This window comes from Bos grunniens, chromosome X, assembly GCF_055505025.1.
Source record: "Bos grunniens cultivar Pamir isolate PY7600 chromosome X, Bosgru_T2T1.0, whole genome shotgun sequence".
Taxonomy (NCBI): Eukaryota; Metazoa; Chordata; class Mammalia; order Artiodactyla; family Bovidae; genus Bos; species Bos grunniens.
Genome location: NC_141194.1, coordinates 108,035,534 through 108,179,712, shown reverse-complemented (window position 1 = coordinate 108,179,712; position 144,179 = coordinate 108,035,534). Strand labels below are relative to the sequence as shown.

The 144,179-nt window shown below is 44.4% G+C and overlaps 2 protein-coding genes, 1 long non-coding RNA gene and 2 pseudogenes across 5 annotated transcripts; 2 read left to right on the top strand and 3 right to left on the bottom strand.

Moving 5' to 3' along the window:
* The first annotated feature begins 49,561 nt into the window (after positions 1 to 49,561).
* Positions 49,562 to 50,403, top strand: LOC147341115 (14-3-3 protein theta pseudogene; annotated as a pseudogene). The gene has a single exon (XR_015159484.1). The product of XR_015159484.1 is annotated as a 14-3-3 protein theta pseudogene (transcript).
* Positions 50,404 to 66,845: 16,442 nt separating this feature from the next.
* Positions 66,846 to 116,522, top strand: LOC147341114 (uncharacterized). Its single transcript, XM_086385936.1, has 3 exons — positions 66,846 to 67,273; positions 112,475 to 112,598; positions 115,825 to 116,522. Exons 1-3 carry the CDS (start codon positions 66,917 to 66,919, stop codon positions 116,262 to 116,264), a joined length of 921 nt encoding a protein of 306 aa, XP_086242062.1. The 5' UTR covers positions 66,846 to 66,916; the 3' UTR covers positions 116,265 to 116,522.
* A 569-nt stretch (positions 116,523 to 117,091) lies between these two features.
* Positions 117,092 to 118,739, bottom strand: LOC147341113 (heat shock transcription factor, X-linked member 3-like). The gene is made up of 2 exons (XM_086385937.1): positions 118,197 to 118,739; positions 117,092 to 117,802 (listed from the first exon to the last, which is right to left on the bottom strand). The coding sequence occupies exons 1-2, from the start codon at positions 118,677 to 118,679 to the stop codon at positions 117,206 to 117,208; spliced, it is 1,080 nt and encodes a 359-aa protein (XP_086242063.1). The 5' UTR covers positions 118,680 to 118,739; the 3' UTR covers positions 117,092 to 117,205.
* A 3,887-nt stretch (positions 118,740 to 122,626) lies between these two features.
* On the bottom strand, positions 122,627 to 124,603 carry LOC147341112 (melanoma-associated antigen 1-like; annotated as a pseudogene). Its single transcript, XR_015158242.1, has one exon. The product of XR_015158242.1 is annotated as a melanoma-associated antigen 1-like (transcript).
* An 18,149-nt stretch (positions 124,604 to 142,752) lies between these two features.
* On the bottom strand, positions 142,753 to 143,551 carry LOC147341111 (uncharacterized). Its single transcript, XR_015158241.1, has 2 exons — positions 143,408 to 143,551; positions 142,753 to 143,093 (listed from the first exon to the last, which is right to left on the bottom strand). It is a non-coding gene; the product is annotated as an uncharacterized LOC147341111 (long non-coding RNA).
* Between the last annotated feature and the right edge of the window lie 628 nt (positions 143,552 to 144,179).

Here is a 144,179-nt window from a genome sequence, read left to right as displayed (position 1 = left end):
AGGCAAATGAAACTGAGTTGCTGGTGCTGGTGCTTCACTTCTTCCTTCAACACTCACACATCCCAGGTGCCTTAGTAAAGTCCTAAAGAAGGTGTATATTGGCCAATGAGCCTGGATGTACAGGAACCTCCCGAGTCAGGTACTCCAGCTGGAGGATCAAGCCCTTGTATTCCTCTTGCTGAAGAGGGCTACACACCCAGGCTGTAGCTGTCTCCCCCCTCTCCTCCCGCCCCGTGTATCTGCTAGAAATCCTTTCTGCTTGATGGTGGCTCCTCTTCCATTTGGTCCTTCCTGTTTGTGGGGGTGACACTGCCTCAAGGGGACCTTCTATGCGCTCTCAAAGAATAAGGTGTTGTTGTTACAACAGTGGAGGGACAGTTATGCATTGTTTGTGATGGTGTGCTACTGGAGTGGTGGAGATGAAAGGGGAGCTCAATTTGGGGAGGGAAACGGCCCAATGGTTTCCCTATTTCAGGCTTTTGCTTGCTCTTGATTAGGGAAATTTGGGCCCAGCAGGGCTTTGAGGAGGAGGCTCTGAGAGTATAAGGAAAGACTGACAGTGGGGAGGACAAATGTCTTTGGTGTGATGATTGTGGTGGACATTGTGGGTTCAGGGCTCTTTCTCCTGTCTCCTTCCTCCATTCTTGTGCCCTTCCTTTAGGCTAGCATAGCTGAGAGACAGAAGATAACAATGCACCCTGACGGATATAAGAAAATATGGCTTTCTTATAAACTAGGACATTTATTATGGGATCAGGACTGGTTTCCATTTTCCCAAGAGAATTGTGATTTTGTCTGCAAGTGAAGGCTTTGCTGTCTCTTCCTTGTTCTGTTGTCTAGACCTGTGAAAAATGGCTGTTGTGGAAGGGGAGCTCTTTTCCCTGCTGTACTGTTACACAGTATATAATCTAAGGGAGTTCTGAGAAGGAACTGCTATTGCTTACAGTTCTTTTTTTTTTCTCCAGAGATATTTTTCATCTTTTTCCTGTAGCTTTATGGGCTCTTGGTCACTACTTTTGCTGCCAGATCCCTGAAGGAAAACACTTGGTTTATCAAATTACCAAGAGGCTTATTTAACTTATAGAAAAGATTTGCATACATTGCAGAGAGTCAGAAATGGCAACCCACTCCAGTATTCCTGCCTGGGGAATCCCAGGGACAAAGGAGCCTGGTGGGCTGCCATCTATGGGGTTGCAAGTAGTCAGACATGACTGAGGTGACTTACGAGCAGCAGAGTCAGACAAAGAACTGACACATATTCCAAAGTTTTTTAGGAAAGGCAAGAAAGAAGGCCTTATCCCTTTTCAATATGAGCAATTTAATTGTCCTTATTTTAGTTTCCCTTACAATATGCTCTGGTGAGATACCAGGTCCCCTGAGTATCTGCATCCTCCCTCCAAGTGCTGATTGTAAAGTCCTGGCCATAATCAGACCTGTGCAGAGAACTTCCTCATGAGGAACTTGTGAAAACAGCACCTGAAGGATAAGTACAAAGTGTGAGTGACTTCTTATCCTCTAGCTGCTTTTTAACCCATACATATGTCCTCAGTGGGGATTCTCTGTGATCAATAGGATCAATGGGGATGAGAATTAAAACTACAAACCTTGTTTAGAGATGGTTTAAATCACTCTGCTGATGTCAGCAGTCGGTTGGCAAGTGGAGCTGAACTTCATCTCTCACCGTCCCTTTCTCAAGTACTCTGAAGGAGCAGAGATTTGATCTCTGATTGGTGGAGGTCTGATTTCTGTGTCTTGTGGTGCACAGGACCTGCTAGAATACTTGGTAGGAGGCAAGGACTCAGATCCTGCAGAGTTTTAGTTATGGAATTTTAGTGTGCAGTTCTTTCAGAAAGAGTGGACAGAATGAGCAAAATATGTGCATTCCTATACAATTTGAATGGTCTCTTCATCCCTCTGGACTTGAATTTGCCCTCCCAGTCTACTATGCTGACTCCAGCACACACACAAAATGGGTTACTGAGCGTTGCCTGCCAGGCCACCTCACAGTTTAGATTTGGGTTGGCTTTCTGAGCTTCCTTCACCTCTCCTTATTCGTGTGCAAGCCTACTGTACTACTTCTTATCAGTTTTGGAAAAGAACAGCAGTGAGCTCACTTCAGTGAATCCTAAGAAGATTCACTGGTTTACTCAGCTTCTCCCCATCAGTCAGACAGAGTACCTTCCAGAATGCTGAAAGGCCTGTTGTAGATTTTCCTCTAGTAGATTGTCAGAGTACTGAGCTACAGGATATAGGATATAGTCAAAGTCAGGAACCAAGCACCTGTGCATCTCCTCCAGACCCCAGGACTGACGTGTACTGAAAATGCTGAAGGTTGATCTTATTCCATCATGTTTTTTTTTTTTTTTTAACCAAGTAATAATAATAAATTATGAAGGTGGAATTTAACTTCAGAGTGTATAGGTGTATTTATGGTATAGATTATGGAGATGCTTTATGGATGTATAATCTCCAGACTCATTAGATTGTATACATTAAATGTGTACTTTTTTTTGTATGTCAGTCATTCCTCATACCTCAATAAAGGGGTTTAAAAATAAAAAAAAAAAGACCCTTCCATGATCACAAATGAGTGCCCCCCCTCAAGTGTTTTTAGATTTTAGAACTGAGAGGGAAGAATGTTTCTCCTTGGGGAAATGGGTGGTGCCATTTACGGCTTCTGTATTATGGTTTTGCCTTGGTTTTTCTATGTAAACTTGGTGTTTGTATTGGTGGAATATAAGGTTAACCTTTAGTCTGCAGGATTTTGAATTTCATAGAAAAACAGCAGTTCTACAGAATTCGTTAACTTCACGTGGAGGACTTTGCCTCAAAGAGTGACCCTGTGACATCAGCGAGTTGTCATTTGACCAGAAATTGACTTTGGGGTATCGTGCCTTTGGGAATGGCTTGGACTTTGGGTTGTTTTCATTTTTTATAATATTTGCTTTTGTGCTTACTCAAGAAATCTTTAAAAATATTGTACCCATGGGGACATGTCAAAGTGCATGTGTGCTGTATTTGTATTCCACAGGGTGGAAGGCCCTGTCTCAGGCTCGTTGGTCTCTCTAGCAGGCCTCTTTTCTCTGAGACCTTCCCACAGCCTTCTATTTTCTGTGTCACTGAGTTTCCTGGCCATAGCTACTTGGTTTGGTACACTTTTCATCTTATCCTAGTGGAGCCAATAATATTTTTGTTATAGTTTGGGACTAGACCCACAAGAATGAGTGAGAGCCTATAAAGGTTCACTAGTAACTTTTTACTGCACAGAATATAAAAAGACATACTGTTTGGACTTCCCCAGCAGTCCAGTGGTTAAGACTCCGTGCTTCCAATATAGGGGGGGGGGGGCGGTTTCAATCCCTGGCAGGGGAACTAAGATCCCGCATGCTGCATGGCATGGCCAAAAAAAAAAAAAAAAAAAGACATACTGGTGAATTTCCCTGAGCTAGCCTCATTTCTGTGTCTTTAAAAAGTATTTGTTGCCTAAGTTTCTTGTACTTTGTTAAATATTTGTGTTCTTCCAATAAAATTCATTTGCTTCAGAAGGCCTCACTTTCATGTTTTTCTTACTCTCAATGAGCACCAGCATGATCAAGAAAGCTGCAGCTCTGTTATGTGCATTGTCACCTGAACCGGGGCAGAGCTTTAAGCTCTGGAGTCTGATGGCTTAAGAACAGGAGCTGGTGGCAAGAGGATGGGGTCTCCAGGCCATGCTAAAAGTTCCCTCTTTGTTAAGCTCTCCCCTTTGTTTAGGGAAGTATTCCCCTTAATGTTACTCAGTCATGTCCAACTCTGTGTGACCCCATGGACTGTAGCCCGCCAGGCTCCTCTGTCCATGGAATTCTCCAGGCAAGAATACAGGAGTGGGTTGTCATTCCCTTCTCCAGGGGATCTTCCTAACCCAGGGATTGAACCCTGGTCTCCTGCATTGCAGGCAGATTCTTTACCATGCGAGCCACCTGGGAAGCTTGATCCCCTAAAGGTAGCAAGTAATCTAGTGCCTCCCTATGAGAAGCAATACTTTTAGCCACTTCATAAAGGCCATGAATGCATATTTGAAGATCGGGGAGAAATCTTCTGATACTCCCAAGCGCAAGTAAAGGTAGAGTGAACAGCATGACTTTATAGAAGATTAGTTCAGAAGTCAGTAGGACCAAACTAGAAGCAGCAAGTACACAATTAATTCCTGCTGAAGCCTGCATTAGAATCTCAGTCCCTTGAGCCTGAGACCTCTTTTATTACACCACACCACTAGGTCTTATAAAGACTTTGTAATAGTGGAATTAAATTAGCTAAGTGGGTAGAATTTTTTGGCATTTTTTATTCTTTAAACATATCAATACACTTTTCAGTTCTCACTGGAATTAGACATGCAATTAACTGAAATTGCATGTCCTACGCATAACTTCAGTTCAGTTTAGTCGCTCAGTCATGTCCAACTCTTTGTGATCCCATGAATCCCAGCATGCCAGGCCTCCCTGTCCATCACCAGCTCCAGGAGTTTACCCAAACCCATGTCCATCGAGTAGGTGATGCCATCTAACCATCTCATCCTCTGCTGCCCCCTTCTCCTACTGCCCTCAATCTTTCCCAGCATCAGGCTCTTCTCATGAGGTGGCCAAAGTATTGGAGTTCCATCTTCAACATCAGTCCCTCCAATGAACATCCAGGATTGATCTTTTTTAGGATGGACTGGTTGGATCTCCTTGCAGTCCAAGGGACTCTCAAGAGTATTCTCCAACACCACAGTTCAAAAGCGACAATTCTTCAGCGCTCAGATTTCTTCACAGTCCAACTCTCACATCCATACATGACCTCTGGAAAAGCCATAGCCTTGACTAGACGGACCTTTGTTGGCAAAGTAATGTCTCTGCCTTTGAATATGCTATCTAGGTTGGTCATAACTTTCCTTCCAAGGAGTAAGCGTCTTTCAATTTCATGGCTGCAATCACTATCTGCAGTGATTTGGGAACCCCCAAAAATAAAGTCTGACATTGTTTCCACTGTTTTCCCATCTGTTTCCCATGAAGTGATGGGACCAGATGCCATGATCTTAGTTTTCTGAATGTTGAGATTCAAGCCAACTTTTTCACTCTCCTCTTTCACTTTCATCAAGAGGCTTTTTAGTTCCTCTTCACTTTATGCCTTATAACTTACCATGGTTTAAACATTTCAGCAGGGACTTCCCCGGTGGTTCAGTGGCTGAGACTCCATGCTTCCAAAGCAGGTGCCCAAGTTCGATCTCTGCTTGGGAAACTAGATTCCACATGCTACAAGTAAGACCCAGCACAGCCAAATAAATAAATATTTTAAAAATTTTCCAAACAAATAGCCTTATTGGTCAGTAATCCCCTCTTCACCCCCACAGGAAAGGAGAGTGAGACTGGCAGTCTGTTCTGCCTGTAGATCTTCAGGGTGGCTGGGTGCCTTTCTCTTCCTGGGATTTCAAAAAGATCATGGGCTGAAGGAGGCAGCAATTCTGTTCTTGCCATTCAGTCTAGAGGGCCCCAAGCTTCAATCTCTCATTTCCTACCCAAGAGGTTCATCAAGATGCAGAGATCAGATCACTTCTCTTTTTCTCCAATTGCAGCTGGAATTTTATATCCTTTTTATAATCCTCTCATGCTACAGAATGAGTCTCACATAAGACTGCAAGCCATCTCCCATTGGCCCTATTTCAGGTCAGTGGGTATGATTTTACCTGAAGCATTTGTATTTAGACTGCCAAACACCATGAAATCCCACTACCATTCTGATCTTAATTTACACTCCCAAGCCTCACCAGAAGCGCTTTCCATGGAGGCGGGCCCAGGGCAGGGGTGGGCAGGCCCTGCCCTCAAGAGTAGATGGTTGCTAGTGTGCATATTCAAAAGCAGAGACATTACTTTGCCAATAAAGGTTCGTCTAGTCAAGGCTATGGTTTTTCCTGTGGTCATGTATAGATGTGAGAGTTGGACTGTGAAGAAGGCTGAGTGCCGAAGAATTGTCGCTTTTGAAGTGTGGTGTTGGAGAAGACTCTTAAGAGTCCCTTGGACTGCAAGGAGATCCAACCAGTCCATTCTGAAGGAGATCAGCCCTGGGATTTCTTTGGAAGGAATGATGCTAAAGCTGAAACTCCAGTACTTTGGCCACCTCATGGGAAGAGTTGACTCATTGGAAAAGACTCTGATGCTGGGAGGGATTGGGGGCAGGAGGAGAAGGGGACAACAGAGAATGAGATGGCTGGATGGCATCACTGACTCGATGGACGTGAGTCTGAGTGAACTCTGGGAGTTGGTGATGTACAGGGAGGCCTGGCGTGCTGTGATTCATGGGGTCGCAAAGAGTCGGACACGACTGAGCGACTGATCTGATCTGAGCATGCAGGTGCAATACGGAGGCAGAGCTAGGGCTGGAGGGGGTGGGGGAAGAGGGTTGGGGAGGGGTGGAGCTAATGGCCATAAGGAGGTGGGGTCAGAAATGAGGGGCACAGCCTAGGTTGCCCCAGGTGGGTGGTGGGTGAGGGGAAGGGGCCAGGAGCCAGGTGAGGAACCCAGGACTCTGCATCTTACAGAATGGGGATGAGGCCCACTAAACTTGGAGCAGAAGAGTCAGCCAGGTGCCCACCCTCCCTGCCCAGCCCGCTACTCACTTGTCCTTCTGAGTTCCTTGGCTTGCATGAGGTTCTGTGAACACATTTTCCTGCTTATTCATGCATCTCTCAGACAGATTATTGGCCCCTATGCTGCAGATATTGCCTGCAATATTAATCATAAAGCCCCAAATACTAATCCAGAGCAGCATGTTCAAAGAGTGCACCATTACCAGGGAATGTAAGGAAGGTTGAATGCTAAGAAATCGCTCAATTTTCTATATTAAAAGACTGAAAGAAAATAATCACCTGGTCATCTGCATCAGCTTTGAAAAGATAAAAATCAAGGGTTATCTGATATTAGCAGAGGCATTTGCTTTTAGTCTATTACCAATACCAGAAAATCAAATTACCACTCAGATCATTAAGTTACTTTCTCTGATATCATCATCACATATATGTACATAATTCACTGTTTACTTAGGGCAATGACACTCCAATTTCTTTCACAAATCATGTGTTTTTAAGAGACAGTGCTACAGGTCAACCTCTCTGGATAGCCACAACAGCTCAACCCAAAGAGGATGTGACTCTTGTTCCAGATGAAAATATGTAATTAACTAACCTGTTTGGAGTTGGGATTTTAGTTGAACTCTTACTTAATATATTGCATATATATCAGAACATTTAAGGGAATCTTAGTTTTATGGATTTTATAAGTTTACTTTTTAAAATAAATAGATTTAGTATCCATGAAGGTTTTACTCACTGACTGCTTTTTTCCCCCTCCCAAATCTGTTTTTCCTCTGCCTTCTTCCCCTTGATAGATGAAAGTTCTTTTCTTCCTATTGCTTAGGCCAAGTACCTTGGCATTCTCCTTGATGCCTCTGTTTCTTCCATGTCCCACACTAACTCCATCAGCAAATCCTCAGCTCTGCCTTCAACATATAACCAAAGGGCTGCACATCCAGGGACAGGAGGAATTGCTGTGGCTTTTTTTTCAGTCAATCTACCACAGTCTGTATGTGGAAATATGAGCCAATACCTAGAAGCAGAGTCCCATAAACAGAATATGGACTCATAAAAAGACATGAGCTAATATATAGACGCAAAGTCAGTATGTAAGGAATGTGCTTACTCAAGGTGTATGAATCCCTTCTAATCCCCTAGGGTGAACACAGAATCAAAAATGGGTGTAAAGGAAACATCTGTGGATTTGCAAGGGGTTAGAAGTTCAGCTCAGTGTTCTCTCTCCATATCCTAAGAGGAGTAGAAAATAAAAGGAATCTCCTTTCTACCTCCAGGAGAGTGGGGGAGAAAATAAGCATATAGCCCACAACTTGAATGTTGTGCAAAGTTCAGATGCAAGATTACAGTTTTAGACTACTGTTTGGGATCAATAAAACTTTGTGATTGATGCAAGAAATTTTCACAACTGAGCTATGGGGAAGTCATTCTGACTTATATGTGACTTAGCTTGAATTTTATATTAACCAGAACAACCTGTCTTATGACCTGTTTATCATGCAGTGTTCATCTGCTTTAGCCATTAAGAAAAGAATTCATTATCCAGAAGTAAAGTATGTCCACTTTGAAGGTAGGGATAAGTGCTATCCTCTCTTATGATGCTTGTGCTAGTATTCCTTTAAAGATAAATTTTCCTTCCCAGATACCAAGGTCCTGCTAATTCACTCTGTACATGCTAATCCCTTTTGAAATCTTGAAGGAATGTACCCCTGCATGTTTCTGTTTGATGGTTCTTTGTTCTGAAAAGATATAAAACTGTGATGAAAACCATGCTTCTCCAGCACAGCTTCTGAGCGTTACTGATAAGTTGTTCCCTAGGCTATAGCCCTCAGTTTGGTTCAAATAAAACTCTTTTCTATTTTTATTCCTGTTACAGATCATTTATTGGTTATTTGTATTGACATGATGATAAATAAGGCGTGGCTTTTCACCATCTGAGTTAGAAGTGGTAAGGTGATATTCTGAGCAGGTTCAGAATATTGGTTCTTATTTTGGTTCCAGTATTAATAGAAAGGACAATCTCCCCTCCCCCACCCCCAAAGGATTTGTCATCATGGTAATACTTTGTTCTTTGGCAATATCTTTCATTGGAGGCACTAAGAACACTTATAAAATACACCTCTGTGAGGTTATCTATACTATTTTCCCACCGGAAATTCCTTCATATTGTGAACAATGATTCATCAAAACAAAATGGTTCACTGAGAATCTTAGGATATAGACTTGGAGTGGCCTTGGATATCTTCTAGTGCTGTTGCCTGACTTGTGTAACCAGTCTTCGCCCCAAATTAGTCTTTTCAAGACTTAACTCTAATTTTATTATATTTGAAGATAGAAAGTTTTTGAGATAAATTTAAAAGAGGTCATGGGTGGGGAGTCTTAATCCAACAGGGCTTATAAGAAGAGGGAGAGAGAGAAAGATCTCCTTCTGCCCACACACACTGAGGAAAGGCCATGTGAGGACATAGGGAGAAGGCAATGGTATGCTGGCGCCTTAATCTTGGAGTTAACAGCCTCCAAATTTGTGAGAAATAGATTTCTGTAGTTTAAGCTACCTACTCTATGATACTTTGTTTTGACAATCTGAGCTAAGACACCTACTCTAGGATTTTCTTAACTGTGATCTGGAAAATGCTGTTGTGCCTGGACTGTTAGTAGGTGTTGGTTCTATGGTCAAATGCTTTTGAGAATGTTGCATAATGTTAACATCTATTGATAGTTCACAACTTACATTAGACTGTTAAAGGCTTTCAGAGCCCTAGAGTGAGGAAACCTGGTTACCATTGTAGGACAAGCACCTTTTAACATCTACATCCCAGATTTCCTACATGGGGCCTATGGAAGCCCTGATGGATTGTTTTTATTCTTGTTTCACACCTGTCCGGGCATTGACTTTGCTAACTCCACACCTACTGAACCAGAATACCTGAGGGAAGAGTTCCCCAAATTATGAATGACTAAAAGCATACAGATTTTTGTGGAGCTGAGTTTGAGAACTACTATTCAAGGACAACACTCTCATGTTATAGGCAAGGAAATTAAGATTCTTATAGGGAAATTGCTTGCCCAAGTGTGAGCACAGAGCAAATATTTGGACCATTTTCTCCTCCACTATAAATAACCCCTGAGGTTTTTGATATTTCTCCCAGCAATCATGATGCCAGCTTGTGCTTCATCCAGCCCGGCATTTTGCATGATGTACTCTGCCTATAAGTTGAATAAGCAGAGTGATAATATACAGCCTTGACATACTCCATTCCCAATTTTGAACCAGTCTGTGTTCCATGCCTGTTGCTTCTTGATCTGCATACAGATTTCTGTCTAACTGTTGCTTCTTGACCTGCATACAGATTTCTCAGGAGGCAGGTAAGGTGGTCTGGTATTCCCATCTCTTGAAGAATTTTCCACATTTTGTTGTGATCCACGCAGTGAAAGTCATTGGCATAGTCAATAAAGCAGAAGTAGATGTTTTATTGGAACTCTCTTGCTTTTTTGATAATCTGACAGATGTTAGCAATTTAATCTCTAGTTCCTCTGCTTTTTCTAAATCCATCTTGAACTTCTGGAAGTTCATGGTTCATGTACTGTTCAAGCCTGTCTTGGAGAATCTTGAGCATTACTCTGCTAGTATGTGAGATGAGTACAATTGTGCAATAGTTTGAACATTCTTTGGCATTACCTTTCTTTGGGATGGGAATCAAACTGACCTTTTCCAGTCCTGTAGCCACTGCTGAGTTTTCCAAATTTGCTGGCATACTGAGTGCAGCACTTTCACACCATCATCTTTTAGGATTTGAAATAGCTCAGCTGGAATTCTATCACCTCCACTAGCTTTGTTCATAGTGATGCTTCCTAAGGTCCACTTGACTTCGCATTCCACCATGTCTGGCTCTAAATGAGTGATCACACAATCATAGTTATATGGGTCATTAAGCTCTCTTTGTATAGTTTTTCTGTGTATTCTTGCCACCTCTTTTTAATATCTTCTGCTTCTGTTAGGCCCCTACCATTTCTGTCCTTTATTGTGCCCATCTTTGCATGAAATGTTCCCTTGGTATCTCTAATTTTCTTGAATAGATCTCTAGTCTTTCCTGTTCAATTGTTATCTATTGTAACTGTGTGCCAATTCCTTATAATCAATCTCTTTGTGAATCTTTTTCAGTCTCTGTCTCTCTCTCTCTTTACACACACACACACACACACACACACACACACACACCACATAGTACATCTTATTAGTTCTGTTGCTATGGAGGACTCTGACTAATACAAATGTTGTATTTTATATTTCTTTTAAAATAGATAAGTGCCTTTTATTTTTGTCTTCAATATTTAGCTGAATGTAATGCTGTATCAATTATCTGATTAAGTTCATTCCTAGTCTTCATTTATAAGATATTTAAGAATCTTTCTTCATGATATTTTTATTGTTCCTCATCCCCTCATGAATGATGTGCAAGTGACTGTTTTCCTGCATTCTGAATGTTAGATTTTTCAACCTTCAATCAGAAACCTTATCATGAAAAATAGTGTTTTAATTTATTTAATATGTTCTGCTTCTGTTAGGTCCATATCGTTTCTGTCCTTTATTGTGCCCACCTTTGGGTGAAATATTCCCTGGGTATCTCTAGGTTTCCTGAAAAGATCTCTAGTCTTTCCTATTCTATTCTTCTCCTCTGTTTCTTCACATTGATCACTTAAGAAGACTTTCTTATCTGTCCTTGCTATTCTTTGGAGCTCTGCATTCAAGTGGGTATATTTTTCCTTTTCTTCTTTGCCCTTAGTTTCTCTTCTTTGCTCAGCTATTTTTAAGGACTGCTCAGACAACTGTTTTGCCTTTTTGTATTTCTTTTTCTTGGTGATGGTCTTGATCACTGCCTCCCATACAATGGCACAAACCTCCATCCCTAGTTCTTCAGGCACTCTATCAGATCTAATCCCTTGAAAATATTTGTCCCTTCCACTGTATAATCATAAGGGATTTTATTTCAGTTCAGTTCAGTTCAGTCGCTCAGTCATGTCTGACTATTTGGGACCCCATGAACTGCAGCACACCAGGCCTCCCTGTATAGCCCCAGCTCCCGGAGTTTACCCAAACTCATGTCCATTGATTCTGTGATGCCATCAAACCATCTCATCCTCTGTCGTCCCCTTCTCCTCTTGCTATCAATCTTTCCCAGCATCAGGGTCTTTTCAAATGAGTCAGCTCTTTGCATCAGGTGGCCAAAGTATTGGGGTTTCATCTTCCACATCAGTCCTTCCAATGAACACCCAGGTCTGATCTGCTTTAGGTTGGACTGGTTGGATCTCCTTGCAGTCCAAGGGATGCAAAAGAGTCTTCTCCAACACCATAGTTCAAAAGCATCAATTCTTCTGCACTCAGCTTTCTTTATAGTCCAACTCTCACACCCATACGACTACTGGAAAAACCATAGCCTTGACTAGATGGACCATTGCTGGCAAAGTAATGTCTCTGCTTTCTAATACACTTTCTAGGTTGGTCAAAACTTTCCTTCCAAGAAGTAAGCGTCTTTTAATTTCATGGCTGCAATCACCATCTGCAGTGGTTTTGGAGCCAATAAATAAATAAATAAATAAATAAATAAATAAAATCAGCCACTGTTTCCCATCTATTTTCCATGAAGTGATTTAGGTCATAGCTGAATGGTCTAGTTGTTTTCCCTACTTTCTTCAATTTAAGTCTGAATTTGGCAATAAGGAGTTCATGATCTGAGCCACAGTCAGTTTCCATTCTTGTTTTTGCTGATGGTATAGAGCTTCTCCTGGAGAAGGCAATGGCACCCCACTCCAGTACTCTTGCCCAGAAAATCCCATGGATGAAGGAGCCTGGTAGGCTGCAGTCCATGGGGTCGCGAAGAGTCAGACACGACTGAACGACTTCACTTTCACTTTTCACTTTCATGCATTGGAGGAGGAAATGGCAACCCACTCCAGTATTCTTGCTTGGAGAATCCCAGGGATGGGGGATCCTGGTGGGCTGCCATCTTTGGGGTCACACAGAGTTGGACATTACTGAAGCGACTTAGCAGCAACAGCAGCAGCATAAAGCTTCTCCATCTTCAGCTGCAAAGAATATAATCAACCTGATTTCAGTATTGACCATCTGGTGATGTCCATGTGTACAGTCGTCTCTTGTATTGTTGGAAGAGTATGTTTGCTATGAGCAGTGCATTCTCTCAGCAAAGATTGCTGGGAGAAATATCGATAACCTCAGATATGAAAATGTCACCACCGTTATGGCAGAAAGCAAAAAGGAACTAAAGAGCGTCTTGATGAATGTGAAAGAGGAAAGTGAAAAAGCTGACCTAAAACACAACATTCAGAAAACTAAGATCATGGCATCCAGTGCCATCACTTCATGGAAAATACATGGGGAAACAATGGACACAGTGACAGACTTTATTTTCTTGGGCTCCAAAATCACTGCAGATGGTGATTGCAGCCATGAAATTAAAAGACATTTGCTCCTTAGAAGAAAAGCTATGACCAACCTAGACAGCATATTAAAAAGCAGAGACATTTTGCTGACAAAGGTACATCTATCAAAGCTATGGCTTTTCCCTGGTCATGTATGCACGTGAGAGTTGGCCCATAAAGAAAGCTGAGCAAAGAATTGATGTGTTTGAACTGTGGTGTTGGAGAAGACTGTTGAGAGTCCCTTGGACTGCAAGGAGACCCAACCAGTCAATCCAAAAGGTAGTCAGTCCTGAATATTCATTGGAAGGACTGATGCTGAAGCTGAAACTCCAATCTTTTGGCCACCTGATGCGAAGAACAGAGTCATTGGAAAAGACCCTGATGCTGGGAAAGATTGAACCCAGGAGAAGAAGGGGATGACAGAGGATGAGGTGGTTGGATGGCATTACTGACTCAATGGACATGATTTGGATATGTCCCAGGAGTTGGTGATGGACAGGGAAGCCTGGTGTGCTGCAGTGCATGGGCTTTCACAGCATCAGACACTATTGAGAGACTGAACTGAACTGAACTAAACTGATAAATAACCCCTATGTGGCAGTCTATGTCTTCATTTTAGTCTGTGCCTGCACAGGTGGAGAAGTTGAATGACTTTGAATCTTGACATACAACAGTTCTGTCAAGTGAGCGTCATGAATTAGTGCCACGGATGAAGCATCTGCTGGGCTGCTTATGTGTCTTCCTCACAGGCCAGGTCTACGACCTGGGAAGAGGAGAACTGAAGCAAAGGGAAGTCTAGATTAGGAAAAGAGAGGTGAGGGGTACCTTTCCTGTAGAGCTCACTCTGCCCACAGTGCCATATCCTAAATCTTGAGATGGGCAGAGATATATGTCAGGCTGAGACAGCTAGTTTTCCCAAGCCATCCCTCTGTTGATATATTATTTTAAAATGCATATTTTAAAAATATATCTGATGACAGGTCATTTAGAGAGATGACTCTTGAAAGTCTGTCATTTTGATATCTCTTTTTCTTGTCCCTGCTACTCTTCATTAGCATCCTAGAATATTTGGAGAGTTGCAGCCTCTCCTAGGCCAATACTAGGATTCTAGTCTTATATCTGCTACTAACTTTCAGAGTGACCTTAAGCAAATCTCCTCCCCTTCTTCAGCCTCCGTTTATTCATCTAATTTATTTGCATCAAACTCCTTCCATAAATCAGTACCAATTTGGATGATGGCTAATACTTGACTTCAGTGACTTTAATAATTTAGTTTTTAAATGACTTTTTTTTTTTTTTTGGTTGTGCTGGGGCTTCATTGCTTCATGTGGGCTTTGTCTGGTTGTGGAGAGTGAGGACTACTCTTTGTTGTGGTGCATGGGCTTCTCACTGCAGTGGCTTCTTGTTGTGGAACACAGGTTCTAGGTGCACAGGCTTCAGTAGTGGCTGCATGTGGGCTTGGTAGTTGTGGCACATGGGCTTAGTTGTTCCACGCATGTGGTATCTTCCAAGACCAGGGATCAAACCTGTGTCCCCTACATTGGTAGGCAGATTCTTATCCACTGTACCACCAAGGAAGTCCTGCTACTGCTAAATCGCTTCAGTCGTGTCTGACTCTGTGCGACCCCAGAGACGGCAGCCCACCAGGCTCCTCTGTCCCTGGGATTCTCCAGGCAAGAACACTGGAGTGGGTTGCCATTTCCTTCTCCAATGCATGAAAGTGAAAAGTGAAAGTGAAGTCATTCAGTCGCGTCTGACTCTTCATGACCCCATGGACTGCAGCCTACCAGGCTCCTCCATCCATTGGATTTTCCAGGCAAGAGTACTAGAGTGGGGTGCCATTGCCTTCTCCAAGGAAGTCCAGTGACTCTAATAATTTACATTGAGCAAGATACACACACAGAGGAAACCATATACATGTGTTTCCAATACCTGTTACATACTTAATAAGAGCTCCCCCCCCCCTTTTTTTTAGTGTCATCAGTGGAGAGGTCCAGAGGTATAGCAGGCTCTAGACACAGAGCTCCAGTTTCACTTCTTTGTGATTCCCTTGTATCTGTCATCCTCCATGATTTGGCTTCATTATCAGGCTCTTGGCAAGATGGCTACAGCAGTTCCCAGGAGTCACATCCAGATCTAACAATTTCCACAGGGAAAACAAAAGGACCACCCCTCTGTGCATTTAGTTCTTAGGAGAGGGAAAATATTCCTTAGAAGCACCCTAGTGCACTTTTCACCTCTCACTGGTCCTGACTGAATCATATTTCCATTTCTTTTTAATTCGCTGACAAAGGGAATGATAGAATCCTGAATAGCTTGCACTAATCTTTTCCGGGGAAAAGAAGTACTGAAATCAACTGCTTATTAACCCTCCTTTGTCCCCAAGTTGGAAAGATAAAATGCTTATAGTGCAAAGATGAAGTCATTCCTACTGAGAAGGATTAAACTGTCATTTTCATGATATGATTCAATAATTGCTGTCCGTTTATTCCATTCCATGGGCCCTATGTATTTATGTGCAGAGGAAAAGGGGCCACTTCATGATAGAAGTGTCTAGCATTTTAGTCACCACACTAGCCTAACAAAGGAATAGCTCATGTTCAATTCCCAGGCATGATTTTTTCACACCCAGAGTCCTTAGAATAGAGGATGGTCAGATGAATCCATTGTAACACTTGTGAAACTTCCTCTAGGCCTCGCCCCAAAGTACCTGTACCAGTTGATGCTGGAAACTTACAGAGGGAATCAGGACAGATACACACCTTCCAGAGACTAACTGGAAACTGCCTTTAAGGCAAAACAACTGCCAAGGGATCAAGGACACCCCTGCAGTAATACCTAGCACAGAGTGGAGGGAGTGCTTATGGAGGTTAGGAAAAAAGGGTTCTTCTCAGAGGCTGAAACTCAGAAGGCTCAGGGAGATCCTGACCCCCTCCTCTGGGATTATTCTACCAGTTCCCAGGAACACTTACCATCAGGTAACATCTGCACACTGCTTAGCATATGCATTTTTGTAATTGTGGTTGATGTCAAGCCTGAAGGCATTCGAACTCCCCTGATAAAGCCAAGGACCCTCTCAAAAGGGACATTTAGGCCTCCATTTAGAATCCACCAAACCAAGCCTAACCCGTTCTTTTGTATGAGATTTGCACATATTATATAAACTTGAGAATATTAAGGACCTTTTATGTGTGTGTATGTGAGTGTGCACACACTGTTGGAGACTAGTTCAATGTGAACACTCAAGGCCTGGGCAGAGTGAGAGCATCCAGGAGTTGGGCAGTCAGGCAAGTTGGGTGGGTCACAGGCCCACACCTGCCAGGAGGTGGGGGTATGCCAGGGACACAAAGAGAAGTACCAGAAGGATGGCCCAGGCAGGCAGATCCCCTAGGACATCTGCAGGCCGCCCTAAGCCAGGTGGTGAGGGCTCAGGCTAAAGCCTGGCTCAGGCAGGCAGGGTTGAGGCCTGGCTCCTGAGCCCTTAGGGCTCCACTAGGGGCTGCCAATCGCTTGGGGCCTCTGAGCATGGCTGCTGGAACTCAAAATGCGTCTGCCAGTTAGATTCAAGCACTCCTGGAAGTGGCCAGGGAGGTGGACATTCCTCTCCTTCAGGTGGTCCAGGCAGGTGTTGACCTGGTTCAACATGGGGTTGATCGCTGCCTATTCTGCTTCTCAGGTGAAGCTGTCATCCTTTCCTTCTGTGCCGACATCCACAGTCACGCCCAGTTCCACATGGCCGTGAGACCTGGCAGGGGCTCATGCAGGCACAAGGCTCACGTGGCCTTGGAGGGAGGCAGCACGAGCTGGGCGCATGGAAGGCCGAGGCAAGGAGGTCAGAGGGCAGTCATTAAAAGCTTGTGCTCACTGAAATCGTCCTCCTAGGGAAAAGAAGCAAGACTGTCACAGTCTGTCCTGATTGAAGATGTGCCCGCTGAGTGGGTGGGCTCGGGTGTCTCCCCAGTTATTCATAAATATCTTATAGGCTGTGGGTGTCTGCAACTCACATCTTGCCATCCCGGTCTAGGGGTCCCCAAAGCTGCAAAGTGTCACCTCCTGCTCGAGGAGTTCCTCAGGATGCAGATGTCAAAGAAAGTCCTCTGTTCTCTCACCAGAGCTGGGGTTTACCTTTTTATCTCAGTATTATGACCTACTCGTGTTAAAGAATGACTTATCCGTTAAGATGTGAGCTACCAGACTTAGCTATGCAAGTCCAAGTCAGCAGCCAGGAGAGAAACAGGCTGAAATTTGGATGTGGGGGAGTGGGTCTTCTTCTCATCTGTACTCCTACTATAGTATCGGCAGGTATTAATTAAATAATTAATCAATTGACACATTTTGCATTTTATATGATAGCAAGGGATTTTGGACCTGGGTAGACTTGAGAGGACTGTGCATAATTTTTTTTTTTCATTTATTGAGGGCTTTTTATGGGCCAGGCTATACATGCCTCCCTCACAATCATTGCTGTGAGGATAAATATGGTGATGAATGGTCATCTATTTCTATGTGTCTGGTAAGTGTCAGGGCTATCCTAACGTTCTGTTGCTTCCTATAATCTCTGTGCTCCAACTGGTTGTACCTCTGAAAACACTGAAATCATCTTCTGCCGCTTCTGAGGGATGCAGAGTTAAGACTGGGTGTGGAAGTTTGTCCCCATCCTTTTCTTCCATAATCCACCACATAATGGTCTCTGCTCACCCTGCTGGAATAGACTGCTCCAGGAAGCCTCCTGACTTCAGAAATTTCTGGGCAGAGACAGACTCTCATCTCCTGTCTACTGCCCCATACTCCCTGGCCACTGGAGAAAGAGCTATGAGGTTCAGAAGGAGCACATCACCTTTCTTATAAATAGAGGAAGTAAAATGGGGTAGTTTATCCTTATGATAATTGCAGAGATTTTGGCCACCATCCAAGAATTCAAAAAGCACTTGTTATTCCTACCACACCCAGGCTAATGTGGATCCACAGCTAAAACAGACTCTCCATGCTAGTAGGTCAGCCTCTTGACTCTTATCATGTAGCAGATCCTGTGGTGCTCAAAACGTTTAGGGTGAATTGCTATGCTTTCTGTATGGAGCATGTGGCAAGGAGAATCACAGCTCAGGCTGCTAGGAGGTAATATCCACTATGAACCTGGAACCCATTTATGGTGCTGTTTCTCCCATTGCCAAGATTTGCAAGTTTCAGAAACACACTAGCTAGGATATACTCAAAATCCTTAAAGCTAGACCTTAGCAGTACATGAACTTTCAGATGTAAAAGTTGAGTTTAGAAAAGGCAAAGGAACCAGAGATCAAATTGCCAACATTTGTTCGATCATGGAGAAAGCACAGGAATTCCAGAAAAACATCTACTTCTGCTTCACTGACTACACTAAGGCCTTTAATTGTGTCAGTCAGTTCAGTTCAGTTCAGTCACTCAGTCGTGTCTGACTCTTTGCGACCCCATGAATCACAGCACGCCAGGCCTCCCTGTCCATCACCAACTCCCAGAGTTCACCCAAACTCATGTCCATTGAGTCGGTGATGCCATCCAGCCATCTCATCCTCTGTCGTCCCCTCTCCTCCTGCCCCTAATCTCTCCCAGCATCAGAGTCTTTTCCAATGAGTCAACTCTTCACATGAGGTGGCCAAAATATTGGAGTTTCAGCTTCAGCATCAGTCCCTCCAATGAACACCTAGGACTGATCTCCTTTAGGATGGACTGGTTGGACCTCCTTGCAGTCCAAAGGGACTCTCAAGAGTCTTCTCCAACACCACAGTTCAAAAGCATCAATTCTTCAGCGTTCAGGCTTCTTCACAGTCCAACTCTCACGTCCATACATGACCACTGGAAAAAACATAGCCTTGACTAGATGGACCTTTGTTGGCTAAGTAATATCTCTGGTTTTCAACATGCTATCTAGGGGTGGACCACAACAAACTGTTGAAGATTCTTAAAGAGATGGGAGTACTAGATCACCTTATCTATTCCTGAGAAACCTGTATGCAGGTCAAGAAGCAACAGTTAGAATGAAACAACTGACTGGTTCCAAATTGGGAAAGGAGTATGACAAGACTGTATATTGTCACCCTGCTTATTTAACTTATATGCAGAGTACATCATGTGAAATGCTGGGCTGGATGAAGCACAGGCTGGAATCAAGATTCCTGGGAGAAATATCAGTAACCTCAGATATGTAGATGATACCACTCCAATGGCAGAAAGTGAAAAGGAACAAAAAAGCCTCTTGATCAGAGTGAAAGAGGAGAGTGAAGAAGCTGACTTGAAACTCAACACTCAAAAAACTAAGATCATGGCATCCAGTCCTATAACTTCGTGGCAGATAGGAGTGGGTGGGGAAGTGGGAGTAGGGACATATTTTATTTTCTTGTGTTCGTTACTCTGTTGTGTCCAACTCTTTGTGACCCCATGGACTGTAGCCCACCAGGCTCCTCTGTCCATGAAATTTTCTAGGCAAGAACACTGGAGTGGGTCGCCATTGCCTTCTCCAGGTGACTTTTCTGACCCAAGGATCGAACCTGGGTCTTCTGCATTGCAGGCAGCTTCCTTACCATCTGAGCCACCTTTATTTTCTTAGGCTCCAAAATCACTGTGGACAGTGACTGCAGCCATGTAATTAAAAGACGCTTGCTCCCTGGAAGGAAAGCTATGACAAACCTAGACAGTGCATTAAAAAGCAGAGATATCACTTTGCAGACAAAGGTCCATATAGTCAAAGCTATGGTACTTTTTCCAGTAGTCATGTACAGGTGTGAGACCATAAAGAAGGCTGAGCAGCAAAGGATTAATGCCTTCAAATTGTGGTGTAGGAGAAGACTCTTGAGAGTCCCTTGGACTGCAAGGAGATCAAACCAGTCAGTCATAAAGGAAATAAACCCTGAATATTCATTGAAAAGACTGTTGCTGAAACTGAAACCAAAGGCCACCTGATGCGAAGAGCCAGCTCATTGGAAAACACCCCGATGCTCGGAAAGATTGAAGGCAAAAGGAGAAGGGTGAAGCAGAAGATTAGATGGTTAGATAGCATCACTGACTCAGTGGACATGAATTTGAGCAAACTCTGGAGACAGTAGAGAACAAAAGAGCCTGGCATGCTGCAGTCCATTGGGTCGCAAAGACACAGATATGACTTAGGGACTGAAAAACAACAACAACATGATCTATAGTAGTTTCCCTCTTTCATTCCTGATATTGATGATTGGTGTACTTTCTCTTTTTTCTTCATTAATTTTGGTGATCATTATAAATTCCATGGTTTTTTAAAATGGATTCTTTTGCTAATTTTCTCCATGGTTTGTCTTCTATTTCATTGACTTAAGCTCTTAGTTCTATTATTTCATTGTTTCTACTTATTTTGGATTTACTTTGCTTTTCCTTTTCTAGCTTCTTTACATGGGAACTTAGGGCATTGCTTTCATACCTTTCTTTTATAATATATTCATTTAAAGCAATAAATTTTCTTCTTATCCCTCTTTTGTTGCCTCCCAGTAATTTTGATGTTTTATTTTCATTATTATACCATTTGAAAAATTTTCTAAATTCCTTTGTGTTTTCTTCTTTGATCCATGGGTTTTCCAGAAGTGTGATGGTGAACTTCTAAATATTTGGAGATATATTATTGTTATTAATTTGCAATGGGATGCAACTGTGGACTCAGATAACTTACTATACAAAATTTCTCTTTCTATTGAGACTTGTTTCATGGCCTGGCATTTGATCTACCCAGATGAATGTACAGTGTGCTCTTGAAAATAATCTATATTCTGCAATTGTTAGATATACTATTCTATAAGTGTCGGTGAAGTAAAGGTGATTGATAATGTCATACAGATCTTCCATCTATTTACTGATTTCTTGCCTAGTTGTTGTATCAATCACTGAAGCAGTGGTGTTAAAATTTCCAACTAAAATTGTGGAAATATCTCCTCCCTTTAGTCTATCAAATTTTCTTTCAGATATTTTAAGTTCTCTTATTGGGTGCAAATACACTTATGAATTATATATACTCCTGATTAATTGATCCTTATATCATTATTACCATTTATCTCAGGTAATACTTACTGTATTTAACTCTACTTTGTTTAGTATTAATATCACCTTTCCCACTTTTCTATGCTAACCCTTTGCATGGTTGTATTGTTTTGAATCCTCTTACTATCAACCATCTATGTCTTTATATTATATATATATATATAAAATGGAAGTATACTTCACTTATAATATCGAGGTGCACAGCAATTTGATTCAGTTAAACATATGCACATATATTATTTTTAATTTGCTTTATTGCAAGATATTGATTATAGTTCCCTGTGCTATACAGTAAAACTTTGTTGCTTGTTGCAGTTCTATCTTTTAAACTAGAAATCTAGCATTCTACTCATACTGTCAAACATGTATAATCAAAATATCATAAAATTTTTAGTTAGCCAAAAAAACATGTTTTCTAAAATATATATATATTTATGCATACTATTTATATATATGTATACAAAAGCTTTTGTAGTATGCTTGATAAAGGCTTGGGAAAGAATATCAGGGAAAAAAAGAGATGGAGAAGTTGGAAAACAGAAACTAAGTAAAATGGGAGGACTTAATATAAAATAGAAAAAGTGAAACAGTAAAAGTAAAAGAGCTTTATATAGTCCAGGTTTCTTTAATTTAATTTTTTAGTTGAAGGATAATTGCTTTACATAACAGGTTTTTTAAAACATGACTGCTCATTAGAAACATATCTGAACCTTTGGAGAAAAAGAGCAATACTTGGGCATTTGCATTTTGCAAAAAAATTCCAACATAGTTCTTATATGTACCTGGATTTTAAAAAGTGATTACAGGTTTTTCCAGTAAATGATAGTTTTGGTTATATAGAATTTTATTATCTTTCTGTTGACCAATCGTCCTACAGTGGTATGGAGTATTATTAGTTACATAATCACAATAGTAAAAGACACTAATCAGTTTTCACAATCAAGAGCCAGAAAAAAAAAAAAAGATAATTACAATTTCAAGCTCTAATGGGAACAATATTGCATAGGAACCTGGAATCTCAGGTCCATGAATCAAGGCAAATTGGAATTTGTCAAACAGGAGATGGCAAGAGTGAACGTCAATATTCTAAGAATCAGCAAACCAAAATGGACTGGAATGGGTTAATTAACTCAGATGACCATTAGTATCTACTACTGTCGGCAGGAATCCCTTAGAAGAAATGGAGTAGCCATCATGGTCAACAAAAGAGTACAGAATGCAGTACTTGGATGCAATCTCAAAAACGACAGAATAATCTCTGTTCGTTTCCAAGGCAAACCATTCAATATCATGGTAATCCAAGTTCATGTCCAGACCAGTAACACTGAAGAAGCTGAAGCTGAATGGTTCTATGAAGACCTAAAAGACCTTTTAGAACTAACACCCGTCCCCCAAAAGATGTCCTTTTCATTATAGGGGACTGGAATGCCAAAGTAGGAAGTCAAGAAACACCTGGAATAACAGGCAAATTTGGACTTGGAGTACAGAATGAAGCAGCACAAAGGCTAATAGAGTTTGGCCAAGAGAACACACTTGTCATAGCAAACAACCTCTTCCAAAACACAAGAGAAGACACTACACATGGACATCACCAGATGGCCAACACCAAAATCAGATTGATTATATTCTTTGCAGCCAAAGATGGAGAAGCTCTATACAGTAAACAAAAACAAGACTCGGAATTGACTGTGGCTCAGATCATGAACTCCTTATTGCCAAATTCAGACTTAAATTGAAGAAAGTGAGGGAAACACTAGACCATTCAGGTATGAACTAAATGAAATCCCTTATGATTAAAAAGTGGAAGTGACAAATAGATTTAAGGGGCTATATCTGATAGACAGAGTGCCTAAAGAACTATGGACGGAGATTCGTGACATTGTACAGGAGACAAGGATCAAGACCATCCCCAAGAAAAAGAAATGTCAAAAAACAAAATGGCTGTCTGAGGAGGCCTTACAAATAGCTATGAAAAGCAGAAAAGTGAAAAGCAAAAGAGAAAAGGAAAGATATACCCATTTGATTGCAGAGTTCCAAAGACAAGCAAGGAGAGATAAGAAAGCCTTCCTCAGTGATCAGTGCAAAGAAATAGAGCGAAATAATAGAATGGGAAAGACTAGAGATCTCTTCAAGAAAATTAGAGATACAAAGGTAATATTTCATGCAAATAAAGGACAGAAATGGTATGCATCTAACGGAAGTAGAAGATATTAAGAAGAGGTGGCAAAAATATACAGAAGAACTGTACAGAAAAGATCTACATGACCCAGATAACCATGATGGTGTGATCACTCACCTAGAAAAAACATCCTGGAATGTGAAGTCGAGTGAGCCTTAGGCAGCATCACTATGAACAAAGCTAGTGGAGGTGATGGAATTCCAGTTGAGATATTTTAAATCTGAAAGATGATGCTGTGAAAGTGCTGCACTCAATAGGCCAGCAAATTTGGAAAACTCAGCAGTGGCCACAGGACTGGAAAAGGTCAGTTTTCATTCCAATCCCAAAGAAAGGCAATGCCAAAGAATGTTCTAGCTACTGCATAATTGCACTCATCTCACATGCTACTAAAGTAATGCTCAAAATTCTCCAAGCCAGGCTTCAGAAATATGTGAACCGTGAACTTCCTGATGTTCAAGCTGGTTTTAGAAAAGGCAGAAGAGTTCAGTTCAGCTTAGTCACTCAGTCGTGTCCGACTCTTTGCAACCCCATGAACTGCAGCACACCAGGCCTCCCTGTCCATCACCAATACCTGGAGTCCACCCAAACCCATGTTCATCGAGTCAGTGATGCCATCCAACCATCTCATCCTCTGCCGTCCCCTTCTCCTACTGCCCTCAATCTTTCCCACCATCAGGGTCTTTTCCAATGAGTTAGCTCATCACATCAGGTGGCCAAAGTATTGGAGTTTCAGCTTCAACATCAGTCCTTCCAATGAACACCCATGACTGATCTGCCTTATGATGGATTGGTTGGATCTCCTTGCAGTCCAAGGGACTCTCAAGAGTCTTCTCCAACCCAACAGTTCAAAAGCATCAACTCTTCAGTGCTCAGCTTTCTTTATAGTCCAATTCTCACATCCACACATGACCTCTGGAAAAACCATAGCCTTGACTAGATGGACCTTTGTTGGCAAAGTAATATCTCTGCTTTTTAATATGCTATCTAGATTGGTCATAACTTTCCTTCCAAGGGGTAACTTTTTTAATTTCATGGCTGCAATCACCATCTGCAGTGATTCTGGAGCCCCGAAAATAAAGTCAGCCACTGTTTCCACTGTTTACCCATCTATTTCCCATGAAGTGATGGGACCGGGTGCCATGATCTTCGTTTTCTGAATGTTGAGCTTTAAACCAACTTTTTCACCCTCTTCTTTTACTTTCATCAAGAGGCTCTTTAGCTCTTCTTCACTTTCTGCCATAAGGATGGAGTCATCTGCATATCTGAGGTTACTGATATTTCTCCTGGCAAACTTGATTCCACCTTGTGCTTCCTCCAGCCCAGCATTTCTCATGATGTACTCTTCATATAAGTTAAATAAGTAGGGTGACCATATACAGCCTTGATGTACTCCTTTTCCTATTTGGAACCAGTCTGTTGTTCCATGTCCAGTTCTAATTGTTGCTTCCTGACCTGCATACAGATTTCTCAAGAGTCAGGTCAGGTGGTCTGGTATTCCCATCTCTTTCAGAATTTCCCACAGTTTATTGTGATCCACACAGTCAAAGGCTTTGGCATAGTCAATAAAGCAGAAATAGACGTTTTTCTGGAACTCTCTTGCTTTTTCAATGATCCAGCCGAGGTTGGCAATTTGATCTGTGGTTCCTTGACCTTTTCTAAAACCAGCTGGAACATCAGGAAGTTCACAGATCACGTATTGCTAAAGCCTAGTTTGGAGAATTTTAAGCATTACTTACTAGTGTGTGAGATGAGTGCAATTGTGCAGCAGTTTGAGCATTCTTTGGCATTACCTTTCTTGGGATTGGAATGAAAACTGACCTTTTCAAGTCCTGTGGCCACTGCTGAGTTTTCCAAATCTGCTGGCATATTTAGTGCAACATTTTCAAAGCATCATCTTTCAGGATTTGAAATAGCTCAACTGGAATTCCATCACCTCCAATAGCTTTGTTCATAGTGATGCTGCCTAAGGCTCACTTGACTTCACATTCCAGGATGTCTGGCATTAAGTGAGTGATCACACCATCGTGATTATCTGGGTCATGAAGATATTTTTGTACAGTTCTTCTGTGTATTTTTGCCACCTGTTCTTAATATATTCTCGTTCTGTTAGGTCCGTACCATTTCTGTCCTTTATTGAGCCCTTCTTTGTATAAGTTCCCTTGGTATCTCTAATTTTCTTGAAGAGATCTCTAGTCTTTCCCATTCTGTTGTTTTCCTCTATGTATTTGCATTGATCCTGAGGAAGGCTTTCTTATCTTGCCTTGCTATTCTTTGGAACTCTGCATTCAAATGGGTATATCTTTCCTTTTCTCCTTTGCTTTTTGCCTCCCTTCTTTTCACAACTATTTGTAAGCCTCCTCAGACAGCCATTTTGATTTTTTTTCATTTTCTTTTTTTTATTATTATTTTTTTTACTTTACAATATTATATTGGTTTTGCCATACATCAACATGCATCTGCCACAGGTGTACATGTGTTCCCAATCCTGAACCCCCCTCCCACCTCCCTCCCCATACCATCCCTCTGGGTCATCCCAGTGCACCAGCCCCAAGCTTCCTGTATCCTGCATTGAACCTGGACTAGCGATTCATTTCTTATATAATATTATATACATTTGAATCAGTTCTAATGAGGTGGATGAAACTGGGGCCTATTATACAGAGTGAAGTAAGCTAGAAATAAAAACGCCATTTTGATATTTTGCATTTCTTTTTCTTGGGGATGGTGTTGACTCCTGTCTCCTGTATAATGTCACAAATCTCCATCCATAGTTTATCAGGCACTCTATCAGATCTAGTCTCTTAAATCTATTTCTCACTTCCACTGTATAGTCATAAAGGATTTGATATAGGTCATACCTGAATCATCTAGTGGTTTCCTCCACTTTCTTCAATTTCAGTCTGATTTTGGCAATAAGGAGTTCATGATCTGAGCCACAGTCAGCTCCCAGTCTTGTTTTTGCTGACTGCATAGAGCTTCTCCATCTTTGGCTTCAAAGAATATAATCAATCTGATTTTGGTGTCGACCATCTGGTGATATCTATGTGTAGAGTCTTCTCTTTTGTTGTTGGAAGAGTGTGTTTGCTATGACCAGTCCATTCTTCTGGCAGAACTCTATTAGCCTTTGCCCTGCTTCATTCTGTACTCCAAGGCCAAATTTGCCTGTTACTCCAGGTGTTTCTTGAATTCCTACTTTTGCATTCCAACCCCCTATAATGAAAAGAACATCTTTTGGGGGTGTTAGTTCTAAAAAGGTCTTATAGGTCTTATAGATCATAGAACTGATCAACTTCAGCTTCTTCAGCGTTACTGGTTGGGGCATAGACTTGGATGACCGAGATATTGAATGGTTTGCCTTGGAAATGAACAGAGATCATTCTGTCATTTTTGAGATTGCATCCAAGTACTGCATTTCGGACTCTTTTGTTGACTATGATGGCTACTCCATTTCTTCTACGGGATTCCTGCCCACAGTAATGGTCATCTGAGTTAAATTCACCCATTCCAGTCCATCTTAGTTCGCTGATTCCTAGAATGTCGATGTTCACTCTTGCCATCTCCTATTTGACCATTTCTAGTTTGCCTTGACTCATGGACCTAACATTCCAAGTTCTTATGCAATATTGCTCTTTACAGCATCGAATCTTGCTTCTATCACCAGTCCCATCCACAACTTGGTGGTGTTGTTATTTTGGCTCCATCCATTCATTCTTTCTGGAGTTATTTCTCCAGAGCTATCAGTAGCTCTATTTCTCCTTTATTGACTATGCCAAAGCCTTTGGTCTATGTGGATCACAATAAACTGTGGAAAATTCTGAAAGAGATGGGAATACCAGACCACCTGACCTGCCTCTTGAGAAATCTGTATGCAGGTCAGGAAGCAACAGTTAGAAATAAACATGGAACAACAGACTGGTTCCCAATTGGAAAAGGAGTATGTCAAGGCTGCATATTGTCTCCCTGCTTATTTAACTTATATGCAGAGTACATCATGAGAAACACTGGGCTGGATGAAGCACAAGCTGAAATCGAGATTTCTGAGAGAAATATAAAAAACCTCAGATATGCAGATTACACCACTCTTATGGCAGAAAGTGAAGAATAATTAAACAGCCTCTTGACGAAAGTGAAAGAGGAGAGTGGAAATGTTGGTTTAAAGCTCAACATTCAAAAAACTAAGACCATGGCTTCCAGTCCCATCACTTCATGGCAAATAGATGGGTAAACAGTGGAAACAGTGGCTGATTTTATTTTTTTGGGTCTAAAATCACTGCAGATGGTGACTGCAGCCATGAAATGAAAAGACACATACAATTGGAATGACAGTTATCATCAACCTGGACAGCATATTAAAAAGCAGAGACATTACTTTGCCAACAAAGGTCCATCTAGTCAAGGCTATGGTTTTTCCAGTGGTCATGTATGGATGTGAGAGTTGGACTATAAAGAAAGCTAAGTGCCGAAGAATTGATGCTTTTGAACTTTGATGTTGGAGAAGACACTTGAGAGTTCCTTGGACTGCAAGGAGGTCCAACCAGTCCATCCTAGAGGAGATCAGTCCTGAGTGTCCATTGGAAGGGCTGATGCTGACGCAGAAACTCCAACACTTTGGCCACCTGATGTGAAAAGCTGACTCATTTGAAAAGACACTGATGCTGGGAAAGATTGAGGGAAGGAAGAGAAGGGGACGACAAAGGATGAGATGGTTAGATGGCATCACCAACTCGATGAACATGAGTTTGGGTAAACTCTGGGAGTTGGTGATAGACAGTGAGGCCTGGCATGCTGTTGTCCATGGGGTTACAAAGAGTTGGACACAACTCAATGACTGAACTGAACTAAATGGGAACATGATTAACTTAACAACATAAAATTATTACATACAATTTAGGAGGTCAAGCAGAGTGATGTGGTACGTGGAAGTGCATATATGCACATATTTTCATCTGCTCAGCCAGTTTATGTCTTTTGATTAGTGCATTTAGTTCATTTAAATTTAAGGTAATCATTGAAGATGCCATCAGGCTCTTGGACTCTGTGCCTCCCACCATGATCGGTCACTTCAAGCAATCAGCTGAGAAGCTGATTGTGGAGAAGGGAGCTCTGGAAGCCCTTGCAGCAGCTCTGGCCCACATTTCCAGTGCCACATCGGTAGACTAGCGCTCCTTGATCAACTCTGAAGTGGGCTTTGTGACCATGATCTTGCAGTGCTCAATTAAAATGCCAAATATTATTTATGCTTGGGTAGAACTTAAAGAGCAGCTGGATGAGGATATTGATTCCAAAGTGAAGGGAATTGTCTTTCTCAAAGGAAAGCAGGGTATTTGTTTTGATATCCCTAATGCATCAGTAACAGAAGTACAGGAAAAGTGGCATGATTTATGGCACTCGCAGCTTTATGTGGCCACAGAGCAACCAGAGCTAGAAGGTCCATGGGAAGGATATTACAACTTCTGAGGACAGCGGGAAGGCTTCAGGGGACAGCGCGAGGGCAACTGAGGTGTCAGGGGACAGCAGGAAAGAAGTAGAAGCTTCAGAGAACAGTGATTAGGAGGTGGCAACAAAAGTAACAGATTCCCAAACAAAGGCCAGAAGTGGAGATTTAATAAAGCATTTGGACAATAACTTGAAGTAGAGGATTTATTTGGCAAAAACAGAACTATGTTCAGCAATGTGGAACTGAACATCATTTTTCATACAAAGTTATAAGCACATTATATTTCCTTCCTGACCACTTGCCGAGTCCCCATCTCTTCGAGAGAGAAAAGCTTCATCTAAATTATTTCATCTGATTAATGACTGTCATTTATAACTTTATTGCTACTTCTGTCTTGGGTATTCCTTTGGAAAAGGTGTATGGATTCATTACATATTCTAATGTATTGTTTATAGATTATAAGCTAAAGTCAAGCATGTATCTGCTGATACTTTTTAAGTTGACCTATCTTTATACTTAGAAACGTCTTTTAATAGTAGGCTTCCCTGGTGGCTCAGATGTTAAAGACTCTCCTGCAATGCAGGATCCCTGGGTTGGGAAGATCCCCTGGAGAAGGAAATGGCAACCCACTCCAGTAATCTTGCCTGGAGAATTCCGTGAACAGAGGGGCCTGGCAACCTACAGTCCATGGGGTTGCAAAGAGTCAGGCATAACTGAGCAACTATCACTCAACTATCACTCATGATCCTATTATTATTTTCTTAATTGTTTTTGGTTTATTTTCCCTAGATCTCTTCCTTCTCTTGTATTTCCTGCCTAAAGAAGTTCCTTTAGCATTTTTTGGAGACCTGGTTTGGTGGTGTTAAATTTTCTTAAATTTTGCTTGTCTGGAAGCAATATGACAGAATTGTTCTTTCAGAATTTTGATTTCTCCATCAAATCTGAATAAGAATCTTCCTGGGTAGAATATTCTTGGTTGTAGGTTCTTCCCTTTCATCATTTTTAACATATTGTTCCATTCCCTTCTGGCTTGTAGAGTTCCTATTGAGAAATCAGCTGATAACCTGGTGGGAGTTCCCTTGTATATTGTCATTTTTCCCTGTTGTTTTTAATAGTTTATCTCTCTCTTTAATTTTTGTCAGTCTGATTACTATGTGTCTTGGTGTGTTCCTCCTTGGTTTTATCCTGCCTGGGACTCTCTGGAACTTCTTCTCCTTCTGGAACCCCCAAAATGCAAATGTTGGCACATTTAATGTTGTTCCAGAGGTCTCTTACGTTGTCTTCTTTCTTTTTCATGCTTTTTTTCCTATATTCTGTTCTGTGGCAGTGATTTCCACCATTCTGTCCTCCAGGTCATTTATCCGTTCTTCTGCCTCAGTTATTCTGCTATTGATTCTTTCTAGTGTATTAGTCATCTCTGTTTTCTCTTTAGTTCTTCTAGGTCTTTGGTAAGCATCTTGCATCTTCTGCATTGATTTCCTGAGATCCTGGATCATCTTCACTATCGTTATTCTGAATTCTTTTTCTGGAAGGTTGCCTATCCCCACTTCATTTAGTTGTTTTTCTGGGATTTTATCTTGTCCCTTTGTCTGGGAGATAATTTTCTGCTTTTTCATCCTGATTAACTTTCTGTAATATGGTTTTTGTTCTAGCTACTGTGGGATCATGGTTACTGTTGCTTCTTCTGTCTTCCCTCTGATGGAGGAGGCTAAAAGGCTTGTGTAAGATTCCTGATGGGAGGGACTGGCAGTGGGAAAATCTGGGTCTTTCTCTGGTGGGCAGGGCCTTGCTCAATAAAGCTTTAATTCAGGTTTCTGGTGATAGGTGGGGTTGTGCTCCCTCCTTGTTAGTTTTTTGGCCTGGTATGACTCAGCCTTGGGGTCTATAGGCTCTATGGGAGGGTTTAAGAGGGCTTATTCCAAGGGGGACCTTCCAAGACTGCTGCTGCCAGTTCTCCCATCCTTATACTGAGCCCCTGCTGAGCCCACGCCTCCAGAGGAGGCCCTCCAACCCTAGCAGGTAGTTTTGGTTCAGTCTCCTGTGGGGTCACTGCTCCTTTCCTCTGGGTCTTGGTGTGCACAAGATTTTGTTTGTGCCCTCCAAGCCTGGAGTCTCTGTTCCCCCCAGTCTTGTGTAAGGCCTTCAAGGTCAGATTCCCTGGGGATTCTCAGGCCCTTTTGTCAGATCCCCATGCTGGGAAGCCTGATGTGGGGTTCAGAACTTTCACAACAGTGGGAGAACTTCTTCAGTATCATTGTTCTCCAGTTTCTGGGTCACCAACCTGACAGGTATGGGATTTGATTTTATTGTGATTACACACCTCCTACCCTCTCACTTCAGCTTCTTCTTTGTCTTTGGATGTGGAGTATCCTTTTTTGGTGGGTTCTAGCACTCTCCTGTCGATGGTTGTTCAACAGCTAGTAGTGATCTTGGTGCTCTTGCAGGAGGAGATGAGCACATGTCCTTCCACTCCACCATCTTCTATGTTTTTATTTTATTTATTTATTTTATTTTTAATGTATTTTATTTTCTTGTTTACAGAAAAAGTCTTGCTTATTTTATTATATTGTTATAATCTCTGCCTTTCATTTAGAGTGTTTAGTCCATTTACATTGAATGCAGTTTTTCAAATAGTTAGGACCTAGAACTATCCTTCTACCACCTATCCCATGTATTTTTGATGCTGTATTCTCTTTCTTATCTTGGGAAATCAAGTTTTTTTTCATTTATCTGTTTTATTTTTGGCTATACCTCTTTGCATTGTTTTTTAGTGGTTGCTCTAGAGATTATGATACATATCCTTAACTTTTCACTGTCTACTTGGAGTTAATACTGTACATAAATGTAAGAACTCTTCTACTACATCAACTCATTCCTCCTCAACCTCATCCTTTATGCTGTAGTTACCATATATATTTCTACTGCATATTTTATAAACCCTATAATATTATCAAATTTTTACTTTAAAAAGTCACAGGTTATTAAAAATTAAGAGAAAATATTAATATTTACCCATATATTTACCATTTATAGTATTCTTCAAATCAAGGTTTCTTTCTACTACCATATTTTTTTCAGATTGAAAGGCCTCTTTTAGCATTCTTTTAGTGCAGATCTATTGATGAATTCTCTGAGCTTTCATCTATCTCAAAATATACTTATTTCACCTTCATTCTTGAAGGACATGTTCCCTGTGTATAGAATTCTGGGTTGAATTTTTTTTTTCCCTTTCAGCATTTTAAAGATGCTGTCTCATGGATTCCACTGTTTCTAAAGGGAATTCAATGAAAATTCTTGTTAAAGTACTCCTATGTGTAACCCTGACTGAGTTCTTTTTCTTTGCTAAGATTTATTATTTTATAAATGTATTGTTCCCTTGGACCATGTTTTTCTATTTTTACATTTTACATGTTTACATCTTAACACTTTACATTTATACCTTTACATTAGACCATTGATTGTGTATTTAGGTCATAATAAACACAGCAACCAAAGTGTTTATTATAACACTCACAAATGTTTATTATAACAGCCATAGTGTTGCTGCATAACATTCATTCATGTATTCATCCATTCTACAAGCATCTACTATGTACGTACTGTATCAGACATTGTCCTATTTCCTAAGAACTCAGAAACAAACTAGAAATGGTCTCCAAAGTGATAAGGATGAGCAAGTATGTAATTAATGGAATGCTGTGATATGACTGAGGTGGTGATAGAGTGTATGCAGAGTATAGCAGGAACACCAGGTGAGCAGATCTCTTAGGAAGGGTCAGAAAAATCCTCACAGAGAAGATGACCACTGAATTGGTGTAGGGGAGGTTGAAGAATATCAGAGGAAGTTGTCCAGTCAGTAAATGGGCTTTGGGATTTGGAGAACAGAAGAGAATTCGATCCTGGATATCCAAGTGGTCTTTAGATCTGAGTTGGTTTGTGAACTTGAGGGAATGGCTCAAGTTCATCCCCCAGATGGTATTGCAGGTAGCCTAAGAAGATGAGGGTGAAAGAGAACTGATCTGAGCCTTAGTCACCAAAGGCGACCTGTGCAGGATGTGTTAGAACTGAGGGCCAATCTCCAAGCCTGAGACACCCAGAATAAGTTCTTAATACTTTAACAACACAGACTCTAGATCAAAAAAATCTGCTTTATAATGTCAGCTGTGTAGCCTTAAAGAGATTGCTAAAAATCTATTTGGCTCATTTTCTGTAACAACAGAATGGGAGTAATAATAGTACCTGCCTCAGGTCATTATAAGAATAAGATGAGACACTATACTTCCCTGGTGGGTCAGTGATAAAGAAATCGCCTACCAAGCAGGAGAAGCAGGTTCCATCTCTGGGTCAGGAAGATCCCCTGGAGAGGGAATGGCAATCCACTCCAGTATTCTTGCCTGGGAAATCGCATGGACAGAGGAACCTGGCAGGCTAGAGTCCATGGGCTCACAAGAGTCTGAGATAGTGAATAAACAACAAAAACAGAGAACATTATTTACACAGTAGTACCTGGCACATATCAAACTATCATCAAATAGTAACTTTTGTTATCAATTCATTATTAAGATTGGTGTGAGAGACTGGGGAAGAAATTTTAATCCCTTAACCAGTAGATTGGAGCACAGGTGTATTCATTTACTTAAGAAATATTTTGGAGCACCTACTATATGCTTGATACGATTTTTTTGTTTTACTGGAGAAAAACAGTATCTGTTTTCAGCTTTAAGACCTAAACTTGACATGAAGAACTCAAAGAATCTGTAAACTTGAATGGGGGAAATTCATATTTATTTTTACTTAACTAACTAAAATTTAGCATTTCCTTCAATTACAAATATAGACAGCAAACCACAATGCTATTAGCAGTACATGTTTCTTCATCAGCAACAGAAATTAGTATTTCTATAGCTCATAGTTATTATAGATATCTAGACATATTTACTAAAAATAGCATTATATAAAAATTAGAGAGCTGGTAGACATGCTTTAGACATTGCATTTTATGTGTTAATTAAGAAGCACATATATCACTGTAAAATATAATTATGACTATGCTTTATGTCCTTAAGCATACACATGATGGGTTGTATTCCTTCTTAAGATAAGCCCTGACTTTTCCCTGCCATGCTTATCCATTTGGAAAAAAAAGCCCTGAGAGATGAAGCCAGTTATGGAGATGTTTCTTGTATACTACCACTACCTCCCAATCGTTCTTGGAAAAGCAGTCTGAAATCCAAAGTTAATGGGTCATCTGCATGTGGTAATGTGAGGCTGAACGAAACCTTGGCGTGCAGTAAATGTTTTGTCAACCCCTGCAAGACTGTTCACCCTTTGCTTCCCTGAGATTTCATTTGTGGGAGTAGCTCTTCTTCAATGACTGAATGGTTTCCCCAAATAGACAGACTTCTAGCTGTCTTCCTATATGACAGTGACTGGATCCCCTACATGTTATCGTCTGTCTCCTTGTGGAACACGACTAGAGCCATCATAGACTCAGGCCGGCTTCTCTAGACCTGGGATTACAGGCTGACTGTTAGGCGCCCATCCAGTTGGCATAGATTGTAGCAAAGCAGGTGCGTTACCCTCATCGACCCATGTCCTCCCCAAAAAGGCAGTGATTTGTCCCAAACAAAGCAAGCATGATCCTTTGACTTCTACATCGACAAGCTCCGACAGGTTCCAGGAGTGTAAATGCAGATGAGTAAGTCATTCCAGGCTGCCTGAGCAGTAGGTGGACCAGGGGGGTCTGGGAAATGGGTAACAGAAAAGTCTCCATTCAGCTAAACATGGCTGCTCTCAGAATACAGTGAAAGGTAGTGTAACAGGTAAATTCTGAAGCTCATGCATTGTTATGATAACTCAAAACAACATTTCCTTATAAATATTATTCTTTTGGAAAGGAAGAAAAGTGTTAGAAAAGCCAGTTTATTTTTTAAAACTCAATGTAAAAATAAACATTAAATATTTAGCATGAACCTGAGTGTGTTTTTCTTTGTAGGAAGAATCAACTGTTACAACCCCAGTTTATGTAGCTAAAATCACACGGCTACGTGATTTTTTTTTTTTAATTTGCAAAGGTGAGCTGTTTTGATTCACAATAAAATCATTATATCTTTCACCTCAAACATTTCAGATTCTACAATGACATAGTTGGAGTGTCTAATAATACACTTACACACATATGTATGTATATACGTATATGTACATATCATTTTAGGATTTTGATGGATCAATTGTCATCTTTTAAATTTCACCATGAATTTTCTTCTCATCCTAAATAAATACTAACTCGATTCCATAACTTTAGAAGAGGGCCTTCCAAATCATTTACACATCAGGCCCAGCTGAACCTGTTTGGACTCTTCCTCACAGAGACCAAGACTCCTGGGGCATTTCTGCTTCCTGGGGCATTTCTTTAAAAAGCAGAGACATTACTTTGCCAACAAAGGTCCGTCTAGTCAAAACTATGGTTTTTCCAGTAGTCATGTATGGATGTGAGTGTTGGGCTATAAAGAAAGCTGAGTGCCAAAGAATTGATGCTTTTGAACTGTGGTGTTGGAGAAGACACTTGAGAGTCCCTTGGACTGCAAGGAGATCCAACCAGTCCATCCTAAAGGAAATCAGTCCTGAATATTCATTGGAAGGACTGATGTTGAAGCAGAAACTCCAATATTTTGGCCACCTGATGGGAAGAACTGACTCACTGGAAAAGACTCTGGTGCTGGGAAAGATTGAAGGCAGGAGGAGAAGGAGACGACAGGATGAGATGGTTGGATGGCATCACCGACTCAATGGACATGAGTTTGAGTAAACTCTGGGAGTTGGTGATGGACAGGGAGGCCTGGTGTGCTACAATCCATGGGGTCACAAATAGTCGGACATGACTGAGCTACTGAACTAAACTGATTGGGGCATTTCTGCCTGGACCAATGCACATAACATCCTAATGGTTCTGGAAAGTGCTTGGAAACACACCAAGTTCATGCTCTATGTGGACTTTACACACTGAAACTATACCTTTCACTTCTTTAACACTGTGTCTCTCTGAGTCAAATATATCTCCCAACTTTGGCTTTGTCAGGGAGACAGCTCTATCTCTATGTTCTAATATTTTCCTTATGACCTCATTCATTCACTCTTTCATTCATAGTGTTGTGAGTTGGTGGAACTTGTCAGGTGTTTAAGACTCTGCTCTGAGGATAAGTTCCAGGTGCCACAGGAAGGAGATCACCATTGTGTGACCTAGGTGACAGTCTAATTTCCAAGGTGTCTGGGATGCTCTATTTCACCTTCTCAGTGAGACATTTTTATTGGCATCACGGACTGATGTCTTGTGTTTGACACTGGAAACCCAGGGTTCCCCACAGCTGATGAGTTCGGGGATGCCTGTTGTTTGGGGCTGAAGAGAGAGTCCCTGATGCTATGGAGATGGCTTGCACAGCATTTACAGTTCTCCATATCCTGTATGGGTCTGACAAAGGTAAAGTGGAACCCTGAAACATGGTAAGGTGTCAAACAGGACAATCTTGGATACTCAGGATCCCCTGGGCCTTCTCCTGGGCATTAACAAACCCCTACCCTGGCGGGCTACAATCCATGGGGTTGCAAAAGAGTCGGACATGACTTAGCGACTAAACAACAACAAGCCAAATTTCCATCAAATGAAGAATGGATAAGCAAATATGGTATATCCATACAATTGAATATTATTCAATCAGTTAAAATCAATGATGTCCTGCTAGATGCCACAACATTCACAAACCTTAAAAACATTATGCTGAGTCACAGACAAATGTCACAGACAGAAGATCCACATGTTTGATTCCATGAATATGAAATATCCAGAACAGGCAACTTCAAAAAGACACAAAACAGATTAGTGTTTGCCAGGACCTGGGGAGTACGGAGGTAGGAATGACTGCTTAATGGGTAATGACTGCTTAATGGGTAATGACTGCTTTTTGTTTCCTTTTGTTTCAGTCATGTCTGACTCTTTGCAATCCCATGAACTATAGCCCTCCAGGCTCCTCTGTCTAGGCATTTCTCTAGGCAAGAATACTGGAGTGGGTAGCCATTTTCTTCTCCAGGGGATCTTCCTAACTCAGGGATCAAACCTGGGTCTCCCACACTGCAGGCAGATTCTTTACTATCTGAGCCACCAGGGAAGCCATGTAACATGGCTAGAAATGTGGAATTCTGACATCAAGTGAAACACGAGCAGAAGTATATGAAAAACTTTTAAATATGCAGTTTGTTGTGAAGATAAGTTTGCATCACGTTACTACCTAAGTTCTAATGTGCCCTAATGAAAAGTTCAGTTTTGCACCACATTTTGTCAAGGAGGTAGGAACTCCCTCTTCCTACATAAAAGTCTGAGGGCCACAGCTCCCAGTATTTACTGTCTATGCTGCTCCACTGTGACAACATTCAATTATGACAAGGCAATCACTAAAAGACCTATGTGTGAAGTAAATCAAATGAGTAGCAGCTGTGATAACAGGTGCATCCAGTGATGGGGATGGGACCAACGAGCATTTGGAAGAGGCCCAGAAGTAGCTACAGTTGCAGGGAATATAGTATGATGTGACAGGGTGTGTGTGTGTGTGTGTGTGTGTGTGCGCGCGCGCGTGCGTGTGTGTGTGTGTGTTTTAATCTGCACTGTCCAACGTCGCAAAGAGGCACAGGAGAACAAAGACAGGAGCCAGCCAACAAGGACCTACTTCAGAAACAGAGGTCACTTGCTGAGTACACATTGAAGGAATTTCTCAAATCCAGGAGACATACTTTATGTTAGAAGAAGAAACAGAAGTGAGGCATAGTATACATGACTTCAGGAGAAAGAGATGAAGTTGACAGAAGGAGAGAAGACAATAATTATGGGAGCAAGAATGTGAGGAAGAATTAAGGATGGGCTCCAGAGTTCAAGTGGAAGGGTGTGCTTCAAAGAAGAAACCAGAAGGAGTGGGAAAGTCTTAATGTTCACGTTAAGGATCTATGGTCCTCCAGGGCCTCTGTCATTAAAAGGGGACCCCCATGTGGAGGGAATAAAACAAGGAATGGCAAAAAAACACTTGGCAAAATTTCAAAATTACAACTATTTTCCCTTTTTCTAACTGGCAAGTATTTTAAAAAATAATAGTACATGCTGTTAGGGTATGGTGAAATGTTTTCTCATACATTGCTGCTAGAATGTAAACTTGATAGATTTTTGGTAAGAAATTCATACCATGGATCAAGCGCCTTGAGAATTCCTGTTCAAGTTACTCTAGAGGCAAAAAAAAAAAAAAAAAAACCCAAAAAACAAAAACCAAAAAAACACCTGTACAGAGAGATTTAAATGAAAGATCACAGTATTATGAGTAAACACTGTAATAAGGGACACTGAAGATCATGATTTTGAAGTGTTTTCAATGATTTGTGTAAATAGTTATGATACAAAATTTAATAAAAATCAGTATACAAAGTGATATCCAAGTACATGACCATAATCTGTTTATAGTTATATAACTATATAGACATATATAGGTGTGCAAGAAAAAGTAGTGGAAGAAAATACACCAAAATGTTAATAGTACTTTTCTCTAACAAGTGATTTTATTTCCTGTTTACACTTTTCTGCCTTTTACATTTTTTCTACAACCAACCTGTGATACTTTTATGATTAAAACAGACCCCTCCAACAAAAGGCATTATTTACAAATTAGGAGGGGCTTCCCTGGTGGCACAGATGGTAAAGAATCTGTCTGCAATACAGGAGACCTGGGTTTGATCCCTGAATTGGGAAGATACCCTGGAGAAGGAAATGGCAACCCACTCTAGTAATCTTGTTTGGAGATTTCCATGGACTGTATAGTCCATGGGGTCGCAAAGAGTCAGACACGACTCAAGCAAATTAGCCTGGAGCTGGTCAGTGAGCTGTGAAAGGGACCTCCCTTATTATTACCTGCCAGGTGTTTGCTCTCAGACTACAGGAGGGGGAAATCCCAGTTTTCTCCAGTCCTGAAGCTTAGGACTACATGAAAGAATCCAGTTCCTATGCAAAAATTCCCACTCTTTGAATAAGAAATCAGAGGAGACCTTTGTTTCTAGAAAGAGTGAGTTTAACTCAACCTAGAACAGTGAGGAGAAGAAAGAAATGTGGAAACAGGAATCCTGTTACAGCCTTGGGATGGTTCATTCAGGCACTAGAGGAATATATCCTACCAAATGAATATAAGTAACTCCCGCATCTTAATTCAGCTGAGAGGTAAGGGAGCTAACTAGAAGCTAACTAGAACATGAAGCATCTGTGTCTATCACCTGTGTGAACTAGCAAAGGAAGATACATTGGCCTGGATGTACCTGTGAGCCTCTGAAGCCAGACTGTATGGGTTTGATTTCCGGCTTGTCCACATACTTGTTGTGTCAACTTGGACAAATTACTTGTTCTCTCGGGGCTTCATTTGTGGCAATTCACACTCCAATCACCAGTTCTCAGCATGGGGACCATCGCAAGCCAGACACAAGGCAAAGAGAGGTCAACCACCTATCAGGCCATGGCCTGAGTCCCACATCTGTACTGAGCCCACTGCCACCCACCTCCTCCAGAGAGATGGCCATGACCACATTATGGAACATGCTATATAGGCAATCATGTCTGTGAAGGACAACTCAGAGATGTGCTGACACTTACCCAGAGCAGCAGGACCCTCGAGTCAGGGAAGCATGAGTGCCATGTTGGGGTGATGTTCAGAAGGACCATGCCAGCCTGAAAGGAGCCACTGGCACTTGTGAGGTTTCCATGGGCAGGTGGATGCAGAGGCTGCTGGAAGCCAGGAAGAAGTTATCCCCCAGGTAGTAGTGGCCAGTGAGGGAATGGCAAGTTCACAAAGGGGAGAAAGGAGCCTGCTTGGCTGCCCAAGAATCTGTGGAGAGTTTGAGGCAGGGCTGGGAGCGCCCAGGGGCTGGGAGCTGGAGCAGAGCGGGTGGTAGAGGAAGAGGTCTGTTGAGCAATCAAAGCAGGCTGCAGCTGGCAGGGAGCTGGTGAGCACTGCCTGGTAAGAAGGTAAGAGAGAGCTCCAGGCTCTCCCTAGAGGAGGCAGGAGGGGCTCGTTGGGCTGCACAGAGCTTGGGCCCTCAGCAATTGTGGTACAGAGAATCCCTTCCCGGGTTGTGAGCCAATGACTCTCCCACTCAACCCTTAGAGCCTGAGGGCCACCTCTCAGGTCACACAGCTGAGAGTCAGCTGGTTGGTGGTGGTGGTTTAGTTGCTAAGTCATGTCTGACTCTTGCGACCCCATGGACTGTAGCCTGCCAGACTCCTCTGTCCATGGGATTTTCTAGGCAAGAATACTGGAGTAGGTTGCCATTTCCTTCTTCAGAAGATCTTCCTGATCCAGGAATCAAATCTCCTACATTGCAGGCAGATTCTTTACCTACTGAGCTATGAGGGAAGCCTGGGAGTCAGCTAAGTGGAGAGAAATGCTGAGACGCCCTCTGCTGGCAGTCTTGCTGGGCTTCTAGGCATTTAACTAGGCTGGCCGTCCTCTGGACTTTATTCCCAACAGCGAAGTGTGCTGTAGAGGGGTATATTATGGAAGCCTCCTGTCACTTAGAGGCCAAGAGTCTCTGAATCTGGACTGAGGTCTCTCCACAGCACATCAAACAAAGTGATTTTGTGTCTATTCCTCCCCTGATCAACATCTGCTGGCTGCTGGCTCTGGGCAGGGACCAGTGCTAACACTCAGGGGAACCAAGCCAAAAGACAGAAGACCTTAGAGGTTGAACTAAGCCAGCGGCACAATGACAATTTCTTTACCTGCACCAGGGATCCCAGTCACCTGCCCTCAAAGTCCTGAGTCGGGGGGTGAGGTGGTGGAGGGAAGAAGAGGAAGGAAGAGGGTAGAGTGTGTATTCACCTGGATGTCACAGGGGACTCTCAGATGCAAGTGTGGCCACAAAACCTCATCCCCAACCCTTTCATGATGATGCCCATAGCAAAGACCCCAACCAACATCAATTACATGTGACACATAAGGCAATGCTGCTAATGTGAGTAGCAGTGGTACTCCAAGAGTTGGAGGAGGCAGTTCATCTGAGACTTGAATGAGGAGGAGGGGGCCACCATGGAAAGTTCTCCTCTATGTGGCGCAGCTTGTCCCACACAGAGGAGGAAGGAAAGCAAAAGCCACAGTTGGGAACAAGCTGGATGTGCTCTGGAGCCAGCCAAGAAGGCCATTGCAGCCAGAGGCTGGTGAGGAGACTGGGGGTGAAAGTGGTGTGGGAAGAAGAGCCTAAGAGGAGGCCAGCAGAGGTGCAGAGGAACTGCTGACCAGAGAGGGGACTTTGGAGTTTATTCCAAAGAGATGGGGCGACACTGGGAGAACCTGTCACCAGAGAGAAGTGGGGTCTTGTGGTATTGCAAAGACTCTGTCCCAGCTGCTGTGTGGATAGGAGTGAAGTAAACAAAGGGGCCAGAGCAGAAGCAGGGGGATGAGTAGACAGGGCCAGGGACCGTGGAGATGTGGGCAGAGGGAGCAGTCACCAACTAGAATCACCAAAATCTGATGAGAGGTTAGGTTGGAGAGGAAGAACAAAGGAGAGGGGAGGGCAAGGAGAATTCTGGCATCTTTACTTAAGCAACTGGATAGAAGGAAGAGCCCTTGGGGTAAGTGGTGGTGAGGGGGTGGAGAAACGAGTGTGTTGAGGGGGATGAAGCATTGCAGTCTGGACATCTTCATTCGGACGTGCCCTTTGGGCATCCAAGTAGGAGTTACTTTGATGAACAAATGCAGAGTTCAAGGAAGAAGGCCTTCCCAGATACAGAAACTTTGGAGCCATCTGCAGGCAGATGATCCCTCTGATGAGAGTGGAGTCCAAAGTACCAAACTCTATTTCCAGCCCAGGCAGCATTGCTCTGGTACACCGTCTAGCCTGGGTGGCAAAGGAAAAAGGGAGGACCTAGGAAAGAAGGCTGACTCAGGACCAGAGAGCTGGTCATCTCTGGTGAGGTACAAAACCCACACTGCCCTCAGGGGCAAAGGGAGCAATGTCCCAGAGCCCACGAGGTTGGTGAGGGCACAGGAGGCAGGGAACAAACTAACAACACTGCTCCCAGCACTCCAACTCTCCTGTACACATCCTCTGCAAAGACCCCAGTTTCTCCTTCCATCTCGGTGGGAAATGGGGCAAGGACTTCCCCAAGGACACAGAGAAAGTTACAGGCCCTAGGAGTTGACTGTAACTAGCAGAAGCACACTCATTTTCTCCACCAACATTTCTTAGCTTCCCAATTTTTCTACTGTTTTTTGGTTTCCAAAGTATTTTTTTAATATTTATTTATTTATTCTTGCCTCTGCTGGGTCTTTGTTGCTCTGCAGGGCCTTGACTGTTCTGCCATCTAACTAACTGTGAGATGGAACTGGTGGTGATAAAATGCGAGGGAAGAGCAGAGCTGTGACAAGGGCAGGAGTCTTTAGCAACAGTGTCAAGAAACTGAGCCCTGGGCGAGAAGCAGGGCAGGCAGGGATGTTCAGCAAGTTCTATCTGAGGGGGAAAAGCAGGGGTGACTCCAGGAACAAAAGCAGAGATCCTGAAATTGGGAAGATATTCAATCTACAAGTTGGTATCTAGGACTTCAGTAGGAGGTCCCAGCAGGCTCCACAGCCACACTGACATTGTGATAGTCCTTGCTGTCCCTGTGATATTCCAGGCAGGACCCAGTGGTCCCAGGCATGAAGAGAAGGGCCATCAAGACAGGGAGCCGGAGCCAGATAGGGCATACAAGGACATGTCTCCTGTAGGAGAAGACATGGGTGTTCCCGTTCTGGAGGGGAACAGCCCACCATGCAGATATGTTTGGCAGGGGGACAGGGAGAAGCAAGCTGCCTGGAATAAGAATCACATTGCAGTGTCCACACGTATGATAGAGTAGGGTGAAGATATGTGACTGGTTTCTGGAAACAGTGTGAGGGTCTACAATGGGCTGAGGTCCAGCGTGGCCCAAGGCTATATATGGCCAGTTGCATACCACAGGTCAAGATGTCAGGCTGCCTGCATCAAAGCACAGAGTCTGGATGACCATGGATTCTTGTCTTACTGCAACCTGGAGATCCAAGACTGTCCAAACATTACCCAAAAACATTTCGGCATTTGCTGCCATGACTATTGCTTTAAGGTAAGGAAGAGGGGTGGTGTTGCTGAGAACACCATCCAGAGCTGGGGATTCCTTTTGGATTCAGAGAACATGGAGAAGGCTTGATTTCTGTATGCTCATGCTCCATCTCAGGGGCTTTGCAGAAGTGGGAGCTGAGTGAGCTCTCAAGTCTAAGGGAGTTAATGAGTAATGACAAGTCTATGTGCTTAATACTGTGAGGGAAACAAAAGCAGTCTTATGGGGAAAGACTATTCCCAACAGAAGGCCAACAAGTGCAAAACACTTCAGGCAGGAGCATGGAGTATTTTAGCTCATGTGGCTGGAATAGCGTGAGTGAAAGATTAGTGGTAGGAGATAAAGTCACAAGGATGCCTAAGACCTGGATCATGTAGATGTTGGAGGACCCAGAGAGATTTTAGATTTCATTATAAATGAAGCTAGAACCTACTAGATGGTTTGACTGGAGAAAGACGAGGGCTGACTCAAGCTAAAGAAAACAGTCACTTGATTCAGGAATTGGCATGGCAGATGTCAAGATGGTGGCTGGATTGGGGATATTGTTTGAAAATAGTACTAGTAGTCTGTGGGTTGTGGAAAAATGAGAGGAGTCAAAGGACACTTCAAAGTTTGGGGCCCAACCATTACCTGAAGGGATGATGGTGCCGTTTACTGAGAAAGGAAATACTGGAGGGGAGCAGGTTTGAGTGAAGGGAAGGTGTTCAGCTCAGTTCAGTTCAGTCGCTCAGTCGTGTCCGACTCTGTGACCCCATGAATCGCAGCATGCCAGGCCTCCCTGTCCATCAACAACTCCCGGAGTTCACTCAAATTCACGTCCATCGAGTCGGTGATGCCATCCAGCCATCTCATCCTCTGTTGTCCCCTTCTCCTCCTGCCCCCAATCCCTCCCAGCATCAGAGTCTTTTCCAATGAGTCAACTCTTCACATGAGGTGGCCAAAGTACTGGAGTTTCAGCTTTAGCATCATTCCTTCCAAAGAACACCTAGGACCGATCTCCTTTATAATGGACTTGTTGGATCTCCTTGCAGTCCAAGGGACTCTCAAGAATCTTCTCCAACACCACAGTTCAAAAGCATCAGTTCTTCAGTGCTCAGCTTTCTTCACAGTCAAACTCTCACATCCATACATGACCACTGGAAAAACCATAGCCTTGACTAGATGGACCTTTGTTGGCAAAGTAATGTCTCTGGTTTTTAATATGCTGTCTACGTTGGTCATAACTTTCTTTCCAAGGAGTAAGCATCTTTTAATTTCATGGCTGCAATCGCCATTGGCAGTGATTGTGGAGCCCAAAAAAATAAAGTCTGAAACTGTTTCCACTGTTTCCCCATCTATTTCCCATGAAGTGATGGGACCAGATGCCATGATCTTAGTTTTCTGAATGTTGAGCTTTAAGCCAACTTTTTCACTCTCCTCTTTCATTTTCATCAAAAGGCTTTTTAGTTCCTCTTCACTTTCTGCCACCAAGGATGGTGTCATCTGCATATCTGAGGTTATTGATATTTCTCTTTGCAATCTTGATTCCAGCTTGTGCTTCTTCCAGCCCAGCGTTTCTCATGATGTACTCTGCATATAACTAAATAAGCAGGGTGACAATATACAGCCTTGATGTACTCCTTTTCCTATTTGGAACCAGTCTGTTGTTCCATGTCCAGTTCTAACTGTTGCTTCCTGACCTGCATATAGGTTTGTAGATGACTGAAATTCCAAGGAGAGCTACATGGGGAGCTTCTGTGATCGTATGGATATGTGCATTTGTGTTCCCGGGAAAGGCCAGGGCTGGTGAAATCATGTAGGGTGTGAGTAGGTGGGGATGGGGGCTGACACTGAGCCCTTGTGTCTTTCTAGCATTTACAGATTGGGAAGAGCAGGGAGTCTACAGAGGAGGATGAGAAGTCACACAGAATATAATGCCCCAAGTGACACAGTTTCTCCAGAGAGTCCAGTGGTCACAGTGTCAGTGGCACTGAAAGATTGAATGGGATGAAGCCTGAGGACTGCCCTTGAATTTTGCAGCATGGTGATCATTGATGACCTCAGTTGAAACAGTTTTGGTGGAGTTATGGGGATAGAAGCCTGACTGGAGTGGGTTCATGTGGGAATGGACAGAGTCACTCTGAAACACTCTCCTGATGGGTTGGCATTATAAGACAGCAGTGCAAGTGGATAGTGGGGCAGAGGTGCCAGGCATGGGTTTATGCTGATGGGAGTGGTAAGAGTCACAAGCAGAAACTGATGATGCAGGAGACATGGATGCTGATGGTGATCCTGATGTACATCTGGAGGAGAGAAAAATGGGTCCCAGTTAACACATGGCAGGGACAGAAAAGGCTGAATCTGTGGGTCATTATTATGGAGAGGTTCCCAGGTTGGTGGGTGGGAGAATGAGGAACTTCTTCACTAGTTGCCTCTGTTTTTCTCAGTGAATGATGAAAGGATCACCTTTGAGGGGTGGGGAGGAGTGCTGGACACTTGAGAAGAAAGGGGAGGATTTGAAAATTGTCTCAGAGACAAGGAGGGTGGATGGGCTCTGCAGAGCCTGCTTGAGGGGAGGACTTGTGCAATCCTTTGGAGACCAGTTAGCACGTAGTGTGTTGTTCCCTAACCAGGTTCAGCCACAGATGTGAAATGGGGACACTGACATTTACTGGGGCAGAGGCTGTGCCAGGTGAGTCGGCACAGTTTATACTGTGCTCAAGGGAACAGTAATAGAGAGGTGATGGCAGAGACTATCCGACTGAGTTGGAGGTCATGGAAGTCAAGGAGAGGGGCAAATTGGTTGTGATGAGTTCTAGAGCAGCAGTTCTCATACTGGAGCATGTGACTCACACTTCACTATCCCCTGAAGGGCTCCTTAAGACAGAGTGCTGGGCCCCAGCAAGGTTTCTAACTTGGTACATCTGTGTGGGACCTGAGAATTGGCTTGTCTAAGAAGTCCAGACAATGCTGAGGCTGCTGGTCCACAGAGAGTCTGGCCAGAGCAGTGGCTGAGGTAGAGAGGGGCCCAGAACATTGAGGAAAGGAACAAAATGCTAGGTAGTTGGAAGCCCTTCCATCTGCACAGATGCAGAATTGACTCAGGAGTAGAGGTGCAGAGATTGTGACATGCAGTTTGGCAAAGAACAGTCTATTTTCCTGATTCCTGGGCTTACGTGAAAAGTTATTAGAAACCGCTATCAACAATTAAATACCATTAAATTGGATAAGTGGGAAGAAATGGATGCATTCCTAGAAACATACAACATACTAATACAGAACCAAGAAGAAATTGAAGGCTTGGAAAGACCAATAATAAATAGATTAAATCAGTAACCAAACACCACTTAATAAAGAAAACCTCAGGGCCAGGTCTTCACAGGCAATTCTAACAAATATTTAAAGAAAAATTAATAACAATCCTCCTTAAACTCTTCCAAAAATAGAAGAAAGAACACTGCCAAACTTATTTTATGAAGCCAGCATTAATTACCCTGACAACAAAGTCAAGCATAATATTAGAAATAGGGCTATGCTATGATCCATCAATCCAACTTCTATGTATATACACAAAGGAATTGAAATCAGGCTCTCAAAGCAGTCTCTGCATTGCCTGTTCACTGTAGCATTGTCGACAATAGTCAAAACATGGAAACAATCTAAATGTGCAGTGATTGATGGATAAGAAAATGTAGTACATACATTAAAATTGGATATTATCCAGCCTTTAAAGACAGAAGGAAATCCTGTCATTTGCAGCAACATGGATGAAACTGTAGGACATTATGCTAAGTGAGGTAAGCCAGGCAGAGAAGGGCAAACACTTCTTAGTACCACTTACACAAGGAATCTAAAATAGCAAAATCCTTAGAAGAGAGTAGAACGGTGGTTGCCAGGAGCTTGGGGAGGAGGTGAAATGGGGAGGTGACGGTCAAAGGATAGCCTTTATATTCAGGGGACCTGAGTCCTTGAATCCCTATTCCCTGTAACACTTTGAAGTCTTAGGTGGTACAGATGACGAACTTCCCCATGGACATTTGCAAGCTGCAGAAGCCACTGTCTCTTCCTCTCAAGAAGCACCTTCCATGCAGCACCTCACCTAAGCCCCCCTAGCTTCCCTGCTAGGTCATTGGCCCATTTGGGGACAAGGAAATAAAGACCTAAAAAGGAAAAAGACATGGGGAAGCACCTAGCTTGTAGATGGCACAACCAGGACCTCAACCCAGGACTTCAGATTCAGGTTCTCTGCCATAGTCCCCCAAGCTGCCTCCACCATTGCTCAGATAGCATCAGATCAGGACTCAACAGCCAAGATATTCAGTAAAACAAGATATATAGCTCGGGACCAGCAGCAGGTAAAGGCCAGGATAAGTGGGCATGTGTGGGAAGTGATGGTGCTGTCCTGGTGCTTGGGAAGCCTCTGGGCCACATGGTCAACTCTGCTTGAACACAGGTTTGCATGCTAAAAACCAGTGGAATTGACCCCAGTGTCTGAGCTTCATGGGGCCTGGTGATCCTGGCAGCCCCTTAGCCTTAGCACCTGTTCAACTAGAAGCGCAGAACAGAGTATCTCCCTTGAAGGCAATGGGAATGGGTAGCAACCAGGCCCTCCACCACCTATGAGCCTGTTCTGCCTTTTCCCCAGAAGACACATTGATCTGGACTATTACTTCCCATGCCTGGAGCATTCGTCCTCCCCAAGAGCCTCTGACTGCTAACTGGATTGAGTGTGTGTTTCCAATCTCATGGATACTTTCTTTTACTTCCTTCAGGCTGAGAAGAAAATGATGACTCCAGGACAAGTTTGACTATCCCCAGTTACCCCAAGTTGCTGGCTCTTCTTCCTGCACTTCCTCCCTCATGCTTTTGATTTGTTCATGTTTGCCCTTCTTAAGTTGAACTTGCTTACATCCAGTAGCGTATCTTGATGATCTTATGATAATCCCTTGTGTGTGTACCTTTTTATAGCTGAAAAAGCACTTCCCATCCATGATCTTACTTCAGGCTCAAGCAAAAAGTGTTGAACAATAATTCCGTTTGACTTCCCCAAGACTGGTCAGCTTCCTGATGAGTTTAGGTGGCCTGAGTGTGACTTTGGGACTTGAAAGCAGAAGCAGACCCCCCTGAAGCTTCTTAGGGGCCAGGTTAAAGACTGTTGACTATCCCTAGTAGGTAAATTGTGGACACTGAATGCTGGGGATTGACATAGGCTAATGTTTAGCTTGTCTATTTGCCATATATATTTTTTGAACTTTCCATATCCTTTTACAACTAGTTTGTTGCTTTCAATTGAGTTACATAGCAGATTTTAGTTACCTCCTCCTACCTAGCTTTCAGTACAGCTGAGTTCTTCCCCGCAGGCATGTGGACATGTATTAGAAAGTTTACACATTAGGTCTAAATTATCTGTGATGTAATTCTTAAGAGGATACTGACCAAATGAACATCATGTCTGAATTTTGATAGCTGATTGATACCTTTGACCTCAATTTCCAACCCCTAAACTTCACAGGGATCCCCTAAAGTAGGTCTTAGAGTACATAGACTCCAGAAAGATTATGAAGGGATAAAATCAGTTAACATTCTTAAGGCCTTACTACATAGCAGGCATTATAACAGAGTGATGGCATTAATCCCCGTGCTAATCTTGTGCAGAGCATATTCTTCTCCCCAGTGTGCAAATGAGGACATTTAGGCTCAGACAAGAGGTCAGAACCATTGCTGTATCTCTCCAGTAACTGTAACCATAGTCCTGAGCCTTTGTGGAGGTTACCTGGTCCTCCCAGGGAAACTGCCCCCCTCAGACCTTCCCTAAGGCACACTTTCACAAAGAGAGGCAGGTGGGAAATTGCACTCCTCCTCTGGGCATCCTTGGTAAAATATAAGAAGAGCCAAACTGGCCCCCTCACCTCCTCTTTTCCATGAAAACACCTCTAAACTGAAATACTCTTAGCTGGGAAGAGATATGACTCACAGATCTTCCCAAAGAAGAGCTCATCCACCCAGGAGAAGATCCAGTTGTTTAGCTGATCTGAGTACAGGGACCTCAGTGACATCCCATTTTCCAGTTCAGACTCTGTCCCAAGCTAGCAGCAACTACCAAAATCCCAGGTACTTAGAACAGGGACTCCCTTTGGCCAGCTGGACAGATGTAGACCCATGCAACTGGGTTCCTCGACCTTTGGGGCCAGCGTTACTGTGTAAATTGGGCTTCCCTGATAGCTCCATTGGTAAAGAGTCTGCCTGCAATGCAGGAGACTCCGATTCCTGGGTCAGGAAGATCCACTGGAGAAGGGATAGGCTACACACTCCAGTATTCTTGGGCTTCCCCTGTGGCTCAGCTGGTAAAGAATCTGCCTGCAATGTAGAAGACCTGGGTTGGATCCCTGGGTTGGAAAGATCTCCTGGACGAGGCAAAGGCTACCCACTCCAGTATTCTGGCCTAGAGAATTTCATGAACTATGTAGTTCATGGGGTCACAAAGAGTCAGACGGGACTAAGCAACTTTCACTTTCACTGTGTAAGTTTTGCAAAGCGAAAGGACAAACTGACAGTTTTTCTGATTAAAAATGAGGGTCTTGGGAGCAGACAGGGAGGTCGAGCCTGGACCCGGGGGGCTGGCGAGGGGTGGGGGTGGGGGGCGCGGCGAGGAGGCCTTCACGTCTCCACGGCCACGGCGCGAGTGCCACTACTTGGATCCCTCTCCTGGCTTCGAAGCTGATCCAGAAGGCCAATCTGGCTGAGCAGGCCAAGCGCTATGATGACATGCCCACCTGCATGAAGGCCGTGATGGAGCAGGGTGCGGAGCTGTCTAACGAGGAGCACAACCTGCTGTCAGTGGCCTACAAGAACGTGGTCTGGGGCCGCTGGTCCGCCTGGAGGGTCATCTCCAGCATCGAGCAAAAAACCGACACCTGGACAAGAAGTTGCAGCTGATCAAGGACTCCCGGGCAAAAGTAGAGTCCGAGCTGAGGTCCATCTGCACCACGGTCCTGGAATTGTTGGATAAGTATTTAATAGCCAATGCAACTAATCCAGAGAGTAAGGTCTTCTATCTGAAAATGAAGGGAGATTACTTCCGGTACCTTGCTGAAGTTGCTTGTGGTGATGACCGGAAGCAAACGATAGATAATTCCCAGGGAGCTTACCAAGAGGCTTTCGATATAAGCAAGAAAGAGATGCAACCCACACACCCCATCCAGCTGGGACTGGCTCTTAACTTTTCTGTATTCTACTATGAGATCCTCAATAACGCAGAACTGGCCTGCACACTGGCTAAAACGGCTTTTGATGAGGCTATTGCAGAACTCGACACACTGAATGAAGACTCGTACAAAGACAGCACCCTCATCATGCAGCTGCTGAGAGACAACCTCACATTATGGACATCAGACAGTGCAGGAGAAGAATGTGATGCGGCAGAAGGGGCAGAAAACTAAGTGCATACAGGGTGTCATCTTTCTTCCCCTTGAAACCTTTTTACTCATCTCCATTCCTTATTCCATTTAGATTTCCTATAGCAAAGAAACCCATTCCTGTGTATGGAATCAACTGTTTATAGTCTTTTCACACTGAAGCTTTGGGAAAACTCCATTCCTTGATTTGTGTTTGTCTTAGCCTTGCTGGTGGGCAGTTACTGCTGTAGAAAATTATTAATAGCTTCGTTTCATACAAACATAAGTAACTTCCAAACACTTATGTAGAAGACTAAAAATGTATCTGGTATTTAAGTAATCTGAACCAGTTCTGCAAGTGACTGTGTTTTGTATTACTGTGAAGATATGAAAATGTAGCTAATTACAATTTAAAGGGTGTTCTACATAACTTCTTAATTTCTACATTCCCTCCCTTACTCTTAGTCAGAGATTTCCTTTCAGGATTTTCCATCCTCTTAAAGTATTCCTTTTTAGTAGGAATCCAGAAGTATTAGATTGAATGGAAAAGCATTTGACATTTTGGGGCTGGGGGAATCACAGATTAAATGCCTCCTGTATCATATGTGATGGAGGTCTTGTGTATCTGTGACAACAGGGAGTTTCCTTATTCACTCTTCATTTGCTGCTGTTTAAGTTGACAACTTCCCTTCCCAATAAAAACTCACACCTCCAAAAAAATAAAATGAGGGCCTTTTCTCCTAATTTTGAAGAGATTGGGCTGCCTTTCTGAGTGTCTGGTGTCCTCCGCCAGCATTCAGAAGTTGTTTTGTGGAAGTTGCTCCACATTCAAATAATCTTTTTTTTTTTTTTTCGATGAGTCTGTGAGGAAGAAAGTGGTCTCCCCATCCTATTCTTCCACCATTTTGGGACCGCCCCTTCTCTTGATTTAATTAGAAAATGTCTCTCCATCTCTGTCCAGTTTCTGAGCCCTGTGCACATTGGATGGTGGACTTGTCCAAATGATCAGAGAATAACATTCAGTTTATTTGCCTTGATGTGCATAAGATTTGCTCTGGAGGGGAAAATTGGCACAGCATGCCATGTACTGACACAAAATATGAGCTGGTTTTCCTCAAGACTAGCTCTCAGCCAGGGACTTGGCACATGGTAGGGACTGACACATAGGTGCTGAATGAATTAGTGAAAGGGAAAGGGGTCCAAGATAGGCTGGCTTCCCCACCTTCAAGATACACTATGCCTTTAAGGGAGTTTTAGAACCAATGTGCAAGATACTGATTTCAATCTGAAAAAATCTCTTTCATGGTTGAAATGGCTCAAAATTCTGCAGACTTAAGGAAAAAAGTGGTTGCATTACACTTGCCTTGTTTTTAGTTGCCTAGAATTTTTAATCATACTTGCTTGACTCATGGTAATGTACACAAACATAATAAATGGTAAGATACTTCATGTGTAAATGTTAAGGTTTCCTTTTTTAAGTGTAATAACTTGGTGCATTTGGCTGTGTCATTAATTTTCTCCTATTATTTGAAGCCATTCTCCTTACAAAGGCAAATAAATACTTTTAAGAAGTATCAAATATAAAGAGAAAAGACAGAAGTATCTAGAAACTATACATGCACAGGAGGTGTGCAATTCTAGGCCTGTCAAATCTTTTTTAAAAAAATTATTTTTATTGGAGTGTAGTTGCTTTTCAGTGTTGTGTTAGTTTGTGCTGTACAGCAAAGTGAATCAGCTATACATATACAAATATTTCCCCTCCCTTTTGGAGTTCCTTCCTATTCAGTAGACCAATCAGATTTTCTTTTTTTTTTTAGACCTATCAGATCTTAATGAGTAATGTTTTATTCTTTTGGGCCCATCCTTTCATTGCTGATAGGTGGCTCCTTCGTCCTTACTGAACACTTGCAATGACCAGGAGCACAGTCCCTTACAAGCCCATTCTGTCTCTGGAAATGCATTCCTCAGTTGAGTTACAACTTGTTCCCTTTAACTATCATCCACTGATAATCTATAATCCCTCTCTTATATGCTAACCCCTAAAATATGTAAATGTGCTTATTGGATTCTTCCTCTGTCAACTCTTCCCATTTAAACACCCCTGTTCCCATCAACTCTGGCAGTAATTCTGAATAGACATCTCTCAAACACCCTTCTCAAAGATGCACCCTAAACCACACATTGCAACCCATCCCTCCAGATGTGTACCAACAGGAAAGACTTCTCATCTTATTTATTAGGGCCAGTGGCCCAGGCTGTTAGAATCCTGTTGAATAGTCATTCTGCATATCAGTTGATCCATGCTTCCAAGATTTTTACCCGAAAAAATCTATGGAATCTATGGAATTCCAAGACGTGGAATCCATGTCTTGATCCCACCTGGGGCCAAAAAGAATTGATCAGGAAATCATTCCAAAGATAGAAGACATGACAGAGAAATCCTTCCACTACTGAGCAGGGACGTTGGGACCCAGTAATCAGTAGATATTGAACTAGTATCCCTGTGGCTACATTCTCACCGCAACCTCAGCCACCATCTTGGCTACATGAGTACCATTAGGAAATGAAGAAGATGCTTTATCAATTCAAAGGACAAGAACTATAACAATAGCTCCTAACCAGATATTTCTAGGACTCTCTGTTGGTAATAGTATGTGACACAAACACCCCACCACCAGCCCAAATAGATTAGTACTATTTTGAAAAATGACTTAGCAGAGCAGTTTCCCAGTGAGCCACTTGATCCCCATACTCAGCCTTTGCTATTCCTCCTTCCTCTTTACAGATCCATACCTATGAGGGCCCCCAACCCATACACCCCATGTGGGGTCCTCTGGGGGACTCTGCTTATTAATGCATTCCACCTGTGAATTTCCACACAACACATTTCTCTTGTCCTGTTTGTCTGCACAGTATCTTTTCCCCATGAATTTCCCAGTGGAAGAAATCTTCCACCAAGGGACCCAAGAGTGGTTATATTGAATTTGAAGTTGAGATTGCTACCTGGTCATTTGGGGCCCCTCTTGGCACTGAATCAACAAGACAGGTACTATTTTACCTGCTGGCTGACTGCTCCTGATTATTGAGGTGGAATTGAGTTACTACTATACCGTGGAAGCAAGAAGGATCATATCTGTAACCTAGGAGAAAAATATGAAAGTGTCTCCTAGTGTTCCCATATCCAATAATGCAAGGTAATGGAATGCTATAATGATTCATGCAGGCAGGACCAGTAAGGGATCAGATTGGTTCAGAATAAAGATTTGTATCTTATGGCCACATAAACAACCAGATACAACTAGATGAGGTTATAGGGAACTGAAATGCTAGTGGAAGAAGGAAGTTATAAATACTGAGTATGACCTCATGGCCAGTTGCCAAAATAACAACTATAGAAGCTACGCATACTTGGTCTTGCTTTGTTATTATATGGTTGACTCAAATGCCCATTATTTTTTATTTCTCCCATTCCCAAATGCTGTGTTTGAATTGTGTGGGTGTTACTTAATAATATAATTTAACCTATAGAGTACCGTATATCAAAGTGTAATTATGACAGAACTAGAGAAGGAGTAAGACATCCCCCAGAGAATGGAGTGTATCTAATTGGACTTTTGCCATCCCACCTTGCTGAAGAAGGCAGAGGTGCATTCACCGATATGAGGAATAGCTGCATCATGCTAAGCAGAAGCATGATGTTGCTACTGTTATCATTTGGAAAAAAACCATGGAGAGAAGAGGTGGACTGTGCTGGATTGGCTGTTAGCAGCTAGGCTGCATCTCTGACCCTTTGTACATTTTCTACTCAATATATTGGATAGTCCTTGGAACTACATGTCCCAGAATCCCTCATCAGAGCACCTCCAGGCTTGATTATCAAGCTACTAGAGTACTTTGAGGAATGAAGAAGCCCTTATTCCCTGGCAGTAGCACTGGGCAATAAGGAGTGTCAAAAAGAGGTTATACCTAAGTTATACCTGGTTTCTTTCCCAATGACTTCTGGGGAACCTCCTGAAAATCATCCATGACAGTCCTGCCTGCAGCTGGAATCACTGGGGGCTTTTTCCTAGTGTATCAGCAGCAGCCTCCCTGACCTTCACTGCTCCAACCTTTCACTGGTTGTGAAAGCCACTGATTTCCTGGTCTCAACCCTTCCTGCTTAGAAAAGAGTGGCACTATTCTGACAGGCTACACTGTTAATGCTGTCTCCACCCAGCCTTCTTCTGCACCATATACCCTGCCTGTGAGTGGCTTCTGCACCATGCCATCTGTCCCATGAAAAATCCCCATGTGAGGCCTTCCTCACTGTACACACTGAACAACTTCTGCACAGTGCTGTAGCCCAAGAAGCACCTTGTGTGCCAGACTCAATATCTAATGACATCTGCAGGATTCTCTTTCCTCTGAACATCCTCTGAACACAGCCCCACTCATGAATGCTCCCTGTGTTCCCTCCTCATCCCATCCCCCTCTGCTCAGGAACTCCTGTCTGCTGACCTCCTCCTCTGGGTGCCTATCATATTGTTATGAGCTGTGGATAGCTTAACATAAATGAGAAAGGGTTTCTTATGTCCAGCATATAGAGCATGAAAGCATCAGCAATGTTCCAAACAAAACCTATAATCGTCCTTCATCAGTTTGTTAAGTCCTATGTAAGAAATTCTCGTCCTTCTCAGTCTTGAGTTAGCAGCCTCATGAATCTATCAGCTCATTCCCTAGAGTTCTGGAAACTCTGGCTCACTGCAGTGATAGGATTTCAAAGTTATTTAAGTAATGGCATCAGAAACTTGTGCCTCAGAACATTTGGCAAAGTCCTTTTCCTGAGGGTCTGAGACAGTTCCTTTTTCTTGAAGATACAGGACTATAGCAAGCACTTTCAGGGAAGCATAAGTGCAAGAGAAAAGATTTAACATGCCCATAGTTAAAGATCTGGTGAGAGTTCAACACAAAAATACTGCAACTGACAAGGAAATTTGGTTGTTTGTGTGGCATGCAAAATTTAAAAAGATAACTAGAATTATGATTGGTCTGGTCCCATCACTTCATGGGAAATAGATGGGGAAACAGTGGAAACAGTGTCAGACTTTATTTTTCTGGGCTCCAAAATCACTGCAGATGGTGACTGCAGCCATGAAATTAAAAGATGCTTACTCCTTGGAAGCAAAGTTATGACCAACCTAGATAGCATATTCAAAAGCAGAGACATTACTTTTGCCAACAAAACTTCGTCTAGTCAAGGCTATGGTTTTTCCTGTGGTCATATATGGATGTGAGAGTTGGACTGTGAAGAAGGCTGAGCACCGAAGAATTGATGCTTTTGAACTGTGGTGTTGGAGAAGACTCTTGGGAGTCCCTTGGACTGCAAGGAGATCCAACCAGTCCATTCTGAAGGAGATCAGCCCCGGGATTTCTTTGGAAGGAATGATGCTAAAGCTGAAACTCCAGTACTTTGGCCACCTCATGCAAAGAGTTGACTCATTGGAAAAGACTCTGATGCTGGAAGGGGTTGGGGGCAGGAGGGGAAAGGGATGACAGAGGATGAGATGGCTGGATGGCATCACTGACTCGATGGACGTGAGTCTCAGTGAACTCCGGGAGTTGGTGATGGACAGGGAGGCCTGGCGTGCTATGATTCATGGGGTCGCAAAGAGTCGGACACAACTGAGCAACTGATCTGATCTGATCTGATCTGAAGGCATGATTTATGGTCCAAGATGTGATCTATCCTGGAGAATGTTCGGTGTGCCATTGAGAAAAAGATCAAGGCCATTGTTTTGGCGTGAAATGTCCTATAGATATCGATTAGGTCTAACTGGTCCATTGTATCATTTAAAGATTGTGTTTCCTTGCTAATTTTCTTTTTGGTTGATCTATCCATAGGTGTGAGTAGGGTATTAAAGTCTCCCAGTATTATGTGTTACTGTCAATTTCCCCTTTCCTACTTGTTAACATTTGCCTTACGTATTGAGGTGCTCCTATGTTGGGTGCATATATGTTTATTATTGTTATATCTTCTTCTTGGATTGATCCTTTGATCATTATGCAATGTCCTTCTTTGTCTCATTTCATGTTCTTTATTTCAATGTCTATTTTATCTGCTATGAGTACTGTTATTCCTGCTTTCTTTTGGTATCCATTTACATAAAATACCTTTTCCAACACTTCACTTTCACTCTGTATGTGTCCCTTTATTTGAGGTGGGTCTCTTGTAGACAGCATATATAGGGGTTTATATTTGTAACCATTTTATGATACATCTTTTGTCACCTATGACTCCATTTATCCATCCCTCTATCCAATCATCAATCGATCATTTTCCTTGGTGCATTGTGGTAAATTATAGACATCAGTATGTGTCTCCTTAAGTATTTCAGCAAGCATGCCATTAAGTAGTGAGCCATATTTGTGTACAGCAGTTTTCTTTGGATATAAACTTTACATACAATGAAATATACCAATCTTTTTTTTCCCCAATCATGTTACTTTTTAATTGAAGTATAGTTGATTTACAGTGTTGTGTTAATGTCTGTTTTAAAGCAAAGTGTTTCAGCTATACACATATATGTGTATATATACATTGTGTGTGTGTGCACATTCTTTTATTTAATCTTTTTTTTTTTTTTTTTTTTTTTGCTACACTGTGCAGCATGTGGGATTAGTTCCCTGACCAGGGATTGAAACTGCATCCCCTGCAGTGGAAGTGTGGAGTCTTAACCACTGAACTGCTACGGAAGTCCCATATATATGTTTTTCCATTATGATTTGTCATAGGATATTGAATACCATTCCCTGTGCTCTATAGTAGGAACTTGTCTATCCATTCCATGTACTCAAATTTATATCTCTTAACCGCAATCTCTTCTTCCATCCCTCCCCCAATTCTTTCTTCCTTGGAAGCCAAAAGTCTATTCTCTATGTCCATGAATGTGTTTCTGTTACATACATATGTTTGTGTGTGTGTGTCATATCTTAGAGTCCACATTTAAGTAATATTGTTTGGTATTTGTCTTTCTCTGTGTGCTTCATTTCACTTAGTATGATCATCTCTCAGTCCATACATGTTGACTGAAATGGCCTTATTGTTTTTGCTGTACAGATTCTTGGATCCTTTTAACCACACTTAGAGGTATTCATCTGTGATTTGTTTCCCTGATATACTATTAAAACATGTGTAATACATCACTCTTGGGATAGTATGTCCATTTTGAGGCTATATTAGGATTTTTCTATGTATATGTCAGTCAGTTCAGTTCACTTCAGTCATTCAGTCGTGTCTGACTCTTTGAGGCCCCATGGACTGCAGTTCCTGATGCCAGGCTTCCCTGTCCATCACCAACTCCCAGAGTCTACTCAACCTCAGGTACATCAAGTGGGAGATGCAGTCCAACAATCTCATCCTCTGTTATCCCCTTCTTCTCCCACCTTCAATCTTTTTCAGCATCAGGAACTTTTCCAATGAGTCAATTCTTCACATCAGGTGGCCAAAGTATTGGAGTTTCAGCTTCAACATCAGTCCTTATGAATATTCAGGCTGATTTCCTTTAGGATTGACTGGTTTGCTCTCCTTGCAGTCCAAGGACTCTCAAGAGTTTATATGAATATGAATAAATATTTATTGTTTTTATGCTGCCCTCTCATGGAGAAATAGAAGAAGGCTTATGAATGTGGTTTATAAAATGCAAATTTATTCTTTACATGTTGAAAAAGATAAGGTATAATTATTAAAAATTAATACATGCTCTCATTCCTTGGTGCATTTTGTGGTAAATTGCAGACATCAATATGCAACTCCATAAGTATTTCAGCAAGTGTGCCATTATCTAGTGAGCTGTTTGTTTAGAGGAATTTTCTTTGAGATATAAGCTTTACATACAATGAAACATACCAAACTTTTTTTTCCAGTCATGTTATTTTTCACTTGAAGTATAGTTGATCTACAGTGTTGTGTTAATTTCTGCAAAAAGATTTCGTTTTACACATATATGTGTGTATATACATTGTTTCTGTGTGTGTGATTATATATATATATATATATAGCACCAGGTAAGTCCCATAGATGGGATAAGGCAATGGCAGCCCACTCCAGTACTCTTGCCTGGAAAATCCCATGGACGAAGGAGCCTAGTAGGCTGCAGTCCATGGGGTTGCTAGGAGTTGGACACAACTGAGCGGCTTCACCTTCAATTTTCACTTTCATGCATTGAAGAAGGAAATGGCAACCCGCTCCAGTATTCTTGCTTGGAGAATCCCAGGGACAGGGAAGCCTGGTAGACTGCCGTCTATGGGGTCACACAGAGTCGGACACGACTGAAGTGACTTAGCAGCAGCAGCAGCAAGTCCCATAGATATTCTTTTTTATATTATTTTCCAGTATGGTTTATCATAGGATACTGAATGTAGTCCTCTGTGCTCTACAGTAGGAAATGGTTGTTTATACCTTCCTTATGTAATAGTTTACATTTGCTAACCCCAACTTCCTATTCTTCCCTCCCTGAACCCCCTCCTTCTTGGAAACCATAGGTCTGTTCTCTATTTCCATGAGTCTCTTTCTGTTGCACAGACATGTTCGTTTGTGTCATAATTAGATTCCACATATAAGTGGTATCATTTGCTATTTGTCTTTCTCACTCTGACTTATTTCACTTTGTATGATAATCTCTCAGTCCCTCCATGTTGCTACAAATGGCATCATTTCAATTTTTATGGCTGAGTACTATTCCGTTTTATATATATACCGCTTCTTTATCCATTCATCTGTCAATTAACATTTAGGATGTTTTTATATTTTGGCTATTGTGAATAGTGCTGCTATGAACATTGGAGTGCCTGTATCTTATGAGATTACAGTTTCGTCTGGGTTTATGTCCAGGTATGGAGAAGGAAATGGCAACCCACTCCAGTATTCTTGCTTGGAGAATCCCAGGGTTGGAGGATCCTGGTTGGCTGCCATCTATGCGGTCGCACAGAGTCAGACACGACTGAAGCGACTTAGCAGCAGCAGCAGCAGCGTGCCCAGGAATGGAATTTCTAAATCAGATGATAATTCTAGTTTTACTCTTCTGAGGAACTTCCATAGTTGTCTATAGTGGCTTCACCAACTTACATCCCCACTTACAGTGTAGGAGTGTTCCCTTTTCTACACATCCTCTCCAGCTTTGTTATTTGTAAACTTTTTGATGGTGACCATTATGACTGGTATGACATGATACCTCATTGTAGTTTTGATTTGCATTTCTCTATTAGGGATATCAAGCATCTTTTCATGTACCTCTTGGCCATCTGTATGTCTTCTTTGGATAAATGTCTCTTTAGATCTTCTGCTCATTTTAAAAATATTTATTTATTTTTGGCTGGACTGTGTCTTCCTTTCTGTGCTTGCACTTTTCTCTAGTTGTGGTGAGTGGGGGCTACTCTCTAGTTGCAGTATGAGGAGTTCTCATTGTGGTGGCTTCTCTTGTTGCAGAGCAGGGGCTCTAGGGCATGCAGGTTTGAGTTGTTGTAGTGTGTGGGCTCAGTAGTTGTGGTACATGGGCTTAGTTGCCCCTTGGCATGTGGAATCTTCGCAGAGGAGGGATCAAACTCATGTCCCCTGCATTGGCAGTGGGATTCTTAACCAGTGGACCACCGGGCATGTCTTTGGCCATTTTTTCATTCAGTTGATTGTTTTTTTGATATTGGGCTCCATGAGCTTTTTTGTACTTTGAAGATGAATCCTTTGTTACTTTATTTGCAAATAATTTCTCTCATTCTGAGAGGTGTATTTTAATTTTGTTTACAGTTTCTTTTTTTTTTTTGTTGTTTTTGCAAAAGTCTTGAAGTTTAATTATGTCCCATTTGTTTGTTTTTATTTCCATTAGTCTATGAGATGGCTCAAAAAAGATCTGTGATTTATGTCAAAGAGTGTTTTTCCTGTTTTCCTCTAAGAGTTTTATAGTGCCTGGTCTTACATTAAATCTTTGATTCATTTTGAGTTTATTTTTGTACATAATGTCAGGTAGTATTCTTTTTGCATGTAGGTGTCCAGTTTTCCTGGAACAACTTATTGAAGACACTGTCTTTACTCCATTGTGTATGTTCTAGCCTTCTTTGTTATAGATTAGGTGACCATAGGCATATAGATTTATCTCTGAGCTTTCCTTCTCACACCATTGATCTATATTGGTGTTTTTGTGCCATATCATACTCTATTGATTACAGTAGTTATAGAGTATAGTCCGACATCAGGGAGCCTGATTCCTCCAGCCCTGTTTCTATTTCTCAAGATTGCTTTGACTAATTGGGATCTTTTGTGTTTCTATACAAATTGTAAAAAAAAAAAAAAAAAAGTTCTAATTCTGTGAAAAATGGTATTGTATTTCCATAAGAATTGTACTGAATCTGCGGATTGCTTTGGGTAGTATAGTAATTTTCACAATATTGATTCTTCCCATCCGAGAACATGGTTTGTCTCTCCATCTGTTTGTGTGATCTTTCGTTTTTTTCATTATAGACTTCTGAGTACAGGTCATTGTCAAGGCAAAGGCACACAATGTACTTTTATTTATGTCTAAATTAGTGAAACAAAATATGCACTGCAAAGTACAAACTTTCTTAGCTTGAAAAGTACAAAGTCTTCTTATATTGGAACATAAAACATCTTAATTGTCAGTTATTTTGATACTATCAACCAAAGAAAATAAAATAACATTATTTTGGGCTACTTAAACTGTATCTTTCACAGATGTTTCTTCTTATGCTTTTACAACCATTATTATTCTCTTTCATTTATGAATGTAACTAGAAATTTGTTCTATTGAGTGGGTGTTAAAAATTACTCCTCTCTCGAGTGTGAAACAGATGGTTTACAGTACTGTTGAGAGACTTTTACTGCCATAAACCTCTTACAATTCAGCTCTACTCTCTAGGTTTTTATTATAATTTAGCTCTACTGTCTAAGCTTTTTGTGTCACTTTGTTTAGGCTGAGGGTTTTCTCATATATTTCTAGTAGCTTCAGAGTTTCTGTTAGGAAATGTGTTGTTATTTAGTTGCTCAGTCGTGTTCAGCCCATGGACTGTAAGCGCACCAGGCTCCTTTCTCCACAGGGATTCTCCAGGCAAGAATACTGGAGTGGGTTGCTAAGCTCTTCTCCAGGGGATCTTCCTGACCCAGAGATGGAATTCACATCTGCCAAGACTCCTGCATTGCAGGTGGATTCTTTACCACTGAGCCAAATATATGTTGTCTACAAGAAACCCACTTTAATTATGAAGATTTATAATCAGTGTAAAGATGGAAAAGCCCAAACAAGCATTTATCTTTTAACAATTAATAATAAGAAAAATCCTTCATTTTATTTTGCCTTCATTTATTTTTTATAACACTCTTTCTTTCTTAACTCATAGTTTCTCCTTAATATCATCTTATTCTGTGTAAATAACTGCTTTTCACATATCTTACATACCAGATATCTGCTGAGAATGAAATCCCCAATTTTTTGTTCCTATGAGAATATCTACTTCTCCTTTATTTTTGAAGGATGATTTTCCTGGACATAGAAGCTAAGTTCAGTAGTTTTTTTTTTTTTTTTTAAGAAAAATATTTATTGGCATGTTGTTCATGTACCATGAATTTACCAGTTAAATTGTATGATTCATTGATTTGTAATTTCTTCATAGGTTGCATAACCATAGCCATTCCCTCATTCTAGAATATTTTCATCACTCCAAAGGGAAATACCCCCCAGTTGTCAGACATTTTCCATTTCCTTTTTCATCTGGACCCTGACATCCACTCCTCTCTGTTCTGTCTAGAGAATTACATAATCTGGGACATATTCATTCACATGAACAGAATAATGCAACATGCAGGCTTTTGTGCCTGGCTTGTTTTAATTAACATAATCACTTCAGAGCTATAGCATGTTATAGCATGTATCAGAACTCCATTCATTTGATGGCTGAGTAATATTGCATCATGTTTTAATTATTTGATCAACAGTTGATGGACATCTGAGTCATTTTGGCTGTTTTTTTTTTAATTTTTTTAATTTATTTCTTTTAAAACTTAATTTTTAATTTGATAATTTTAATTTTTTTAATTTAATGGCTTTTAACTAAAATGTAATTACATTTTTAATATAATGGCTTTAAAGAATTTTGTTGTTTACTCTCAAACCTCAACTTGAATCAGCAATAGGTGTATATATATACATATATATATATATATACATATATATATATACATATATATATATATATATATATCCTTCCCTCTTGAACCTCCCTCACATCTCCCTCCCCATTCCACCCCTGTAGGTTGATTCAGAGCCCCTGTTTGAGTTTTCTCAGACTTTCAGCAAATTCCTGTTGGCTCTCTGTTTTACATATGGTAATGTAAGTTTCCATGTTACTCTCTCCATACATCTCACCCTCTCCTTCCTTCTCCCCATGTCCATTTTTCTGTGCTCTATGTCTTTTTCTCATTTGCAGCCCTGCAAGTAAAATCTTTGGTACCATCCTTCTAGATTCCGTATATATACGTTAGTATACAACATTTATCTTATGCCTTGTGACTTACTTCACTCTGTATAATAGGCTCTAAATTCATCCACCCCATTAGAACTGACTCAATGTGTTCCTTTTATGACTGAGTAATAATCCATTGAAAACTGACATTTCCCAGTCCTGTGGTCAGTTTACCTCCCAATCCTAAAGAAGGGGAATTCCAAAGAATGCTCAAACTACTGTACAACTGCACTAAATTCACATCAAGAAAAATAATGGTCAAAATTCTCCAAGTGAGGCTTAAAATCTTTATTGATACTAAGGGAACATTTCATGCAAAGATGGGCTCGATAAAGGACGGGAATGGTATGGACCTAACAGAAGCAGAAGATATCAAGAAGAGGTGGCAAGAATACACAGAAGAACTGTACAAAAAAGATATTCATGACCCAGATAATCACGATGGTGTGATCACTCACCTAGAACCAGACATCCTGGGATGTGAAGTCAAGTGGGCCTTAGAAAGCATCACTACAAACAAAGCTAGTGGAGGTGATGGAATTCCAGTTGACCTACTTCAAATCCTGAAACATGATGCTGTGAAAGTGCTGCACTCAATATGCCAGCAAATTTGGAAAACTCAGCAGTGGCCACAGGACTGGAAAAGGTCAGTTTTCATTCCAATCCCAAAGAAAGGCAATGACAAAGAATAATCAAACTACCGCACAATTGCACTCATCTCACATGCTTGTAAAGTAATGCTCAAAATTCTCCAAGCCAGGCTTCAGCAATACCTGAACCATAAACTTCCATATGTTCAAGCTGGTTTTAGAAAAGGTAGATGAACCAGAGATCAAATTGCCAACATCCGCTGGATCATGGAAAAAGGAAGAGAGTTCCAGAAAAGCACATTCATCACATGCATCAGGCTTTCAGGTAAAGTCAGATTTCAACTTGTTTACAGAGAATCACCTCCAGGTCACCAGATTTGCATCTCCTTTGCCCAGCACCTATCATAATGAACAAAAGTTTTAGACTTTAATTATGAATGTGGTACTACTGTTGATGGGAATGCAAACTAGTACAGCCACTATGGAAAACAGTGTGGAGATTCCTTAAAAAACTGGAAATAGAACTGCCATATGCCCCAGCAATCACACTGCTGGGCATACACACCAAGGAAATGAGAATTGAAAGAGACACATGTACCCCAATGTTCATCACAGCACTGTTTATAATAGCCAGGACATGGAAATAACCTAGATGTCCATCAGCAGATGAATGGATAAGAAAGCTGTGGTTCAGTTCAGTTCAGTCGTTCAGTCGTGTCCAACTCTTTGGGACCCCATGAATCACAGCACGCCAGGCCTCCCTGTCCATCAACAACTCCCGGAGTTCACTGAGACTCACGTCCATCGAGTCCATGATGCCATCCAGCCATCTCATCCTCTGTTGTCCCCTTCTCCTCCTGCCCCCAACTCCTCCCAGCATCAGAATTTTCCAATGAGTCAACTCTTTGCATGAGGTGGCCAAAGTACTGGAGTTTCAGCTTTAGCATCACTCCTTCCAAAGAAATCCCAGGGCTGATCTCCTTCAGAATGGACTGGTTGGATCTCCTTGCAGTCCAAGGGACTCTCAAGAGTCTTCTCCAACACCACAGTTCAAAAGCTTCAATTCTTCGGTGCTCAGCCTTCTTCACAGTCCAACTCTCACATCCATACATGACCACAGGAAAAACCATACCCTTGACTAGGCGGACCTTTGTTGGCAAAGTAATGTCTCTGCTTTTTAATATGCTATCTAGGGTGGACATAACTTTCCTTCCAAGGAGTAAGCATCTTTTAATTTCATGGCTGCAGTCACCATCTGCAGTGATTTTGGAGCCCAAAATAATAAAGTCTGACACTGTTTCCACTGTTTCCCCATCTATTTCCCATGAAGTGATGGGGCCAGATGCCATGATCTTCGTTTTCTGAATGTTGAGCTTTAAGCCAACTTTTTCACTCTGCACTTTCACTTTCAAGAGGCTTTTTAGTTCCTCTTCACTTTCTGCCATAAGGGTGGTGTCATTTGCATATCTGAGGTTATTGATATTTCTCCCGGCAATCTTGATTCCAGCTTGTGTTTCTTCCAGTCCTGCATTTCTCATGATGTACTCTGCATACAAGTTAAAGAAGCAGGGTGACAATATACAGCCTTGATGTACTCCTTTTCCTATTTGGAACCAGTCTGTTGTTCCATGTGCAGTTCGAACTGTTGCTTCCTGACCTGCATACAAATTTCTCAAGAGGCAGATCAGGGGGTCTGGTATTCCCATCTCTTTCAGAATTTCCCACAGTCTATTGTGATCCACACAGTCAAAGGCTTTGGCATAGTCAATAAAGCAAAAATAGATGTTTTTCTGGAACTCTCTTGCTTTTTCCATGATCCAGCAGATGTTGGCAATTTGATCTCTGGTTCCTCTGCCTTTTCTAAAACCAGCTTGAACATCAGGAAGTTCACGGTTCACGTATTGCTGAAGCCTGGCTTGGAGAATTTTGAGCATTACTTTACAAGCATGTGAGATGAGTGCAATTGTGCGGTAGTTTGAACATTCTTTGTCATTGCCTTTCTTTGGGATTGGAATGAAAACTGACCTTTTCCAGTCCTGTGGCCACTGCTGAGTTTTCCAAATTTGCTGGCATATTGAGTGCAGCACTTTCACAGCATCATGTTTCAGGATTTGAAGTAGGTCAACTGGAATTCCATCACCTCCACTAGCTTTGTTTGTAGTGATGCTTTCTAAGGCCCACTTGACTTCACATCCCAGGATGTCTGGTTCTAGGTGAGTGATCACACCATCGTGATTATCTGGGTCGTGAAGATCTTTTTTGTACAGTTCTTCTGTGTATTCTTGCCACCTCTTCTTGATATCTTCTGCTTCTGTTAGGTCCATACCATTCCTGTCCTTTATCGAGCCCATCTTTGAATGAAATGTTCCCTTGGTATCTCTAATTTTCTTGAAGAGATCTCTAGTCTTTCCCATTCTGTTGTTTTCCTCTATTTTTTTGCATTGATCACTGAGGAAGGCTTTCTTATCTCTTCTTGCTATTCTTTGGAACTCTGCATTCAGATGCTTATATCTTTCCTTTTCTCTTTTGCTTTTGGCTTCTCTTCTTTTCACAGCTATTTGTAAGGCCTCCCCAGACAGCCATTTTGCTTTTTTGCATTTCTTTTCCATGGGGATGGTCTTGATCCCTGTCTCCTGTACAATGTCACAAACCTCATTCCATAGTTCATCAGTGGTACATATACACAATGGAGTATTACTCAGCCATTAAAAAGAATACATTTGAATCAGTTCTAATGAGATGGATGAAACTGGAGCCAGTTATACAGTGTGAAGTAAGCCAGAAAGAAAAACACCAATACAGTATACTAACGCATATATATGGAATTTAGAAAGATGGTAATGATAACCCTGTATGCGAGACAGCAAAAGAGACACAGGTGTATATAACAGTCTTTTGGACTCTGTAGGAGAGGGAGGGGGGATGATTTGGGAGAATGGCATTGAAACATGTATAATATCATATAAGAAACGAATCGCCAGTCCAGGTTCGATGCAGGATACAGGAAGCTTGGGGCTGGTGCACTGGGATGACCCAGAGGGATGGTATGGGGAGGGAGGTGGGAGGGGGGTTCAGGATGGGGAACACGTGTACACCCGTGGCAGATTCATGTATGTATGGCAAAACCAATACAACATTGTAAAGTAATTAGCCTCTAATTAAAGTAAATAAATTTAAATATCAAAAAAAATTATGCATGTGCTGAAGAGAGGACAGAGTGGGGTCAATTCTAGTTTAGTGATGTTTGACTTGTAGCAGAATATAGAGCCTATTTTGAAGTTTTTCCGGGAAACCCATTTCTGGGAATAGTGATTTGGGACAAGGCTGTGAAGGGAAGAAAAAAAAAAAAAAAACGCCTTGTGCACCCAGGCAGGGTGGTGTTCCCCACTTCCTATCTCACTCTGTCGAAGTTCAGGTCAAGCCTGGCATACAGGAAAAGGAGGGTGAAGCGAAACGTTTTTGCCTACAAGGGAGTAGGGAATGGGCCCAGTCAACAAGCAGAGGAGTGCTGCAGCGAGGGCGGGGCGGGGCGGGGCCGGGGCTGAGCAGGGCGTGGTGTGGCGGAGGCGGGGCCAGGCGCACTTTCGCGGGGCGGGGCGGGGCAGAGGCGCGCGCCAATGGGCAGTGGCTGGCTTCGCGCCCCGCGCCAGATCTGGGATCGCGTACTCTTGCTACCTGGTGAAGGCGCCGACAGCGCCCAGGCGAGCCTGGAGAAGAGTCGCCAGCGCCATAGACGCTTTCAGGGCATGAGGACGGCAGTGGGCTTTGTCAAGATGCAGCCGCCGTGCGAGAGCCCGGCCCTGGCCGGCGTGGCGGCCGTGGCTGCGGCGGACGGCGCCCTGCGCCGCAGCCCCAGCCCGTGTGAGCCGGGCCGCGAGCAGATGGTGCCTCCGCGGCCATGGATGTGGGACCTGCAGGCGCTGCTCACCCTGCGGAGGAAGCGCCGCGCCGCTGGGGGCCGGGGGAGTGGCCGGGTGAGTGGCCGGGTACTGCGCGGCCCGAGTGGCCGTGGGAGGCGCGCGTGGAGCCCGCGCTCACCCTCCGGGGAGGCCGAGGTGGTCATCTGAAAGTTGGGAAGGTGTCGGGGGCCAAGCCCTTGTGCAGGCCTAGGCAGAAGAGGGACCCGGGAAGGCGGGGTCCTGGGGTGACCCCCCGCGGAGCAGCGTGTTTTTTTTTTTTTTTTTCCTCTCCCCTAGATGCATCTGACTTAGCGCACCTGGACTCTCGCTGCAGGACAGTGAGCATCGCCCAAAGAAGGGCAGTTTGCCTGTCCCCAGAGGAGGAGTTGCAGGTGTCCGGTGCCTAAAGACCGGCCCTGTTGGGACAGGGAGCCCAATGCCCCACGCGTGAGACCTTAGTTTGCAGGAGGCAGGAGACGTGTGCACTGCTGTCGGACGCCTCGTTGCAACTTTGGGCATCGACACTGGCTTAGAACCCAACTAGGGACACTCCTCCACCAGGAAATCCTAGGGAACACATCAGCAGGAAGTCAGTATTTAAGATTCTGGGAGCATCGCCGAGCACTAATCTTTGTCACCAACACTGGCTCTGGCGACTGCCACGGCCTAAGGACAGACGCGAGTTGAAGGTCTGGGGCGAGCTCTAGCTCCTGGGCTCCCCAGTCATCAGCACTTAGTTCTTGGCGACGCCACCAGAGTCTTACATATTGACTTCCTGCTGGTGTGTTCCGCAGGATTTCCTGGTGGACGAGTGTCCCTAGTTGGGTTCTAAGTTTATCTAATGGCCCAAGCAGGTCAGGCATGCTTTGTGATGAAGAAAAGCAGGACAGCCTGGGATCTCTCATAAGTCACTCAGCAGGCCTTGCTGACTTGTCGGGTGTCCCTGCTCACTGGGGCCTTGGGCACCTTTGGGGGTGTTTTACTTAGCTTTTAAAAATCTTAAGGAGACTTTAAGGAGAAGGTATCACAAGGTAGATATTTTGGTCTGTAATGTAAGAAAGAAGTCTTAGTCGTATGCCTTAAAAGATCTCACTGGGGGACTTTCAGCTCTTGAAAGATTGGTTTGTGAAACTTGAGAGTTAGGGAGAAACACTGGGTTTGGTATGGCTTCCTTTGGGCAAGAAAGCATCTGAACTGACATGGAGTCTTTGCCTTTCTAGGCTGTGTTCCTCCACCCCTGAGAATTCTTCCCACATAGAGATGACTGTACATGATCGACCTAAGAAGGATGTTTTGAGGATTAGCTGAGCAGTAATAGGACATCTTTAGGTCAAATGACCAGGGAAGTTTAGGAATTACCCAAAAATGACCTTAATGTGTGGAATACAGGGTTACCTGCAAAGAAAGCGAGGAAATGTGTCCCAAAAATGTGATAGCCAAATAAACACAAAAATCAGAATTAGAGACTTTGCAGGAGTCTAGGGGAAGGTAGGTCAAATTGTATTCCTGTTATCCTTGGACAGTTACTTTTTCACTGCACAGGATACTGACACCATGAGGGCAGCCAGGCAGTCTGTGAGGAGGATTACCCAGGGTTTCTGTGTAAATAGATCTGGAGTGTTCATCTGCGTAGAGGCTTGTGTTTCCCCATGCCTGGGATGATGTTGTGGTGTACCTTGCCAAAATACATATTTACTCTAATTATTCTGAATGTGGTTACTTCAAATAAGGTATACTTTATTAGCCCTTCTTTGGTTCTAATACTGCATTAGCTCTCCTTGTGACATTCCAAACACATTTCATAAGTGCGTGGCCAGTTTTTTGTTTTTTTAATTGGGGTAAGATTGTCAAATTTTCCAACATTGAAAACCCATAATTTTCAACTGTTTTCCCTCCTTTGGCTCTGGAAGCACCTTTGTGGTTGTTGAACCTTCCCATCAAAGGGGTTGGAAAGGGTTTGAAAGTATGAGAAAAACAGGTGAAAAATGTATTAGTTTGTTCAGGCTACCATAAAAAAAAATACCATAGACCTGGTGGCTTACATAATAGAAATGTATCATCTCACGGTTTTGGAGGCTGAGAAGTGCAAGATCAAGGTGCCAGCATATTTAGTTTCTGGGGAGAGCTCTATTCCTGGCCGGTAGACAGCCACCTTCCCTCTATGTCCTGACATGACCATTCCTTGGTGCCTGTGGAGGAAAAGATATCCCCTCTATCTCTTTTTTTAAACTGAAATATAGTTGACATAAACAGGATATTAGTTTCAGGTGTACCACTACTGATTGGTATTTGCATACATTGGAAAATGATGACTGTAAGTCTGCTGCTACTGCTAAGTTACTTCAGTCGTGTCTGACTCTGTGCAACCCCATAGACAGCAGCCAACCAGGCTTCCCCGTCCCTGGGATTCTCCAGGCAAGAACACTGGAGTGGGTTGCCATTTCCTTCTCTAATGCGTGAAAGTGAAAAGTGAAAGTGAAGTCGCTCAGTCATGTCCGACTCTTAGCAACCCTATGGACTGCAGCCTTCCAGGCTCCTCCGTCCATGGGATTTTCCAGGCAAGAGTACTGGAGTGGGTTGCTATTGCCTTCTCCGGACTGTAAGTCTAGTTACCATCTGTTCCCATATGAAGTTATTACAGTGTTATTGACCACATGCCTTATGCTGTATATGACATCCTTGTGGCTTATTTATTTTATAACTGGAGGCTATACCTCTTAAGCTTGTTCACATGTTTCGTGCCACCCCCCATCCCTTGTTTATTTTCTGTATCTTTGTCTACTTTCATTTTGTCTTGGTTTTTAGATTCCACATGTAAGTTAGATCATTCAGTATGTCTTTCTCTAACTTATTTCACTTAGCATAATACCCTCTAGATCCATCCATGTTGTCGCCAATGGTAAGAATTCATTTTTTTGGATGGCTGAGTAATCTTTCATTAAATGTATATACCCCATCTTCTTGATCCAGTCATCCTTCAGTGAACATTTCACATACTTCCATATCTTGGCTATTATAAATAGTGTGGCAGTGAACATAGGGGTGCCTATCTTTTCCAGTTAGGGCTTTTGTTTACTTTGGGTAAATAACCACATGTGAAATTCCTGGATAATATGGTAGTTCTATTTTTAATTTTTTGAGGACCTCCATACTCTTTTCCATAGTGGCTGTGGTTATTATAACTTTAACCAAGGGTACTGGAGGATTCCCTTTTCTCTGAATCCTCACCAGCACTTGTTGTTTGTTGTCCTTTTGATGATAGTTACTCTGACAGATGTGAGGTGATATCTCATTGTGTTTTTGAATTGCATTTCCCTGATGATTAGTGATGTTGAGCATCTTTTCATATGCCTGTTGGCCATCTGCATGTCTTCTTTGGAAAAATGTCCCTTCAGGTCCTCTGCTCTTTTTTTTTTAAATGGGGTTATTTTTGTTTTTGATCTCTAATATTCTTGAAGAGATCTCTAGTCTTTCCCATTCTGTTGTTTTCCTCTATTTCTTTGCATTGATTGCTGAGGAAGGCTTTCTTATCTCTCCTTGCTATTCTTTGGAACTCTGCATTCAAATGGGTATATCTTTCCTTTTTTTCCTTTGCTTTTCACTTCTCTTCTTTTCACAGCTATTTGTAAGGCCTCCCCAGACAGCAATTTTGATTTTTTGCATTTCTTTTCCATGGGGATGTTCTTGATCCCTGTCTCCTGTACAATGTCACGAACCTCCATCCATAGTTCATCAGGCACTCTATCTATCAGATCTAGTCCCTTAAATCTATTTCTCACTTCCACTGTATAAGCATTAGGGATTTGATCTAGGTCATACCTGAATGGTCTAGTGGTTTTCCCTATTTTCTTCAATTTAAGTCTGAATTTGGCAATAAGGAGTTCATGATCAGAGCTACAGTCAGCTCCCAGTCTTGTTTTTGCTTACTGTGTAGAGCTTCTCCATCTTTGGCTGCAAAGAATATCAATCTGATTTCGGTGTTGACCATCTGGTGATGTCCATGTGTAGAGTCTTCTCTTGTGTTGTTGGAAGAGGGTGTTTGCTATGACCAGTGCGTTCTCTTGGCAAACTCTATTAGCCTTTGCCCTGCTTCATTCCGTATTCCAAGGGCAAATTTTCCCATTACCCCAGGTGTTTCTTGGCTTCCTACTTTTGCATTCCTGTCCCCTATAATGAAAAGGACATATTTTTGGGGTGTTAGTTCTAAAAGTTCTTGTAGTTCTTCATAGAACCATTCAACTTCAGCTTCTTCAGCATTACTGGTTGGGGCATAGACTTGGATTACTGTGACATTGAATGGTTTGCCTTGGAAATGAACAGAGATCATTCTGTCGTTTTTGAGATTGCATCCAATTACTGCATTTCAGACTCTTGTTGACCATGATGGCTACTCCATTTCTTTAAGGGATTCTTGCCCACAGTAGTAGATATAATGGTCATCTGAGTTAAATTCACCCAGTCCAGTCCATTTTAGTTCGCTGATTCCTAGAATGTCAACGTTCACTTTTGCCATCTCCTGTTTGACCACTTCCAATTTGCCTTGATTCATGAACCTGACATTCCAGGTTCCTATGCGATATTGATCTTTACAGCATCGGACCTTGCTTCTATCACCAGTCACACCCACAACTGGGTATTGTTTTTGCTTTGGCTCCATCCCTTCATTCTTTCTGGCGTTATTTCTCCACTAATCTCCAGTAGCATATTGGGCACCTACCAACCTGGGGAGTTCCTCTTTGTCATTTTGCCTTTTCATACTTTTCATGGGGTTCTCAAGGCAAGAATACTGAAGTGGCTTGCCATTCCCTTCTCCAGTGGACCACATTCTGTCAGACCTCTCCACCATGACCCACCTGTCTTGGGTGGCCCCACACGGCCTGGCTTAGTTTCGTTGAGTTAGACAAGGCTGTGGTCCATGTGATTAGATTGACTAGTTTTCTGTGATTATGGTTTCAGTGTGTCTTCCCTCTGATGCCTCTCGCAACACCTACCATCTTACTTGGGTTTCTCTTACCTTGGACGAGGGGTATCTCCTCACGGCCGCCCCTCTTGACATTGAACGTGGAGTAGCTCCTCTCGGCATTCCTGCACCCATGCAACCACCGCTCCTTGGACATGGGGTTGCTCCTCTCAGCCGCCATTCCTGACCTCGGACGTGGGGTAGCTCCTCTCGGCTGCTCCTGCACCATCACAACCTGGGACTCTCAGCCACCGCCCCTGAAAAGGAAATTCTGTGTATGCTAACTGCACAGGTCAAACAAAACCACTGAGGAAATCAGATCTGATTTTTACTTAGGAGAATTAAATCATTAAAGCTAAAGTTTATGTAAACACAAATGTTAAGAAAGCTTCATTGCCTATTTGCAGTGAAGGAAAGTGGGATACCAGAAAGGTAACTCTGGCATTTCAGTTCAGTTCAGTTCAGTTGCTCAGTTGTCTCTGACTCTTTGCAACCCCATGAACTGCAGCACCCCAGGTCTCCCTGTCCATCACCAACTCCTGCAATTTACTCAAACTCATGTCCATTGAGTTGGTGATGCCATCCAACCACCTCATCACCTCATCCTCTGTCATCTCCTTCTCCTCCTGCCCTCAATCAGGTGGCCAAAGTATTGGAGTTTCAGCTTCAACATCAGCAATTCCAGTGAACACCCAGGACTGATCTCTTTTAGGATGGACTGGTTCGATCTCCTTGCAGTCCAAGGGACTCTCAAGAATCTTCTCCAACACCACAGTTCAAAAGCATCAATTCTTCGGCACTCAACTTTCTTTATAGTCCAACTCTCACATCCATACATGACTACTGGAAAAAACATAGCCTTGACTAGATGGACCTTTGTGGGCAAAGTAATGGCTCCGCTTTTTAATATGCTGTCTAGCTTGGTCATAACTTTTCTTCCATGGAGCCAGTGTCTTTTAATTTCATGGCAGCAGTCACCATCTGCAGCAATTTTAGAGCCCCTAAAAATAGTCAGCCACTGTTTCCACTGTTTCCCCATCTATTTGCCATGAAGTGATGGGGCCAGATGCCATGATCTTAGTTTTCTGAATGTTGAGCTTTAAGTCAACTCTCCTCTTTCACTTTCATCAAGAGGCTCTTTAGTTCCATGAATCAGTCTTGTCCCATCTCCCCATTCTGCTTATGGAATCTACTTGTCCTGGCACAGATTCAACAGTACCCCTCCTGCAGGTCTTGCATGCTTTGCCCATTGGGATTAATTCTTCCTCAGGTAAACCTCAGAGTTTACCTACCACTATGAGTCTATTTTCACCACCTTTCTTATCACAGTTAGTCTTGTATTTGAAATGCCTGTGTGTGTGCATGCTAAATTGCTACAGTCATATCCAACTCTTTGCAACCCCATGGACTGTAGCCACCAGGCTTCTCTGTCCATGTGATTCTCTAGGCAAGGATACTGGAGTGTGTTGCCATGCCCTTCTCCAGGGGACCGTCCCAGTCCAGGGATTGAACCCATGTCTCTCACATCTCCTGCAATGTCATGCAGGTACTTTACCACTAGAACCACTTGTGCATATAAGACCTAGATGAGGTTGTAAAATCTTGTAGGGCAGAGATAACTTATATTTGTATTCCCCTATACTGTCCATTGCAGTGCCTAGCACATCATAGATGCTATGTTACAAAATGCATACATGAATGAATGCTGGATGGATGAACAAATGGATAAACAAAACTCTGCCTAGCCAAACACAGTCATCCTAGGTTGAGGAAAGTCAGTCAGAGGTCTTAGCAGATGCAGTCTCAAAGGTTTCAGGGAAATACATTACCCCAAGAGTGTTGGAAGCTATAAATGGACTCCAGCTTGTGGCATGTTCAGATAAGCAGGGAAGAAAGATGATTTTAGCATCAGTATGTGAGTGCTTTATAATAAGGAGACCCTGAAAGCTGGGCAGCCAGCAAAACAGGTTACAGAATCCCAGGCATGAAGTATTAGCATGGTAATCCATAAAATCACGTTAACAGAAACTTCTGTGTTTTCCTTATACTATTCACATCTGTGCATTCTGTGCATAGATGGTGTATTAAAAAGCAGAGACATCACTTTGCTGACAAAGGTCCATCTAGTCAAAGTTGTGGTTTTTCCATTAGTCATATACGAATGTGAGAGTTGGACCATAAAGAAGGCTGAGTTCCAAAGAACTGATGCTTTTCAACTGTGATGTTGGGGAAGACTCTTGAGAGTCCCTTTGGACTGCAAGAAGATCAAACCAGTCAATCCTAAAGAAAATCAACCTTGAATATTCATTAGAAGGACTGATGCTGAAGTTGAGTTCAAACACTTTGGCCACCTGATGTGAAGAGCCTATTCATTAGAGAAGACCCTGATGCTGGGAAAGACTGGAGGTAAAAGAAGAAGCAGGCAGCAGAGGATAAGATGGTTAGATAGTATCACTGACTCAATGGACATGAGTTTGAGCAAACTCTGGGAGATGGTGAAGGACAGGGAAGCCTGGCATGCTGCAGGCCATGGGTTTGCAAAGAGTCAGACACAACTTAGTGACTGAACAACAACAACATTCTGTGCAGAGTTTCCATGCTAATTAAATGAGATGATATTTATAAAGCTGTTTGCAAACTTCAAAGCACTATACCTAGAGCACTGCCTTTCTGTAGGGGTGAAAGAGAAGGGACAGATGAGATGATGCCTTGGAGAAAGCAGAGCCTGGACCAGAATGGCAGAAGGAGTGGGAAAGTAAATAGGGTGTCAGAGATCATGCCCAACCAGAAGACAAAGACCTTTGACAATATGTTTCTTCCCGTCACTGGATGTGAAGCATTTGTAGCCCTGATCTAAGCCAAACACAGAGTAAACCATGAGAAAATCTGCCTGAGTGTATTTTGGCAACATCATATGAGTTCATATTGGCATTTGAAGATCTGGATGAGAATACAGAGATGTGGGGCTAGAGAACACTCAGAGCAGGAAGGTCTCTTAAGTCCTTAAACATAAAGTAGGTCTTCTGAAGAAAATGACAGCAAGGGACCAGGCTGTTGTTTTCATGTATGTACCTGGAATATACAGAGGAGAAATTGAATTCATTCTAAACAGAGATAAACCTGAACATAGAAACTGCAGAGTAAAATTTCTTCTCAACATAGTAAAGATTTTTCTATCCATTTAAATCCATGTTGAACTTCAATAGTCCATGTGTGTGTGTGTGTGTGTGTGTGTGTGTGTGTGTGTGAGTCACTCAGTCATGTCTGACACTTTGTGACCTCATGAACTGCAGCCCACCAGGCTCCTTTCTCTGTAGGGATTCTCCATGCAAGAATACTGGAGTGGAGTGCCATTTCCTTCTCTAGCATTCTTACCCTTGCAAAATGAGTAGACTTCATGGAACTTTATTTTATCAGATGCATGGTTGGATTCAGTGACCTGGAATGCTTCATCTGACCAAACACTGGGATTTTTCACCGGCCCTAGTGAATAGTGAGGTGGTTATATAGAGCAGCAGTTCTCAAAGTGTGGCCTGGGGAACTCTGGGAATCCTCAATACCCTTCAGGGCTGTCATAAGGTCAAAACTATTCTCTTAATAATTCCAAAATGTTATTTGTCTCTTGTGTTGTCATTTTCTCAAGAGGATACACTGGTGTTTTCCAGAGGCTACAGCCACATGATACTGCAACAGACAGAATGCAAGAACAGAGAAGAGATTCCAGCAGCTTCTACTAAGCTACATCAAGGAAACTGACAAAAATATAAATAAGGCCATTCTTTTCACTATACATTGCTTTGTTTTGGAAAACCATTATTTTTCAGAAAGCATATTTCTATTAACAAATATGAAAAAAGTGAAGTTGCTCAGTCGTGTCTGACTCTTTGTGACCCCAAGGACTGTAGCCTACCAGGCACCTCTGTCCATTTAATTTTCCAGGCAAGAGTACTGGAGTAGGTTGTCATTTCCTTCTCCAGGGGATCTTCCCGACCCAGGGATCAAACCTGGGTTTCCAGCATTGCAGGCAGACACTTTACCTGAGCCACCAGGGAAGCCCATTAACATATAATCAGCTTATTAAATATATATATATATTAAAAATTTGCTCTTTTCAATTTTGAATCAGATAGCCAGCCCAGGTTCAATGCAAGAGACAGGGTGCTCAGGGCTTGTGCACTGGGACGACCCAGAGGGATAGGATGGGGAGGGAGGAGGGAGGGGAGGTTCAGGATGGGGAACACATGTAAACCCATGGCTGATTCATGTCAATGTATGGCAAATACCACTACAGTATTGTATAGTAATTAGACTCCAATTAAAATAAATAAATTAAAAAATAAATAAAATTGTAAGTATCTACAGGCATGACCCACAGGAAAAGAAAATCTCTTCAAGACCTTCAATAATTTAAAGGTGTAAAGGGGTCCCAAGACCAAAACTCAGTCAGAAAAAAATAAGTCTCTGATAATAAGAAAGGAGGGAGGGACTTCACTGGTGGTCCTGGAGTTAGGGATCCGAGCTCCCAGCAAAGGGGGCAAAGGTTCCATTCCTACTCAACGAACCAAGATCTCAGAAGCTGTGCAGCATGACTGGAGAAAAAGAAAAGAAAAAAAAAGAGAGAGAGAGAGAAAGGAAAGAAGGAAGGAAGGAGAAAGAAAGGAAAAAAGAAAGAAAGTAGGGAGATGGGAAGAGGGTAAAGAAAGTGTTCTGCCCTCCCACTTTTCAGCTACCTTTGCTAAATTAACACCACTTTCAGCCTGACACAGAACTGGGGTTTTCCACAAAGGTGGCTACTAGAGGTATCTGGATGGTGGAACAGAGGATCTATACTTTGGAATCAGATGAGCCTGAGTTTGAACTCAGATTTTTCCACCTTCTAGAGGCCTTAAATTACTTGGCCTCTCTGAGCCTCCATGATCTGTTCTGTGAATTTTTAAGACTACCAGGTTGTTGAGAATATTAGACAAGATCTTTATGTAAAATCTAACCCAGTGAGATACCTCTTAAAGTACAGCTCTCCACGTGACTGTTGATCAATCCCAGGTGAGATATTAACATATAATAATATGGGAAGCCTCATGACCTGGTAAACAGATGGTGGTCTACATGTGATTTTCACCAACTCTCCCCACATAATCCCCTTTCTAGACAAACCCCAAATCTTTAGACATGTTATTCCTGAAGCACCTACTTTACTGCCAACCACTGAAACATAACTTCCTCATAACTTCTCTATTCTGAATACAGCTGTGGGGGAGGAGAACAAACATTGAACGTGGAATCAAAAACCCAGGCCATGTCCCACATTTATTGATTTATTAGCTCTGTGACATTCAACAAGCACTTCACCTCTTTGAGCCTGTTTCCTTATCCATAAAAGAGGGAATAATAAAACCTGGTATGTGGGGTGGTTATGAAGGCTAAAGTAAATAATGCCTATGAAAACACTGAGCAAACAGTTATATATGTTTTTGTCATTAATAAATTTCATCTATTTTATATTTAAAACTGATCTAACTTAAAAAATTCCACAAAGACCACTCAATCAAAATTATCTCCAGGTAACTCCCTGAAGTCCTAACCAGGACACCATGCTTTCCCTGCCAAGTGCCCAGGTTTGATCCCTGGTCAGGGAACTTACACTGTTAAAACTTAGACTGACTGCAAGCCATGCAGTCAAAAAAAAAAAAAGAAAGAAAGAAAAAACAATCTCCACACATACATACATGCAAGTGTGTGTGATTGACTGTAATATGAAATTTGCACACATTTTTACAAGGCCACAAACTTTGTGAATGTCTTCTGGGCAATCCCCCCAGTTAATTTTTCTAAAGTCTGAAGTCAAGCCCTAATAAAGAGGAACACTATGACATATCAATCTTTATTTCTAAATACATTTACTTAAAAGTGGTAGTAATCTTGATAAGAACGGCAATGAAGAACTTTCTTAGAAAATGAAAATGTGACACTCATCTGGTTCTCTCCCTATGACTTGGTCTCTTAGGAGGGAAAAAAAGAGCTTGAGGAGGAGATGCTTGCAGGGGTAAGAATTTATAAGCAGAGCTGCTAACAAAATCTTTTATCTGCAGGTGCTGTTTTATGTCTATTGATTTAGAAGTAGGAAAAGCTGTTAGTCATAAAGTTCTTGTTTATTCCTGATGAAATATCAAAACCTCCACTGTCAAGGCTGAAAGAACATGACTCCATTCTCCACTCAATTCAGGATGAGCCAGTTTTGGTTACGGTCCACTGAGTTACATGCATATTTGTTATCCTTGGCTCCTCTTTGGCTGATGTCATTCTTTCTAAATACCATGTAAATTCCCCCTCACTTACAGTGTTGTTCTCTGTGTGGTGGGCATTACAGGCAACTGTAGCCTTATGATTTCAGATCAAAACTGATACCGTTTCACTTTTCGAATATGTTGATTTGAAATATGTTTGCAGATACCATTCACAATGGTAACAATGGAATGTCGTATTTATTTTCAAGGGAGACTCAGAGGATCAACAGGCCTTAATGTTTATAAAGTCTTAATAGCTCTTCTCAAGCTGTATGGACAAGATAGTTTTAGACCTCTGTTTATGGTATAGACATCAGAAGAGAAGATGAACTCAAGAGTCCATGAAATCATTGGAAAGACTTGGAAGCACTGGCAGAAGCTGAACAAGCTACATCTTTGGCCTCAGTTCCTTCATTTGCAAAATGAGGAACAACCTGCCTCATTAGATCCCTGTGGAGAAAACATGAGAGAGTAAGGGTAAAGTACATAGAATAATGAAGGCACAGTCAGGAGCATAGGCTTGTGAGAGGATATCTTTATTACTCTTCAATCTGAGCTACAGAGATTTAAAAAGGGCTGGGAACTTCTTGAAATCATATGAAAAATGCCTGTGTACTTCTCTGATGAAAGAGACATAGGTGTCATCAGATCTTCAAAATAGGTGCATGTGTGCCTGCCAAGTTGTTTTTGTCGTGTCTGACTCTGTGCGACCCTTTGGACTGTAGCCCGCCAGGCTCCTCTGTCCACAGGAGTTTCCAGGAAAGAATACTGGAGTGGGTTGCTGTGACCCCTCTTCAAAATAGGTAACCTAATCACAAAATTTCTAAGACCCGTGGTACTTGGGTTGAGCCTAAATTTCTAAATGTGAGTGTGTATATACAGACCACAGATGAAGACAGATGCAAGCTGCCCCATTTACACCTGTGGCATTAATTACGATGCCCACCAGAATATAAAGCGTTTCTCCTTCATTAGTGGACCCATATCTGGTACAAATGGATCTCCCTCCAACACCCAGCACCACTACCACAAGATATAAACCTGAAAATGAACACAAGTTCACAATCCACACTGGTGGTCATCAGGTAGCCCAGTATCTGCTAGCCAAGAGGTTTTGGGAAGGGTCAAAGGCAGTCTGGGAAGGGGCAAAACAAGTGGAAACCCAACATTTCTGTTGATGCTTACATCCTAAAAATACCACAAAGAAGCGACAACCATCACAGGGCCAGGTATGAGAGGGAAAATGCTAGAAGAGGAGACAGCAAAGAAGACATTTGCAGGCATAATGCTTTACTTTCTGCTTCAATTTTGCATTTTTCTTTCAAAGGCAGCACGGATCCTCTGTAAGAAGAAAAAGACAAATGGTATGACGGAATTTTGTGCCTGTTTTCTGGAGCATTTACTAGAGAATTTATGACTCTTTGTAGTTACTATTGGATATGTATTTAGAATAATTTTCTGCCATGACAATAGGTAGTCCTCATAAACTTTCAGTCTCTAACAAGAGGACAGAGATATTGCTTTTCTAGTGTTTCTGTCTGTTAGTTAGTTTATTAATAACCCTGGATAACCTACCTCAACATAATAAAGGCCATGTATGATAAGCCAACAGCAAACATTATTCTCAATGGTGAAAAAGTGAAAGCATTCCCCCTAAGATCAGAAACAAAACAAGGGTGTCCACTTTCACCACTATTATTCAACATAGTTCAGGAAGTCCTAGCTACAGCAATCAGAGAAGAAAAAGTAATAAAGGAATCCAGATCAGAGAAAAAGAAGTAAAGTTCTCATTGTTTGCAGATGACATAATACTGTCCATAGAAAACCCTGAAGATAGTATCAGAACATTACTAGAGCTAGTCAGTGAATTTAGCAAAGTTGCAAGATACAGAATCAATACACAGAAATCATTTGCATTTCTATATACTAACAATGAAAAATCAGAAAGAGCAATTAAGGAATCAATCCCATTCACCATTGCAACAAAAAGAATTAAATACCTAGAAATAAACTTACCTAAGGAGACAAAACAACTGTACACAGAAAATTATAAGACACTAATGAAAGAAGTCAAAAATAACACAAACAGATGGAGAGATATGCCATGTTCCTGTGTAGAAAGAATCAATACTGTGAAAATGACTATCCTACCAAATGCAATCTACAGGTTTAATGCAAGCCCTATCAAATTACCAATGGCATTTTTCACAGAATTAACAAAATTCACAATTCATATGGAAACACAAAAGACTCTGAATAGCCAAAGGAATCTTGAGAAAGAAGAATGAAGCTAGAGGAATCAACCTCCCTGACTTCAGGTTATACTACAAAGCTACAGTCATCGAGACAGTGTGATACTGGCACAAAAACAGAAATATAGACCAATGGAACAAGACAGAAAGCCCAGAAATAAACCCATGCACCTATGGGTACCTTATTTTTGACAAAGGAGGCAAAAATACACAATGGGGCAAAGACAGCCTCTTCAATAAATGGTGCTGGGAAAACTGGACATGTAAAAGAATGAAATTAAAACACTTCCTAACACCATACACAAAGATAAACTCAAAATGGATTAAAGGCCAAATGTAAGACCAGAAACTATAAAACTCTTTGAGGGAAACATGGGCAGCACACTCAATGACATAAATCAAAGCAAGATCCTCTATGACCCACCTCCTAGAGAAATGGAAATAAAAACAAAAGTAAACAAGTTTTTTAAACCTTATTAAACTTAAAAGCTTTTGCACAACAAAGGAAAGTATAAGCAAGGTGAAAAGACAACCCTCAGAATGGGAGAAAATAATAGCAAATGAAACAACTGACCAAGGATTAATTTCCAAAATATACAAGCAGCTCATACAACTCAATACCAGAAAAACAAACAACCCAATCAAAAAGTTGGAAAAACACCTATACAGACATTTCTCCAAAGAAGACATACAAATGGCTAACAAACACATGAAAAGATGCTCAACATCCCTCATTATTAGAGAAATGCAAATCAAAACCACAATGAGATATCACCTTACACCAGTCAGAATGGCCCTCATCAAAAAGTCTACAAACAATAAATGCTGGAAAAGGTGTGGAGAAAAGGGAACACTCTTGCACTATTGGTGAGAATGTAAGTTGATACAGCCACTATGGAAGATGGTATGGAGATTCCTTTAAAAACTAGGAATAAAACCACCATATGATCCAGCAATCCCACTCCTAGGCATATACCCTGAGGAAACCAAAATTGAAAGAGACACATGTATCCCATTGTTCATTGCAGCACTATTTACAATACTTAGAATATGGAAGCAACCTAGATGTCCTTTGACTGACGAATGGATAAAGAAGTTGTTGTATATATACACAATGGAATATTACTCAGCCATAAAAAAGAACACATTTGAGTCAGTTCTAATGAGGTGAGTGAACCTAGAAGCTATTATACAGAGTGAAGTGAGTCAGAAAGAGAAAGATAAAGGCCATATTCTATATAGGATCTAGAAAAAAGGTACTGAAGAATTTATTTACAGGGTAACAATGGAGAAAGAGACATAGAGAATAGACTTATAGACGTGGGGAGAGGGGAGGAGAGGGTGAGATCTATGGAAAGAGTAACACGGAAACTTACATTGCTGCTGCTGCTAAGTCGCTTCAGTCGTGTCTGACTCTGTGCGACCCCATAGATGGCAGCCCACCAGGCTCTGCCATCCCTGGGATTCTCCAGGCAAGAACACTGAAGTGGGTTGCCATTGCCTTCTCCAATCTTACATTACCATATTTAAAATAGATAGCCAACAGGAATTTGCTGTCTGTCTCATGAAACTCAAACTGGGGCTCTGTATCAACCTAGAGGGGTGGGATGGGAAGGGAGATGGGAATGAGTTTCAAAAGGGAGGGGATATATGTATACCTATGGCTGATTCATGTTGAGGTTTGAGAGAAAACAGCAAAATTCTGTAAAGCAATTATCCTTCAATAAAAAATAAATTAGTTTTTAAAATAACCCTGAATAGCTACTCAGTATCCTAAGTAATTGAAGATACTTTGCTTGAAATCAACTATTGTTTGTGCTGAAAAATAATTAATTCTTTTTTCTATCTGGGCAATGTGAACAACTTCCTGGAACAGGCCTTATTACTTGAAAATCACACTCCTTTGGCTCACATTACATATCTCTGGGCTCAAACTAAGAATGATGCTGATTTTTCCTTAACAAGCATATCAACATTTGATGTTCTTCCATCTTTCTGCCTTATTTATAGATCATTCTCAGGAATCACGGAGCCAATAGTTATAAAACACTATTCCTGTGCTCAGCACTGTGTGAGCTACAGATGTGGATGGTAGCCTTCATTACCTCCAGGAACTCAGAAAGTAGTTGGAAGAGTAAAAATAATCACATTTGAAAAGAGAGGAAACTATTCAATAGTCACTAAGCCCTACTGTGTTGTTGTTGGGGTGGGAAGATAAGTGGGAGTACATGCCCTCCGGGAATCAGCCTGCAGTGCAGGAGATGTGGCAGCCATGAGTTCCATCCCTGGGTCAGGAAGATCTCCTAGAGAAGGAGATGGCAACCCACTCCAGTATTTTTGCCTGGGAAATTCCATGGACAGAGGATCCTGATGGGCTACAGTCCATGAGGTCGCAAAAAAGCTGGACACAAATTAGAAACTAAATAACAACAACAACGTTCCTTCCATAGCAGGAGGGTTTTCTTATTAGGAACTGTTTTAGGGAGAAGAGGTTCTAAGACTTGTAGAACTTCAAAGGAAGAGGAGACTATTGAAGCTTGGCACAGTTAGGAAGACATTGTGGCTAAGGGATGTTTTGAAGGATGAGAAGAATTCAGTCAAGCAATGGGGAAAAAAGAAGATCATGGAAGTAAAAATGACCAGATTTGCATGACGTCCAGGGCCAGGGGCAGTACACAAGCTGGACAACTATATCCACTGGCCCTGGAAATGGCCCTGACTTGCTCATGATAAGAGGAAAAAGCAAAGCACATTGAGTAATGGAGAATGAGAGCATGCTGGGCTGTGTGGGACAGGCTAGATTGTGGAGGGCCTCAAAAGTCCAGCAGAGAACATTAGAAGGTGCATGGTAATCCATAGGGAGCATGGTATGTTTCTTAGTTGGGGATCGATGCAGTGGAAGCATGTTTGGGGATAATTAGCAGAGAAACAGGAAGCAAAGTTGCCAGGAATATCTAGAATTAAGATCAACAAGGCAGACTTGGAGGTAACCACAGGGACCCCAAATTGAGGTGATGATACCTGAGGCTATTAAACAGCGTAAGTGGGAGTGGAGAAGCAAAGACAAAATGAGCATCTGGAAGGAAAACCTGACCAGATGGGAATGGAAAATGAGAGAGGATTCAGGCAGGGACGGTCCCTTTAACACACAGGCCCACACACTTTTGGTGCTCAGTGCCTTTGACTATGGTAAGATAATGTCGAATCTTCAGTCCAGTAAACTCTCTTGCTGTTATTCAAACAAAAGAAAAACTGGGAAATATTATTAAATTTTATGAAACAAATTCTGGGAACCAAACAAGGGGTTTTGTGCTTTACAGTTCAATGCTAACTCGGTTTGCATCAGGGCTGAACTAATACCCCAACAGGTTGTTAGGAGAAATTATCTTGAAAAATATGTTTAAATGAAACACAGGATTAAGGCCCTCATCATTTTCAGAGTGACTTGGTTCAAAGGAAGTCCATTTAGATATAATGGGTGGATCTACACGAGCTCATAGATTTATCCAGAATCGATCTGAAATATTCGCTCAGTGTAATTAAGGTATTACCTTAATCAATTCACAGAGAAGGCTTTTCTAAATAATTAGATGAAAAATAATAGAGTAACAAGCACCTTTCAGTTCAGTTAAGTTCAGTCGCTCAGTCGTGTCTGACTCTTTATGACCTCATGGACTGCAGCAGGCCAGGACTCCCTGTCCATCACCAACACGTGGAGTTTACTCAAACGCATGTCCATTGAGTCAGTGATGCCATCAAACCATCTCATCCTCTGTCTTCCCCTTCTCCTCCCACCTTCAATCTTTCCCAGCATCAGGGATTTTCAAATGAGTAGGTTCTTCACATCAGAGGGCAAAAGTATTGGAGTTTCACCTTCAGCATCATTCCATCCAATGAATTATTCAGGACTCATTTCCTTTAGGATGGACTGCTTGGATTTCCTTGCAGTCCAAGGGACTCTGAGGAGTCTTCTCCAACACCACAGTTCAAAAGCATCAATTCTTCAGCGCTCCACTTTCTTTATAGTCCAACTCTCACATCCATACATGACTACTGGAAAAAGCCATAGCTTTGACAAAATGGACTTTTTTGACAAAGGAAAGTCTCTGCTTTTTAATATACTGTCTAGGTTGGTCGTAACTTTTCTTCCATGGAGTAAGCGTCTTTTAATTTCATGGCTGCATTCACCATCTGCAGTGACTCTAAAGCCCAAGAAAATAAAGTCTCTCACTCTTTTCCCACTGTTTGCCCTCTATTTGCCATGAAGTGATGGGACCAGATGCCATGACCTTAGTTTTCTGAATCTTGAGCTTTAGCCAACGTTTTCACTCTCCTCTTTCAATTTCATCAAGCTCTTTAGTTCTTCTTCACCTTCTGCCATAAGAGTGGTATCATTTGCATGTGTGAGGTAACTGATATTTCTTCTGGCAATCTTGATTCCACATTGTGCTTCATCCAGCCCAGCATTTCTTATGATGTGCTCTGCATATAAGTTAATTAATAGTGTGACAATATACAGCCCTTCCCCCATTTGGAACCAGTCTGTTGTCCCATGTCCAGTTCTAACTATATGCTTCCTGACCTGCATACAGATTTCTGAAGAGGCAGGTCAGGTGGTCTGGGATTCCCACCTCTTTCAGAATTTTCCGCAGTTTGTGGTGATAGTCAAAGGTTTTGACATAGTCAGTAAAGCAGAAATAGATTTTTTTTTTTTTAATGGAACTCTCTTGCTTTTTCGATAATCCAACGATGTTGTCAACTTGATCTCTGGTTCCTTTGCCTTTTTAAAAATCAGCTTGAACAACTGGAATTTCATGGTTCATGTACTATCGAAGTCTGGCTTGGAAAATTTTGAACATTGATTTACTAGCATGTGAGATGGGTGCAATTGTGCGTTAGTTTGAGCATTCTTTGCACTGACTTTCTTTGGAATTGGAATGAAAACTGACCTTTTCCAGTCCAGTGGCCACTGCTTAGTTTTCCAAATTTGCTGGCATATTGAATGTTAGCACTATCACAACATCATCTTTTAGGATTTGAAATAGCTCAACTGGAATACCATCACCTCCACTAGCTTTGTTCATAGTGAAGCTTCCTAAGGTCCACTTGATTTCACATTCCAGGATGTCTGGCTCTAGGTGAGTGATCATACCATCTTGATTATCTGGGTCCTGAAGATATTTTTGTATAGTTCTTCTGTGTATTCTTGCCACCTTTTCTTATTATCTTCTGCTTCTGTTAGGTCCATACCATGTATGTCCTTTATCGAGCCTTTATCTTTGCATGAAATTTTCCCTTGATATCTCTAATTTTCTTGAAGAGATCTCTAGTCTTTCCCATTCTCTTGTTTTCCTCTATTTCTTTGCACTGATCACTGAGGAATGCTTTTTTATCTCTCCTTGCTATTCTTCGGAACTCTGCATTCAAATGGGTATATCTTCCTTTTCTCCTTTAATTTTTGCTTCTATTCTTTTCACAGCTATTTGTAAAGCCACCTCAGACAGCCTTTTTGCTTTTTTGCATTTCTTTTTCTTGGGAATGGTATTGATCCCTATCTCCTGTACACTGTCATAAACCTCTGTCCATAGTTCATCAGGCACTCTGTCTATGAGATCCAATCCCTTGAATCTACTCCCCACTTCCAATGTATAATTGTAAGGGATTTAATTTAGGTCATACCTGAATGGCCTAGTAGTTTTCCCTAGTTTCTTCAATTTAAATCTGAATTTGGCAATACGGAGTTCACGATCTGAGCCACAGCCAGCTCCTGGTCTTGTTTTTCCTGACTGTATAGAGCTTCTCCATCTTTGGCTGAAAAGAATAAAATAAATCTTATTTCAGTGTTGACCATCTGGTGATGTCCATGCATAGAGTCTTCTCTTGTTTTGTTGGAAGAAGGTGTTTGCTATGACCAGTGTGTTCTCTTGGCAAAACACGATTAGCCTTTTCCCAGCTTCATTCTGTACTCTAAGGCCAAATTTGCCTGTTACTCCAGGTGTTTCTTGACTTCCTACTTTTGCATTCCAGTCTCCTTTTAATGAAAAAGACATCTCTTTTGGGTGTTAGTTCTAGAAGGTCTTGTAGGTCTTCATAGAACCATTCAACTTCAGCTTTTACAGCATTACTGGTTGGGGCATAGACTTGGATTACAATGATATTAAATGGTTTGCCTTGGAAATGAACAGATATCATTCTATTGTTCTTGAAATTGCATGCAAGTACTGTATTTTGGACTCTTTTGTTGGCTATGGTGGCTACTCCATTTCTTCTAAAGGAATCTTGTCCACCATAGTAGATATGATGGTAATCTGTGTTAAATTTACCCATTCCAGTCCGTTTGCATTCACTGGTTCCTAAAATGTTGATGTTCACATGCACCTTTACTATTTCCTTTTTACCAATGAGCAGAAGGTAAATAATTTGTCAAGGATGCATGGAGTGAGACCCATTGCCCTTTAAACCTGTGGTTTTGGGCTTCAGCTACAAGCTGAAGATCATGTGGCAATGAAGGTGGTTAAACAATGTTGTGGTAGACCCCTGGCTGACTCACATAAATTCTCTTAGAATTCATGCACTACTAGAAGAAGATTCAGAAAAGATACGACAGAGAAATAGCTTCTGTGACAAAACCTTTCCTGTTGGGGCAAAGACAAGTGATCATCTCAGCAAACAAGCTGCAGAGGTTACATGCACGGTCAGGTGAGGCCTGGCTAACATATTCATCCACAGCCTTGTCCCAGGGCTCCTCATTCCAGAACTGTGGTCCTGGATGTAAACAATTTTCATGGGGGTAAGGGAGCCTAGAAGGTTGAAAGTTAGTCAATGTGGAACGTCCTTAGCATTGTTCTGAGTAGTCACTGAGAAGACCTCAGGCTCTGACATGCTCAAGAGTAATGAGAACGGGCTTAGAGTCAGCGGGCTTAGCAGAAGCTTTATTGCACACCCAGGGCAGCTTGCATTGTTCCTCAGAAGTCTGTTTCACTCATAGTCACTTGGACTCCTATTCAGAAGCAACCCCCCCCCCAACTGCACCCCATGGATCATGAAAACTTCACAGTAGGTATTAGAACAGCCCCATAAGGAAACATGCAGCTCAGGCCCAAGACAATTTATTAAAACCACACCACCCTGATACAAACACACTTATGCATTATGGAGATGTGATGCAAGAGCACAGGCTAAGCAAAGCCAATAAGGACATGGTGGGAGAAGAGGAGGGAGAGGGTGAGATGCATGGAGAGAATAACAGAGAAATTTACAGGACCATATGTAAAATATATGGCCAATGGGAATTTGCTCTATGACTCAGAAAACTCAAACAGCGTCTCTGCAACAGACTGAAGGGTGGGATGATGAGGGAGATGGGAGGGAGGTCGGGAGGGAGGGGACATGTGTGTACCTATGGCTGATTCTTGTTGATGTATGACAGAAAACCACAAAATTCTGCAAATAAATTATCCTTCAATTAAAAAAAAATTTTAAAGCCCACAAGTACTGAAAAGATTGAACTTTAGTGTTTATAGGAGAAAAATGTGCAGCATAGTTGATTTGATACAAAGACATTTCCACAAGGCAGGACTCTAGAACACCCTTTCCTGCAAGAAGAGACCCCAGGGTTCACCAGTCGATGAACCACTACCTTACCACAGAAAGAATTGGATGCAATGTTGTTGTTTAGTCACTAAGTCGTGTCTAACTCTTTCACGACCCCATGGACTGTAGCCCACTAGGCTCCTCTGTCCATAGAATTCTCCAGGCAAGAATACTGGAATGGGTTGCTGTTTGCTTTTCCAGGGGATCTTCCTGACCTAGGGACTGAACCCAAGTCTCCTGCAATGGCAGTCAGATTCTTCACCATTGTGCCACCAGAAAAGCCCTAATGCAGTATCTCATCTTGTTAAATTAGAAACCACAGCAACATTTTTAACTATGGATGTTTCATATGCACACACAGGTAGCTAGAAAGCAAGTGGCCCTAGTTTTGTGTCCCCCGGAATCACAGCCTGAAATAAGATTCTAGAGCAAGTAGTTTCCTTTGGAGATGTGCTTTGCAGAGGAAGGATGGAGAGTTTCCATACAGATAGGAAGGGAGCCAAGAAAAGGTGCATTTCAAAAAAAGTTAAGGGAGTTTAATCCTGCTGAAAAAGTCCACAAGCCTATGGAGAGTTATCTGAGTTATCATATTTGAGGATGAGGGAGCTGGGGTATTTATACTCCAGTTCTTATGAGTCGTGAAGCGTCAATTCTCTGACATTTTCAGTCTGACTTGAGCACTGACAAAGTAGGTTTCAGGCATGAGGAATAAACCTCCAAGCCACTGATGAGATGCTGGCAGTTTAGAGTCTGGCTGGTATGTGCCATAGCCATGAGGCAGAGGGGACATGGGCAGGATCTGCCACACAGGTCTTCCTCAGAAAATCTCCCAAACATTAGGCCAGGAGACAAAGTTTTTAGACAAACATGTTGTTTCTCCCAAAGTATATTTTTCTCCCATTTCCTTCAAGCAGATCCCCATTTTCTGGAGTTACATAACTAGGAAGAGGCAAAGGTCCAAAAGAAGAAGCAGATATTAGTTTGCTAGGGCTGTCAGAAAAAAGTTTCACAGACTGGGTAGCATGCACAACAGAAATTCATTGTCTTTCCTTAAAAAATAATGTTATTTATTTATTTATATTTTGGCTGTACTGGGTCTTTGTTGCTGCACAGGCTTTTCTCTAGATGCAGCAAGTGGTGGTTACTCTCTAGTTGTGGTGTGCAAGCTTCTCATTGTGATGGCTTCTCTTGTTGCAGAGCATGGGTTCTAGGGCACATAGCCTACAACAGTTTCGGTCCATGGGTTCTAGAGCACAGGCTCAACAGTTGTGGTGCATGGGGTAGTTGCTTTGTGGCATGTGGGATCTTCTCAGATCAGGGGTTGAACCTGTGTCTTCTGCATTGGCAGGCAGGTTCTGTACTGCTGAGCTACCAGGAAATCCCCAGAAATTAATTTTCTAACAGTTCTGAAGGCTGGAAGTCCATGATTATGGTGTTAGCAGCTCAGGTATCTCCTGAAGCCTCTCTCCTTGGCTTGTAGATGGTGGTCTCCATCCTGAATCTTCAGTTGGCACCTTCCCTGTGCATGTCCAACCTTGTGTCCCTTTATGTCTCCAAGCCTCCTCTTCTTATAAGAACCACAGTCAGAATGAATTAGGGCCGACTCATATGACCTCATTTAACCTTAATTACCCTTTTAAAGTCCCTATCTTCAAGCAGAAGCACATTCTGAACTGCTGGGGTTAGGGCCTCAACATGTGAATTTGTAGGGGAGCACACAATTCAGCCTATGACAGAGAATAATGAGCATATTCAACACTTAGATTTGTAAAATTTCTGTTAAGAAAGAAAGCAGTGTTTATACCAGTCTCAAGCAAACAATGGAGAAGGCAATGGCACCCCACTCCAGTACTCTTGCCTGGAAAATCCCATGGATGGAGGAGTCTGGTAGGCTGCGGTCCATGGGTTCGCTAAGAGTCGGACACAACTGAGCGACTTCACTTTCACTTTTCACTTTCATGCATTGGAGAAGGAAATGGCAACCTACTCCAGTGTTCTTCCCTGGAGAATCCCAGGGGCAGGGAAACCTGGTGGGCTGCCGTCTATGGGGTCACACAGAGTTGGACACGACTGAAGTGACTTAGCAGCAGCAGCAGCAGCAAGCAAACAATTACAGGCAAAAAAAAAAAAAAACCGAATATGTGGAACTTTAACTGTTGTCTTAATTTGGAAGAGGGCTTTCATGAGTTCCTTGGGATCTCAGTTCAGGATGTGTGTATCACCTGCAATAAGGTCAGCCTTGCCTTTCAGTAAATTTTAGCTCTATTGTATTAAATCCTGAAATGTAGAAATGGTAAGGACCCAACAGAGCAGAAGAGAATAAGAAAAGGTTGCAAGAATATACAGAAGAACTATACAAAAAAAGGTCTTAATGACCCAGATAACCACAGTGGTGTGATCACTCACCTGGAGCCAGACATCCTGGAATTCAAAGTCAAGTGGGCCTTAGGAAGTATCACTACAAACAAAGCTAGTGGAGGTGATGGAATTCCAGCTGAGTTACTTCAGTCTTAAAAGATGATTCTGTTAAAGTGTTGCACTCAATATGCTAGCCAATTTGGAAAACTCAGCAGTGGCTACAGGATTGGAAAAGGACAGTTTTCTTTCCAATCCCAAAGGAGGGCAATGCCAATGAATGTTCAAACTACTGCATAATTGTGCTCATTTCACATGCTAGCAAGGTAATCTTCAAAATGCTCAAAATCCTTCAAGCTAGGCTTCAACAGTATGTGAACCAAGAACTTCCAGTTATACAAGCTGGATTCAGAAAAGGAAGAAGAACAAGATATCAAATGGACATCATCTGTTGGATCATAGAAAAAGCAAGAGAATTCCAGAAAAAAAACATTTACTTCTGCTTCACTGACCACGTTATAAAGCCTTTGACTGTCTGGATCACAACAAACTGTGGGAAATGCTTAAAGAGATGGGAAAACGAGACCACCTTGTTTGTCTCCTGAGAAACCTGCAGTCAGGCCAGGAAGGAAGAGTTAGAACTCAACATGGAACAACAGACTAGTTCAAAATTGGGAAAGGAGTATATCAAGTCTGTATATTGTCACACTGCTCATTTAACTTCTATGCAGAGTACATCGTGTGAAATGCATGTACTGAAATGAAGCCTGAGCTGTAATCAAGATTGCCAGGAGAAATATCAATAACCTCAGATATGCAGATGACACCACACTTATGGTACAGGAAAGAGAAACTAAAGAGCCTCTTGATAAAAGTGAAAGAGGAGAGTGAAAAAGCAGGCTTGAAACTCAACATTTAAAAAATGAAGATCATGGCATCCAGTCTAATAATTTCATGGCAAATAGATGGGGAAACAGTGGAAACAGTGACAGACTTTATTTTCTTGGGCTCCAAAATCACTACAGATGGTGAGTGCAGCCATGAAACTAAAAGACACTTCCTCCTTGGAATAAAAGCTATGATCAACCTAGACAGCATAGTAAAAAGCAGAGACATTATTTGACTGACAAAGGTCCATCTAGTCAAAGCTGTGGTTTTTCCAGTAGTGATGTATGGATGTGACAGTTCGACCAGAATAAAGGCTAGGTACCAAAGAATTGGTGCTTTTGAACTGTGATGTTGGAGAAGACTCTCTTGAGAGACCCTTGGACTGCAAGGAGATCAATCTGCTCAATCCTAAAGGAAATCAACCTTGAATATTCACAGGAAGGACTAATGCTGAAGCTGAAGTTCTAATACTCTGACCACCTGATGCCAAGAGTTGACTCATTGGAAAAGACCCTGATGCTGGGAAAGACTGAGGGTAAGAGGAAAGGGAAACAGAGGATGACACAGTTGGATGGCAACATCAACTCAATGGACATGAGTTTGAGCAAGCTCTGGTAGATGGTGAAGGACAGGGAATCCTGGAGTGCTACAGTTCATGGGATGGAAAAGAGTCTAAACAACAATTGTATTAAGTCATAAAAGCTGTGGCAACAAGATGACCTGACCTCTCTTGAGTGCTTTCTATGCATCAGGTGCTGTGCTATGCAATCTACACCTATTAAGTGATTTCTATAGGTTTGATAACACTTAATGGATTAGAAAGCAGGTTTAAAGAGGCAACATTTTTCAATTTGTTAATGTGGTGTATTACATTGATTGATTTGCGGATATTGAAGCATCCTAGCATCCCTGGGATAAAGCCCACTTGGTCATGATGTATGATCTTTTTAATGTGTTGTTGGATTCTGATTGCTAGAATTGTGTTAAGGATTTTTGCATCTATGTTCATCAGTGATATTGGCCTGTAGTTTTCTTTTTTTGTGGCATCTTTGTCAGGTTTTGGTATTAGGGTGATGGTGGCCTCATAGAATGAGTTTGGAAGTTTACCTTTCTCTGCAATTTTCTAGAGGAGTTTGAGTAGGATAGGTGTTAGCTCTTCTCTAAATTTTTGGTAGAATTCAGCTGAGAAGCCGTCTGGACCTCAACTTCTGTTTGCTGGAAGATTTCTGATTACAGTTTCAATTTCCATGCTTGTGATGGGTCTGTTAAGATTTTCTATTTCTTCCTGGTTCAGTTTTGGAAAGTTGTACTTTTCTAAGAATTTGTCCATTTCTTTCAAGTTGTCCATTTTATTGGCATATAATTGCTGATAGTAGTCTCAGGATCCTTTGTATTTCTGTGTTGTCTGTTGTGATCTCTCCATTTTCGTTTCTAATTTTGTTGATTTGATTTTTCTCCCTTTGTTTCTTGATGAGTCTGGCTAATGGTTTGTCAATTTTATTTATCCTCTCAAAGAACCAGCTTTTGGCTTTGTTGATTTTTGCTAAAGTCTCTTTTGTTTCTTTTGCATTTATTTCTGCCCTAATTTTTAAGATTTCTTTCCTTCTACTAACCCTGGGGTTCTTCATTTCTTCCTTTTCTAGTTGCTTTAGGTGTAGAGTTAGGTTATTTATTTGAGTTTTTTCTTGTTTCTTCAGGTATGTCTGTATTGCTATGAACCTTCCCCTTAGCACTGCTTTTACAGTGTCCCACAGGTTTTGGGTTGTTGTGTTTTCATTTTCATTCGTTTCTATGCATATTTTTATTTCTTTTTTGATTTCTTCTGTGATTTGTTGGTTATTCAGTAGCGTGTTGTTCAGCCTCCATATGTTGGAATTTTTAATAGTTTCTCTCCTGTAATTGAGATCTAATGTTACTTCATTGTGGTCAGAAAAGATGCTTGGAATGATTTCAATTTTTTTGAATTTACCAAGGCTAGATTTATGGCCCAGGATGAGCTCTAACCTGGAGAAGGTTCTGTGTGCACTTGAGAAAAAGGTGAAATTCATTGTTTGGGGGTGAAATGTCCTATAGATATCAATTAGGTCTAACTGGTCTATTGTGTCATTTAAAGTTTGTGTTTCCTTGTTAGTTTTCTGTTTAGCTGATCTATCCATAGGTTTGAATGGGGTACTAAAGTCTCCCACAACTATTATTGTGTTATTGTTAATTTCTCCTTTCATACTTCTTAGCTTTTGTCTTACATACTGCCATGTTCCTATGTTGAGTACATATATATTTATAATTATTATATCTTCTTCTTGGATTGATCCTTTGATCATTATGTAGTGTCCTTCTTTGTCTCTCTTCACAGCCTTTGTTTTAAAGTCTATTTTATCTGATATGAGTATTGCTACTCCTGCTTTCCTTTGGTCTCTATTTGCGTGGAATACCTTTTTCCAGCTTTTCACTTTCAGTCTGTATGTGTCCCTTGTTTTGAGGTGGGTCTCTTGTAGACAACATATATAGGGGTCTTGTTTTTGTATCTATTCAGCCAGTCTTCGTCTTTTGGTTGGGGCATTCAATCCATTTATGTTTAAGGTAATTATTGATAAGTATGATCCCATTGCCATTTACTTTATTGTTTTGGGTTCAAGTTTATACACCCTTTTTGTGTTTCCTGTCTAGAGAAGATCCTTTAGCATTTGTTGGAGAGCTGGTTTGGTGGTGCTGAATTCTCTCAGCTTTTGCTTGTCTGTAAAGCTTTTGATTGCTCCTACATATTTGAATGAGATCTTTGCTGGGTACAGTAATCTGGGATGTAGTTCATTTTCTTTCATTACTTTGAGTATGTCCTGCCATTCCCTTCTGGCCTGAAGAGTTTCTATTGAAAGATCAGCTGTTATCCCTATTGGGGTCATATTGTGTGTTATTTGTTGTTTTTCCCTTGCTGCAAATTGAAAAAATAAAAGCCATATGATTATCTCAATAGATGCAGAGAAAGCCTTTGACAAAATTCAACATTGGTTTATGATAAAAACTCTCCAGAAGGCAGGAATAGAAGGAACATACCTCAACATAATAAAAGCTATATATGACAAACCCACAGCAAACATTATCCTCAGTGGTGAAAAATTCAAAGCATTTCCCCTAAAGTCAGGAACAAGACAAGGGTGCCCACTCTCGCCACTATTATTCAACATAGTTTTAGCCACAGGAATCAAAGCAGAAAAAGAAATAAAAAGAATCTGAATTGGAAAAGAAGACGTAAAGCTCTCACTGTTTGCAGATGACATGATCCTCTACATAGAAAACCCTAAAGACTCCACCAGAAAATTACTAGAGCTAATTAATGAATATAATAAAGTTGCAGGAAATAAAATCAACACACAGAATTCCTTTGCATTCCTATACACTAATAATAAGAAAATAGAAGGAGACATTAAGGAAACAATTCCATTTACCATTGCAATGAAAAGAATAAACACTGGTGAAAGAAATCAAAGAGGACACTAATAGATGGAGAAATATACCATGTTCATGGATTGGAAGAATCAATGTAGTGAAAATGAGTATACTACCCAAAGCAATCTATAGATTCATTGCAATCCCTATCAAACTACCAACGGTATTTTTCACAGAGCTAGAACAAATAATTTCACAATTTGTATGGAAATACAAAAAACCTAGAATAGCCAAAACAATATTGAGAAAGAAGAATGCAACTGGAGGAATCAACCAGCCTGACTTTAGGCTCTACTACAAAGCTGCAGTCACCAAGACAGTATGGTACTGGCACAAAAACAGAAATATAGATCAGTGGAACAAAATAGAAAACCCAGAGATAAACCCACGCACCTATGGACACCTTGTCTTTGACAAAGGAGGCAAGAATATACAATGGAGAAAAGACAATCTCTCTAACAAGTGGTGCTGGGAAAACTGGTCAACCACTCGTAAAAGAATGAAACTAGAACACTTTCTAACACCATACACAAAAATAAACTCAAAATGGATTAAAGATCTAAATGTAAGACCAGAAACTATGAAACTCCTAGAGGAAAACATAGGCAAAACATTCTCTGATATAAATAATAGCAGGATCCTCTATGACCCACCTCCAAGAATATTGGAAATAAAATCAAAAATAAACAAATAGGGCCTTATTAAAATTAAAAGCTTCTGCACAACAAAAGAAACTATAAGCAAGCTGAAAATACAGCCTTAAGAATGGGAGAAAATAATAGCAAATGGAACCGCTGACAAAGAGTTAATCTCAAAAATATACAAGCAACTCCTGCAGCTCAATTCCAGAAAAATAAACGACCCAAACAAAAAATGGGCCAAAGAACTAAACAGACATTTCTCCAAAGAAGACATACAGATGGCTAACAAACACATGAAAAGATGCTCAACATCAATCATTATCAGAGAAATGCAAATCAAAACCACTATGAGGTACCATTTCACGCCAGTCAGAATGGCTGCTCTCCAAAAGTCTACAAGCAATAAATGCTGGAGAGGGTGTGGAGAAAAGAGAATCCTCTTACACTGTTGGTGGAAATGCAAACTAGTACAACCACTATGGAGAACAGTGTGGAGATTCATTAAAAAACTGGGAATAGAACTGCCATATGACCCAGCAATCCCACTGCTGGGCATACACACAGAGGAAGCCAGAATTGAAAGAGACACATGTACCCCAATGTTCATCACAGCACTGTTTATAGCAGCCAGGACATGGCAGCAACCTAGATGTCCATCAGCAGATGAATGGATAAGAAAGCTGTGGTACATATACACAATGGAATATTACTCAGGCATTAAAAAGAATACATTTGAATCAGTTCTAATGAGGTGGATGAAACTGGAGCCTATTATACAGACTGAAGTAAGCCAGAAAGAAAAACACTAATACAGTGTACTAATGCATATATATATGGAATTTAGAGAGATGGTAATAATAACCCTGTATGCAAGACAGCAAAAGAGACACAGATGTATAGAACAGTCTTTTGGACTCTGTGGGAGAGGGCGAGGGTGGGATGATTTGGGAGAATGGCACTGAAACATGTATAATATCATATGTCAAACGAATCGCCAGGCCAGGCTCGATGCATGATACAGGATGCTCTGGGCTGATGCACTGAGATGACCCAGAGGGATGGTATGGGGAGGGAGGTGGGAGGGGTGTTCAGGATGGGGAACACGTGTACACCCATGGCAGATTCATATTGATATATGGCAAAACCAAAACAATATTGTAAAGTTATTAGCCTCCAATTAAAATAAATAAATTTGTATTAAAAAATAAAAATAAAGAGGCAACACAACTGTATTTTTAATTCTTTATTAAAACAACTGAACCTGCCTTGTCGTTAATAAGAATATGAATACAAGCCTCATCTGTACTGCAATTTTTATGTTTAATTCAGCAAATATTAGAAAGGTAAACCTATTAAGCACTGAGATCAGACTTAGGAGAAGATGGGAAGAGTGAGGTAATTAGCAAGACGTTGGACTTGTCCCAAAATGCAAATGCCAAAGAATGCTCAAACTCCCGCTCAATTGCACTCATTTCACACGCTATTAAAGTAATGCCCCAAAGCCTCTGAGCCAGGCTTCAGCTGTACGTGAACTGTGAACTTCCAGATGTTCAAGCTGGTTTCAGAAAAGAGAGAGGAGCCAGAGACCAAATTGCCAACATCCGCTAGATCATCAAAAAAGCAAGAGAGTTCCAGAAAAACATCTACTTCTGCTTTATTGACTATGCCAAAGCCTTTGACTGTGTGGATCACAATAAACTGTGGAAAATTCTGAAAGAGATGGGAATAACAGGCCACCTGACCTGCCTCTTGAGAAACCTGTATGCAAGTCAGGAAGCAACAGTTAGAACTGGACATGGAACAACAGACTGGTTCCAAATAGGAAAAGCGTATGTCAAGGCTGCATATTGTCACCCTGCTTATTTAACTTATATGCAGAGTGCATCATGAGAAACGCTGGGCTGGAAGAAGCACAAGCTGGAATCAAGATTGCCAGGAGAAATATCAATAACCTCAGATATGCAGATGACACCAACCTTATGGCAGAAAGTGAAGAAGTACTAAAGAGCCTCTTGATGAAAGTGAAAGAGGAGAGTGGAAAAGTTGGCTTAAAGCTCAACATTCAGAAAACTAAGATCATGGCATCCGGTCCTATCACTTCATGGCAAATAGATGGGTAAACAGTGGAAACAGTGGCTGACTTTATTTTTTTGGGACTCCATAATCACTGCAGATGGTGACTCCAGCCATGAAATTAAAAAACACTTACTCGCTGGAAGAAAAGTTATGACAAACCTAGACAGCATATTAAAAAGCAGAGACATTACTTCACCAACAAAGGTCCGTCTATTTAATGCTATGGTTTTCCCAGTAGTCATGTATGGATGTGAGAGTTGGACTATAAAGAAAGTGGAGCACTGAAGAATTGATGTTTTTGAACTGTGGTGTTGGATAAGATTCTTGAGAGTCCCTTGAACTGCAAGGAGGTCCAACCAGTCCATCCTAAAGGAGATCAGTCCTGAATGTTCATTGAAAGGACTGATGTTGAAGATGAAACTCCAATCCTTTGGCCACGTGATGCAAAGGGTTGATTCATTTGAAAAGACCCTGATGATGGGAAAGATTGAAGGCAGAAGGAGAAAGGGAGGACAGAGAATGAGATGGTTGGATGGCATCACCGACTCAGTGGACATGATTTTGGGTAAACTGTGGGAGTTGGTGGTGGACAGGGAAGCCTGGCATTCTGCAGTCCATGGGGTCACAAAAATTCGGGCACAACTGAACTGAACTGGATTTGTGACTGAACTGAACTGAACTGGATTTGTCCCAAGAGGCTGACTGTGTAACTGGGAGAGAGGAAAAATGGACCAGGTGAAAGGAAGAAAGGATACAGCCAGACACAGTGCAATGCCTCGGGAGAACTTTGGCCAAGAGGACACTGATTGCTACAGAGAGGATGTGGGGAAGCTCGGAGATGCAGTCCAAACTGAGCTGAGTAAACCACAAGAGGAGACGTGGAAGCAGGCGTGTTCCCTGAGTCTGTCTCCATTCTTTAACAGCATGAGTTCATGAAGCTGAGCAGACACATTGAGCCCAGGCGGGAGCACTGGCAGACAGAAGATCAACGTCTGAGAGCAAACCCCTGGCAAGGGGCACACTGTGTGCAGCCAGTGCTGTGGAGAAAGGAGAGGGCCACCTGTAGGCTCTGAGTGAGTGGCAAGGGTAGTCGGTTGGCATAGAGAGTGCCTTTATAAAATAAGGAGCTAACATTCAAAAACCAGGAGATCTCTTACTGAACTTCAGCTTTTTTGGCCATTCTGGACAAATCAAAAGGCCTGGCACCTGGCCTGCACACCCTTCTATTGTGAGTGGCAGCTCCTCCTGGGCTAGATCATGCCCTCTCCGTGTGTTCTAGCCCCCTCACTCCCCGTGGTTTGCACCCGCTGACCTCACTTCTTCAAGTTGCCTGCCAGGGCCCTGGAGCAGCAGGGACACTGTCACTTGGCTGAGTCTCATGGTCAGTCAGAGGACTAAAAAGGTCAACAGGTTCTGTGCATAAATCTTCTCACTACGATTTTACTACCTGTTACCTTAGCTTCCTCATCTGTTAAGTGGGTGTAATAGTATACTCAAATATATAGCAACCACTCTATGTGTAATTTGCTTAGCATAGCATCTGGACCCATCAGTTGAGTTAAGTTGCTCAGTCCTGTCCAACTCTTTGCGACCCCATAGACTGCAGAACACCAGGCTTCCCTGTCCATCACCAACTCCCAGGGCTTGGTCAAACTCATGTCCATCGAGTCAGTGATGCCATTCAAGCATCTCATCCTCTGTCACCCCCTTCTCCTGCCTTCAGTGTTTCCTATCATCAGGGTTTTGTTTTTGTTTTCCAAAGAATCAGTTCTTTGTATCAGGTGCCAAAGTATTGGAGTTTCAGCTTCAACATCAGTCCTTACAATGAATTTAGGACTGATTTCCTTTAGGATTGATTGGTTGGATCTCCTTGCAGTCTAAGGGACTCTCAAGAGTCTTCTCCAACACCACAGTTCAAAAGTATCAGTTCTTCAGCCTTCAGCCTTCTTTATGATCCAATTCTTACATCCATACATGACTACTGGCAAAATCATAACTTTGACTAGACAGACCTATGTCAGCAAAAAATGTCTCTGCTTTTTTACTATGTGGTTTAGATTGGTCATAGCTTTTCTTCTGAGGAGCAAGTGTCTTTTAATTTCATGGCTGCAGTCACCATCTGCAGTGATTTTTGGAGTCCAAGAAAATAAAATCTCTCACTGGTTCCATTGTTTCCCCATCTATTTGCCATGAAGTGATGGGACCGGATGCCATGATCTTACTTTTTTGAATGTTGAGATTTAGCCAGCTTTTTTACCCTTCTCTTTTACTTTCACCAAGATGCTCCTCAGCTCCTCTTTGTTTTCTGTCATAAGGTTTGTGTCATTTGCCTATCTGAGGTAATTGATATTTCTCCCAGCAATGTTGCTATGCCAATAGCAAACTGCTTAAAAACAGTCCCCAGAACCCCAGAGGGACATGATAGCAGGCTGGTGACAATGAAGCACTTTCTTCTGCCCTTGTCAGCCAAGGGTAGGTCCCAAAAGTAGATGAAAGACCCCAGCATAATTTTCCTGGTCGCCTTCCCCATAACATTTTTGTGCACCAAGTTTATCCCAGCCTTTCAACTCATGGAACCCTCCCTGCTGTCCTAGTGACTGTGCACTGTTACTACACTCAACATACAGATGTGAAACCTGAGGCTGAAAAGGGTCAGCCTGATGAAAAGGGTCATCACTGGTTTAAGATCTAAAACCCTGGCTTCTGAGTCACGATGCCACAATGCTAAAGACAAACTCAGGCAAGGACACTTATCTGGACTGCTCAGACCTGCACTGTGAGGCTTATGGCCATATATCCTCATGGATAACCGGGGTACCTCAAGGGTCACTGGAGCACAGAAGCCGGCTGGGGTGGGCAAGCAAGAGACAGCTTCCAGATCATGGGCTGACCAGAAACCACAATTTTGCTCAAGGAAAACCTGGCCTTTGTAATTTAGGGTCCAGGTTAATCCTAAGAAAATGATTAGCTACCAAGCATGGAGCAAGTGAGCCCCCACTGCCACTTCCTAAAGGCAGCTTTCCGTCCTGTCCAAAGTTAATGCACAGGTTTCTCAGAGACAGAGGAGGCTGCCCAGCAGGGCAAGCAGCACCAGCAGCAGCACAAAGCCCTTTCCACTCATCTCCTCTACCTGCATTTCCTATTGGTCCTTGAGAAGTGTGCTATGAAAGCAAGTCAACCAGGTGAGCCTAATGCTGCTGAGCTTCTGGTGTCATCACCTGTATCTCAAAACCAGAGACTCCTGAATCACGTTAACACCCCAGAATTATGTGGGTCGACCAAGGTTTTCTGGGGCTGTACTGGGAGACTGCACAGGGCTCCAGATGTCCTGAAACAAGATGGCAGACAGGTTTCCAGAATTACAAACTAGTGAATACACGTGCTTGCCAAGGGTCCTTCTTTTTAGCTCTAGGTTCCACCCATTTCTACCACAGAAGACCATGGTTGGTACCAAAAGACACCACATCCTGAGGCTGTTTGGCAGACGGTGGGGTGTGTAGTTATCCAGGTTGACCTGGGGCTGGCCCTCGGTCCTGCCTGTCCCAGGAAGGGCATCCCTCTAGGCTGAAGGCTGGAGGAAGGTAACACATCCTCTACCCCCGGGCCTCTGGCCGTCCTCTGAAAGTGTTCGCTCTTAAGGGACTAGGATCACTTGTTCCTAATGTTTTGTCCAAAAGCCTTGGGGGCCACAAGAGTTTACAGATTTAGAAATCATTGACAGGGACACAAAGATCATCAACACCCCGGCAGGGGCTGACAAACACTGACATGGCAGCAGTGAACCATGTGACTGTTAATACCAAGTGGGCTCAGTTCAGTTCAGTCACTCAGTCATGTCCGACTCTGCGACCCCATGAATCGCAGCACACCAGGCCTCCCTGTCCATTACCAACTCCTGGAGTTTACCCAAACTCATGTCCATCGAGTCAGTGATGCCATCCAACCATCTCATCCTCTGTTGTCCCCTTCTCCTCCTTCCCCCAATCCCTCCCAGCATCAGGGTCTTTTCCAATGAGTCAACTCTTCACATGAGGTGACCAAAGTATTGAAGTTTTAGTTTAAGCATCAATCCTTCCAATGAACACCCAGGACTGATCTCCTTTAGGATGGACTGGTTGGATCTCCTTTCAGTCCAAGGGACTCTCAAGAGTCTTCTCCAACACCACAGTTCAGAACACGTGTATACCTGTGGTGGATTCATGTTGATGTATGGCAAAACCAATACAATACTGTAAAGTAATTAGCCTCCAATTAAAACAAATAAATTTATAATTTAAAAAAAAGCATCAATTCTTCGGTGCTCAGCCTTCTTCACAGTCCACCTCTCACATCCATACATGACCACTGGAAAAACCATAGCCTTGACTAGACCGACCTTTGTTGGCAAAGTAATGTCTCTGCTTTTTAATATGCTATCTAGGTTGGCCATAAATTTCCTTCCAAGGAGTAAGTGTCTTTTAATTTTATGGCTGTAATCACCATCTGCTGTGATTTTGGAGCCCCCCAAAATAACATCTGACACTGTTTCCACTGTTTCCCCATCTATTTCCCATGAAGTGATGGGACCAGATGCCATGATCTTAGTTTTCTCAATGTTGAGCTTTAAGCCAACTTTTTCACTCTCCTCTTTCACTTTCATTAAGAAGCTTTTTAGTTCCTCTTCACTTTCTGCCATCAGGGTGGTGTCATCTGCATATCTGAGGTTATTGATATTTCCCCCGGCAATCTTGATTCCAGCTTGTGCTTATTCCAGCCCAGTGTTTCTCATGATATACTCTGCATATAAGTTAAATAAACAGGGTGACAATATACAGCCTTGATGTACTCACTCCTTTTCATATTTGGAACCAGTCTGTCGTTCCATGTCCAGTTCTAACTGTTGCTCCCTGACCTGCATACAGATTTCTCAAGAGGCAGGTCAGGTGGTCTGGTATGCCCATCTCTTTCAGAATTTTCCACAATTTATTGTGATCCACACAGTCAAAGGCTTTGGCATAGTCAATAAATTTGGCCATGGAGTACAGAATGAAGCAGGGCAAAGGCTAATAGAGTTTTGCCAAGAGAACTCACTGGTCATAGCAAACACCCTCTTCCAACAAGACAAGAGAAGACTCTACACATGAACATCACCAGATGGTCAACACCGAAATCAGATTGATTATATTCTTTGCAGCCAAAGATGGAGAAGTGCCAGGGTCCAGCCCCGGTGGATCCAGGGAAATTCGAAGGGGAGACGGCTTTGGCGAACTGGATACAATAGCTTTAATTAAATATTAATTAGAGGTATAAAGAGTAATAGAATAAGGATAGCTCAGTAGGAAAATTCAGCGGAGAAAAGAGGCTGAATAACTTGGTTTACGTGGAAAGCTAATAAAATTCCAAAATAAGGAATTTACATCACCTACATAGGCCACAGGCGTCCTCCCATTCTCCCAAAGGAGAGGAGACACTAAGGCCTCCCCAGTCAGATCTTGGAAGCCCAGGCATAATTAGTAGGCTTGACAAGCCTCCACGTTCCAGATGGGGATTCAGCCAGAAGGTGAGAGAAAGAACGACATGGGGAGACAAGTCTTTCGAGGAACTGATCCCATTTTTTATTTTTCCAGGGTCTGTTTTTATACACTGAGATGTTATACAAAAGTCACGTGGGGTCAGCAGTCCTGACTTTTATTAAAGTCAGGTTCTTCATACAGATATATACAGAGGTCTTAGGGGTGTTACATCATCTTCTGGCCAGGGAGCCTGCTGACAATTTATGACCCTCTCCTTGTGACAGCAGTCAGTCAACCAGAACACTTATTTCTCCAGGGGTGATTATTCTTAAAACAGATGCCACCTTCTGAAGGTACCAGATAAAGTTACATTCCTATAGGGTGAGGGTGTAGTGGGTTTTAATTAAGGAAAGAATTTGCTTAGCCTAAGGTCTAACGTGATTAATATCAAAGGCTAATACTTATTTCTTCTATATATTCATTAATGTGTATAAGGGCAGGGGATGTGGAGACTTAGCAGCAAACATTGGCTCAACAAATGAAAAACCCTTCACCGATACAATTTCTAATCAGCCCACTATACTATACTAATAGTTTTCTAACTTCTCTAAAGAACCTGTTTTTAGAAGGTTTAAAGCATCTCGTGCCTCTCATGGTTGAGAGGCTGTGAACAATCACATGTGGCCGGACAAGCCTGTCAGGCAGGCTAGAGAACCTTCAGAGGAGTTTGTAGGTTGAAACACTCCTATCACGCCCAGGAATTATTATTAACTGGAGCTCTTAAGTTAACTCCTTCTCCAAAGAGGTGGTGGGGGACAGCCCCCCATAAAGTCAGAGGTGTAGGTGAGAGCACAAGGTAGTAAAATAGGCAGACTCTAGTTTTGGGGGTAGATGCTTGAGAATTTCCAGGGGGACTCCTGAGGCTTGATCCCACCTTTGCGTATGTCGATCCTCCTTCCTCATGACCTTTGCCACAGGCGGAGTTCCTCACGCTGGCTACCGGCAGAGAAGCTCTATACAGTCAGCAAAAACAAGACTGGGAGCTGACTGTGGCTCAGATCATGAACTCCTTATTGCCAAATCCAGATTTAAATTGAAGAAAGTAGGGAAGACCACTAGACCATTCAGTTATGACATAAATCACATCCCTTATGATTATACAGTGGAAGTGAGAAATAGATTTAAGGGACTAGATCTGATAGACAGAGTGCCTGATGAACTATGGACAGAGGCTCGTGACATTGTACAGGAGACAGGGATCAAGAACATCCCCAAGAAAAAGATGTGCAAGAAAGCAAAATGGCTGTCTGAGGAGGCCTTACAAATAGCCGTGCAAAGAAGAGAAGTGAAAAGCAAAGGAGAAAAGGAAAGATATAAGCATCTGAATGCAGAGTTCCAAAGAATAGCAAGGAGAGATAAGAAAGCCTTCCTCGGTGATCAATGCAAAGAAATAGAGGAAAACAACAGAATGGGAAAGACTAGAGATCTCTTCAAGAAAATTAGAGATACAAAGGGAACATTTCATGAAAAGATGGGCTCAATAAAGGACATACATGGTATGGACCTAAGAGAAGCAGAAGGTATTAAGAAGAGGTGGAAAGAATACACAGAAGAACCAAGTGGGCTACATAGGGAAAATAAGGGATACTATAATAAATAGCTTCTTGGTATCATCCATTTTTGGTTTTATTACCAAAAGTGTTTATGTCAAGATGGTGAAAACACTTGGGTGCTGAAGTGTTCTGGGTGATGGAATGGTGGAAAGCAGGTCATGGACCTGAGGTAGCAGGCAGATGTTGTCTCCTGCACAGTTCAGGGAAGAGGCTCCCATCTTCATGGATTCCTGGTCCTGCTACAGCCCCCAGTTCACAAAGCCTGGCAGTTTGACTCAGCTCACAGTGCCTTCTGTCTCAGGGGCCACTATATACGTCTTTGCTCAAAATCCACCGATGGCCCTTAAGTCTCAACCCAGGCCACATCCTATAGAACCTTTGGCACTGGGGGCCAATGGTGTCCATGTTATCCTCCTTTCCTAATTGGAGGCTCTTCACTGTCTCCCTGTCTCCCAGCTGCAGACTTCAAGGTACACACCTGCATTCCCACTCATTCTGGGGAAAGCTCTCTTTGCAAGAGATGCCTCTTCAACCACTACTCAGAGTAGCTGCTTTCTGGTTTACAGATTGCTTTTGTGTGAATCATCCCATGACTGCCTCACTCCCATCAGATACACCGACAAATAGGATTACTCCTAATGGGGACATTTCACACTGTGCTCATCCTTCAGATAAAGAAATGGAGACTCAGAGAGGGAGTGATTTGCTGAGACTCACGCTCCAGCAGTGGTGGTGCTAGGGACCAATCCAGGTTTGAGATGGCAGGGCAGAGTGTCTGCTTCCTCCTACACTGCCTCTGTGGAGGACCAGAGCCTGCCCAGCCTATCAGGCACGCAGCCTTGCCTCTGCAGGCAATGGATGAAACTTCACAGCACATCAAAGTCTCTAGAAATCCTTTGCCAAAAACCCCTCAGGGAACCTATACATATAGTGTCAGGCTGGGGGCCCTCTACAAGCTCACCTGCTCCAGCTACACACCTGGGCTCAGTTCCCTCCATGGGTCTGACACTTCTGGGGGCCCTTCCCCCATTTCCCAGCCAAGGAGACCCTCTTCACTATAAGCCCCAGGGCAGACAGCCCTCCCATCTGAAAAGCCCTCCATGGTCCCTCGATGTGAGTCAAGGCTTGGTTCCCCACGCTTCATGTTCCCCAAACTCTGCCTCGTTTCAGGCTCTGTGCTTTACAGGTCTGTCTGGAAGATGTGCTCCAGCCTTTCCAGCCCTCAGCCCTGAGTGATGCAGGTGTGAGTGGACATGTGATGCTTTGCACGGTGGAGGAGCCTCTTGCAGGATGGGTGTCCTTGGACTTGAATGCGCTTTGTCTTGTGAGGTCTGGCACCCAGATCTGCCCTCTCCCATTAGGCTGTGCTTACATGAGGGCTAGCAGGTGGCCGGGTGGCCAGTGCACTGGAAGCAGTTCTGCCCAACCCAGCAGCTGTCTGATGCAAAAGACGCCAAGAGCTCCTCCCACTGGACTGCGTGCAGGGCAGAGCATGGTGCCACACAGGCAAAGGCAGTTGGTGTCCTGTGTGTACACACAGCCACTGCTTGGGCAACAATTCCTCATTTCAGTTTTCCTGCTTGGTCAATAGCAATCATGAGGTCTCAGGCACTGTGAGGGCCCGACCACCAAGTCCCACTGTGGACATCTCCAATGTCTGTCTGTGCTCTGCACCTCCCGATAGGCTGGCAGGAACTGTCAGGTCAACATCGCAGGTGATGGGATGCCCTGCCCAACCATGTCTGCTCCCTGTCCCCTTGGTGGTAAGTCCCCAGCCAGCCTCCAGCACCAACTCCCTGCCCTCCCCATCCCCGGGGAACAGCCTCACAAAGGACCTATCCTGAGAAGGCTGGCCCTGGAGTGGTCTGAGGAGAGGTGGCAAGATGGGGCCTTGGTACAGGGTTGACATCCCCTGCCCCATGGGTTATGAGGACCCATCCTGGGAGTAGTCTGTGTGCACTCAGCCCTGGGCTCAAGGCCACAGCCCAGCTGCTAGAACTTGTGCTGGGCTGGCAGGGGGAGAGGAATTCCCTGGCAAGTGAGAAGATCCAGGTGTGTGGAACGTGGTGGGGGCGGAATAGAGGGGAGTGACTTCTTTGCTTTGCTGTCTGTAGGGTGATGACCAACCTAGGATGAAGAACAGTGAGGACCAATGTTGGGGGGGAGCAGAGTCTTCCCAGTAGCTGACAAAGCTTTAGGCAGTGGACAAACATCAGCCCAGGATTCAACAGGTGTGGCTGAACCTCAAAGACACTGAATGTTCCACCAAGGCAGGATTGACCCACTGGCATTGGATGTCCTCTTGGGAAAACATGCATCACTGACATGAAGGCCAGAGAGACCGGGAGGCAGGCCCCAGAAGACTGGGACATCCAAGATGTCTCTGAACTTCTGAGCCTGCAACAGCAGCCCACTTCTCCCACCCCATAAAGAGCTGGTGCCCCCACCCTCAAGGGAGCAAACTGGACCAGAGGCCTCCCTCACAGGTGCCCTCCATCCCAGGAAGCAGGGGAGCTGGCTGCCCTGATCTGTGGCAGGACACACAGCACTACCATGATGAGAACCAAGGAAGCATGGGAAGAGCTGGTCACCTACTGCCCGGCCGCCAAGCAGAGTGAAGTCACTGTACAACACAGGTCAGGCTTACCAGGCCTGGTGATGGAGGAGATGGACGACACACCCCTCCATCCATCCCTGCTGCCCAGGGACTGCAGCAGAGGTCGTGGGGTTGCACTGAGCTGCCAGGAGCCAGGGACCATGATGAGGGCTGCCACCTCCCAGGAGGCGGGACCCACAGAGGAGGGAAGGTGGTCCATACGATGCAGCCTCCCAGAGCTTTGATAGGTGGGCAACCAACCAAGGTACAGTCCAAAATGACACTGAGGCCAAAGGCAGCCACCCCAGTAAACAGGTCAAGATCCCTCGCCCAGGTTGGGCCCCTGAGCCAGTTCTCAGGTCTGCAACTGAGGAACAGGGATGGGGAAGGTCCCTGGGAGAAGGACGCTGCAGCACCACAGCAAACAGACATGGGAACAACCCTAGCCCCTCCCAAAGGGACCTCGGGCACTGAGATGGTGAACCCACACAGGGAGGTGGGACCACCAGAGGAGTGGAGGTTGCCAGACACAGGGTCAACTTGACACCAAATTGAGAGACACAGTTAACTCTGACTCTGTGGCCCCTTCGGGATGACCCCCTGGGCTGGGATTTCTGGGCACAGGGGCTCAATGGTCAAGGGACACAGGGCCAGTCCCCAGGATTCATCAGTCGGTCTTGAGCTGCGAGGGCCTGGAGGCCTGGAATGCAATATCCCCCAAAGCCAGGTCCAGGGCTTAGTGAGACGTCTGTTGAGGACTCCTTCAGAACCTGGGGGAATATGTGATGTAAGGAAAAGATGGTAAGGCTGAACGGAAACCCTGCATGAACTCCAGTGAGTAAAAGAGAAATGCACAGAAAAAGAGAGGAGATACACGCCCCGCTCATGAACTGAAGAACCTGCTCACCTCTGGGGGCAACTCATGGGCATCCTCTGCTCCTGACCCCTCACACCCACTCTGTGCTTGGCCAAGTCACCATGGTGGGCACACTAGTACTCAAAGGATAGCTGGACAGGTCTCCCACCCAGAGCGCCAGAGTCCCCTCACTGAAGTCCTCTCACCATGGGTATGGGATGACAATGCACATTCCAGTCCGCCCTCCCTGCTCCTTGTCCTTGCAAACTAAACAGCTGGATCCATTCTGTGAGCCTCAGCCTGGTGTCTGGAAGTCCCCTCCTGTGCTGGTGGGCATGGCACCTGGGTCATGGCCATCCTGCCCAGATGGAGGACAGTGAAGAGCACATAGACCCCAGAGCTTGGGAGTGATGGACACATACAAACCAGCATCTCCCACTTCCGTGTCAAATGTGATGTAAAGGCCTGTGATGTGAATGAGAGCAGGGCAGCAACAGAGGCTCACAGAAGCTTCCCCGGTCCCCCTGGGTGGTGCCCCATCCCCTAGGCAATCAGTACCCTGAGCAGCGGCAGCAGAGTGGCCATCCGTGTCCACAGGTCATATGTGTGCCATGTCTTATCAAAGAACTGCAGCAGAACTGAGATGAAATCAGAAACTTGTCCGGTTCTCAGGCTGGCCCCTCCATCTGGGCTGTATGCAAAGGGGTGTGGTCAATGGGAGCTGCCCTGGGGACAGAGGGGAAGTAGGTCTGGTTGACCTCCTGGAGCTACACGGCTGCCCCTGGGTTTGTCCTGCGTGTGGGAGTCCGAGGCCCAGAACCAAAGCTAGGCAGGGACCGAGGAACTGACATGGAGGTGAAAGAGCCCTCTCTCATGGGCAGAGTGCTGGACACCAGGCCAGCATCTCCTTGAGGACTGCTTGCCCCAGGTGCCAAGCCTGGGGGTGGATGGCAATCCCCAGTGGAAGGACCTGACAGACACATGCTGACCTGTGGGGCACTTACAGCTCCGAGACACAAGGCGAATACTGAGTCCATTGCTAGCCTGAAAACAGAAGAGAACGAATCTGCAATACAAACACCAGGGTGGGATGAGTGCCCAGACCCCAAAAGAAGTGCCCACAACTCAGCACAGAAAGGACACACAGCTAAGTGGATATATGGGCAACAGGCATTTCAGAGAGGAAACCACATTGGCCAAAGAGGACATGAGGGAAACCAAGAATCTGTGTCAAGCCCTTCCAGGTCAGTGCTGTCTGCAAACACACAACAGGAGCAAAGTAGAACCCTCACCAAGCCTCAGAGACCCAGGTGGAGTGGGAGGCAGCACCCCCTGTGGATCGGTCTACACATCTGGGCATGTGAGGAGAACTGGTGCCAGCAGCAGGGATGGGACAGGTGTGGAGAAATGCCATGGAGCAGGGCCTCACAGCTGCCCCCATCAGCAGCCACACATCATAGGTGTCCAGTTCACTGGGCAAGGTCTAGTTCATAACCAGGATGCAGAAAGAACAGCAGCAGCCTACCTACCATTCACAGGACCCTCTCTCATGATCTGAGACCACTACCAGGAGGTTCTGGGGTATATGGAGGTAGCTGATAACCACTCTTGGGGCAAGGATCCGGGCACCAGCATGAGGGAGTTGGGTGTGGTATTCGCTCGGGTCCCTGCAGCACTGAGGCCTCAAATCCAGGAGGCAGCCTCTGCCCCTCAATTCACAGCCGGGAGAGTTCTGCAAGGAGAGAGCATGCTAGAAGGGAAAGTACTGCTCAGAATAACATTCCCACGGCAGCAGTTGCATGGGTGCCTGGCTAATGGGAACCAGTGAGACATCGACCCTGCCTTCCTGGGACTTGGTGACCCTTGGCAGTCCAGACTTGTGCACAGCAGCCACAGCCTGGATGGAAGAACAGGGCAAAGGCTTCAACAGGAAGATGCAGGGTGCCCCAGAACTGCCAGATGAAAGCACGTGACACTCGGGCAGACAGAAAAGGGATGTTACAGCTGTGCTTGGAAGGACAGTAGGTTGTCAGGACAAGAGGAGCCAGCAGTCCGGGGGCAGGAACTGCACGATCTGAAGTGTGGGGTCCCAGATGTACTCTGCACAGAGCCCAGGGCCAGCACAGCCCTCCAGAGTGCTGGGAAATGAGGAAGGAGACCTGGGACCACAGGAAGCCCCCCAGGGCACCATGGATGGGTTGGGGCTTGGGCTCAGCTGTACTTCCCATCCAGGGTTGAGGACAGATGTGTGTGCGGTGTGACACACATCGACAGAATCGATAGTGTGCGCAACACTGGGTGGAAGAGGAGAGACAAGAGGGGTCCGAGCTGGTGGGGGAGCCTAGGCTGACAGCCCTGGCCCCAGGCCATGAGGCCTGAGCTCAACTAGTAGCAGTGGGGACAGGAAGAGGAGCATTTACTGTGATCAGGCACTTGGGAGGCAGGGACACAGCAGCCAGGGCGGCGGTCAGGAGCAGAGTCAGGTGGTTGCCCTGGGTGGGCTGAGCCCCCAGACAAGAGGAAGAGTTCAGGAAACAGTTTTGAAGGCAAAGCTGCCTTTCTCTGAGACATCTCAGGTCCCAGGGGCAGCAGGTAACACAGGGAGGATTTTCTTCCACATTTGCAAAAGAACAGATATACTGTTGCTCAGCACTGGGCCAGCAGTCCCAGGGTGGCTTGGAGGGGAGACAGCCTGGGTTTTCAGCCCAGAGATGGGGAACTCTGCCCAGAGGTCGTGCCTCTCTCTGCTTCCCTGGCCCCTGGGGTCCACTCTGAAGCTCAGATGCAGTCACTGAAGACACTGGGTCACGGTCACTTTGACTCTCGCCGTTTCTCACGGACTGGACGCCTATGGCAAGGACTCAAAAGGGCACAGTCTGGCCTCTGCCATGAAGCTGGACAGGCCCACTCTCCGTGGGTTTCCTGGGCCCACAGCTCCATCCTTGTCAGTCACGCCCTGCCTCTGGTGGCTCCACCCCACCCAGAGCCACGCCCAAACCCCGCCCCAGCCCCACCCAAGCCCCTTTCTGTCCCAGTCCCGCCCTGCCCCAGCCCTGAGTTGAGTCCTTCTCCAGAATCTCCACCTCAGCTCCGTCTTTCCCACACTCTTCCTCCCACACTGCTCCTCCCACCTCCTCCCCCTCTCTTCCACCAGGCCGCTCACCTCCTGGTCTTCCTCTGGGTCCTGCTTCAGGCTGCTGGTCTCGAGGCTCCTCCCGGCCTGACCTTCCAGGTGCCTCAGAGCATGACGGATCTTAGTTTGTCTCCTAGCGGACAGGGCCGGTGAGGGAATGCACCTTTGTTCGTACTTGTGTGTCTATGTAACTGCGTGCCTACGTGAGTAAGGGAAGCCATACACACCGGAAATGACAGGTGTCAGTGTTTGTGGGCACGATGCGACTGAAGCCAGCCAGTGCTGTCAGCTGTCTTGGTCCTAGTGGCGGACCACTGTCCTGCCTGGTGGCCGCAGCCCAACCATCCCAAAGTGCCCACGACTCGCTCTGCTTGCAGGAAGGCAGGACCTGCCTCATGCGTAGATGGTACCTCCAGGCAGGGGTTTCCAGGTTCTGGGACCAGGAGCGCCTGCCGGGAGGCCAAGCTGGACCTTCTGGCCCCCTCCATAGCCACAGTAACCCCACCACCACCACTGCTTTCTTTCCACATGTGCATCCAAGCAATGCCCTGGGACACATGGGAAGATGCCCCAGACCTGCCATCCAAACTCTTACCCCGCCCCTGGACTATGACCTAACGCTAGCCCCACCCTCCCGCTGGGAGTCGCCCCCACCCGACCCTGCAGGGCTCAGCTGCTTGTCCCCAGTTCCCCTCCTGGTGGGGCCCAACCAGGAGTCCATGGAGGGCGGCCCACTGACTGTTGCGGCTCCCGGATCCTTCCAGAGTGGCAGTGTGAGGGGAGAAGTCATTTTCTCTTGTTCTTTGCGGGGTCTCCTGGGCTGTAAGTCACAATCACTCCTGGGGTATGGGTTTATGTGCTGCAAACTGAGGCATCGTGGGGTCCCTGTCCCAGCCCGGTGAGGACAGGCCAGCTGCTGTGATGAGCAGAACCCACCCTGAGGGAACCTGCACGTGTGTTTCTCATCAGTTGGGCCCTCCTGGGACCCCGTTGTCTGAGGCCCCTGGTGAGGAGAAGACGGTGGTGGCTTGTTGTCCAAGATTGCTGTATTGTCACTGGTGACTTTCTCCCTGTTCCTCTGGTCCTCGTGCAGGTGAAGATGCCCAGTCAAGCAAGCAGAAGAGTGTTTTCTCCTCTGGCCACCAAGCAGGCACCTTCTGCTTCAGGCCATAGGAGTGCTTGCAGCCACTTCTTGCTCAGGGATTCCACCCACACAGGTGAGATTCAGAGGCTCTCAGGAGGAAGGGGTTGGGTTGGCTGAGATACTGAATGGCACAAACTGGGCAAGCATGGAATCCAGTCACATACCCTAGTAGAAGACATAGCAGTGGCAAAGTCCCAAGGGCCAGCCTTGTAACCAAGCCAGACCCAATGAACAGTGTAACCCTTTGTCACCCAGCACATGGGCAAACGTTCAACCGAATGATGATGCTCGGGACCAGGCAGTGCATGAGGACATGACACCCTTGCCTGTGGTTAGTGGAGTGGAAACAGGGGAAGCCTTTGTGGAAGGCCGTTTGTTGGCATGTGTCAGCACCTCGGGTGTGTGCCATGTGCACTGGGCCGCCTCCTGCATGGCTCTTCAGTGAGTGTGTGGTCACATAGAGTGGCTATATTGGCAGAATGAGTTTTCCCTTCCCTTCCATCAGGAGGGAAGCATCAGTAAATTGTGGGACCCCCAACAATGGGAGGTGTAAACAGACACCGTGTAAGGGTGAAAACAGACACATGAATTTTGCAGACGTGGAGGAGTGTGCTCGAGGTGCTGGGAGTGGAGAAGCCATCCCCCACTCCCCCCTTACCCCTGTGGAGAGATGTCCCGACAGAGCTGACCCTTTGGCTTCATTTGCCAGCGGTCACTTCAGGATTGCACCAGGTGGCTCATACTAGGAACCGTGTTGGTTCAGGAGGCCCAGCAGCCGAGATAGAGATGTCAGCTGACGTTGGCTCTCATGAGGGCTGTGGAGTCTGTCCTATCTCTCCCCCCTCACTTCCAGGGCATTGCTGGCCTTGGTGGGTGTGTCTGGGCTTGGAGAGCTCCGCCTTCCTCTTCACCCCAGTTTCCCCATGTTCCTGTCTGTCTCTAAATGTGTCCTTTGTATGGGGACAGCCATCCTGTTAGAGGAGGGTCCATCCTAATGAGCTCACTTGACCCCCATCAGCTCTGTGAAGACCTTTCCTTTGTCTGTAAGGTCACATTGAGGTGCGATGTGAGTCCTCACACCCAGCAAAGGGTCTGAGGTAGGAACACACTGGAATGTTCCAAGGATGGAAGGATGGCCTTCATGGCTACCAGAGGTGAATCCAGGGACGAGGAGAGAAGGCCAGTAGGGTAGGAGCCAGATCATGTGGGGTCTTGTGGGCCTGTGAGAACTGTGGCTCTGCTGTGCCAAATGAAGGAAAGGCCCAAAAGGCCCTGGGTTGGGTGCCCCTGGGACCTTGTTCCTGTCCTCATAGCCATGTGCAAATGGAGGCCCCTTGCGAGGTGCTGAGACCCTGCTGACATTCAGGCTCATGGCTCTGCTCCTCTGCCTCCAGCTCCCTCCAGTGAACGGGGACCCCCCTCCAGGTACAGGGAAAGAAGTGCGAATGGAGATGTGTGTGTTCAGGTCCCCTGCAGTCTATGCCTCAGTGCCACCTCAGCCATTGAATGAGGTGATGGTAACCTAATGTATTATTTGAGGTCTGAATTCTGTGATAACTGAATGGTGCTGTCCCAGGCCCTGGTAATGACATGGAGTGCACCCATCCCATTAGTTCCTGTTCTCCTTTGTTCTTTCTCGAGGCTCTGGGCAGGGGCCGGGGCATCTGCTGACAGTGGAGGCAGTGGTATGGGAAGGGCTAGGAGGAAGGTGGCTCCCAAAGGCATGGGGAAGACACCTGGCAGGGCCATCTGAGGTCCAGGGTGCCCCAGGGCCGAGTCCAGATTGGTTAGCATGGATATGCCCTTAGCATCCCTGGGCTAAGATGGGGGATCTGCAGAGCATGGGCAGTGATGGGGTTGTGGAACTGAAGGGTGGGGTGGTAGCAGGGAGTGGGGGAAGCCAAGCCCAGGACAATGCCTGTCTGTGCTGGGAGAGGACCAGAGCCCAGCCTCTGGGCTTTGAAACCAGGGGGCTTGCCCTCCCTCTTCAGTGCTCGCAGGATTTCAGGGCTTTCTGTCTTGGAACTCACCTTGTGCCTCTCTCCCACTGTCCCACCCTCCTTGCTGACCTCCCCACAGACTGCATGTAATGGATGGGTCCTCTGGGTCACCACCCCTCTATCGGTGGACTGTGTGAAGACGAATGGAATGAGCCAGCTCTCTCTGACCCCTGCATTCTGTGTCAGCAGATTTGGAGGATGCTCGGGCTCGTGGGGCTGAGGTCCAGCCCAGGGCTGTGAGCTTGCAGGCCACTGAATCACACTCCTGACCTTTGTGGTTTTGTGTTTCTGCAGCCACATGAGGCCCTGGGAGCCCTAGGAGCCCTGGGAGATGAAGTTCGGCTATCTGTTCTTCCGAAACCTTATGCGGGTTTCGTTTTAAACAGTGTCAAGAACCTGGAGATGCCATGGTGGCCCATGCTACACGGTCACCGGCACTGTACCCTGGCCATCCACATGGTGTACCAGGACTGGAAAGACTCGGTCTAGTGGGAGCTGCTGGAGCGGAGGCTCAGAATGAGCCCACCCAGATCCAGGCCTTGCCGGGGAAAAGTTCGGCCATGGAGTGATCGTGGGTTAAGTGACACCCTGCCCCCTGATGCCCACATGGGCCCTGGCACTGCCCTGAATCTCAGCTGGGTTGTACTTGTTTGTTTTCTGTTGAACTAGTTGGTGGGGTTGGGCGTGGGGGCTGAGGTTTCTTCAGAGGGACAGCAAGGGTCCATGGGCTGGGAACTGGTGGCACAAGGTGCCTGATCACCACTCTGGGCCTCAGTCCCCTTTTGTGCTTGAGGCAGAGGCGCGTCTAGGACTGCACATGGCACTTGTCTGTGTGTATGTGTGTGTCCCCACATGTGTGTCTGTGTGCCTGGAAGAGACCATGAGAAGCAGTAAAGCACCCAGCCTGGGTTCCATACCCACATTGCCTGAAGCTGGGCCTGAGCAAGTCCCCTGACTCCCCAGGGGTGAGGCCCCACAGCAACACCTGTCTGCTGGTAAATCCCTTGGGGACCTGATGTCTGCTGGCCCCCGCTGGGGCCCTCATGCTCTGTCCCTGTGGCCTGCAGTGGGCAGACTGAAAGCTGCCCATGTCCTGGTGGGTTCCTGGAGCACCAGGCCTCTCCCTTTCATTTCACTCCCTCCCTCGCTTGGTCTCGCCCCAAGTTCCCTTTGCCGAGGTGAGCCCTCAGCCAGAGGACCCAGTTCACCTCAGGTTCCCTCCATGATACAGTCTTAGTCTCAAGAAGGTGCAACTTTGAATGACCTTGTTCTCATTCTGTGTCCTGTCTTTGCACACAGGTCTTGTGGTCATTGGGGGCACTTTGCTGTGCCTAGAAAACCTAGGTCCCAACCAGGTGCAGGAGCTGGAGAATCAAGCCCTGCTACCCGACCTGCAACAGAAGTACATGACTGCGCTGGCCAACCCCCGCTGGCTGCTGCAGCCCGTCCCTGGAAGAGGCAGGAAGGACATCTTCCAGGTGGACATCCCCCAGCACCTGATCCTCTTTGGGCAGGAGGCCTGTCCAGACTGGGCTTTCGAGAGGAAAGTGACCAAGATACCAGCACATGGTGATACCATGCAGTCACCACCATGCTCTGGACTTGCCCATCTGGTTGTGTCTGAATCGGCCCTGCACTGCAGTGCCCAGTTGGTGCGGGGCTGGGGACAGGGACTCCCCTTGCATGATGCTGCTCTGGACTCAGCGAGAGACTCTGGGACTCTGAGCTCTACGAATTGATGGTGTTGCCACTCATTTTGGCCCTGCTGAGTCTGGGTGGTTGAGAGAAATGTGTTGTTAGGAAACTAGTTAGTGTTTTTCCCTCTCTGTTCTGGTCCAAATTCCTAATGTTGGAACAGTGTCCACGGGGTGATAGGGGAAGGCCGGGGGTGGGGCTGAGCATAAGCAGGCAGAGAGGCCTGCAGGCCCAGAAACAGGCCGTGGTTTGTCCTTGCACGTGACACTTGTCCTACTGTAAAGTGTTCCTTGGCTCTCAAATTATGTGTGTTGGACTCAGTGCCTGGCCACCTCACATCCAAAGATAGGCTTCTAAATACAGCCATGAGGGCAGAGTGACAAGGGCTGGTGTTCACCTTGTGGAAACCTTGTACTTGTCTTTGGCTTTGGGGTAATGTGTTTGCAAGGCACTTAGTGGCTGGGGTGACCCTGCTTTCCAGTGAGCCTCTTGAGGAAGCCCCTGGATAGGGAGCTGGGATGCTCAGCTGCTGATCAGAAACTTGTGGCATCACTGGGGGATCCTTGAGGAGCCCCTTCTGCTGCAGGGTGTATGACTCATGGGAGGTGAAACACCCAAGGTCAGGAGCCCAGCTGAGCCATCTGCTGAGCAGCAGGCAAGGCCCAGGGACCAGTCCATCCTGGGTTTGCCTCAGCACTCGGCTCATGGATCAGACCATTGGATGAGCCTGTGAAATGCTGCTGTTTCAGATGAAAATGGACCATGGGGACAAGACTGAAGATTGCCTGGGGCATGGGCTTCCAGCCTCTTCTAGCTCACCCTGTGCCATGTGTGGATACAATGGACAGATAGAAAGAACACAGACTCGTAGTTCTCGTTTGATTGTTTATTTACTCCAATGGAGTTTTGCTTGACTTTATTAGAGCCAGAAATCTATTTTTAATTATAAGAGAGTGCTTTTGAGTGTCCCTAGGTATCTGGCAGCTCAGGGATTGGGCTTGTTCTTGAGCTGCTCACAGAGGGCACACTTATAATCTGAGGACTCTCCCTGCTCATCCTCCGCCTCAGGGGCCTCATCTGGTGCCATGACTAAAAGGCCCGCCATCAGGATGGAGTAACAGGTGTTGTACAAAGCCATCACCGATTCGTAATCTGGGTACACCGGGGGGCTCTCGGGCAGTTTCCCTGGGCTGTCCCTTTCAGCAGTAGCCGAGGGCACAGATATGGCATTGCTGGATGTGCCCTCTCCAGCCGCCCTGCTGGGGCTGCCCTGCTCATTGGGGAGATGGTTTTCCCCAGCCCGCCTGGCTACACTGCCCACAGACAGGTCAGAGAACACAAATGAGCACTGGCTGGGGGTTCTGCGAGCAGTTGGCATCCCCTTCTGGACTTTGTTGCCAGCCTTTTGGGTGAACTCGTTGTGGTGGAATTGAGGAGAGTGTCTGGTTGCCACCACTCGCTTCTTTCTCTTTGGAGTTGTTGTGCCAGTGGCAGGCTGAGAAGTTGTTCTGGGGTTGCCTTTCCTCTGGATGTTCTGCAGAAGGAGAGGCTTGTCTCTCTGAAAATTGGAGTTTCGATAAATCTGAAAGCAAATGAATCACTTTAGGCATGAGAGGGGAGAAGAGCCCTTCCTCACCACCCTCCTCCCCACAACAGTCCGGGCCGTGCCTAAGTATAAAGACAAGGTCTCTTCATTCCTGGCAGGTTATGAGGCCCTAGCATGTCACTCCCTAGAGCTCCCCCAGGGCCGTCTTCACTTGAGGTGTTACTGGCCCTCCCTGACATCAAGTGGCCCCTCAGTGTCTGGAGTCACCCCCATGGATCCTGTCTAATAGGGGTGGTGGAACACAACAGATCCTGCTTTCTCTTCTTTCCTTAACCACCCTCTCATGAGAACAACATTCTCCTGGGAAATGAAACCCATCCAGCACTCAGCTCATCTAGTCTAGTCTCCCCAAAAGGGCTTTTTATGTTACCATGAGCTTCTTCCCTGTAGAGTGACTCGAAGGGCGGACTTTCCTGAACCCGTACAGGTTCAGTTCACGGATGAAGCTCTTGATGCTGTCTGTCTCGAAGATCTGGTCCATGCCTCTGCGCTGGAGTACCTCTATCTGGAAGAGATCTGCCTCGATGACCACTGTATCTCCCTCATCATTCCAGTGCACAGAGGTGAAGGCTGCATCCTCCACAATCCTCCAGAGCTTCCTGGGGAAGGACAGCCCAAGGATGGCATTGTTCTCTTCCTCTTTGGCCATTTCTGGGTTTGGGCCCTGTTGGAGTGGATTGTCATGGAGGCCTGGATCTGGGCTCTTGGGCTGGTCACCCTGCTTCTCCAAAGCCTCCCCTAAATCCAGGTTTGGATCTGGGGAGGAATCACGGGTGTCCCCTGCTGCAGGCTCCCCATCAGTTGATAGGATCAGCAGGGCTGCCCGTGCCTCATGGGAACTCTGACTAGCCATGGAGCCAGTCTAGCTAAGGAGCATTATCTATCCAAGCAGTGAGTGCTCAGGGAAAACGGGCCTCAGACCATGGTCGGGGTGCCCCATAAATACTCTCTGGAGATTCTAGAATCTGGGTCTTGGGACAGGCAGCCAATTAAGTGGTCAGCTTCCTTAACTGTTTCATGATGTCACAGAGGTGATGTGGAGAGGCAGCGCTGGACCTGTGTGGGGGAGGGAGTCTGGGGATGGAGATGGGATCCCCAGCTTGTCTCTTGTCTGAAAGTACAGAAAAGTATTTTTCAGGTTGCCTACAAGGGCTCCCTTCTGCTGCCAGGCACATTGTTTCAGGGGCCAGGCCCTGGCTGGGTTGATAAATGTGTCCCTAACTTCACTCCCCTCACTAACAACATACAGGCCTGTGGCTGGCTTCTGCTGAAGAGCCAGGCCCTAGAGAGTCCTAGGTCTGCTACCACCAAGAGAGATCCCAGGAGTCAGATGGGCCCCTAGTGACTGTCCCTCCCAGAAGATGGGGTCCGTAGCAGGCTGATTTGCCTTACCTGAGTTGGTGGCTCCCCCATCCTTCCCCCTCTTCTAGCTTTGTTATCTTCTGGCTGGTGCTGCTGGTTGGTTGGTCCCGCTCAGTTGGCCCCAAAGTCAGAGTCCTGTTGTCTTGCCCCCACCGCCCCCCAGGTCGAGCTCTCCCCATAGTAGGGCTGTGCTCGAGCACAGTGGAGCGACCTCATATTCCACTTGACTGTTCCCAAGCACCTGAGACACAGATTCCCCAGGATGTCGTATGGGAGGGCAAAGCTAGGTGCTCCGCTGAGCTCACAGCCTCCTGAGCTCTGCCCACCCACAGGTATCATCCCACTGCAGATGATAGACTGTTGTCTTCAGTTTCCAATTTTTCCCATAAACACCACTCTGGTGGCCCTAGAGTATTCACTTTGGGAACACCTGCGTATGCTTTTCCCATCCCCTTCCCAGAGCCTCAGATTCAGCCTCCCTGCAGGCTGTTTCAAAAGCCCTGTTTCCTTTCCTCAGTGGGGTGGTTGGGCTTCTGCTACCCCTGGTCCTGGCAATCCATGTCCAATTTGGGTCACTTTGGGTACCTTCCCTTTGAAGGACTTGATTGGGGGCTCAAGGTACAGCCAGTTCTGTTGAAAACAGCCACTTCACTGGTCCTCTCCAAGGCCAGCTCTGATCTTCCCCACCCCTGCCCCTGTCCCCACCACCACTGTGGACCTGTTCTCTGTTACCCAGATGGCAGGCCCATCAAATGATTTTATGGGTTAGGTGCTTTTCAAGGGCCCTCCTTTACACACTCACTCCAAGGGACATGTCTAACTTCTTGAGCTAGATGTGACCAAAGGAAACCCCCGTCAACCTGTATTTGAAAAAGTATGAGAATCTGGGTGTGAGACTGGACGAAACCTGAGTGAGTCACCGGTCTTTACCACATGTGGGCAGTAGAGCAGTGGGTTTGGAGATGCGTGTTCTCTGGTATTTGTGGGCCACTGTTCTTGAAAATCACTGTGTAGGAAACAGACTGGCACCTTGGAAAGGCCCGTATTTGAGGACCCTAGGGCATTGTCTCCCAGTTCTGCCAGTAGCAGGGTCATTTTCCCTGTGTGAGGACCACAGCCTGGTATCTGAAAGGGGAGAGCTAAGAGGGTGTGGAAGAAGCTCTCCCAGAGGCCTTTCTGCCTAATGACTGGCAGCATGGATGAGATTCAGGCTTCGACTTGGGCTTCTTCATGGCCTTTCTGCTTAAAAGCAGGTTGACAAAGCTTTGCTTCCAGCCAGTTCATCTGACTGGGACATGACTCTGGAGGCTATAAACGTTGGTGGGGGCCCCTGGTGGCTCCTCTGAAGGCGACAGAAGGTCCTGGTATCTGTGGGCAGCCTGGCTAGCTGGTCTTTCTTGCTCCCTTCCACGCTTTGGGCCCCTCCTCACCCCCTGGGTCCTGAGGGAGCTGCCTTTTCTGGTCCCCCTCCTCCAGGAAGCACCCAGGCCCTGGCAGTGTGTTTGTGTGTCGCCAAGGGGGTCTTTGTCAGCCGTGGCTCGGGACACTTGTGTTGTGCACACACAAGCTCTCATGACGTCCAAGGCCTGCCTTTCTCTGCCTCACTCTTCTGCCCCTGTGCTTAGTGTCCACCCCCTGGTTTCCCCAGCCCAAAGGCCCTCCAACTGCTGCCCTCCCTCACTGCAGCTTGGGAGACCTGGAGCCTCAGGGATCCATCTGTGTTCCCTTCCCTCCCATATCGGAGGAGCCTCCTGTAGGGTCTTATCCCAGTGGGAACTGGGACCATACAGTCAGGCTTTCCCTCCCTCCTGCTCAGTGATGAGCTAGTCAGCCTGGCAGGTTCAGTTGGGCAGGAGGCCCCATGGCAGCAGCAGGGACAGGGCACCACCCTCAGGCTGGAGGCGCTGGGACTGGACAAAGATGCCGGCCCCGAGCAGAGTCAGTTCTCAGCAAAGCACAGAGCAGCCCCACAGGGCTTCTGATTCTCCTTGTCCCCTTCCTTCCACAGGCCTGATTTTTGTCACCTCAGAGGCATCGTGTAGCACTGAGAAGAGGAAGGTATGAGAAGTCGCAAGGTCAGGCTGTGGCCTGGGGTGGGCGGGAAGGGTGGCGGCTCCAGAGGAATAGAGAACAGGGCTCTGAGCCCACCGTGGCCCTCACTAGCACGTGATCCTGGGAAGATGGCCAAGCCCCGTGGCCTCAGTTCATCTGGGAGGCGAGCGGGTGTGAGGAGCCCCGTGTGTTGGGTTGCAGGATGGACATAAGGGATGAGACAGAGCTCGCAGGGCCTGGCAACAGTTGACCCTGTGATAACAGGGCAGGAATTTTTCACACTGTTGCCCCCAGAAAATCCTCCACTGTCCACTGGATGGGGTTGGCTACTTTGTGGTCCAGGGAAGGTTAGAGAATATGCACCTCAATAGGATGTGGAATTCCTAATTAGCCAAACAGGATGTTTCATAAATAAAACTAAGAAACTTTTCTACTTAGACTGTAGTGGACCATAGTGTTAGTCACTCAGTCATATCTGATTCTACAACTCCATTGACTATAGATTGCCAGGATCCTCTGTCCATGGAATTCTCCAGACAAGAATAGTGGAGTGAGTTGCCATGCCCTTCTCCAGGGGGATCTTCCTGACCCAGGGATTGAACCCAGGACTCCCACAATGCAAGCAGATTCTTCATTGTATGGGCTACCCAGAAAGGCCTATTTCCAGTTAGAGGACCTGTAAAATTTGGGTGTGGAGGAGTGTTCCAGCAGGACCCAAGCAGCTCCAGGAAACAGAAGCAGGAACCACTCTTTGCATGTGTCCCAGGTGGTCTTGCATCCAAATACTTACCTTCCGTCATTGCAGCACCAATAAATGTTGAGTCTTTGATTACAATGCCCAATTACAATGAAGATAATTGAAAGCTAGTTAACACCTTGAGTTCTGGGCCCCCAGGACCAGGAAAGAGAGGGTCAGTCCATGGATTTCTGGGCATCACTTCAAGGGAGTGAGATGGGAGTTCTTCAGGATTCCTAGCAGATAATGGGTAGAAAACACCTGCGCCATCCTTGTGGTCAGCAGCAAAGTGACAAGAGCTAGGACCCCTTCCATGCTGCCCCCAAAAGAGATCTCTCTGGGGTTTATTCAAGAGCCAAAAGGACACCTTACAGCAATGTCCCATTTCCCCTCCCTCCCATGATGCACCTCATATGACTGTGGCTCCCAGACCATCGCTCTAGGTATGGGAGTGTCCTGCTTCTCCCAGTGTCCCCACTGCTAACACAGGGCCTTTCATGGAGCAGAGGCTCCATAAAGGTCTTTTCAATAAATGTGCCAGTGAGGAGGGGGCTGCTTGACTCAGATAAATTGCTACTTCTTTTGATAACCCAGGAAAATCCACATAAACTGAGATCCCTTAGCTGTACAAAATGAACACACACAAGGTATAAGAAGCAAGAATTCACTAATATCATTTTTTATTTTCTAATTTTTCCACCAACTATATCACTGCTAAATAAATTCACATTTCCAAAATCATTCTAATTCTAATTCCATGTTATCTTGTGCAGGACCACAGAATAAAATGGACGTGTTCCTACTCTCTTTCACAGAACAGGAAAACTCTTCATCTTGAACTGGTTAAGTACAAACACAGTGTGATGATCAATGTCATTGACATAGTTAGATACTGGAATGCATTGTCTTCTATAAAAAGGAATAACATTTGAAAAATTCCTAAAGAAAACAGAGATGAGCCTCCATGTCATTGTAGGGAACAGGAACACAAAGATGCCACACACCGGGTTCCCCCAACGGGCCCGGACCTTCACTGCTGAGAAGGCTGACTGTTTCCTCTTCAATAACAAAGGGAAGAATCAGCCTCCTTTCCTGCCTCCTAGGACAAGCTGTTGGACATGGGCCCGGAAGGAGCCTGGCTGCTGCTCTGGCTCAGAGTCCTCTTTCCTCCTCCCTCGCAGCCTTTGCAGAGGGGTTGGAAGGAGCTGGGACCCCTTCAACCAACTCTGTCCAGATATTCCAGGTCTTTAAACTTGCTGGTCTCCACATAGCCCTGGGGACCCCACAGGAACTCGTAGCAAGCAGGGTCATCATCAGGCACCTGCCGGTACACCAGGTACCCCTCCTGCACCCACACTTGGGTGAGCAGCTCCCTGGGCTCCCCATAGATGAAGTGTTCTTACCGAGACACACCCCCATCCTGCTGAGTGCTCCCCAGATCTCCTCCTCAGGGGCGTGGCCGTCCTCCACAGCGATCAGGCACAGGATCACCACCAGGAGGCCGGCCTTGGGCAACCTCTGCCCATCGCTCAGCATCTCACTGAGGGTGAGGCCCAGGGAGGGGACCAGGATATAGGTGTGCTCACTGGGGTCCACCTCCTTCACCTCCAAGCTAAAGACCAGCTGCAAATACTCTGAGGCTTGACCGAAGACCACCAGGAAATGGTCCTGGTAATCTTTGAGCACACTGTTCAGCACTTCTGCCTTTGTGATCGGCTCCTTGGCAAGACACCTGCTGAGGAGGAATTGCACCAGCTCATTCTTCTTCACCCGCAGTGCATCTCAGAACCAGGATCTGGCATCTTCCTGGTCACGTGAGGTGCTTAGCACTTCATCTTGCCTGCTGAGGCCATTCTCTTCATATTGGCTCCCCAGAGTGGCAGCCATAGCATTGGGAGAGGGCCAGACACCCAGAGGGCTCTGGGGGAGACTGGGTGTTGCAGCAGCAGCCACTTCCTCCAGGGTACCCCGGACCGGGAGAAGGAGAAGGTAGCTGCATCTCTTTCCTCTACTTGCTCCTCCTCCCTCCACCTGCTGCTGCTGCTGGTCCTCCTCCTCCTTCTCTACCTCCTGCTCCTCTTCATTCTCCTCCTCCTCCACCTCCTCCTCCACCTCCTTCTCCTCACCCCAAATGAACTGTGCCTCCATCAGGCCCTCTTCCTTTCTTGGATCCTGAAAGACTCTCTCAGGCTGGCAGAGCTCATGCATCCCTTGCATGATGACCAGGGTTGACGTGCAGACAGGAGTGAGGCAGGGGGACAGATGGGGATCCTGGGCCTGCGGGAGAGGGTGGTTGTGAGCGTCCTCGGCTGAGAAACCCACCCTGGGCGGTCTGACTCAGGCCACTTACAAGTCTCCCCTTGAGGGGTGCTCTCAGGCCTCATAGAGGAGCTCCTCCTAAGCGGCCTAACCCCTGGCTACCTGAAGGAGGACGTGAGGTGGCTCACCAGTGTGCAGTCAGCACAGCTTGAGGTTGTGGGGCTGACATGGTGGGGAGGATTAGGGCCTTTTGGGGTCCCCACTGTTCTGGGATGTGGAGTCCCTGGTGCACACTCAGGGTAGCCAACTCACCTTGACTCTTGGCACTGCCTGGACCTCCTCAGCTCTCTGACCTATGGACTCGGGCCTCAGACATCTGCCTTTGCCTCCTGGTTCCTGGAGCCCCTGTGAGAGAAATGGAGGGACACCTCGGGAGTAGATTGTGGCACAGACTTGGGCCTTCTGTGCTGGTAGGAGGGGTGGACACTGTGAGGCCCCCACAGGCCACCACCCACAGGGTAGGTGGTCCTCTTGGGGCTCTCTTGTAGTGCCCCCTTTCCCCTGGCACGGCCTGGACCCTCCCCTATGGGGACTTGCAGGGTAACTCAGAACAAAACCTGAGGCTTTACAGAAAGCACTGAGGGGCACCAATGTGGCCACACCTGCCCAGGGCCTCCCACAGGTCGTAGGCTGGGGAAATGCTTGGTCATCACCTCTTCCTCATGTCTGGCCTGGCCTCCTAACACTTCCCTCAGAGGTGGGGGTCTGCTCAGTCCTGCCTCGGGGCCTCGGGAGTCCAACCTCTATGGCTCTGATGCCTCCACCCTCCGCCCTAACACCTCACCTCCCGAGGCTCCTAAGCCAGAGCTGATAAACTGCTCACCCCACTCTGGGGCCTCCAAGACCCACCACAAGGGCCAGGATGCCTCCCTGCCTTGGGGTCTAACAGCCTCAGTCCTTCCTCACATGGAGCCTGGTCTCCAGGCAGGACACAGGATTCTCCCATTCACCATTTTGAGGCCCTACCACTCTCACGAGGTCCCCAGTCTCTCAGACCCGGATGTCAGGAAATGCTGCACGAGGTCGTCCTGCCCGGGGAATACCAGGGTCCCCTGTGTTCTGGGGTCTGGCTCCCACAGTCCTCCCTCAGGGTCCTTCCCTTGACTCCCGCTAGGACCTGGGCTCTGTCCTCTCCACACCTGAGGCCCAGCTAATCACGCCAGACCCCCAGTCTCTCTGAGACCGGGATGTCAGGAAGTCAGGAAAAGCCCAATGTGCTCTTCTCACCCGAGGGTCTCCCATGGTGGACGAGAGGAGCGGGGATCTCTGAGTCCCGTCAGTCCTCCCTTGGGGTCCTCTCAGTCCTCCCTCAGGACATTACCTTGTCCCCAGGCAGGACCCGGGATTCTCTCCTCTCCCAATATCTGGCCCCGTCCCTCTTACCAGGTAGGCAGTCTCTCTGAGACCCGGATGTCAGGAAATGAGGACCAGCCTAGAGAGCTAATTCCACATCGAGACCTCCCAGGGCTGAAGGTAGGGGCAGTGACCTGTGGGGTCCCCTCAGATTGGGGTCCAGGATCCCCTGAGTGCTCCAACAGTGTACTCCTTTGACTTCTTGGAGGAACTGCACCCTCCCCTCTGCCCACATGAGACTCCACCCCTTATCCCAGGTCCCCAGTCTCTCTGAGGCCCGGATGTCAGGAAGTAAGGAAAGGCCCAGTGTGCTCTTCTCAACCCAGGGTCTCCCAGGGTGGACGACAGGGTTGGGGATCTCTGAGTTCCGTCGGTCTTCCCTTGGGTTCAGTCCTCCCTCAGGACATTACCTTGTCCCCAGGCAGGATCTGGGATTCTCTCCTCTCCCAATATCTGGCCCCGTCCCTCTTACCGGGTAGGCAGTCTCTCTGAGACCCGGATGTCAGGAAATGCTGCACGAGGTCGTCCTGCCCGGGGAATACCAGGGTCCTCTGAGTTCTGGGGTCTGGCCATAGTCCTCCCTCAGGGTCCTCACCTTGACTCCCGCTAGGACCTGGGCTCTGTCCTCTCCACACCTGAGGCCTGGCTAATCCCGCCAGGGCCACAGTCTCTCTGAGACCCGGATGTCAGGAAGTCAGGAAAGGCCCAGTGTGCTCTTCTCACCCGAGGGTCTCCCACGGTGGACGACAGGGGCGGGGATCTCTGAGTCCCGTCAGTCCTCCCTTGGGGTCCCCTCAGTCCTCCCTCAGGACATTACCTTGTCCCCAGGCAGGACCTGGGATTCTCTCCTCTCCCAGTATCTGGCCCCGTCCCTCTTACCAGGTAGGCAGTCTCTCTGAGACCCGAATGTCAGGAAGTGAGGACCAGCCTGGAGTGCTAATTCCACATCGAGACCTCCCAGGGCTGAAGGTAGGGGCAGTGACCTGTGGGGTCCCCTCAGATTGGGGTCCAGGATCCCCTGAGTCCTCTGTCAGTGTATTCCCTTTGACTTCTTGGAGGACCTGCACCCTCCCCTCTGTCCACATGAGACTCCACCCCTTATCCCAGGTCCCCACTCGCTCTGAGACCCTGATGCAGAAGTCAGGACACCCTGTGAAGTGCTCATCCCACCGCCAGGGATGCCCAGGGTGGCAGCAGAGGCGTGGAACTGTGGGGTCACCTGTGTTTTCCCTCTGGGTCCTCATCCTGAGCTTTGGCAGGTCCTGGGATGCCGAAGTCCTCGGCAGAGACCAGACCCTCACACCAAGGGCCTCACTGCCCTGAGGCCCCTGGAGGAGGCTGTGGACATTCTAATATGGCTCCAAGCCCAAAGCTTCTTAGTGACTGAGGATGCCATGGGCTGAGATGATGTCCCAGGAGTCACTCAGCCTTCCTTGTGTTCTTCACCTTGACTCTCAGCTAGTCTGGGCATTGCCCTCTGCCCACCTGATTTTGCTTCCCTTAGAGACCCAGATCCTCTCGAGCCAGGACACCCAAGAGGAAAACCAGGGTTCAGGGCTGGTTCCCACAACCCTGCCGGTGTCTCCCAGGGCTAAAAGCAGTGACCACCTGTATGTCCTAGGGTCCCAGAGTCCCCCTCAGCAGTCTACCTTGACTCCTAGCACACCTGGGCTCCTTCACACTTCTGACCTGAACTCGAGCTCTGTGACTCTCACTTCTCCCCTCCCAGCAAGATCAGCGATGTCACAGCTGGATGTCACACCCCATGGTCACCCAGGGCTGTCAGGTGAGCCACACATGCATCCCCTAGGAACCCTCAGTCTTCTGTGCCTCACCTGGGGTCTCTGCAGGATGTGGGCCCCTTCTTCTGTCCACAGGAGACTTGTCCATAGACCAAGACTCTGACTCCCTGTGTTCACTGAGGACGCCAGGCGAGGGGGTTAATTTGACAGGCTGGCCCAGGGTCCTCAGGAGTCCCAGTAGGCATGAAGTTGTATTCTATGGGACCCTCTGTCTGGGGTGACTGGATCCTCTTGTTCCCACTGGAGGGGGCCTCCATGACCCTTTAGAGAAGGCTGCAGTCCCAAAACAGCCTGATGGCACAGATGCTTGTTGGGGGGGCTACAGCATCCATGACAGTGGGGGACACAGGGAACAACACATCTTCTCGTGGGGGCCCCTCAACAAGCACCAGATTTCAGAAACTTTTTGTGGAAAAGATGTTTTAGCTGAAGAGGGTTAACAGCAGCAACGGCCAGAGTTTATTCAAACTCGTCCATTGAGTCAGTGATGCCATCCAACCATCTCATCCTCTGTTGTCCCCTTTTCCTTCCACCTTCAATCTTTCCTAGCATCAGGGTCTTTCCAAATGAGTCAGCTCTTCTCATCAGGTGGCCAAAGTTTTGTAGTTTCAGCTTCAACAACAGTTCTTCCAATGAATATTCAGGACTGATTTCCTTTAGGATGGACTGGTTGAATTTCCTTGCACTCCAAGGGACTCTCAAGAGTCTTCTTCAACACCACAGTTCAAAAGCATCAATTCTGTGGCCAAAACTTCCAAAACTATGTTGAATAGTAATGGTGAAAGTGGGCACCCTTGTCTTGTTCCTGACTTTAGAGGAAATGCTTTCAATTTTTCACCATTGAGGATAATGTTTGCTGTGGGTTTGTCATATATAGCTTTTATTATGTTGAGGTATGTTCCTTCTATTCCTGCTTTCTGGAGAGTTTTTATCATAAATGGATGTTGAATTTTGTCAAAGGCTTTCTCTGCATCTATTGAGATAATCATATGGTTTTTATTTTTCAATTTGTTAATGTGGTGTATTACATTGATTGATTTGCAGATATTGAAGAATCCTTGCATCCCTGGGATAAAGCCCACTTGGTCATGGTGTATGATCTTTTTAATGTGTTGTTGGATTCTGATTGCTAGAATTTTGTTAAGGATTTTTGCATCTATGTTCATCAGTGATATTGGCCTGTAGTTTTCTTTTTTTGTGGCATCTTTGTCAGGTTTTGGTATTAGGGTGATGGTGGCCTCATAGAATGAGTTTGGAAGTTTACCTTTCTCTGCAATTTTCTGGAAGAGTTTGAGCAGGATAGGTGTTAGCTCTTCTCTAAATTTTTGGTAGAATTCAGCTGTGAAGCCGTCTGGACCTGGGCTTTTGTTTGCTGGAAGATTTTTGATTACAGTTTCCATTTCCGTGCTTGTGATGGGTCTGTTAAGATTTTCTATTTCTTCCTGGTCGAGTTTTGGAAAGTTGTATTTTTCTAAGAATTTGTCCATTTCTTCCACGTTGTCCATTTTATTGGCATATAATTGTTGATAGTAGTCTCTTATGATCCTTTGTATTTCTGTGTTGTCTGTTGTGATCTCTCCATTTTCGTTTCTAATTTTGTTGATTTGATTTTTCTCCCTTTGTTTCTTGATGAGTCTGGCTAATGGTTTGTCAATTTTATTTATCCTTTCAAAGAACCAGCTTTTGGTTTTGTTGATTTTTGCTATGGTCTCTTTTGTTTCTTTTGCATTTATTTCTGCTCTAATTTTTAAGATTTCTTTCCTTCTACTAACCCTGGGGTTCTTCATTTCTTCCTTTTCTAGTTGCTTTAGGTGTAGAGTTAGGTTATTTATTTGACTTTTTTCTTGTTTCTTGAGGTGTGCCTGTATTGCTATGAACTTTCCCCTTAGGACTGCTTTTACCATGTCCCACAGGTTTTGGGTTGTTGTGTTTTCATTTTCATTCGTTTCTATGCAAATTTTGATTTCTTTTTTGATTTCTTCTGTGATTTGTTGGTTATTCAGTAGCGTGTTGTTCAGCCTCCATATGTTGGAGTTTTTAATAGTTTTTCTCCTGTAATTGAGATCTAATCTTACTGCATTGTGGTCAGAAAAAATGCTTGGAATGATTTCTATTTTTTTGAATTTACCAAGGCTAGCTTTATGGCCCAGGATGTGATCTATCCTGGAGAAGGTTCCATGTGCGCTTGAGAAAAAGGTGAAATTCATTGTTTTGGGATGAAATGTTTTATAGATATCAATTAGGTCTAACTGGTCTATTGTATCGTTTAAAGTTTGTGTTTCCTTGTTAATTTTCTGTTTAGTTGATCTATCCATAGGTGTAAGTGGGGTATTAAAGTGTCCCACTATTACTGTGTTATTGTTAATTTCTCCTTTCATACTTGTTAGCATTTGTCTTACGTACTGTGGTGCTCCCGTGTTGGGTGCATATATATTTATAATTGTTATATCTTCTTCTTGGATTGATCCTTTGATCATTATGTAGTGACCTTCTTTGTCTCTTTTCACAGCCTTTGTTTTAAAGTCTATTTTATCTGATATGAGTATTGCTACTCCTGCTTTCTTTTAGTCCCTATTTGCATGGAAAATCTTTTTCCAGCCTTTCACTTTCAGAGCAGAAAAAGAAATAAAAGGAATCCAAATTGGAAAAGAAGAAGTAAAACTCTCACTGTTTGCAGATGACATGATCCTTTACATAGAAAACCCTAAAGATTCCACCAGAAAATTACTAGAAATAATCAATGACTATAGTAAAGTTGCAGGATATAAAATCAACACACAGAAATCCCTTGCATTCCTATACACTAATAATGAGAAAACAGAAAGAGAAATTAAGGAAACAATTCCATTCACCATTGCAACGGAAAGATTAAAATACTTAGGAATATATCTACCTAAAGAAACTAAAGACCTATATATAGAAAACTATAAAACACTGGTGAAAGAAATCAAAGAGGACACTAATAGATGGAGAAATATACCATGTTCATGGATTGGAAGAATCAATATAGTGAAAATGAGTATACTACCCAAAGCAATTTATAGATTCAACGCAATCCCTATCAAGCTACCAACAGTATTCTTCACAGAGCTAGAACAAATAATTTCACAATTTGTACGGAAATACAAAAAACCTCGAATAGCCAAAGTGATCTTGAGAAAGAAGAATGCAACTGGAGGAATCAACCTACCTGACTTCAGGCTCTACTACAAAGCCACAGTTATCAAGACAGTATGGTACTGGCACAAAGACAGAAATATAGATCAATGGAACAAAATAGAAAGCCCAGAGATAAATCCACACACATATGGACACCTTACCTTTGACAAAGGAGGCAAGAATATACAATGGATTAAAGACAATCTCTTTAACAAGTGGTGCTGGGAAAACTGGTCAACCACTTGTAAAAGAATGAAACTAGACCACTTTCTAACACTATACACAAAAATAAACTCAAAATGGATTAAAGATCTCAACGTACGACCAGAAACTATAAAACTCCTAGAGGAGAACATAGGCAAAACACTCTCTGACATACATCACAGCAGGATCCTCTATGACCCACCTCCCAGAATATTGGAAATAAAATCAAAAATAAACAAATGGGACCTAATTAACATTAAAAGCTTCTGCACATCAAAGGAAACTATTAGCAAGGTGAAAAGACAGCCTTCAGAATGGGAGAAAATAATAGCAAATGAAGCAACTGACAAACAACTAATCTCAAAAATATACAAGCAACTCCTACAGCTCAACTCCAGAAAAATAAACAACCCAATCAAAAAATGGGCCAAAGAACTAAATAGACATTTCTCCAAAGAAGACATACAGATGGCTAACAAACACATGAAAAGATGCTCAACATCACTCATTATCAGAGAAATGCAAATCAAAACCACTATGAGGTACCACTTCACACCAGTCAGAATGGCTGTAATCCAAAAGTCTACAAATAATAAATGCTGGAGAGGGTGTGGAGAAAAGGGAACCCTCTTACACTGTTGGTGGGAATGCAAACTAGTACAGCCACTATGGAGAACAGTGTGGAGATTCCTTAAAAAACTGGAAATAGAACTGCCTTATGATCCAGCAATCCCACTGCTGGGCATACACACTGAGGAAACCAGAAGGGAAAGAGACACATGTACTCCAATGTTCATCGCAGCACTGTTTATAATAGCCAGGACATGGAAGCAACCTAGATGTCCATCAGCAGATGAATGGATAAGAAAGCTGTGGTACATATACACAATGGAGTATTACTCAGCCATTAAAAAGTATACATCTGAATCAGTTCTAATGAGGTGGATGAAACTGGAGCCTATTATACAGAGTGAAGTAAGCCAGAAGGAAAAACATAAATACAGTATACTAACGCATATATATGGAATTTAGAAAGATGGTAACAATAACCCGGTGTATGAGACAGCAAAAGAGACACTGATGTATAGAACAGTCTTATGGACTCTGTGGGAGAGGGAGAGGGTGGAAAGATTTGGGAGAATGACATTGAAACATGTAAAATATCATGTAAGAAACAAGTTGCCAGTCCAGGTTCAATGCACGATTCTGGATGCTTGGGGCTAGTGCACTGGGACGACCCAGAGGGATGGTATGGGGAGGGAGGAGGGAGGAGGGTTCAAGATGGGGAACACATGTATACCTGTGGCGGATTCATTTCGATATTTGGCAAAACTAATACAATTATGTAAAGTTTAAAAATAAAATAAAATTTTTAAAAAAAGCATCAATTCTTTGGCACTCAGCTTTCTTTATAGTCCAACTCTCACATCCATACATGACTACTAGAAAAATCATACCCTTAACTAGACAGATCATTGTTGGCAAAAAAATGTCTCTGCTTTTAAATATGCTGTCCAGGTTGGTCATAACTTTCCTTCCAAGGAGTAAGCGTCTTTTTGTTTCATGGCTGCAGTCACCATCTGCAGTGATTTTGGAGCCCCCAAAAGTAAATCCTGCCACTGTCACTGTTTCTCCATCTATTTGCCATGAAGTGATGGGACCAGATGCCATGATCTTTGTTTTCTGAATGTTGAGCTTTAAGCCAACTTTTTCACTCTCCTCTTTCACTTTCATCAAGAGGCTCTTTAGTTCTTCTATGCTTTCTACCATAAGCATAGTGTCATGTGCATGTCTGAGGTTATTGATATTTCTCATGGCAATCTTGATACCAGCTTGTGCTTCATCCAGCCCAACGTTTCTCATGATGTACTCTGCATAGAGTATGGTGGCAATAAGCATGGTGGCAATATAAAGCCTTGACATACTCCTTTTCCTATTTAGAAAAGGAGTTTGTTGTTCCATGTACAGTTCTAACTGTTGCTTCCTGACCTGCATACAGATTTCTCAAGAGGCAGTTCAGGTGGTCTGGTATTCCCATCTCTTTCAGAATTTTCCACAGTTTATTGTGATCCACACAATCAGAGGCTTCGGCATAGTCAATAAACCAGAAATAGGTGTTTCTCCGGAACTTTCTTGGTTTTTTTTTTTTTTTTTTTTTATGATCCAGCGGATGTTGGCAATTTGATCTCTGGTTCCTCTGCCTTTTCTAAAACCAGCTTGAACATCTGCAAGTTCATGGTTCACATCATGTTCAAGACTGGCTTGGAGAATTTTGAGCATTACTTTACTAGCATGTGAGATGAGTGCAACTGTGTAGTAGTTTGAGGATTTTTGGCATTGCCTTTCTTAAGGATTGGGATGAAAACTGACCTTTTCCAGTCCTGTGGCCACTGCTGAGTTTTCCAAATTTCCTGGCATATTGAGTGCAGCCCTTTCACAGCATCATCTTTTAGGATTTGAAATAGTTCAACTGGAATTCCATCACCTCCACTAGCTTTGTTCATAGTGATGCTTCCTAAGGGCCTATTGAATTCCCATTCCAGGATGTCTGGCTCTAGGTGAGTGATCACACCATCTTGATTTTCTGGGTCGTGAAGATCTTTTTTGTACAGTCCTTCTGTGTATACTTGTCACCCCTTCTTAATATCTTCTGCTTCTGTTAAGTCCATATCATCTCTTTCCTTTATTGAGCCCATCTTTGCATGAAATTTTCCCTTTGTGTCTCTAAATTTCTTGAAGAGATCTTTCAACTTTCCCATTCTATTGTTTTCCTCTGTTTCTTTGCATTGATCACTTAGGAAGGCTTTCTTATATCTCCTTGCTATTCTTTGGAACTCTGTATAAAAATGGGTTAATCTTTCCTTTTCTCCTTTGCTTTTGCTTCTCTTCTTTTCATGGCTATTTGTAAGACCTCCTCGGAAAGCCATTTTGCTCTTCTGCATTTCTGTTTCTTGGGGAAGGTCTTGATCCCTGTCTCCTGTACAGTGTCACGAACCTCCATCCATAGATCATCAGGCCCTCTGTCTGTCGGATCTAGTCCCTTAAATCTATTTCTCACTTCCACTGTATAATCATTAGGGATTTGACTTAGGTCATACCTGGATGGTCTAGTGGTTTTGCATACTTTCTTCAATTTAAGTCTAAATTTGGCAATAAGGAGTTCATGATCTGATCCACAGTCAGCTCCCAATCTTGGTTTTGCTGACTGTATAGAGCTTCTCCATCTTTGGCTGCAAAGAATATAATCAGTCTGATTTCGATGACCATCTGGTGATGTGCATGTGCAGAGTCTTCTCTTGTGATGTTGGAAGACAGTGTTTGCTATGACCAGTGCCTTATCTTGGAAAAACTCTATTAGCCTTTGCCCTGCTTCATTCTGTACTCCAAGGCCAAATTTGCCTGTTACTCCAGGTGTTTCTTGACGTCCTACTTTCACATTCCAGTCCCCTATAATGAAAAGGACATCTTTTTTGGGTGTTAGTTCTAGAAGGTCTTGTGGGTCTTCATAGAACCGTTCAACTTCAGCTTCTTCAGCATTACTGGTTGGGGCATAGACTTGGATTTCCGTGATATTGAATGGTTTGCCTTGGAAATCAACAGAGATCATTCTGTCATTTTTGAGATTGCATGCAAACAGTGGACCACATTCTGATAAAATGTGGTCCACTGGAGAAGGGAATGGCAAACCACTTCAATATTCTTGCCTTGACAACCCCAGAAACAGTATGAAAAAGCAAAAAGTTAAGATACTGAAAGATGAACTTCCCAGATTGGTAGGTGCCCAATATGCTACTGGAGGTCAGTGGAGAAACAACTCCAGAAAGAATGAAGAGACAGAGCCAAAGCAAAACAACACCCAGCTGTGGATGTGACTAGTGATGGAAGCAAGGTCCGATACTGTAAAGAGCATTACTACATAGGAACCTGGAATGTTAGGTCCATGAATCAAGGCAAATTGGAAGTGGTCAAACAGGAGATGGCAAGAGTGAACGTTGACATTTTAGGAATCAGAGAACTAAAATGGACTGGAATGGGTGAATTTAAGTCAGTTGACCATTATACTTACTATTGTGGGCAAGAATCCCTTAGAAGAAATGGAGTAACTCTCATAGTCAACAAAAGGGTCCGAAATGCAGTACTTGGATGCAATCTCAAAAACAACAGGATGATCTCTGTTCATTTCCAAGGGAAATCATTGAATATCACACCCCTGTGGATGCTGTAAAAGTCCACCAGCCCCATGATCAATGTGCTTTAAATGACAGGCTTTCCCCTGCCTGACATTCAGTCTACTTGGGGCAGTGAGTCTGCAGGAGAGCTTGGAATCCCCAGAAGCTGGGACAGAAGGGAATAGAGAGTACAGTGGAATGAGAGAGCAGGCCTGTAGCCTGAACATAAGAGCCATCTTCAGCAGGCTGTGCCTCTGATCCCCACATCCAGGAGCCTTCTCAATGCTCACATCCTCCTTCCTACACCCTGCCCTCCTCCATGGCCCTCATGTCCTTTTCAGGAGGGATGGTGACTCGATGGGCCTGGGGAGGCCACATGGGGGAATCCTGTGTCAGTCTCTCATGAACAATGATGCTTGGCTTCCCTATGTTTTTTCCATTGTGTGACCTGAGGCATCAGGTGGGACGACAGCTGGACCTCCCTTGACTGTCAGGGAGACAGGTCAGGCCCCTGGGGGGATGAGGCTTTGCCCCCACGTGAAGCTCACTTTGAATACGTATCCTGCTACTGATAACCGTGAAATCATGGACACTCAAAGTCTGGATTTCTCCAGCTGTAAAATGAGCCTTGTAACCGTACAAAGTGAAAGCACTGGTGTGAGTTTCCATTTGATGTGACCTATCTGTAAAAAGCCTGGTCAGTGGATGTAGCTATTGTTCTGAGGGTCTGAGATGTACCTTCCCCAACATTGAAAAGTTTCCTAACCAGTACATATCTTCTGAAACTCATGTTCATTGATGGGTGCAGTTTTTCTTTTCTCCCCGAAAATCTTTTATGGAGAATGGTACATTTCACAGGTCTTAACTGTTACATATGACATAACTGGTCTAGACCGAGCATGGGTGTTGGTCACGGTGCTGGACCAGGGAAGGGCAAATGCTCTGGGCTGTGGGAAACAGCCAGAGGGAGGAGCATAAAGACCTCCTCCACGTGGACTCTCCTGATCCAAACCCCCTCCACAAGGCTCTGAGAAAGAGGGTCCTCCTGTGGGACCTACTGAATGTCTAGGGAATGTGTCTGCCTTGGACCTATCGCCTCCTCTCCCAAGTGCATGTTTCCTTGGGTGTGGAACCTTATTCCAAATATCCCCTGCGCAGCCTGGAACTGGAGGGTCTCCTCTCCACCCCATTACTTCAAAACAGTCTTCCTCACATAAAGTCTTTCAAGGTGTGAAACACTCTTGAGTTACCCATTCCCGGTCTTAAAGTGCTGTTTTAGCTGCTATCTTCAATTTTGTTTTCTGCTTTTCCTTCTGGAAAGCAGTCAGAATAGGAATTATGTCCAGAGGAAGTGAACCTGCTCACATAGTGCCCAAAGCTGCCTCCTGATGGTTCAGGCAAGACTCTAAAATACTTTAGTCTGGCTGTGTCTTTCCCAGCTTGATCCCTAGTGATCAGTCGACCTAAGAAGTCACTTGATGATGTCACACATCCAGGAACACACAAAGAATATCTACACATCTATTAGAATGGCTCAACTCTGCTCCTGGGACAACACCACACTCTGTTGAGGATTTGGACCATCGAGAACTCCCATTCATTATTGGTGAGAATACAAAACGTCACAAGCATGTTGGAAGACAGCCTGGCAATTTCTTATAAAACTAAACATGCTCTTACTGTATGATCCAGCAACCCTATGGGTCTTCACCAAAAAGACTTGAGAACTCATGTACACATGAATGCTATTAGTGGCTTTACTTATTATTGCCAAAACATAGATGTAAACAAGACATCGTTGAGTCAGTGTAAGGATAAACTTTGGCATATCTAGAAAGTGGAATTTCATTTACAATTATCCAAACAAATAGAATGTACAACACCAAGAGGGAATCCTAGTACAAACTATAATCTCTGGGTGATTATGACATATCACTGTAAGTTCCTCAGTTATAATGAATGTATCGGTCTGGTGGGGTTCTTAATAACAGGTGAGGCTATGTTTGTTTGGAGCCAGGAAGTAAATGGAAAAATCGCTGTACCATCTCTCTATTTTTGTGTCCTTGGAAAAGTGCTTTAAAAAAATAAAACAGTCTTGGTCTTCCCAGGTGGCTCACTGGTAAAGAATCCACCTGCTAAAGCAGGAGATATGGGTTTGATCCCTGATCCAGGAAGATCTCACATTCCTCAGAGCCACTAAATCAATGTGCTGCAACTATTGAGCCTGTGCCCTAGAGCCCTTTGGAAAATGGATAGGCTACCCACTCCAGTATTCTTGGGCTTCCCTTGTGGCTCAGCCAATAAAGAATCTGTCTGCAATGAAGGAGACCTGGGTTCAATCCCTGGGTTGGGAAGATCTCCTGGAAAAGGGAAAGGCTACCCACTCCAGTATTCTGGCCTGGAGAATTCCATGGACTGTATAGCCCATGGGGTCGCAAAGAGTTGGACAAGACTGAGCAACTTTCACTAGAGTCCATGAGCTGAAGCTACTGAAGCCCAAGTGCCTAGAGCCTGTGAAGGACAGCATCGCTCATCCCTGGGGTGTGGTGGCCTCGGTCCCCCACCTACCCCAAAGGCCCAGAAGCCAAAGACAATGATGATGAAGTCCATGGTGTCTGCCAGAAACATAAGCACGTACATGTTGGTGACGGTGCTCTAGTCAGGGTGGATGAGGTCATAGAACTGCCTGATGGGCACATAGAGCTTCAGGGTCCTATGGGACAGATGCTCAGTGTAGGGTGGGTGGAAATGCAGGACCCACCAGAGTCCCATCATTCTACCCACTGCTGCCCTCCCCACAGCTCTGCCTCCCACCTCCATCCTCAAGACACTCCGCTGGGGGCAGGGGCTCCTGTTCTGACACAGACTCTGCACAAGTTCATGGCTTCTCTCCTGAAGCATAATGGAAATGAGGGGCTGGTTTGTCCCCTGATTCAGTTGCTCTCCACCTGTGAGACTTGGATCCTGCTACTGAGCCCTGTGTACTTTCATCTCCACTTCTGTAAAAGGTTTACGTAATGAAACCCAAGGGCCTGGGCTGCAGGGAGAGTGACAGAACCCCTGGTGCTGCTGGGCCCTGGTAGATGCCAGGTAGCCCCACCCTTCCCCCTTCCACCCTCCTCCCCGGGGTCCGGCATCATCCTGGACTCTAGAGCTTAGCTTCTTCCATCCTCGTGCCTCCACTCTGGCTGGATGCCCAGCCTCTACCCCTCCTCTTCACAGTTCACAATCAAGACCATGTCCAGGTGAGCATGGCCCTTGGTCTCAGAGCTAAGACACAGGGCCAGCCTTGAGGCACGAGCCTGCTTTCACTCTCTTCTGCTGCCAGTCTGCCTCCCTGATACCTGGGAGGCGGGGGGGGGGTGCCTGTGACCTTGGTTGGTGACCTTGGGCTGCACGAAGGACAAACCACTTCTCGAGTGCACCTTGGCTTCCCTCTACAGGGTGAACATATCTCTGAGAACCTTCCAATTTGACCTCACTGCCTGTATGGTTGGACTCATTCGTGTGCCTGGAATTACATACCATGAACTAGTTTGTTTAGAAGTGCAACGGATATAAAAATGAATCATCCTATTGGAAAGCGGTTTTTGAAAGCAATATCATGGTGAGGCATTTTGTTCTGCCCGAAGCTGTTGACACTTTTGATGGGAGAGGTCACTTCTCCCCATGTCACCTTTGGCTGATGCTAAGGAAGTGCTCCCAGCCTCCAGGTATCCTCATGCACTCACTCACTTCTTTATGGTAAAGGCTTTTGCTTTGATTAAGTGTTCTTGCAGCTTCTCCATGTAAAGTTTCAGTCTGCTCTTCTGCTTGATGCTCACAACACTGCTTCCTTTCTGGCTGCTGTTATGGGTGCTTGTGCTGCCTGGAGACAAGAAGGAACCTAAATGCACTGTGAGTTGTGAATTTGTTGCCATAATTATCATAGAAGCCCACCACCCCCACAACAGAGGGACAGTTGGAGGCTGGTTAGAGGGTGAGATGCACAGATGCCTGTAAGAACAGCGATGGAGAACTTGGGGTCTGCAGCCCCAACTCTGCTTCTATAGCCAAAGGCATCCTTGGGCTTTAACACCCACTGCTGGCCCCTTCCTGGATGGCTTTGGGACCTCTGTCCCAGGAAGAATTAGACTGGGGAGCAGTTTTTCTCCTGCTTGATGGGGTCCCAGGTTTTGGTCGTGTGTTTTCCAGTCTGGGTCCAGGAATACGCCTTTTTTCAAGACCAAATTTATCTAACTGTGAAACCAATATGAGATGGCCTGCCAGTGGTAGAAAAATGTCTTCTTCAGATGAATATAAAGGGTCTGGAGGGCTTCACGGAGAAGGCAATGGCACCCCACTCCAGTACTCTTGCCTGGAAAATCCCATGGATGGAGGAGCCTGGAAGGCTGCAGTCCATGGGGTCGCTGAGGGTCGGACACAGCAGAGCGGCTTCACTTTCACTTTTCACTTTCATGCATTGAAGAAGGAAATGGCAACCCACTCCAGTGTTCTTGCCTGGAGAATCCCAGGGACGGGGGAGCCTGGTGGGCTGCCATCTATGGGGTCGCACAGAGTCGGACAGGACTGAAGTGAATTAGTAGGAGGAGGAGGAGGAGGAGGGCTTCAGACAGGAGTGCTGTCAACACGAAAGCACAGTTACCCCAAGAGGGGTGACCATAACACACGTGTACTTTCCTGTTACTGGCTGTTTAGTAAGAAATTAGTAACTAGCATAGGAAATCACTAGGTGGTTTGGCTTAAAGTTCCTATTGATTAAATCTAAGTGTACTTTCAAAATAAATCGTGATGTACATCACTCTGGGCACACCTGGCAGAATCTCTGGGTATGATTGACAAGTACCCTGTGTCTGACACTCACTAGGTATGAGGCAGTGTGCTGGCCACTTTTCACCAAAACCTGAAATCCTTGTCCTAGGTGGGGGTTGGAGAATTCATACAGATACCCTAGACAGGGTTGTGAGCACCCATGGCTCAACCAGGATTTGAACTTAGTCGGGCTGGTTACAAAGTACATTCGTTTCACTTCACAATATCTGCTGCCTCAACAGCACCCAGCTCCCTTGCCCTTGACCCTCTGGCACCAGGGGGTGACTCTGCTCAGGGATCCTTGCAGTGACACCATGAGGCAATACCTCTCTTAGACCTATTTGAGGAAAAGCCAGACCCCTGTGATGTTTGGGAGCCACTGCTGGAGCACTTCCTCCAGACGGCGGCCGGGTGCTCAGGGAAGGCCATGTGCACCGCATCCATGGACATGGCCAGGTTGATGGACTTGAGCAAGTTGGAGGAGGCCCTCCTGCCATGGCTAAGGGAGAGCTCGTTGCCCAAGTTCACTTTTTCTGAGCCACTGTCCATGATGTTGTCTGCATCCCAGAGGCCATGACACTGAGGAGGCAGGGAAGGAACAGCTCAGCCTGCTGTCCAGACAGAAGCTGAGACTCGGCCCAGTGACATCCTAGCCACCAGGATATGTCCCTCAGGATAGGAAACCACATGTCAAACAGGGCAACTGCAGCTGATGACACTTCTGGACAGTGGAGACTGCAGAGAGCACAACCTAAGTGTTCCCACCAAACACCAACCAATAGGCAGGTGAGGAAGTGGTAGATGTGTTAACTAACCAGACGGGGGTCCTTTCACCATATATATGCTTATCAAATCACCACGTGTAAACTTCTGACACCTTACAATTTCACTGGCCAATTATACATCAACAAAGGATCCTTTAGTTAAAGCTATGGTTTTTCCAGTAGTCATGTACAGATGTGACAGTTGGACCATTAAGAAGACTGTCAAAGAGTTGACATTTTCAAACTGCGTTGCTGGAAGACTCTTGAGGGTTCCATGGACAGCAAGGAGATCAAACGAGTCAATCCTAAAGGAAATCAACTCTGAATATTCATGGGAAGGATTGATGCTGAAGATGAAACTCCAATACTTTGGCCACCTGATGGGAAGAGCTGACTCATGAGAAAAGACCCTGATGCTGGGAAAGAAGTTGACAAATGAGGTGTTTCAATGACATCACTGACTCAATGGACATGAATCTGAGCAAACTCAAGGATATAGTGAAAGACAGGGGAGCTTAGTATGCTGTAGTCCACAGGGTCACAAAGAGTTAGACATGACTTAGCAACTGAACAACAATACATCAACAAAGCTGAAATTAAAAAAAACAAAAAGACTAGAAAACCAAAGCAAGGTCAGGGATCCTAAGAAAGCTTATTATCTACCTATATGTAGCTTTGCAAACTCACCACACACCAATGACACAGGAAAGACCCCCTCAAATGGAGGGTTAGGGACTGGTAGTTTGCAAGGTGACAGAAGGCAAAGTAAAGGTCTTGTTCACAGTCCACATAGATAAAAGCCTGTGTGAAACAGCTCACCAAGTAAGACAGAGTTCAAACACACATTCACATGTATGTGTGTGTACATGTATGTGTGTGTTGCAGCCTGGTGGAGCAGAGACCAGAACCTGCCCCATGACTCGAGGGTGTGGCAAACTGCATCCTCGTGATTGCCCTAGTAAGCATGCTGAATGGACATTCTTGGGGAGGGACGTGCTCTCTGCTCCACTTCACTGTATACCCCTGCATCTGTCCCCATGGAAACAAAACAAGATATTCCTGATCAACAGCAGAGCCTTCGCTAATCAAGCTCCCCAGGGTAGCTATTCCCTAATGATCTCATGTGACTTCTGCCAATAAAAGTGCAGGCTGAAAGGAGCCATTTTGTCTTCCTGTCATGGAGAGCAAGAGGGCTCCCTGACTCCCCGCTTGCCAAATTATATGTGTCTGTCTTTTCATTATGCGCTCGCCTCCATTTCAGGTCTTTCTCACCCGCTGTGCTGGATGTGGCATGTGTGTGCCTTAACTTAGGCCAAGCTTGTTCTGAAAAGGAGCTAACAAAGATACTATTGGACAAAATTAATGTAAGATATGCTATATCAATACAAGGAGACACAGTTAAAACAAGAGAAGGAAAGTGAGATTCTGACCATAAACACATCAATACATCCAAAGCTTGCTGTGTGACAATCTCTAATGTGTTGTTAAGTGGCATATCATAAGTTCAGCTTATGTTTCACAGTGTCTGAGATGAGAAACCCCTCAGGTGCTCAGCAGGATGACAGGAGGTACAGATCCTTAGAAGGTTACCCTGCAGACCTGTCTTCCCAGAGCAATGCAGGCATGGCTTTGTCAGAAGTGGCCTCTCTGGGAGCACAGTCTGGCATCCCCAGGCCCATGGATTGGACAGTCTCTCACTAAACCAGTGGTTTCAGAGCAAGAAAACCTTGAGAAAAGCAATGCTCCTAGAAGGGGATGGGTCAAGGTCTGGCTGGAGAGAAGACCCCAAATTCTAGCTCCCCAGTGATCTGCCTTCAACTCAGGCATGACTTAGTGAATCCAACAGTAAGAACCACATGCCCTTTGGGCAATTCCCACAAATGTGGGATAATCAGGGTGCCTTCATCCCAGGATGGGCTTCACAGGTGGAGCTAGTGGTAAAGAACCTATCTGCCAATACAGGAGACATAAGAGGTGTGCGTTCGATCCTTGGGTCAGCAAGATCCCCTGGAGGAGGGCATGGCAACCCACTCCAGTATTCTTGCCTGGAGAATCCCATGGACAGAGGAGCCTGGTGGGTTATAGGCCATAGGGTCGCAAAAGAGTCAGACATGTCCAAAGCGACTTAGCATGCATGCATTCATCCCAGAGTAGAAATAGGAGAAAATTTCCCCTGATTGACCACAGACTATAATACTGAGTACACAATGTGGAGCAAATGAATGAAATGAACAAAACCGTTAACAAAGAAAACAAGAGCACACAGATAGACCCTGCCTGTGGCATCCCAGCCCCTCACAATCCCACTGCGCGGTTCTCAGGAACATGCCAGGGGCGATGGGCAGGCAGTATCTTCGGGCTGGAGTGGTGGAAGAAGAGTGCCAGCACCTGGATGAGATCATAGAGCACGTAGGCGTCCTTCTTCTCCACCCCAATGATGTTGGGTGGGTGGTAAGGCTTGTCCTTGTTCAGTTCCACATTCTTGTTCCAGGAGAAGAACCCAAACTGGAAGAAGTACTTGACCACAATGGCCACCTGCACAGATGTGAGAAATTAGAAGAAATGACTCCCTTTAAGAATAGTTCTAAATGAGGAACAGTGATACAAATATTAAGGGGGAAAGTCTCAGTTTTGGTGCTGGGAATGCACAGAGCATGTGGAATAACAAATTATCCTTCCACAGATACCAACTTCAGGACAAGGCCACAACCACATCTCCAGGGTCTGTGACTGCAGACACACTGGGGCCATGGAGGTTACCCCTGACTCGGCTCAAATGACTTCTGCTATTGTCAGGGAGTGGGCTAGTTTCTGGGCTTCCTAGGTGACACCAGTGGTAAAGAACCTACTTGTCAATGCAGGAGATATAAGAGACGTGGGTTTGATCCCTTGGTCTGGAAGGTCTCCTGGAGAAGGGATTGGCAAGCCACTTCAGTATTCTTGCCTGGAGAATTCCATGGACAGAGGAGCCTGGAGGGTTACAGTCCATGAGGCTGCGAAGAGTCAGACATGACTGAAGTGACTTAGCATGCATGCAAGGGCTAGTTTGTGCTGATTCAATTAGATACTTATACAAATATTCAGCTATTAAATGAGGTCATTAGGACCAATGTGAACAGGAGGATCTTCATTCTGCAAATATGACTTTAGTTCATAATCTTTAGGAGCAAACTGCACAGGCACTATAGACAATTTTCACTTTATTCTGGTCTCTTTCTTCTCAGCATTTTATTGCTCACTGTAAGTTCTCCTCAAGAAGAAATAAAAGCAAATGAAACAAAACCTTGCCAGCTCAGGGTGTAAACGTGGAGATGTTTGTAGAGATCGATGTTGAAACACCCCTCCAATGTTTTCATCATTAGGGTTAATTGCATTCAACTGTGTTTCAAGTGCTTACTGTATTGTTTGACCCAATGTCCACTCAGTGACCATGCACTGGCCCTGGCACCATGTTTGTGTCTGCCTCACACTTACTGTCTTGCTGGTCAATATCACAGGGCAGACACCAGACCTCAAAAAGCCTCCCCCACCACTCACCAGCTGGGGAAAGTGAAAGTGTTAGTCACTCAGTTGTGTCTGACTCTTTGCAGCCCCATGGACTGTGGCCCTCCAGTCTCCTCT

What these genes read in the sequence shown, in the direction of transcription:
- LOC147341114 (XM_086385936.1), top strand. Translation starts at nt 66,917, where the DNA reads ATGGGCAGTGGCTGGCTTCGCGCCCCGCGCCAGATCTGGGATCGCGTA. An exon ending in GGGGCCGGGGGAGTGGCCGG is followed by an intron (nt 67,274 to 112,474) that starts GTGAGTGGCCGG and finishes GTCCTCGTGCAG; the next exon opens with GTGAAGATGCCCAGTCAAGC. An exon ending in CAGGGATTCCACCCACACAG is followed by an intron (nt 112,599 to 115,824) that starts GTGAGATTCAGA and finishes CTTTGCACACAG; the next exon opens with GTCTTGTGGTCATTGGGGGC.
- LOC147341113 (XM_086385937.1), bottom strand. Translation starts at nt 118,679, where the DNA reads ATGGCTAGTCAGAGTTCCCATGAGGCACGGGCAGCCCTGCTGATCCTA. An exon ending in CTACAGGGAAGAAGCTCATG is followed by an intron (nt 117,803 to 118,196) that starts GTAACATAAAAA and finishes ATTTGCTTTCAG; the next exon opens with ATTTATCGAAACTCCAATTT.